The sequence below is a fragment of the Dermochelys coriacea genome, chromosome 3 (assembly GCF_009764565.3).
Source record: "Dermochelys coriacea isolate rDerCor1 chromosome 3, rDerCor1.pri.v4, whole genome shotgun sequence".
Lineage (NCBI taxonomy): Eukaryota > Metazoa > Chordata > Testudines > Dermochelyidae > Dermochelys > Dermochelys coriacea.
This window is the reverse complement of record NC_050070.1, coordinates 91,126,810-91,270,988: the sequence shown is the minus strand read 5'-3', so window position 1 is coordinate 91,270,988 and position 144,179 is coordinate 91,126,810. Positions and strand designations below refer to the sequence as shown.

At 41.3% G+C, this 144,179-nt stretch overlaps 3 protein-coding genes across 4 annotated transcripts; 1 reads left to right on the top strand and 2 right to left on the bottom strand.

Moving 5' to 3' along the window:
* Positions 1 to 8,086: 8,086 nt before the first annotated feature.
* On the bottom strand, positions 8,087 to 45,142 carry NUS1 (NUS1 dehydrodolichyl diphosphate synthase subunit). Its single transcript, XM_038397271.2, is given in 6 exon segments — positions 8,087 to 10,855; positions 12,352 to 12,451; positions 15,931 to 16,083; positions 22,628 to 22,750; positions 44,505 to 44,829; positions 44,831 to 45,142. Coding segments are annotated over 6 exon segments (855 nt in total). The 5' UTR covers positions 44,894 to 45,142; the 3' UTR covers positions 8,087 to 10,764.
* A 7,423-nt stretch (positions 45,143 to 52,565) lies between these two features.
* Positions 52,566 to 66,040, bottom strand: LOC119852473 (nephrocan-like). The gene is given in 5 exon segments (XM_038393623.2): positions 52,566 to 53,155; positions 60,410 to 60,458; positions 60,461 to 60,619; positions 60,622 to 61,309; positions 65,852 to 66,040. Coding segments are annotated over 5 exon segments (1,533 nt in total). The 3' UTR covers positions 52,566 to 52,707.
* Positions 66,041 to 84,293: 18,253 nt separating this feature from the next.
* GOPC (golgi associated PDZ and coiled-coil motif containing) lies at positions 84,294 to 143,841 on the top strand. Of its 2 annotated transcripts, XM_038396607.2 has the most exons (9): positions 84,581 to 85,178; positions 105,772 to 105,936; positions 109,092 to 109,115; positions 121,013 to 121,188; positions 122,687 to 122,852; positions 137,671 to 137,766; positions 138,961 to 139,125; positions 139,876 to 140,056; positions 140,586 to 143,841. In XM_038396607.2, exons 1-9 carry the CDS (start codon positions 84,678 to 84,680, stop codon positions 140,702 to 140,704), a joined length of 1,593 nt encoding a protein of 530 aa, XP_038252535.2. In that variant the 5' UTR covers positions 84,581 to 84,677; the 3' UTR covers positions 140,705 to 143,841. The 2 variants fall into 2 exon arrangements, with proteins under 2 accessions (XP_038252536.2, XP_038252535.2); XM_038396608.2 differs by lacking the exon at positions 109,092 to 109,115 and having other exon boundaries at positions 84,294 to 85,178.
* The last annotated feature ends 338 nt before the right edge of the window (positions 143,842 to 144,179 follow it).

Below are 144,179 nucleotides of genomic sequence, written 5' to 3'. Positions count from 1 at the left end.
AGGAGTGACATAAATTACCAGGGCTTGGTCAAGGGTTTTTACATACAGAATTGGAAGATTTTGATGATGTAAGCCTCTGCCTTTTTATGTCTAAGGAATAACTATGTATAGAAAGAGAATCACACAGAATCTATTGGGTTTCATTTAGTAAAACCTTTATGGGGGGGTTCATTAAAACACTTTGCATTTATTTGAGTTAGGGGTGTGACAATCTGTACTCTCATGTTCACCACTTTTGCAAAACTATGATAAATCTTGTACAAAATATGCCTTGTGAAGTATCATTTGAAAACTCATAATTTGCTGATCATTAGTGTCCTGGTAAAATGTGTATGGCAACTTTGTACATAAAGTTATAAGATTCTACTCTATGACATTGCTAATACATGCTCCAAGATTAGAAAGCAGGCACAAACCAGTTCCTCAGAAACAAAAGGCAAACTGATGCCTCAGCCAGGCATCAACAAAATCAAATGGACCATCACCCGGTTAAGCAGCCATTCTTTGGCAGAAAAAAGGGAATGAGTGAGAAATTTACATATTGGCAAAACAACAGCCGGAATTTCCCATCCCACAGACTTCCTGATGCCTGAACTCCAGCTGGAGATGATTCTCAATGAAGAGAATTGCTATAAAAAAAGGAGCAAAACCTTCCCAGATAACCTGTCTCCCCTTATCTCTTCTCATGGCAGCAACAACACTGAAGAGACAAAAGAATAGTCATTGAACTGGGGGAGGGATCCTGGCAGAAAGAAATCCAGCCAGACTGCTGTAAGCAAGTGATGAGAGAAACCTATATGCTTAAAATTCACTTAGCTTGTTAAGTTAGGTATTAGTTTGCCTTTTACCTTTTAGTTCTTTGTAACTGATTCTGACTTGTATGCCTCGTTACTTGTGATCACTTAAAATCTATCTTTTAATAGTTAATAAACTTGTTTTATTGTTTTATCTAAACCAGTGCATGTTTGAAGTGTTTGAGAAACTCCATTTGAGATAACAAGGTTTGGGGATATCATTCTCTATTAATGAAATGACAGACTTTCTATGAGCTTGTATTGTCCAGAAGGAAGAGGTTGGCAGTACAAGACACACATTTCTGGGGCCAAATCTGGGACTGGGAATTTGCTGGTATCATATTGTAATATAATTCAGGAGTGGTTAGCTGTAGTAATCTTGTAGTATAGCTGGGAATCATTTACATTCTGGAGGCAGTGTGTGAGCATGCCAGAAGTGTAAAAGGCACCCCAACTTGGAGAATTGAGGGGAGACAGCTGTTCGACAGACCAGATTGTACTCTGGGTAATGTCACAAGGAGTAAGTGAGAAAAAAGTCACAAGAGTCCTGTACCATAATCATTCACGCCTCTGTCACCTCAAGACTGGATTAAAGCAATATAATCTTAAGGGGGATAAAATCATCTGGAAGTTGCAGCTGTAGCATGCAGTTTATTTAATAGTATTTCCCCTAGGGAGCACTTTAGCCCTATGCTGTATGATTAGCAGTCAGTGCCAACTAATATCTGAGTGAAATTAAAAGAGTTTATGATCTTAAAATGACTGAAATGATATGGGCTAGCATGAGTACCTTTGATCTATTGTGATCTGGGCGGTGATGGTAGTGGGATGTTGAGTAAGGCAGTCGGATAGATAACTTGAGTCAGTCAGTCATTTTGGCATTGTTGTATGCAGTGTGGCTGTAGTTGTATCCGTGCCAAGATATTAGAGACAAGGTGAATTAAGTAATATCTTTTATTGGATCAACTTCTCTTGCTGAGAGAGACAAGCTTTCGAGCCACACAGAGTTCTTCTTCGGGTCTGGGGAAGGTCCTGCCAGCATCACAGCTAAATACAAGATCAAACAGATACTTTAGCACTGGGCAAATTTTTAAGTTTTAACTTTCATTAGTATATTTTAGAAGTCTAATAAGTTCTCTGTCCCCAAATCTATAGCATGATCAAATTTTTCTTTTATACCCATAAAAGTGAACTTAGGTCATTACTATAAATTAGAACATTTTACTTGACCATTGTGGAAATTTGGTATTTGTTGAGAGTGTCATTTTGTACAGTTACTTAAAGACTTAGTGGGGTTTTCAAAAGTTCTCATTATTGGCCTACCTCTGTTCCCATGGAAGTCATTGTTGAAACTCCCAGTGACTTCAGAGGGGCATAGGCCAACAAGTGCTTTTCAAAATCCTACCCTTAAGTTTTTCTTTTAGTATCTACATTGTCTACATCCATCACAGTATTCTGACTTTATTCAGCTATGATATCTACTCGACAATTAGCATGAGATTTTATTTATAAATAATGATATATTTCAACCAGATGAACAATTCATGAAAGAAATCAAGTAAAAGGGCATCACACAGCCAATTATAGACATTGAGCACTACTTAAAATACTTTAAAAATAAAGTTTCCTGATGTAAGCTTTGCCTTTTTATTCTCCAAATAAAGCACAAACAAGCATTCTTGTGGTAATGCCTTGGTGCAGATTTATAGGCAAAGTGAGAAAAGGTTTTGACTTTGGTAAGTGATTACAATAAACACCTCCACATGAACAAAGAAGAACAACTCTGTGGGGCTCAAAAGCTTGTCTTTCTCACCAATAGAAGTAGGTCCAATAAAAGATATTACCTCACCCACCTTGACTCTCTATTTACAAAACTGTCATTTTAGGCACTTACATTTTCTATCTAAACTTGTTGTCTAGTCATCAATCTATTAGATTTTGGGTTTTGTTTTGTTTTTAAGCAGACAAAAATAGTACTAAAAAAACCTGTTGTAGACATAACATTAACCTTTGCAGGATAGGGAATATACATTCTTTTAATGCAGCAAAAGTTTGTCTGGGAAATGAAACAACCAGGGCTCGTGTTGGTATTCAGCCAGTTAACTTGGACAGAGAAAAACCTCAAGGCAAACAGTTCATTAAATATTAATTTATAAAGGGCTTCAGCATTGAGGCATGTTTATGTAAAGATACCTAACGTTATTCAGCCTCTAAGACAGTGGTTTCAGATGCAATTTAAGAACAATCTGAAGGCTCTCAATAGATTGAATCAATAGAATTCAATAAGGTCTTGCCTCATTTAACACAGAAATGTGTAGCAAGGGAAGTGCTTACAAACATATCTTTTAAACTTAGCAGATTTTTGGGAATGGTTAGTGTATATTTAAAGCGTGGCCCTTGTTTAACTCATTTAAACTAACATTTCAATATTTTCAGAGCAGCTCAGCTCTTGGCAGACAGAGCCAGAAGTTGTTGGCATTCACTAGTAATACTCCTGTGATAAAGATAAGATATATAGCCACATGCTTAGAAACCTTGTTGTCTGTAAACCTCACATAGGATGAGGTAGAACTCTTTGTGCTCCAGTTGAGATGAAGGAGATTCTGCATTAGCTCTCAGGACCGGAGCTGGGAGCCGCTGTTCAGGAAAGCTACAAGAGAGCAAAGCCATTACACTTCAGCCCCCACTCCTAGTGCTGAGAGATCCCATCCAGTAGAGGGCAGTAGCACACAGCATCCTGTAAAATGTTAGCAGTGAGGAAATAGATTTCTTCCCTTACACTCTTCTAGTGGTAAATGAATGCCTTTGTGAAACGCTGACTTGTCAGCATGCGACAATCCTGTGATGCAGTCCCTGCTAGCAAGATAAATTAAGAGTCTTATCTCGAACATTATTATGAAGCTTGTAAACTAAAGCAACACAGATAGCACATCTGGTTTAAGCAGATGAAGACAAACCATCTGTATGCACATTTGAGTTACAAAAACCAATCTATTTTAATTACAGAAAATCCTTAATTAATAGGAGAGAGATATTCATAGAATTATGAAGACATGCATTTAATTTCTTTTTTAAAGGAAAATCTTCCACAACTAGCAAATCACTCTGGATCATTCAATGCAATTTTGATTTCATATACAAACAAACAAATTATGAAACATGAGGGAATCCCAACAGGTAATTTAAAAATTAATGTTTCATAAATGTTAGACATTTAAAATAAGTTAAGTGACTTATTTCTCTCATGCTTACTGGGTTTTTCCTTTAAAGAACAGAGGTGGCTATGTTAATTGACATAATATATCCTTGTGCTTTCATCAAATGGAGACAATTCTGGTATTACTTTGCACTTGCAGTTCCTTGGAAGCAGAACCAGACCTGTCAGTGAAGGCAGGCTGGGAGCAGCCACAACCCAGAAGACCCAGGCAGTTCCATCTGCTTTGTAGAATGAATTCCTTTAATGAACAGGCTATAGAAAATAAAATTTAAAAATTTATATACTTAAAAGCCATCAGAGTCTTCAAGATGTAACTGGAGAATTGATGATATTTGTGGTATCTTGGGCACCAGCTCCAGCTAGAGAAAACAAAAAACAAAAGCCACTTTGAAAGTTGGCATCTAGGACTTCCCCAGATGTAATAAACTATGTGGAGTCATATGACTCTTAGTAGTATTGACAAATTCATGTTGTTCCAGAACATGTGTAATAATTGCTTTGTGAGTTTTCTCCAGGAAAGGTGCCCTGATGAACAGGTAATTTTATAATGGGAAGCTGGAAAGAGTTCATGTATGGAGGAAAACCAAAAAGATAAGTAGCACTTTGGTAAAACGCTTTTAAAGAAGTAGGTAAACCAAAAAGTAAAAAAGCAGGATACTGAGGAGGTTGTCTTTTGCACATGAAGTGGACAGATCTCTCTTGAGAAAGTTATAAAGTAGTATGTAGATAAAAATTCTCTGACTGGGAAATGGGTGGTCTCCCTCCTGAAATTTTAGCTTTTGGAGAAAGAACTTCAGATTGAGTACTGTTTTGTTGTTGGAATGCTTGGATTAGAGTCCTAAACCTTAAGAGTCCCTGGGAACTATCAGGCTTCAGCCCCCCAAACCAGAGAACCCAAGTAAGCATTATCTCCTCCATACATGAGCCACTGTGCTGAATGCCTAATTCACCAATGCTTTGCTACCCCTCTACCCCACCCCAAAAACAACCCCCCCCAAACCAGAGATCCACACCAAGATATGCAGAGTCTAGTTTTTCCCCAAATTTACCTCTCTTCAGATCCAATGCAGAGAGCTCACAATGGTCTTAGGTGACTTTGCAGCTCAATGATTTTCACAGCAGCAAGTCATTTAGGAAGCTAATATTAGCTAGGTACAAGAGTTCAGCTCAAAGAAAAAAAAAATATACTGATGTTCAGGGCTACGTGTAGTTAACTTGCAGCAAGTGTTGGGTATTACATGAGAACGGACTTCCCATTATCACAGGCAGGTGTTATACAGGATGTCTGAAACAGGGAGTAGAGTGTGCAGGGGAAATCTAGAACAGGGTACTCACTTCCAAATGCAAGACACTTCACTCTGGGTCAGAGTTTAGGGGGCTTGATTAACTGGTGCAAAATACACAATGGCCATACTAGGTCAGACCAATGGTCCATTAGTTCAGTATCTTGTCTTTAGAGGTAGTGACCAGAAAAGGGTAATCATCAAGTGATATATCCCATCATCCAGTCCCAGTATCCAACAGTCAGAGGCTCAGAGAGACCCAAAGCAGGAGGTTGCATACCTAACCATCTTGTTCTAATAGCCGCTGATGGACCTATCCTCCATGAATTTAATCTAATTCTTTTTTGAACCCAGGTACAGTTTTGGCCTTCACAATATCCCCTGGAACCAAGTTCCACAGGTTGATTACACATTGTGTGTGAAGCAGTACTTCCTTTTGTTTTAAAACCTACTGCCTATTAATTTCACTGGTTCTTGTTATGTGAAAGGGTAAATAAGACCTCCATACTCACTTTTCCACAGCATTCATGATTTCGGGGACTTCTGTCCAGTCCCCCCACCTCCTTAGTCATCTCTTTTCCAAGCTGGACAGTCCTAGTCTTTTTATTCTCTCCTCGTATGGAAGTGGTTTCATATCCGTATTTTTGTTGCCCTTCTCTAACTTTTCCATTTGAGAGGGGGAGACCAGAACTGCACAAAGTATTCAATGTGTGGGTGTACCATAGATTTATATAGGAATATTATATTTTCTGTCTTACCATCCATCCCTTTCCTAATGGTTCCTAACATTGTTAGCTTGTTTGACTGCCACTGCACATTGAGGAGTAGTTTTCAGAGAACTATGTACAATGACTCCAAGATCCTTCTTGAGAGGTAACTGCTAATTTAGACCCCCATCATTTTGTCTGTGTAGTTGGGATTATGTTTTCCAGTGTGCATTACTTTGCATTTATCAACACTGAATTTCATCACTGTGTTGTCCAGTCATCCAGTTTGAGATCCCTTTGTAACATTTCACTATCTGCTTTGGACTTATTTGGAGTAATTTTAGATCTGCAAATTTTGCCACCTTACTGTTTACCCCCTTTTCCAGCTCATTTGTGAATATTTAACCTCACTGGTGTCAGTAAAGATTTCTGGGGGACTCCACTATTTACCCCTTTTCATTCTGAAAATGGACCATTTATTCCTACCTTTTGTTTCCTGTCTTTTAATCAGTTATGGTCCATGACAGGACCTTCCATCTTAACCCATGACTGCTTAGTTAGTTAAGAGCCTTTGGTGAAGGACTATGTCAAAGACTTTCTGAAAGTCCAATTATGCTATATTCACTGGATCAGCCTTGTCCACGTTTGTTGACTCTCTCAAACATACAATTTATGGGATTCTTCTCATTGCGAATACAAAGCTTTTACAAAATGGCATTAGCTCAGCTGGACCCTACCCACAGGGCTCAGTCCAGCTGCTCCAAAAAATCTTGACAAACACTTCTAAAATGCTTGACAGGACTGCTGTGTGTACATAGAGATATTGTACAAGATGGAGAGATCTCCATTTCCACTAAGAGAAACTCTAGCAGAAACTCAAGATCCTAGGAAGCAGCTTGGGATAAGTTTCCCAAGTTTCAGTCATGCAAGCAGTTTCACAAAGTTAAGTGTGTAAGAAACAGCATCACAAGAAGAATATTTTGTAACCAAACCACAGAGGTTATTACCAGCACCTGTTTTGATAACAAAGACAACATTCCTTACATGTCAGGTTCCAAGTTTAAGTGCTTTGTCACTGTTGGTAAAAACTGATCCAACTGTGCATCCACTCCCTCATTTTAAAGGATCTTTAGTGTGAATCTTATCTTAAAATTTAAGAAAGTTGTTTATAGACCTTTCCCATGAAAAGATGGTTTAGATCTACATTCTGAAGACTAAAATTGAAGTTGAAAATATGGGGAAACCTACAACAGATCACTAGGTTATTCAGAGTTCAGTCATCTGCGGAGGCAGATCAGAGCTTGCCTCTGAGGCCCATTATTCAGTGATTCCTGATTTTGGAAGGAGACCGCAGCACAACTTGCAGTATGAAGTTGTGCCTTTTAAACTCCATTAAAATCAATCACAGACTTCACCCCAGCTGGCTATTGGCAGCGGAACAGCTAATGTGATCACTGGGCTACAGAAAACTAATTCAGAAAGGCATATTGGTTTAGTAGACTAAATACAGGGTAGATCAAGGTTTAGTACATTCTAATTCCAGCTCTAACAACTCTGATCACAAGCCACTTAAACTTTTTTTGTTCCCTCCTCTAAACTGGAGATTATGGAAGGAAGTATTACTATTTAATGCCAAGAATCACTGGAACACAGACAAACCCCCGGTGGGTGAGGGCTTAGCATCTCCTCGCTTGTTTACAGAAAAAATGGAAACAAAAACGAGCCCCAGAACAAGCATCTGGGTTCCCTTTCTACAGCAGAAAGTTTAGATCCCTTAATATAAAAGGACTAAGTTAAGTTTCAGATTCTCCCCCTCTTTACCCCATCCCCACACAATCTCATCAACTCTCCAGTGCAGATGCTCTGCATGATAACGTGAACACAATGGACATGAATAGTTCACAGAAAAAAAAAATGGGGGACATCCACAAAGAATGTTTTGGAGGTTCACCCAAGAGGTAAGGCCTGCTTTGAGCAGGACACACAAGAAGAGAGAAAAGTGATACCATTCCACTGTGAGCCATATAAATTATCTCCCAATTCAAAAATCTAGAGAAAGTGTTCATATAACACCATAGCCTGTAGAAAGATTATATTATTTTATTGGTTTCTTGTTTTACAGATTCAGGTTTAACTTTCAATAATAAAGTTAAATAAATTGATTCCTTAATCATAAAAAACTTGCTTTACACATTATTTACATGTAGCCAGAGACTACAGCCACACAGAATGTCACAGCTATACAATGTACCTTCACACAGCGCAAGCCGGGGTGGGGGGAGCTAACTGCAATGACACATTCAAAGATCAAGTTGTGGATATACACAGTGTATTTGGCACAGCTCACTAAATCTTAAGGTCTGGCTCTGAAACAGGAAATACTAGCTTTAGTAAAGCTATTCAAGAATTTGTTAAGGGCCAAAAACAGCTCAATGCAAGTCTTTTTTGGCAGTTTGCAGATTGGTGAAAAGATCAAAAGAAACACAGAATTAAGTCTCATTTTCCTGTTTTATTTCTCTTTACTACCAATACCAGAACTGCTTGACAACCTTTTTTATGTTTACATGAAGGTGGTCTCTGACGCAAGAAAAAATTCACAATACCCAAGATCTCTCTTCAACAGCAAGTCATTCATCCCATCCCCAAAAGTTAAATGTACAGTGTTTAGTGGGGAATTACAGGGACCCGACCCCAAGTAGGCATTGCATGTTAAATTTTCCATCTTGTTTTATCATAGTAGAAACAGGGTGAACATCAAAAGCCAACCCCACAAATGAGATTAAGTACACTGTACTGGCATTACAACCCATATGGAAGATCATCTTGACGTCCTTGAAAGGATCAGCTCTGAGCAGTGTCCCTTTGTCTCACACAAAACATGAAATGAGGCAGTTCACATTATTATAAGTTCTTTTGGGACCTATAATAGGATATTAAAGGAGGGAGAGGAAAAGTAAAAAATGCTGATGCTAACATTATAGCTATTCATGACAAAAGCATAGTGTGTTATTTTACCAAAACAAACAAACCACGTTTAAAACCTGACAGTTCCCTTTTTAAACTGACAAAGATTTTTTCCCATGAAGTGCTTTGCCAAGCTTCCCACCTTCTTAAAGAGAAAGCAAAGGAGGACTAAATCTCCGAGGAGGGGGACAGATATGAAACACTTGTTCAAGAACCGGCTAACAATTCTATAAAGTCAAGGACAAAATAAAGGATATAGTTTCAAAACATTCAGCAACAAACAGTACAGCTCTCTTTAGGTCCTGCTTATTCTTTCATACTTAAAAACATTTAGATATTAGATGACAATTTCAATTTAAGAGCTTTTATTTCAAGTGTATTTTCTATATTTAAATAATTTAATTAGGACATTCTGTGACTGAGGTCTCCCCCCCCCCCCATAACTGTCAGTTCTTTATGCAGATATTAACCTAATGCTGCACTTCTGGTTACATTGCTTCATTGTTCATGATCTCAAACATGAAAAATCCTTCTTATCACTGCTATTTGCAGACTTCATAAACTCAGTCTTGAACATATCTAGTTCAGAATGTATACCGACATCAGGGAAGTCTCCGTCAGAAATGTACACAATTAAACACTGCCTTATGGCTAAACAGTAATAAGGAAAGCAGTGGCAATTTGTATTGTTCCTTAAATAGAGATTGAAAAATAGAATGAGCAACCCAAAATCTAAATCTAACTCAGACTGCTTTTATCCAGCTAGAGACATAATTCACTTAAAAAGTTTTAATTTGAAAAATAGTACCAGATCAGTGCAATATAAAAAGTCATTTATAATGTTAATTATGTTTTGGAAATCTCAATTTATGTCATCTCATCAACTATGGGTGCTCAATTCAGTGTCCATTGAACTCAACAGGAATTTGGCTTTGCTGGGTCCTAGGGAAGAAGGGAAGATATCTAGGACTATAGGTGCATTTTTAGAAGGCTTTTGCTTTTAAACATCCTTGTCTACTCCAAAAAAAACCCACAACCCACCCTGGATATTGCATAAAACAGACTGCTGCTTAATGCACTTACCCCCAAAATAAGGTAATGAAAGAATCTGTGGCCTCTTCAGATTCCAGAAACTTATTACCTGTGCTTTTTATCCTATTAGATGCTTTGTCTTGTCAGCGGGTAAGTTGGAATCTTTTCATTCCATTTTTATGGTCACCAGAACAGTTACTGATATATGCAATACACAAACACATACCTAACATATTTGAAGATAACTAGGCCAATGGCTCTCAAGTGTTCATCTGAGGAGCACAGGGAGAATGAGGAATGGACGGGCATATAATGGCAGACAAGTCTCCACTTTTCCACTGAAAAGTACATTCAATGCATGTGGCAACATCTTATATTGCCCTGTAGTTTTCACAATGATACTATGAATGTTTCCCCTTAGCAAAGGGCAACATTATTCTTGCATAACATTTTGGTCACTGGAGAAAAAAAAAAAAAAAAAAAAAAAAAAGACAGGTAGGGGCATGAAGCATTTGATCAGCTCTGCTTAAAATTTATACAAGGTCATTTGCACAAAATTAACAAACCTGTGTGTTTCCCCCTTTCTGCAGAAGGATTCTCACTCACTCACACGCATAGACTCTCTAGAAAGGTAAGACACTTTATTGAGTTTGTTGATAAATTAAGAAAATGACTATGAACCAGACTTGTACAGATCACTGGGTGCTTGTAAACAGAGATACTGGATCCTTTCCATGGAAAGCCTGACAAGAGTGCTCCGCAAGAAGTCATTTTCCCCAACGCTGCTCACAGGCTGCATAGTGATGGAGAGCAGAAAAAAAATCTTCATAGCTGATGTTCAGGTGTGAAGGCAAAGAACTGAGGAAACAAATTAGGAAGGAGCCATTAAGGCAATTATTTTATATAAAAAGGAGTTTGCCCAGGCAAGGAAATGTAATTTCTGGTTAATTATCACAATCACAACAACGGTTACTGAGCTGCAGAGTTCTGGTACCCCTCAAATAACCCTCATAATAAAGGGCTTAGCTATACACAAACTGCACTGAAAACGCTAATTTGGGTGTAATTAACGTATTTTTTATTTTGGTGCAAGTTTGTCTGTGGACACTTACAGAGCACTGTGAAACACACATGCCAAAATAAAAACTGTTAGTTACGGATAGGTTAGCTATTTCAATGTAAATATGGTAAATCAGTGTGTAGAAAAGTCTTAAGACACTACTTTTAAACAACATATGTAGTACTATTGCCATTCTTGTCATGCCCTTTATTTAAGGAGTAGTTCTACTGGCTTCTGAACTAGCCCACAAATAGCACAAAGAGTTGCTGCTTTCCATAACACAGAGAAATTTTCAAGTATTTTCAAACCACAGAAGAAAAGTTTAAATCTTCTGGGTGAAAGTATGATTGAGCCCTTTTTCTATTAAGGCACTCAAAGACAGTTACAGGTTTGACTTCATTAATGAAGTGCAAGTAGGAGTCCTAAGGTCAGACACACTTCTGCCTTCATTCAGAGTGCTCCTGGACATGCAATAACCCCAATACATCCACAAAGAATGCCTCTGACCCCATAACATCTCTTCAGTTAAATCCAGAAGACAGACAAGTATATTTTAACAACCTCCATGTGTAGACAGAGGGCAACAGAGCCTTACATAACTTAACTCTAAGTGAAAAAAAGTAAGTATCAACAGCAAGGCACATGCTCCTGTTATGAGAAAAGGTCAATCACATACAATTCAAAGACAACTTGATATAAGCTGATGCAAAACACTGATCACACAAAACTGATGGCTTGATACTTTCTCAACTATGAAGCCAGTGGTCTATTTCAGATGCTACTTAATCTTTTCTGAAGAACCTATCAAACAGGGCATATAACAAAAGGATTCAGGATCCTCCTAACTGAGCTGATCATGACAACACTTTTTAGAAGCTTTTTTGCACACCATGGTCAGAAAAGAAACTGAGGTGCAACAATCAATTAACAGACACTGAAAACATATCTGTGCACATAACTCCTATCTGGGCTTCAAGGGACAAAACCCTCTAGAACTAATGGAGTAAATGCTTCTTGTAGGAGACAAGCAAAACCCAAAAGCGGGGAACCAAATCAATACTATCTCTCTCTAGTAGATGGTGGTAAAAACTGATGCACAGAATAGATACTTTCCGTGCAATCACTATCTCCAAGCAGAACTTAGGACTTGCTTTGTGTCTACTGGAGGGATTTCACTCTTTCTGTACTACTTTAAAATTTAAAAAAAAAAAAAAAAAAAAAAAAAACCACACCACCTGTTAAAGAATGAATATATTCCAATCCGGTTCACATAAATGATTTATAACCAACTCACATGATCTCCGTCAGTCTGATGTGCCAGGGAAGGAATCCTAATGTGCTGTCCACAGGACCAAACTTCAAAATTAAATCAGGGTCAGGGAAACCTTTATTACCTACAAAATAAATAAAAAGAGGGAAATTAAGTAAATTTCTAGGATTAGAGATTTAGACTCAGAATTTTAAGAGACTTATTTCACATGCAATATGCATTTGTTCATTTAAAATAAATACATAAAATAAAATTAAAAAACATCACATAAGACACAGTAAAAAGTGTTAGAGAAAAAGAGATCACCCCTGCTCCTTTTTTCTAAAAAGTAACTGGAGTAAGAGGTTGAGGCCATCATTGGTAAGAGTGGGCTGCTACATCTTGCACCAGCTATAGTTTGGGGACTTGGTTATATAGAAGACACGCTAGAATCCTACTGTGAAAAATCGAATTAGCCGACATATTGACCATGACGTCACATAACATACATAACTCTCCACAAAAAGCCACAATCACTGGGACACAGCTGAGAAAAGTAAATGACTTATTACACAGAAAACTTTAAAAAAAGGTAGCCTGCTCTTAACATACAGGTTGACAGATTTTTAATATCTAGTGATCCCTGTGCTTTAAACACAAAAAAAGGCACGAACTGCTTAATTTCTTGTACTTCGCCATTGTTCTTAATGACTGTAGACAAGTAACAATATGTAGATCTACTGACACTTTTATTAGGAGTCCCAAGGTCAGATGCATTTCTGTCTTCATCCAGCCTGACGCCATTTCTGCCTTCAACCAGCCTCTGACGCCATAATGTCTCTTATCTACTGATCTCAAAGGAGGTAAGTATTGTCTATGTTAAAAAGAAGGAAGTATCATTACCCCCATTTTACAGATGAGAAAATGGAGGCACAGAAAGATGAAGTGACTCGCCAGAGTCCATTCTGCAAGCCACAGGCAGACCTGGGAATAGAATCCAAGTCTCCAGAAACCCAGTCCAGTGCTCTAGATAGGCCAAACTGCAATCCAGCTCGGTGGATTATATTTGTAAACTAGACTAATTTCATTTTAAAATGGTTTGATAAAGTTGTAATTGTGGTAGTTTAAAAAATGCAGGACTATTAGAAGCAGGCTTAGCTGGGTTGTGTGGTAACATTTAAACTCCTACCCACACTACACACTTCAGGCTAAACAGTAATGCTTTGCCTACATCCATCTTGGACAACTCCCACATAGAGCCAACCATACTGTAGCTATGTCAGTCGTTTAACTGAATGGCCCCATAGTAAGAAAATACCTCTGCTTGGGTTTTTTTTGGTATTAAATGTGAGCTTGGAACCAAATTTCCTTCATTTTTGGGAGTAATTCCATGTACAGCAAGAATCTGATATGCCTCTTTCAAGTTAGACACATAAGAATCGTCTATGTGGAAAGTATAACACCTTAATTTCCTATTATGATGCTCTACTGTTGTGTTAAGGGAGGAAACAGATGCCCAAGTAGCTCAGTTTTTCTTGCAGAGCTGAAGCCCTGCACCTGACATTGATAGGCAATTCCAGAACAAAGACACAACATCAAGCCATACTAAAAATCATTTCAAAACCTTCTGATAAGGGTAGAATCATCACTGGAGTATGGGTTGTTTGCCTACTCCATTCCTCTGGGATTATTCTGGTTTTTAGGATTGTGACACAGAACCTTAGGTATGAAAGTGGTTGACTGAGGCAAGCGTCCTCAGTTAATCTCTGAAGGAAAAGAAGGGAACATTTCAGATTTAGAACCATTTGGATTACATGGTGTTAAATATAAGAAAGTCTTCTGTAGGGGGAGGGACAAGTCTGAGATATCTACTGAAATTATCTTGTGCTCCTGTTGAGTGTTTCCTTCTGCATTCCAGAGGCTGGAGAGAGAGTGTGGTGGCCTGATTAGCTGGACAGATTTGGCATAGCAAAGGAATTGTAACTTCCAACACACATCTTTCATACCTGAGCCAGCCATTGATGTGGCCCATTAAAAAAAAAAAAAAAAAGTTCAGGATGGAGAGGAGCAGTAACTAAACTCAGTTCCTCCATGTACTCTAGGAAGTTGGCTAGGAAGGACATGCAAGTCAGTATAGGATACAGCAAGAGATCAAGAATGGGGAGAAAGTACTCAGTGGACATGATCCTAAAGGTATCCTTAGTTTTAACTCTGCCTTGTAATAATGCCATGCAGAAACCAAACAATTCTGATTGCAACATCTGTGCTTGTAGTCATAGATTCAACTGATTTTTCATTTTTCTTTGCTCTTTCCACATTCCCTCTCGGTGTCATTAAAAGGGAGAGTTGTTTAAATGCCTTAACTGTACATTTTGCTACCTTAACATGTTTAGATTTCTTAAATTCAACCTAACCCCTTAGTATTCAGAATAACTAAACATAATTCTTAAATTCCTGGTTTTTACAGTGCTTATGTTAGAAATAATTAAGCCCTACCTGTAATTTTTTTTATTTCAGATACGTACACAAACTAATTTAACTCAGTTGTTGTCTAGGAATTAAGAGTTATGTCAGAGGTATTATGTCGTCAGCAGTAAGCGTATTCCGTTTGGCCCTAAAAGTCAAACCCGTCTTGTGTCCATAAAAGCAACTGTGCATCTACACCAAATTTTCAGCACAATTCAAGAGTAAAGCTTGAATTTTCTTAGTTTCATAAAAAGTTTAGTTTCCAAGTTCTAGTCACTTAAAAGTTAACAAAAATTCACACTCTGCATCATGATGTTATTCTGTAGTTTGGCTGCTCTCACTTGAGGTAAGTTAATTTGAAAGGCATTAATTTGAATTTGAAGACAGCCTTTAATACATTCAGCTGACTCAGTCGCACTTCTCTCCTTCCTTCAGAAGGAAAGTTGTTTGAGAATCCCATAACACACATGGAGATATGAAGACTGGTGTTGAAGAGACTATACAGGACACAGACAGGAGGAAGACTTGGAGGGGAGGAGTTAAATCGAGCTTTGAAGGCACAGAAGAAACTGACAGAGGAAGCCGGTGGGATATAATGTTTTCAGAGTGGTCTGCAAAGAGCTTAGCAGCAGCATCTTCAAAAGGGGGCAGAACTGGGTGAAATTTTTTTGACTAATAGAATTTTTGCCAAAAAACAAAACAAAAAACACCCCACCTTTGGGAGAGTGCGCTCTGAAGCTATTCTCAAAATTTGGGAAATAGTTTAGGCTGAAAAACACTAAAAAAATTTTAAGTGTCCACATTTTTTTTCAAAATGTAACCGAGTCGACATTTGAAAGGTTTTCAAGCTTTTGTTTCGTTGAGGGGAAAAAATGAAAATTCCATTTTGGTTTAAAATGAATCATTTTTTACTCCCAAACACTGAAATAATAATTTTTAAAAAATTATTTGCTCAGTTCTGTGACATGAAAAATGTTACAATATAGGCTATATATCATCAAGATGTGGACAAAAAGTTCTAAAATTGTCATCAGCATCGAGCAGGAGATCAAATCCAGATGTAAATCCAATGCTATTCTGATCCAAATATGCCTGTTACAAACTGACTTATTAGCACATAGTGTTCCCTCCCTGCCCCAGGCACAATATAATACTTACTACTTAGTAAGTTGTCTAAGACATTCACATCCAGGTCTGTACATTTTCTTTGCTGTTGTGCTACCAACTGACAAAAGTTCTGAGCAGCTCTCACTATGTCTGCTTTTCCATCTTCTGGGGACAGCACCTTCAATGTAGATTGGCAATTTAAAACTGCAAGTACAAAGCACAAAGTTGTTTTAAAAGCAAGTGAACTTTTGCAAGAAAGGTTATTTGTTTACAGTTCTAGGAGGTTGATGAAAACTAGTCAGAGAACAGGGATGCAAGTTCTTGTATCAGTAAGAAAGATTGCGCATCTTGAAATCTCACATTTTAAGCAGCAACGCACTAAGCATTTCTACACAGTGTATAAAACATGTACATCACAACTACATCTTTTTAAAAGTTTATGATGTTGATAGCCTCCAGGTTTGTTACCCTAACTTTGTATTTCCTACCATTTGACCTTAGGACATCTTACAGGGATCTTGTAAGTGCCTAAAAGCCTACCACTTATAATTTAACAGTGTCATTAGTCTCAGGCCAGTTTCCAACCTGTGACGCTGGAGGCCAAGGCCACTCCAGAAGGCTGCATTGGCTCTTGCTGCATACGACTGCTGGAAGCACTCTGCCAGAAGGCTAGCACACTGGGGAGTGGGGTAGGGGAGAAAATGGAGGGATCACCTGGGCTCCAAATGGAGGGGCAAACAAGAGTGAAAAAATGGAATGCATACCCATAAAAAACAGAAGGATAAGACAAATGAAAGAAAGGACAGAGAAAAACCAAGGAAGCAGCACAAAGAACAAAATAGGAGGCAGGATGTGACCATTCCAGACATGGCATAATGAGATACGAGTGAAAGGCACAGACAGGATCTTTAAGAAACTCATAATACATTTATGATTTTGAAGTATTTGGCTGCACGTAACTGCTTTACAAGAGTCTTTGAAAAGGCTATAAACAGAGAAATTAAGAAACAGACAACAAGGATTACAAGGCTACTAGGGAAGACAGCCACTAGTTTTTAGTCTATATAACCAGACTAAGCAAATGGAAGAAATGAAGGCAGGGGTACCCACAAGCTTCTTGCTAGTTGATGTACTTATGGCCCATTTTTGAAAGATACACATTCCACATTTCTTGTCCGAGGGTGAAGATAGATATTCAGTCAGAAGTTCATCCATGAGGGGCAAACTTTATAGTGGGCCTCAATTGGCTACTTGCATCCAGTACATTTACCTAAAGAACCAGGAATACAGCTCGGAATCATTAAATGTTTTGTATGGTGTGTAACAGACCATGTTTATTATTTAGGTTCTCAGACTCAGCCACGGACTACAGAGCACTTGCTGGTAGTTCATGAAAAGTTATGTGGTCAGATAGCATTGGCTCTCCTGGTTTTCAGCTGCTTTCAAGGATGGCCAGGTTCTTCCGTGAAAAGGAGAGCCTGGAGGCTTGCAGAAGCACCCGGAAACAAGATGGGACCAGCACAGCTATCCCAATACGGGCTGCTGCAGAATATACAGATTTGAACCTTGAGAAACAGGATTACAACCATCACTTGGCTAGACTTGTACTCTTTAGCACAAAGCAAATTTCAATTCCCCTAGCTCTCAAAACCACATCTCTTGAAACATATACAGATGGTCCGAGACCATCACTAGTGTCCCAGTACCCCTCTTCCCCAATATCTGATTTCAATTTCTTCATAAGAAATTTCCCCATAATTAAAGGGTAAGATGCCCAGAGAATGTTTAGCAGAATGAGATGTGTACACTCCCAAGAACCTCAAGATAGCCCTGGAATCCTTGAAAGAGTGCACAGTGTCATCTGTTTTGTTGGAGAATAAGACTCACCCAAAGGGCAAGTTCTCAATGGTTTGCTGGATGTCCAGAGCAATCCCAGAGTTTTGCAACCAGGAATCTCTCCTCATAGGTTTCCACCAAGGCCATGACCCTGGACAAGGCAAAATCAAAAGTGGACTGCAGGGAAGTTTTGGCCACCAAACAGCCTATTGCAACAAATGCCTGGAACTCCTCATATGACACATCGGACAACTGGTCCTCACATTTAGCCAGGGCTGACAATTGAAGAAATCATACTTGTCCAGCAAAGCTTGTTAATTAGCAATCCTCATCTATACAGACAATGGGATATAGATCTTCCTGCCCGGCAGATCCAACTGCTTGGAGTCTGTCCTTGGGTGGTAGACTTGAACGTAGCCTGCCAGGCCCTGTCATTTACTGGCATTATGACCAGGAAATTCAGGGCCCAGTAGGAACAGAGCCCTTCAAATATCTGCATAGCAACTAAGTAGTGCTCTTCCATGCACTTCACCATCAGCAGTCCCAAGGCCGGTGTTCTCCACAGGGCTGTCACTGTCTTGAGGAGTGTATCATTGACTGGGAGGGCCACTCTTCCAGGGACAGCAGGGTATAAAATGGTCAGTTTATGCATGTTCTCTTGGAGGAACTCTGCCTGGATGCCGAGGGATGTGGCTATGCAGAGTAAAAGGTCCTGGTACCTCTTCAAGTTCTCCAGGATAGAAGGGGAGGACAAACCAAGCAGCATAGCATTGTCCAGCAATGAGGATGAAAGTCAAAATAAGCTTTTGGTCCTGGGAAGATATACCCAGAATGGAGGACTCCAGCAATTCCGCACGGAGGAAGACCACCAATGCCTGGGCTTGTGGCTGATTCAAAGCCACCACTGGCAACCTGGCATAAGTTTGGCTTCAATCAGGACAAAGAGCAGGATCTCTGAACAAGAAGCATACTACTGAGTCCAAGGACACTGATATGGGTAGGGCACTGGTGGCCAGTAGGGGCCAGGCCAGGGACCATGGTCCCTGCCACAGGGCACATGCCAACCCTGGGAGTCAAACTGATCCATTGGCAGTCCCTTGAGTTCCTCAGGTGATGTGAGGTGGAAAGATGACAGCTCCAAATTGGAATCAGAGCCCTAGAATCTCAGCAACATGGGTAGAGGGACGTACAAGGGTGCCAACAGGTGGTCCGATTCATCAGTCACGCAGAACGAGGAGGGAATCGGTGATGAAGACTGTTCCATCTCTACTGAGCATGCTGGTGCCATAAGCAGTGTCAGTCCTAGTGCAAACATCAGTACCAGAGAACTCAAATGCGTCAATGCCAAGGGTAGTGATAGCCATCATGGGAGCGCTTGAAGCACAAAATGTGGTAGGGCTGAAGAGGGTCCCCAGTGCTGAGGTCCCATTCCTCAATTCCAGTATAGGTGCCATCCCAACCACCGGAAGGGGAAGGTCTGGAGGCAGTGGCAACAGAAATGGAGGTTCAGCAGCTTGCTCAATTGGAGGGACCATAGGTGGTGCAGCCCTGGATCCATGGTTAGATTCAGAAAGAAAGGCAAAAGAAGTCTGTAGCTAACTGATACTGTCAACATGGACACAGTCGACACCGGCATCTCCCCCAGCAGTATTGGACTCCAGGGGTGCCCAGAGGCCGGAGTCAAGAGTACAGGGCTTCTGCCCTTCCCGCTCAGTACTGGGGAAGGGTCAGAGGTTCCTGTACCATCCTGCGCACTAGAACCAGCCCTGTGCCAGTCTGTGCTTTTCCTGGGGGAGGCAGAGCAGTCACCCCATGACTTGGAGTGGTCCCAATTGGTCTTTGAGACCTCTTCCGTGGCGCCAATAATGGAGAACTTCTAGCTCTTCGACGAGGTGTCTGCACTGGAACAAGAGGCAGCAGCGCTCTCCAAGCCAGAGAGTGAGCTTTGGCCTGAGAAAGGCCTTGGTATGGGATCAGACCGCATGGCCTGTTCAAAAACTGCCTCGGGCAGCACCTAAGGAATAATGTCACCCGAGTCTCCTTTTTAGAAACGATTTACAGATCAAAACAGTGCTCTTTTAAGGTGGGCCTCTCAAACAAAGCAAGCACAGCCAACTCTTATAGCTAGAGAAGGGCCACAGCCACAAGCGTGGCCCTTCTACGGGTAACGGTAGGGAAAAGTCTCTAGCTCTGGTGTGCAGGGCATGCACACACCTAAGTGGAATAGATGTCTGCATCTACTTGAAGAAGAATTAGCTGATCTCTGAAGATACTATGCTGACTTGGACCAACACATTTTTAAAAACGGATGCCTAAAATTAGGCTCTTAAATAAGTATACGCTTAGACAAATCAGTGGCCTCATTTTCTGAAGTGCTGAACACTCAGCAGCTCCCCCGATGTCTGTTTGAGAGGACAAAGGGACTGGCAGTTGGCCTAACTTAGGCTGACCTACCTTGGCCTCAAAGAGCCAAAACTCTTACAGCTATAAACCTGCCCTACATGAGGAAGCCAAGACAAGAGTAGGAATTCAGCCAATGATACAAAATTAAGTCTACCTAAGTTACGTTGACTTATAGCCATTGCAGTAATTAAACTGCTTTTACATGTCCACATTGAGCTCTGTGTGTCAGTAGTGCATGTCCTCGCCAGGAGCGCTTGCACCAATTTAACTGACAGTGGGGGGCACTGTGGGATGGATTCCGAAAGGCAGCAACACTCGATGTAAGCAACACAATGTCTACACTGACACTGTGTTGACCTAATTACATCAACCTCTCGCAGCTGTGAAGTTATTATCTCAGCATAATGGGCGAGTTACATCAGTGAGAGCTGAATTTTAGTGTAGACATTTAGAGTTAGGTCAACATAGGGCAGCTCAAATCAACCCAACTCTGTAATGTAGCTCAGGGCTTAGATAACATGTCTATATGTTGCCTAGTACAGCGGGGTCTCTGAATGATACTTAATACAAATATTGCATTGAAAAGAGAGAGGAAACTGATGCTGCAGTCTGAAATCAAAATCCCCAGCAAGACTTTGACATGCTATCTACCAAGAGAAGGATAGCTAAGGGAGCAGGTGGAGAAGCAGCAGCATTTAGATGCATGAGGACAAGAGGAACATGATACTCATAGTTAGCATGTCTTCACTACTAGAAGAGGAGATGGGCAACAAGACAGTCTTACACACTGAAAATCCAAGGAATGTGAATGTGTACTTTATTAATGTTGTATGGCACATAAGACATAGAAATTCATCCCAGAACTCTTGCAGTTGAGGAAATGGAAAACTTTAAAAATGTCTCTTTTGGAAGAAATGCCAGTAAATAGAAACTTCTGCAGCAGATCCCAGCTGGCACATTAAAAAGGAATATATCCCTTCTTTCAAGAAATCTTCTAAAGCAGTATTACAAATCTGGTGAAAGAACCTTGTGAGTGTAGAGAACTGAATGACTCAAGCAGTAAAAGACTAAATTTTAAAATTGAGTTTCTCACATTCACAATAATAAAACTTGATGACACTACTTTTAAAGTAACAATAAGTAGAGTACATGTCTTTACAAATGCACGCCTTGAGTTAGTCTGGCACTATACTGGTAGAATACCAATGTTTGCAGCAGTTTACCCAGTGCCCTAAGAACACCTGCAGAGAAGTTTATACACTGAGGCCTTCAGTTACAGGCTGTCCCTCTTTCACATGGAGGTTGCTATCTTATCAAGAAAGCAAATATGTTCAGGCATGTCAGCTAGTCAGTGGAGTCAGAAGAACTGATTCCTAGTGTCTTCCTGTTTCCTGTTCCACAATTAACATTCACTAGATTTGTTTGTGTATGCTAAATTGCGAAAGTAACCTTATTGTAGACATTCCTGCCCAGGTTCCCACATGCTTTATGAGGAAGCTACTGCTGCAGGCAGCAGTGCAAGAGCTTCTGTTCACTCTTCCCTTCTCCCCTCGTAGGAGTACTGTGCACACTGTTACTATCATGGCAATACTTCCTCTGACATCCCTTTCCTACCCAGGACTAGTTAGTTTCACATAAAGAAAAGAGGCTGGCCAGCATGAAACAAAAACAAAAACACACCCCACATACAACCCCCCCCCCAAGCAAGAGTGAATATGCAGATGCCTATGAAATAAGCTTATTCTGCATCTTCTATTGGGAAATGCCCCCCTCATTTCTATAGCTAACTGTGAAGTGTTAGCAAAATGATGGACATTTAAATTTAAGAGTATTTTCTTCCAGTAATATTCTCACACAGATTGTGAGGACAGTATGTCCCTTAGACTAGGGTTTCTCAACCAGAGGTACGTGCATCCCTGGGAGTACGCAGAGGTCTTCCAGGGAGTACATCAACTCATCTAGACATTTGCCTAGTTTTACAAACAGGTATATAAAAAGCACTAGCAAAGTCTGTACAAACTAAAATTTCATACAATGACTTGTTTATACTGTTCTATATATATATATTATACACTGAAATGTAAGTACAATATTTATATTCCAATAGATCTATTTTATAATTATATGGTAAAAATGAGAAAGTATGCAATTGTTCAGTAATAGTATGCTGAGACACTTGACTTTTTATGTCTGATTTTGTAAGCAAGTAGTTTTTAAGTAAGGTGAAACTTGGGGGTACACAAGACAGACTACTGAAAGGGGTACAGTAGTCTGGAAAGGTTAAGAGTCACTTACTTAGATAACAGGATCCTTTGAGCAACTACCACAAAAACAACACTAGCCCAGGAAGGTTATAAACATTCTTTGTCACCCATTTTCATGAGGGGCTAAGGAAGAAAGGGGAAGAAAAGAGGTAGCAGTGAGGGAGGAATGTGCACATCAGAGGATACATAACCCTCAATGAACAAACCACTTAGTTTTCTCAGGGCCCTCATCATAACAATCCTACCTTGGTCTGTTTTGTCTTGATTTGCAAATTCCACCGTATATTTGGAGCAATCTAGACCCAAGAGTTCTTGCTGCTGTTTTAAAATTTCATCCATCAGCCTTGCGTTATTCCTCTTGAAGATTCCTTAAGAAACCCATAACAAAACATAAGTCACTTCAGTTTCCACTTTTTCAGAGAGAGAAGAAACAGGCAGTAAACACTAACTTTAAAATAGACTTGACAAGATCAATCAATAACGGAAGCAGAGGATACTACATAAATGTGGCTTCATGACGACCTTGCAAGATAACTACATACAACTTTAGATCTGGTGTATGCTACTATTGTTCTTGCATACCTGAACCAGTAAGCAGTGACATCTGATAGTTCTTTGGAAAGCAGAACACTGCCACTTCATTGCTAGAATGCTCTAATTCTATGACCAATTTACCATTTACATGTCAGATGCAAGTTAGAGATGAAGATGTACAAACAAGCAGAAGCAAGGAATTCCCATATTCTAATGCTAGCCTTGCACCAGCTCTGTCTGTGACCTGATGCAAAGTTTCATTTGTCTTAGGACTTCTCTAGGCAAATAGTACGTGACAAGCTGAGCTGTAAAGCTACGGTGCACAGCATAACCTCTTACATGTTTTTACCAGCTTTACAAGAATCAACGTTTGTAAAATACACTGTAGACTAAGTTATGTGAAGTGTAGCTAGGGCAGATGAACATTAGAGGCAACATGAACAATTATGATTTTTAAAGTTAGATTTCATAGCCAATACTGACACTACAGGCCTGTATTTTTTACAGCATGTTGGGATCAACTCACTATTTGACACTTAGGAGAATAATATTACTCATTTATTACAAAAATTCACTGCTCAAAACTTTATTAGTCCTTAAAGTTGACCAGCAGTGCCTCATACACTTTATTTCTTGGTTTTCAGGAGGTTTAAGAACACACCAACCTCAGCCCCCTTTAACTCTGCTCCTATGAGCTGGCAAGAGCCACAAGGGATATAATGAAAGTATGTTTCAGCCAGGGCTACTCTACAATAAGCACACATGACTAAGGAATGATGAAGTAAGCATGCCATTTTATGTAATGTGGTATGCGCTACTGAATTGTATTCTTTCCTTCATCTGCATGCACTCCAGCTGCTCTTCATTCATAGATACTAAGGTCAGAAGGGACCATTCTGATCATCTAGTCCAACCTCCTGCACAGCGCAGGTCACAGAATCTCACCCACCCACTCCTATGAAAAACCTCACCCGTGTCTGAGCTAGCACCCTGGGGAGTGGGGTAGGGGAGAAAAGGAGGGATAACCATGCCACATGCTACAGAGGAAGGCGAAAAACCCCCAGGGCCTCTCCAATCTGCCCTGGAGGAAAATTCCTTCCCGACCCCAAATATAGCAATCAGCTAAACCCTGAGCATATGGGCAAGATTGACCAGCCACATACTACAGAAAATTCTTTCCTGGGTAACTCAGATCCCATCCATCTAATATCCCATCTCAGGGGATTTGGCCTATTTGAAGATCAATTACTTACCAAAATCCCATTATCCCATCATACCATCTCCTCCATAAACTTATTGAGTAGAATCTTAAAGCCAGATAGATCTTTTGCCCCCACTGCTTCCCTTGGAAGGCTATTCAAAACTTCACTCCTCTGATGGTTAAAAACCTTCATCTGATTTCAAGTCTAAACTTCCTGGTGGCCAGTTTATACCCATTTGTTCTTGTGTCCACATTGGTGCTGAGCTTAAATAATTCCTCTCCCTCTCCTGTATTTATCCCTCTGATATATTTATAGAGAGCAATCATATCTCCCCTCAACCTTCTTTTAGTTAGGCTAAACAAGCCAAGCTCCTTAAGTCTCTTTTCATAAGACAAGTTTTCCATTCCTCGGATCATCCTAGTAGCCCTTCTCGGGACCTGCTCCAGTTTCAATTCATCCTTTTTAAACATGGGAGACCAGAACTGCACACAGTATTCTAGGTGAGGTCTCACCAGTGCCTTGTATAATGGTACTAAAACCTCCTTTTCCCTACTGGAAATGCCTCTCCTGATGCATCCTAAAACCGCATTAGCTTTTTTCACAGCCATATCACATTAGCAGCTCATAGTCATCCTATGATCAACCAACACTCCATGGTCCTTCTGCTCTTCCGTTACTTCTAATTGATGCGTCCCCAACTTAACTAAAATTCTTGTTATTAATCCCTAAATGCATAACCTTACACTTCTCACTATTACATTTCATCCTATTACTATTACTCCAGTTTACAAGGTCATCCAGATCCTCCTGTATAATATCCCGATCCTTCTCTGAATTGGCAATACCTCCCAGCTTTGTATCATCTGCAAACTTTATTAGCACACTCCCACTTTTTGTGCCAAGGTCAGTAATTAAAAGATTAAATAAGATTGGTCCCAAAACTGATCCCTGAGGAAATCCACTGGTAACCTCCCTCCAGCCTGACAGTTCGCCTTTCAGTAGGACCCGTTGCAGTCTCCCCTTTAACCAATTCCTTATCCACCTTTTGATGTTCATATTGATCCCCATCTTCTCCAATTTAACTAATAATTCCCCATGTGGCACAGTATCAAATGCCTTACTGAAATCTAGGTAAATTAGATCCACTGCATTTCCTTTATCTAAAAAATCTGTTACTTTTTCAAAAAAGGAGATAAGGTTGGTTTGGCACGATCTACCTTTTGTAAAACCATGTTGTATTTTGTCCCATTTACCATTGACTTCAATGTCCTTAACTAATTTCTCCTTCAAAATTTTTTCCAGGACCTTGCATACTACAGATGTCGAACTAACTGGCCTGTAGTTACCCGGATCACTTTTTTTTCCTTTCTTAAAAATAGGAACTATATTAGCAATTCTCCAATCGTTCGGTACTATTCCTGAGTTTACAGATTCATTAAAAATTCTTGCTAATGGGCTTGCAATTTCAGGTGCCAATTCCTTTAATATCCTTGGATGAAGATTATCTGGGCCCCCCGATTTAGTCCCATTAAGATGTTTCAGTTTCGCTTCTACCTCAGATATGATAATATCTACCTCCATATCCTCATTCCCATTTGTCATGCTACCATTATCCCTAAGATCCTCTTAGCCTTATTAAAGACTGAGGCAAAGTATTTGTTTACATATTGGGCCATGTCTAGATTATTTTAACCTCCACTCCATCCTCACTGTTAAGCGGCCCCACTTCTTTCTTAGTTTTCTTCTTATTTATATGGCTATAGAACCTTTTACTATTGGTTTTAATTCCCTTTGCAAGGTCCAACTCGACTTGACTTTTAGCCTGTCTCACTTTATCCCTACATGTTCTGACCTCAGTAAGGTAGCTTTCCTTGCTGATCCCTCCCATCTTCCACTCCCTTTATGCTTTCTGCTTCTTAATCACCTCTCTAAGATGCTTGCTCATCCAGCTTGGTCTACAACTCCTTCCTATGAATTTTTTCCCCTTTCTTGGGATACAGGCTTCCGATAGCTTCTGCAGTTTTGATTTAAAGTAATCCCAGGCCTCCTCTACCTTTAGATCCATAAGTTCTTCAGTCCAATCCACTTCCCTAACTAATTTCCTTAATTTTTGAAAGTCAGCCCTTTTGAAATCAAAAACCCTAGTTGCAGATTTATTTTTGTTAATCCTTCCATTTAGTTTGAACTGAATTAGCTCATGATCACTTGAGCCAAGATTGTCCCCTACAACCATTTCTTCCATGAGGTCCTCGCTACTCACCAAAATTAAATCTAAAATGGCATCCCCTCTAGTTGGTTCAGCAACTACTTGATGAAGGAATCCATCAGCTATCGCATCTAGGAAAATCTGAGCCCTATTATTATTACTAGCACTGGTCCTCCAGTCTATATCTGGGAAGTTAAAGTCTCCCATGATCACGCAGTTTCCATTACTATTTACTTTATTAAAGACCTTAAAAAGGGCTCTATCCATATCCAAATTAGATCCCGGAGGTCTATAGCACACCCTAAGCACTATCGTAGGAGAGGCTTTACTAGTTTTCTTCCCCAATGTAATTTTTGCCCAGACGGACTCTGTCTTATCCATTGCATCGCTTCTTATTTCTTTACATTCTACCTCATCATTGATATACAATGCTACTCCACCACCTTTACCTTTGTTTCTGTCTTTCCTAAACAGCACATACCCTTCAATACCTATAGTTCAGTCATGACTAGTATTCCACCATGTTTCTGTTATCCCTGTAATATCTGGTTTCACTTCCTGCACCAGTAACTCTAGTTCCTCCATTTTGTTACCTAGGCTCCTTGCATTGGTGTATAAACATCTTAATTTTTGCTGTTTGGCCTCGCTCACATTTTGTACCCTATTAGGCACAGTCATTCTACAGCCAGTATAACCTATTAGACTAGTATCCACATCGCCCTCGCTCCTTATATACATTCTCCTACCCATGGCTGTATCCTCTCTTACTTCTTCTTCTTCCCTCTCAATGCTAAAATCTGGCGTGGAGATTTCCTGGACATCTCTCAACCATCTCCCCCTAATTCCTAGTTTAAAGCTCTCTTTATCAGTTGTGCCAGCCTTGATCCTAGAAGTGCATTTCCTTCCCTACTCAGATGAAGTCCATCCCGAGAGAACTGTCCTCTGTCCGTGAATGCCTCCCAGTGGCCATACATCCCAAAGTCCTCCTTATAGTACCACTGCCTAAGCCATCTGTTGACAGTCATAATCTTGTCACACCTTTGTTGCCCTTCTCTAGGAACAGGAAGGATCCCGCTAAAGATCACCTGAGCCTCAATTTCCTTAAGCGTCTTCCCCAGCCTAGCATAGTCTCCCTTACTACTTTCCAGCGAGAATCTAGCCATATCATTTGTTCCCACATGAAGGATAATTAGGGGATTCTTTCCCGCTCCCTTTAGGATCCTTTTCAACCTCAGGTCTACATCCCGTATCTTAGCACCCAGAAGACAGCACACCCTTCTATGCTCTGGATCAGCTCTAGTTACAGGCCTGTCTATTCTTCTCAATAAAGAGTCCCCAATCACATAGACCTGCCTTTTCCTGGTGACGGTGCTATTCTCCAGTCTCTCCCCTGTTCCCTCTGGCTGCAAGTTCTTTCCATTCCTATTTTCCCTTATAATCCTCTTCAACCCATCCTGTGTCCTCCTGGGGCTCATATTTGGTGTAGTCTCCCTTGACTCTTCCGCTTTTCCTATAGGACTAGCCTCTCTTCTCTTCTTCCTTACCCTTCCACCTTCAGCGACTACCTGCTGAGCCCCTTCTTCATTTTCCAACTCTGCAAACCTATTCCTAAGCTCTATTTCTCCTTCACTAGCCCATCTTTTCCTCTGCCTGGTTCTTTTAGTCACATGCTTCCACTGACCACTTTCCTCACCCAGTCTCCCCTCAAAATTCCCCAGCCCTGCTTCCATCCGTGAGTCTGAGCTTTTCCCTTCAGATACCTCATATTTTTGCTCCATCATCTGCTCAAACCCCTTCCTAAACTCAACAAGACTTTCCACCTGCATCTCCAAACCTCGGATCTTTTTCTCCATCAGCTCTATCTCCCTCATTGTGTTAGGGACTGCTGCAAGTCTACCCCAGCCCTTGTTGTAGGACATCAGTTTTCATATGCACAGTGAGATTATGTTAAAAATGAAAAGAAGCTCAACGTGATTGGTGTATCTTGATAATCCCTTGACCAAATTACACTATATTTGTGTAATCGCTTTGAGGTTTAGAGAGCATGGCCCCTTTAAATCTTTTCCCTAAGGCAGGAAGTGCGGATTGTTTCAAAAGGAGGAAGTATGATTGCGGGTGGGGAAGAGCAGAGAGAGGGGAAGTGACAGGGTGTGTGTCTGGCACTCCAGATAGCCAGCCAGCAGGTAACTTGCATGAAGCCTGGGAGGGACAGAGCAGCCCATAGGGGACACCCCAGTACAGGAGCCAGGGCAGCACCGTGCCAAGGAGGAATCGCTTGAGAAGGACAAACCGGAGCTGGACTCAGTATCACTGTTGCCCAGAGCTGTATGAGCCACGAGTGCTAGGGCTTGTGACTTTGCAGTAGGAATAAGGAAGGAGGCTGTTAGCTTGTTAAGGGGGGGAGGTTGCTCCTCTCTATGGCTTTGCAGAGAGCAGCCCAAGAGGACACCGGAGGGGATTGTTGGGGAAACTTCGCTAACACCGAAGATGACCAGGAGCATCCAAGACTCGCCCCTGGACTGGAACTTTGCCCAGGATTCCTGAACTTTATGTATTGACACATTGCTGGGTGGGGCCTTGTGTTAAATGCAACCCTGTTTTACTGCTCCCCCCCATCCCCATTATTTTTCTCCTTTCACCCCTCTGTAAACAAATATTGCCCTTTTCCATATTCATTGTAGTCTTCCCATGGGTGGCAGTTTACTTGGCGGGTGTTAGAACAGGTGCCCTTGATGTGGAAGGAGCTTTGACTGCTGCATTCCTGCGCATGCCTTTTCTTGGCCAGAGCTGCCTGCAGAGTAGGCTCCATTTAGGCCACGATGGTGCTAAAGTTACATTTGTACCACAAACTCTACCATGGCTAGGGTGACCAAATAGCAACTGTGGAAAAAAATGGGACAGAGGGTGGGGGGTGTAAATAGGTGCTTATATAAGAAAGAGTCCCCAAAATAGGACTGTCCCTTTAACAGGACATCTGGTCACCCTAACCATGGCTCTTTATGTGACACATCACCACACTGGCAGGTATTAGCACCAACACAAGGTTAAAGAAGGGGTTTCATTTTAAGAGGGGTGGAAGTGATTTTCTCCAACTCATCAGCTTTGCAAGAGCCACATTGTCGATCCAACTTTTACTCTTAATACCTTTTGTCATAAAATGGTCCTGTACCACTCTCTGAACTGCAAAGGGATCCAATCACTGAATCCCACCTGCTGCTAAGCTCACTGTTTCTGGGAAGTTATTGATCTCTGCTCCTAGCTCTGGATAGCTCCAGTGAGCCGTCAGGTGTGGATGCCAAGGTCTGACAACATTCTCGAACAGTGGGACCATGCAGTCTGGCTGCTTCAGTCCTGAAGACCGTTCCTGGCTCTCTGAAGACCCTCTCAGTTGTTTTGACATATTTCCCCCCAAAATCTAGTTGATTGCAGGAACTCTGGTTGTGTAGCTGCACCCTTCAAAAATATGGAAGTAAAGTAAGGAAATACAGGCTTAGCAAATGAATTCGTTAAACACATGCACACTTTATACCCGAAGGTGAGAGTGTTACAAATCTATGGGAAACAAACTCCTGAATGCTTTCCCTTAGGTACTGTCCACATGAAAAATGCTACAGCAGCACAGCTGCAGTGCTTCAGCATAGACACTATCTACACTGGCAGGAGGGGACTCTGAGTAGGTAATCCACCTCCCCAAGAGGCAAGGTCAATGAAAGACTTCTGACAACTTTGCACTGTCAGCCACACGTTAGGTCAGCTTAATTATGTTGGTGGGGGGAAGGTGGTAGATTTTTCACACCCCTGTGCAATGTAGCTGGGTTCATCTAACTATTTAGTGTAGAGTAGGCTTTTGTCTGACCTCACTGCCTTTTGTGAAGGCTTGGGTTTGATCAGCATGTTTAGGGAAGGTAAGGTCCCCATCTCTACTCTCTCTAGATTGGTTCTCCGTTTCTGCTAATGAATTAGCTTCCTTCCCTTGTGGAGCATTTTTCATAAAATGCCTCCAACACCTGTTCTGTCCATGCTCTTCCACAGAGCAATTTCTATGCTTCAACATCCCACCAACTTCAGGACACAAATGTCATTCCAAGTCAATGGCCCTGCCAGTAGCAACCTCATTGTTCCACCAGGGGAGAGTCATTCACTTTTGATGGCCTTTGATTGCTCTGTGACCGCTTCCCAGACAGTCTCTGTACTTTGTGTCAATTTCCTATTAGGGCTTTTCTACACATAAAGCACTAGCAGTGGCACTGCTGCAGTGCATCTGGTGGAGACACTGCCACCAGGAGAGAGCTTTCTATCGGCATAATAAAAAGCCACCTCTGAGAGCAGCAGAAGCTCTCCAGCCGACACAGCGCTGTGCACACTGGTGCATATGTCGGGTGTAACTTGTCGCTCAGAGGGTAGTTTATTCACACCTCAAGTGACAGAGCAGACATAAGCTGCAGTGTAGACATGGCCTGAGAGAATGAATTCTGAAAGTTACAGAGTTTACAATCAAATGGTGTTCAAAAAGTGAAAACGGAATAAGTTGACAATCATATCTCCCAAATCTTTCACATCCTTTAAAATATTGCTTCCTTAAAGGGGCAGCAGGTGTGGGACACTAGCTCAAAGTGGATGATATACGTTTGAAGAGGATCAAGCCTGGTCTACAGCTAAACGTTATGTCAATCTAGTTCTTGAGGGCTGTGAGAATTTGATGGGTGTATGACACTTAAATCAACCTAACCCACACTGGAAATATAGCTAGGCTGACAGAAGAATTGTTCCCTTGACCTAGCTACTGCCTCTCTGATTTACTGTCATGACGGAAAAAAACCCTTTTATTGCTGTAGTAAATATGGTGCTGCAGCTCTAGCACTTGTAGTGTAGACATGCTCTCAGAGCCACAGTTTGACTGAGGTGCATGCAAAAAAACCCTAATTTTTATGTCATGTAATTCGGGGATATGGGGGGAGGACAAAAGGAGGGCAGCTGTATTGTGGGAACCTCCTGTTCCAAAGCTTGAAACAGATTCAAATCAAGGTTGATAAAAATATTTTTTCTTTAACAGATTTTTTTTTTTTACAAAAACATATTTAAAACAAGATTAATTTTGAAATTAAGGCCTAAACACAGTAAATTTTGACAACCTATAATCCATTAAAGTAGTCTAAATTAAAACAAATATTCAAGTGCTACTCGGTTGCTGCTGAAGTTATAAAGGAAGTCAGATCATGGAACTGGTGAAGTCACTGGTTAAGCACCAAGAACTAGAGTTTGTTGGAATGCTAAACCACTGACATTTACAGCTTTTTCTGCAGGTATAGAGAAAATATTCTCTTCATTTCATTCAACTAGTTCAGTTCAATGACTAGTTCATTCAAAATTAAGAAGCCAACTGGGAAAACAAGAAAACTTGCTTTTTCCTTCTAGTGTATGGGTTTAAAAATACGTGTGCGCGCATGAGAGGATGAGATCTATTAGTTCTGAAGTCTTGAGCTATTCAAATAGAAACAGTTCAGTAGCTACAAATAGTACTCCCTTTGTTTATTAAGCCAGTCAGTTTTAAATGCAAAACATTTTGGCAAATTCTTATAACTTTTCTTTTGCATCAGCACATTTAAGGTAGTTTAACTAAATTCAAAAATCTTTATGCATTTTTTAAATATTTCCCTTTGGACGTGTTAAGATACATGTAAGCAATGTATATTCCATGTATGGAATATCCTTCAGCTTCCTGTTTGTCATTTTCCAGAGTTATGAGTTTTAAATTATTCATTAAAAAAACCTCATGACTTGGTGTCAGCACATTAGTTTTCTGTGGCAAGAGATCAGAATAGTTTTAGCAACACAGGAAATCTTTAGTAAAAAAGGTGAAAGATTTATACGATCTGAAGAGAAACAGCTGTAGCAATCACAGCAGATTTGGTGATAATATAGCTTCTATTCAATACAGCCTATTTAGAATGCTGGTATTTTAGGTTTATTTCTTATAGGGGAATAGATACTTTGACACAACTGAAAGCAAATTTAGTCAACAAATCCTCTGGACTCTTTTTGAGCTGCCTCAACCAGGTTTAAAATCTTTCATTTATTTTTCAGAATGGGCTTAGTTTCTAAACAAGCAATAGTCACACTGTACACATTTCCTAAATAGAAAGTTATTTTGTGCAATTTTTGTTAGGGTAAGCACTTGTGTTATGGAAACAAGAATTATACTTGGAGACATAACAGTGACTAGAAACTAGTATGGCAAGCAAACAGCAGCCGCAAGCTCAGTGATCTCCCTCTTCTAGCTTATTATTCCTGTCCGGGCTTTTCTTAAGGGGAAGGTTAGCCGGTTAAATATTTGATGAAAACTATCCGACCACCACACTAGATAGTCTTATTGAAGCTTTTTAGATATTTCAGTCAAGAATGAGAGGAAACATGGTACCATGCTTTCCCCAATTTGTTTCCAACCAGTCTCCTAATGACCATAAAAAAATTAGAAAAGCTAAATATAATAATTGACAGAATTGTCAGAATTAATAATTCTTGAGAAATGGACTAATTTGTAATCTGGTTCAAATAGGTAAGGCTTAAAAAAATCACTGCGGAGATTTTTTCTATGAAAGACTTCAAAACTGGCATATGGAAAACTTGCTTGCATCCCACACAGCAGGCTGTCACATGGCATTGGCGCTCTACTCCAGCTGCATCTTTGGTGTCTAATAGAAGACAAAGGATCAAAAGTACTTGTAGCACCTTACAGACTAACAGCTTTATTAGAGCATAAGCTTTCGTGGGCTACAGCCCACTTCATCGGATGCATAGAATGGAACATATAGTAAGAAGATACACGCATACAGAGAAGGTGGATATCTTCTTACTATATGTTCCATTCTATGCATCCGATGAAGTGGGCTGTAGCCCACGAAAGCTTATGCTCTAATAAAGCTGTTAGTCTGTAAGGTGCCATAAGTACTCCTGTTCTTTTTGCGGATACAGACTAACATGGCTGCTACTCTGAAACGTAATAGAAGACAACAGCTCTCTGAAAGAGTCACTGGTATTTAAGAGGATACAGAAGTATTTTGTAGGGACTGGAGCTACCAGCAGAACTGAAGCGTCCAGGGAAGGAGATAAGGCAATAGGCATTATATTGTCCCTGGAAGCAAAGACAGAGAAGAAAAAAAATGACAAGTATGTGTAAGGGTTCATGGGAGGTGGAAGGAGCAGGAGAGAAGAGAAGAGGAACAAACCAGGTAAGTGAACTGAAGAGCTAGGTTAGACTAACTTTTCCCATTAAAAATAGACAATACACTGATTGAACTTAAGAGTAAAGGCTTTCTTAAAGTCACTCCCGAATCTCACCGCTCTTCTTGATGAAATATCAAGATAATAGGGGCTTGTGAAGCGTGAACCTGACTCCAGGTAGTTTCTCTAGAGGTGTCAGACAAAGACATGCTCGATATGTGCCATTGCAACTATCTTCTCTCCCTAGTTAAGTACGTACTAAGACACTCAGGCACAGGAACATTATTAGCAAGTTCATACATGGAGTTATATTATATTTAAGTGATCCAAAATGGCTCAAGTCACAGGAAAAACATAAGAGCCACTAACAGACTATTTGACTTTCCATATAACATAGGAGTGAGTCACAGCTTTTATCTCTTTCAAAATCCGGGTATGTAACCTCCTCAGACAGTTATAGAGCTTTGAGAAAGGCTGACAGAAGCAAAAGTCAAGCATTAAGTACCAACTGACATTTGTTAAATATAGCAATAAATAAGCAGGGTCTACAAGGCAAACTTCTGAGTAGGAATGGCCTCTAAGTGAAACCCTCAGCTAGAGATGAGAGTAAGCTCCCAAGCCTTCTCCCATAAATTTGGTTGACACTAGAGTCAAATTCCAAGGATCAACAAGTTCCTAGATAGGATGGGATAAGTTGGTCACACCTCCTAAAAAGAGATAGGTGCACAGAAAAACAGATGTTTCACACAGATTATGGTAGGCTGAAGTAACAGCTAAGAACACCTTCACATAGGTCCTGGCCTATAACTTGGCCAGAGCAAAGAAGTTTAAGATACCCAGGTTGCAGTTAAAGGCCTCTGTCTTAAGCAAGTGTTTTAAATCCCTTCTCTGTGCACACAAGATGTCCTAGTCTTTTTAGACTCCAAAAGGACTGCTTTCTTTCCTCAGAAATTGATAAGGCAGCCTGTGCTAGAAACCCATGCTGTCTGGTGAAGGGACTTTGGATGCAGCAACCTGCTCCTCTTATGGATAAAGAGCTTGACTCAGAGGGATTGAACAGAATCTTTGGATCAAACTAGATGATGAGAACCAGGTCTGTAATGCCCACATTAGCTCTACGAATGAGACTGGCTCTTTCCTGACACATCTTCCTCTACTCCAGGGATGAGAGGAAACTAAGGAAAGGCATAAGAGACTCATCCCCTCAGTGTAAACAGAAAGGTATCCAATAAACATTGTGGAGCCCTGTCTGCTCATGAGCAAAACCTTGAACAAGTTATAGTAAATAAGTGTGTCCAGACTGACCATTTGATATTTGTGAAGTGAGGTACTGAAACCTTAAGAGGCCTGTTGTGATCATCTGCACCTTTTTGACTCATCTGCAATGGTGGTCTTTATACCTGCCAGTGCAGAGCAGACAGAAGTCACTGAATTCCAGATGCACCATTTCTGCAGATTGAATACTTCCCGGCATTGTTAACTGGACTCCAACTTGTTTGTGCATAGAACACATTACAATCATGTTTGTCTGAGAATCTACACAAGTTTCCCCCCATAAATCTGAGGGTAAGGGATGTGTGTGGAGCCTAGATTCTCAAGATCTCTGAAGATTTATAGCCAGATTGGCCAAATTTACTGACCTTCTGAGCTGCATACAATAATCTTCAGAAATTCAAGAGCCACAAGACTTGGTAAACCTGCCAGAGTACAGGACTTCTGCCCCAATACCCAGCCCTAGGGCTAAAGCCCTTAGTCCCACCACCCCACTGCAGGGCAGAAGCCCCGAGTTCCCCCAGCCAAGTTTTGTAGGTGGAGAATGAGGGTGGAGCAGGATATACAGGGAGGCGCTGTGAGAAGAGCCACAGCCTGGCCATGCCTGATTTATAGTGAAATCCTAGATGTGATCCCTAACCCAGAATCGTTGTGAAGATGCTTTTCGTTACAGTGTTATGGTAGTGGCACCATAGTTAAGGTTGCACTACAAACTAATTTTGACAGAAGGATGGTGAATATCTTGTAGATTGAGAGAATTTTGGTAAAGCGTGATTCTTAACTTCTCCCAATTATGGATTGTTTGGTGTAAATTTGAAGTTCTATTTTTAACTGCTTATTATATACTCCCAGCTCTTTGGTGTTTTTCCCCTTGGGAGAATCTCACACTTGTCTTTTGGCAAGGGGTGGGTGGTGACACCATCATAGTAATGGGAAGTGCGTGTCTCAATCTGAAATCAATGAATTAAATTTGATGAGGGGGGAAAAAAAAAAAAAAACCAGTGTTGCCAAGAGAATGAGTTCTGGAGAGAGAATGAATGAATATATGCCTAACTACCTCCCTAGTTTAGGGGAGAGTTCCCCGAGCTTGGAAAGACCAGGAGTTCAAGTCCCCATGCAATTCACTATACTTATTAGCTATAGCCCAGAACTTCAACCTAGAAAACTATTCAGAAGTTCTTCCAACCCCCAACCCAAACCTTTTAAATAAATTTGAGAGTTTATGCAAAGCTCACTGCAGACCCAGAACTTAAGTCTTTAGCATGAGCAATACCACTCTTATTCACTATACTGCAGTACCTTTCAGAGAGTTGCATCCGATGAAGTGAGCTGTAGCTCACGAAAGCTTATGCTCTAATAAATTTGTTAGTCTCTAAGGTGCGACAAGTACTCCTTTTCTTTTTGCGAATACAGACTAACACGGCTGCTACTATGAAACCTTTCAGAGAGTGCGACTAAACCAGTTCTGGTTATCCTAGTTCTAACTATTCTATACATCACACTCCTCTCTAGGGATAGAATCCAGGCTTCCTGACCAATATTTTATGTCAGACAAGTAAATAACTGACTTAACACATGCTTTCACAGTGAATTACACATTCTCCATCCATGTATGTTTTTAAAGTAAACATAGAAATATATTGCAGTTAAATTATTGTAATAGGGCTGAAGATAATCATGCGAGTTAACTGCAATTAAACTAAAAAAAACTAATTGCAGTTGCACAATAGAATACCAATTTGAAATTAAATTTTGGATGTTTTTCTACATTTTCAAATATATTGATTTCAGTTACACAGAATACCAATTGTACCCTGCTCACTTTATAGTATTTTTGATTAAATATTTGCACTGTAAAAACAAAACAAAAGAAACAGTATTTCAATTCACCTGATTCAAGTACCATAGTGCAAGTACCATAGTGCAATCTCTATAATGAAAGTGCAACTTACAAATGTAGGTTTCTTTGTTACATAACTGCACTCAACCATAAAACAATGCAAAACTTTACAGCCTACAAATCCCCTCAGTCCTACTTCTCATTCAGCCAATTGCTCAGAGAAACCAGTTTGTTTACATTTATGGGAGATAATGCTGCTCACTTCTTATTTACAATGTCACTAGAAAGTGAGAACAGGCATTCGCATGGTACTGTTGTAACTGGTGTTGCAAGATATTTACATGCCAAATATGCTAAACATTCATATGCCTCTTCATGCTTCGGCCACCATTCCAGAGGACATGCTTCCATGCTGATGATGCTTGTTAAAAAAATAATGCATTAATTAAATTTGTGGCTGAACTCCAGGGAGAGAACTGTATGTCTCTGGCTCTATTTTACCCTCATTCTGCCATACATTTCATGTTATAGTAGTCTCAGATGACCACCCAGTACACGCTGTTCATTTTAAGAAAGCTTTCACTGCAGATTTGACAACACAAAGAAGGTACCAATGTGAAATTTCTAAAGATAGCTACAGCACCTGACCCAAGTTTTAAGAATCTTAAGTGCCTTCCAAAAATCTAAGAGGGATGGGGTGTGGTGCATGCTTTCAGAAGTCTTAAAAGAGCAACACTCCGATGCTGAAGCTACAGAACCTGAATCACCAAAAAAAAGAAAATCAACTTTTGGTTGGTGGCATCCGACCCAGATGATGAAAATGAACATGCACCAGTCTGCACTGCTTTGGATGGTTATTGAGCAGAACCCGTCAGCATGGACGCACGTCCTCTTGAATGGTGGTTGAAGCATGAAGGGGCATATGACTGTTTAGCATATCTGGTACATAAATATCTTGCAACACCAGTTACAAGACTGCCATGCGAACACCTGTTTACACTATCAGGTGACGTAACAAGAAGCAGGCAGCATTATCTCCTGAAAAAACAAACAAACTTCTTTGTCTGAGTGATTGGCTGAACAAGAAATAGGACTGAGAGGACGTGTAGGCTCTTAAGTTTTATATTGTTTTATTTTTGAGTGCTTTTTTTGTACATAATTCTACATGTGCAAGTTCAACTTTCATGATAAAGAGATTGAACTACAGTACTTGTATTAGGTGGATTGAGAAAATACTGTTTTTAGAGTGCAATATTTGTAATCAAAAATATAAAGTGAGCACTGTACACTTTGTATTGTGTTGTAATTGAACACATTTGAAAATGTAGAAAACATCCAAAAATATTTAAATTAATTGTATTCTATTATTTAACAGTGTGATTAATCACAATTAATTTTTTTAATTGCTTGACAGACAATTTCTAATCTTTATAAACTAAAGTAGTAGAATTTAATATAACTAGATCGACAGCAAATCAGAATTAAGGTTGGTAATACACTACAACTCATTAGCATAATTAGGCATACTAATATAAAAATTAAGTACTAAAAAGCCTGAAACATTTAATATTGAAAAGAAATTTGAAATTTCCTAAATTAAGGCATTAAAGACTGATTGTCAAATCAAAAGTGTAGCTTTTTAAAAAAAATCCTATGAATTATAACAAGCAGGCTGAGAGAAGGTTATCCCCTTAATAGTTTTAGTAGCATCCACCAAAGTAGTGTCTGTGACCTGCTGATGGAAATAACTTTCGTGTCCAAGCTAAATGCATTTGGCTTGTATACCAGATTCGACAACCCTTTCAAGGATCACATCTGTAGCCTTGCAAGGGAGGATGATGCAAGTTAAGCTACTATCAGCCCTAAAACACATGAGCAAGACTCACTGATCCTTCTAGCCTGGATCTGGCTAGCTCCATGGCCTGGATGACTAGAACTGGGTGAAATTTTTTTTCAGTGACCAATCTGAAAAACTCACAATGTTTAGGTAACGTCAATACAAAACATTTCACCCCAATTCAATTTATTTCAGGCATTTTGACTATAGCAAAGGAGGACTAGATTCACCTTTTGGGGGACAGGGGGAAAGCAGAGAGAAGGAGGATTACCTTTAACTTATAGCCCACTTTCCTGGGCTATGGAAAACAGGTGCAATTCCCCCACTGCCTGATGTGAAGACGTTATATGAAGTTGGGTCTCCCACACTGCAGGAGAGTGCCCTAGCCACTGGACTAGTAGATATTCTAGGGTGTGTCTTTAACTTCTCTTTGAAGTTGTTCCACTTTGTATTAACTTTGGAACAAGGACTCAAACTTGGGTTTCCCACATCCTAGGTGAGTGCCAAAACTTCCATGCTAGAGATACATACTCGCACTCTTTCCCAGACATGTGAAAATTCACTGTCATCATGAATTAGTTAAACTAGACCAATCATGTCGGGTCTTGAGGGCTTGCATTTCAAGAAAATACTTTAGTGCCATGAGAGCAGAATGGAGTCAGAAGTCTTAAAAGAGCAACACTCTGATGCTGAAACTACACCTGAACCACCAAAAAAGAAAACTTGGTGGCATCTGAATCAGATAAAAACGAACATTTTAATATTTCTCAATGTAAAAATATTAAATGAACTTCTGCCATGTAATTTAAATAGTTTTTCTTGCCATATTCTCTTACCTCTGTATATTGATGAACAAATCTGAAAGTAATTTAGTTGTTAGAGTACTTGTCCAAGTATATTGCACCTAAGTTATACACCAATGTAAACAAAAATTCATTTACAATGAATATTAGACATATCCCATGACTTCAGAGTAAATGTAAGCTACAATAAATAAAGCCTGCTACTATGGATTGTTGTACGGTTCATAACCATATTGCAATGTTTAAGTATTTAAAAATACCAGTACAGGACATAGTTTTTGCCCCCCCCCCCCCCCCGGTCTCAAGCTTCTAGAGGAGGAGGAAGAAGAAGAAGAAGAATTATCCAAAAGGGGTTTTAGCCCTCTGAAGAGGTTGCAGTGTACCACAAGCTACATTCACTACTTCTGCTATTAGTAATTTACAGGTGAAAGTCCCCAACCCAGTACCAGTCAATCCCCATAACCATTCAATGCCCTGAATGAAGTTTGATATTCTAGGATTGGAAGAAGGGAAATAAAGGTGAATCAGGAAGAGTGTATAAATGAAGGTACCAAAACCAGGTGCAAAGGCAGATTATTAACCTGACAAAATCCCTTCAATCATAGTATCTGACTCAGGGATTAGCCCAGAATCTTCAGATTTTCATATTGCTATTCTAGGAAACAAATAGTGTCAGCATAACATATGTCAATTTTTTTTTTTAATTAACTTCAGGGTTTATGTCAATGCAATAATACTTAAACTGACTATATTTGTGCCAACTCAGCCATTAGTAGAAGGGAAAATTGCAAGGTTGAAAGCCCCCTTGCCAGAGGAATTCCCCAATATGGATAAGAATCTAAGTCACCATTTTCTACAATACACAAGTATTCATTTAAAAAAACCAAGATCCTAGCCTTCTATTTTAAATAGAAGATTACAAATGTAAACTGCATGTAAAGTCATGCAGATTTTTCTGTCCTAGTCTGCAGAAAGATTGCTGATCAATGAAGTCTATTTAAATTATCAAAACTGGTCAGTGTCACAGTTATTCATAGCCCTACTGGTAGCAGTGAACACAAGATTCTCATAGCCTGCAACAGTGTGAAATTGACAATCAGTGTCAGCAGGCATTTGAGTTGTGCAGAGAGAAAGACCCCGCCCAGCCCAAAATAAGGGAAACAAGGGAGGGAGATAGAGATCTATTCCAAATCCCCACACGGCAACCAGAACGCTCTGGGATAAAGGAGACCTCTACCTTCAAGAGAGCTAGGAAGAGCTGGAGCTTCAAGTGTATAATACAGCTGCTTTGCTTGCACTAGAACTAGATTTCAGAGTAGCAGCCATGTTAGTCTGTATTCGCAAAAAGAGAAGGAGTACTTGTGGCACCTTAGAGACCAACAAATTTATTAGAGCATAAGCTTTCGTGAGTTATAGCTCACTTCATCGGATGCATTTGGTGGAAAAATTTTTCCACCAAATGCATCCGATGAAGTGAGCTGTAGTTCACGAAAATTTATTGGTCTCCAAGGTGCCACTAGAAATAGAAAGGCACTAAGCAGGGTTCAGGGTGGGTGGGGTTTTTTTTTGTTTGTTTGTTTTAAATGTAGGCAATCTCGCCAGTAGGTGACTAAGGCCTGGTCTACACTAGAAAATTAGGTAAGCATAGCTACATTGTTCAGGGGTACAAAAAATCCACACCATTGAAAGACATAGTTAAGCCAACCTAAGTTCCTCTGTAGACAGCATTAGTTTGATGGAGGAATTCTTCTGCTGACCTAGTTATGGGCTCTCAGGGAGATGGATTACCTACTCTGACAGGAGGACCCTTCCCATCAGTGTAGGCAGTGTCTTCACTGAAGCACTACAGCAGTGCAGATGCAGCAGCAGAGCTATGCCGCTGTAGCTTTTTAAGTGTAAACAAGACCTAAGAAATCTGTCAAGCCCTGAAAAACTAGCTGCTTAAATAGTTCTTATAAGTCTTCATCGCACACTGAAGACACTGAACTTGGTAAACTTTGGTTGAGAAAACACTGACCATCAGTGCTAGGCTCTTTTGTAAGTTGCTACATCTTGCCCTTTGGGAACCAGATGCAGTCAGAGTGGTAGGGAGAGCAGCTCCCATTGGCCGTGAACAGGGAACTGCAGCCAATGGGAGCAGCACACAGATACCCTCTGCCCCTCTCCCCTGCTGGGAACTGCTGCTAGACATGTCTGCCACTTTGGGGAGCAGCACGAGGCCAGGGCAGGCAGGGAGCCTGCCTTAGCCCCACTGCACTGCCGCCACTGGGAGCTGCCCAAAATAAGGGACATCCAAGCAGAGCCAGCACCACAAACCTCCAGCCCTGAATCCCCTCCCACATCCCCTCCTGCACCCCAGACCCAGCCCTGAGCCCCCTCCTGCACTCCAACCCCCTGCCACAGCCCCCTCCCAGAGCCTGCACCCCAACCTGCTGCCTGAGCCCCCTCCTGGAGCCCAACCTCCTGCCCAAGCCCTGAGCTCCCTCCTGTACCCCAGCCTCCTGCCCCAGGGTCAGCCTGGAGCCCCTTCCACACTCCAAACCCCTGGGCCCCAGCCAGAGCCTGCACCCCAACCCCCATCCCAGCCCAGTGAAAGTGAGTGAGGGTGGGGGGGAGAGAAGAGTGAGTGATGGAGGGAGAGGGGAATGGAGTGAAGCAGAGTGGGGCCTTGGGGAAGGGGCAGGGCAAGCGTGTTTGGGTTTGTGAGATTACTACTATTTCTGCATTTTCTTTGAGGTAGATCCTGGGTTGCATTTAAATGCAAAAAAGTGATCATGTGCTTAAAAAGGCTGGAGACCACTGATCTAGGCCAACCCTGACAGGTTGTGGTCTGATCTGTCTCTTAAAAATCTTCAATGATTGAGATTCCACAACCTCCCTGGGCAATTTATTCCTGTGCTCAACCACCCTGCCAGATAGGAAGTTTTTCTGTCTACCTTTTGTGGATGCGGTTATCTCCAAATGGCTAGATGTCTCTGTCCTATCCTCGCAGATGACTTAGCTAGCGTTAGTAATAGGTGCCTATCACTTTCAAGCTGGACTAAAGTTATGCAGTCTAGCTGGGAATGAAACTATCAGACATCAAGAAACTAAGGCCTTGTCTACACTGTCACTTTACAGTGCTACAACAGTCTCGCTCAGGGGTGTGGACCTATCCTCCCCCCCCCCGCCCACTACAGTGCAAGTGTCGGCACAGTAACATGGCAATGTAGACAGTGCACCAGCATTGGTAGCTACTGCCCTCATGGAGGTGGTTTTTTTTATAGCTCTGGGACAGCTCTCTCCCAGCACTGATGCCGCAACTACACAGCGCTTTAATGTTGCTAATGAAGACGTGCGTGCAATAGTAGTGCTGCTTCTGTACAAGTCGTCAGCAACATGTGACAACATGAGCATATGAAATATGTCCTCTGCTCACTGCACTGGCTTCCCATAAAATGAGAAATTCAAGATCTCTCCTTCTATTCAAGAAACCCAATAATTTGGGCCCAGAATACCTAAAGATCATCTGTTCAACAGCTCTACTCCTTTGGCACAATAGATTTCTTTACTACCAGGGTAAAGCTCATCTATGTAGGAGAATAAACTTTGAGGGGTGATCCAAGACAGGATCTTCTGCAGGATCTAAGACTTGCACTAAATCTCAATGCTTTGTTCCAAGCTCAAGGTGCACTTCCTTGATCTTGCCTTCATCAATACAGAACATAGCATGTTACAGGTAATACAATTTACTAGTGTAAAGTTTAAATAAAAATTTACACATCTTTCCCCCTTAGAAGAGGAAGAAACATTTGAAAAAAGGAGACGCTAGTTACATTGCTTTAACTTCTGAAAGGTGCTCAGACAACAGTGATAAGTACAGAATAAGATTATAGAATAAAAACAGCAAACCAAACAAGCAAGTCATAGATATCAAGATCAGAAGGGACCATTATGATCAAGTCCATTTACCAGCAGTAAGCCTGAACCTTTCCCTAGTGAGCAGTAGAGGTCTAAGACACCAATTCCTACAGAATCCAAGTTCCCATTTAACTAACTTTAGTCGTAGACCATGGATCATAACCTCACGTGAATGAACGCCGCCCTGCCCTTCTGAATTAGCAGGCAGACAGTTATGGGGACTCCACTACTGCCTGGCACTTTCTCAGGCAGCAGAACAGGGCCAAGGGATCTCTGGTGTTTCACAGCTGCTCTTAGAGCTGGAGTGGACAAACTTTTTGGCCCAAGGGACACACCTGGATAGGGAAATTATATAGCGGGCCATGAAGGCTCACAAAATTGGGGGTTGGGGTGTGGGCTCCGGGGTGAGGCCAGAAATGAGGAGTTCAGGATATGGGGGGCTCCAGGCTGGAGCAAGGTGTTGGGGGGGAGAGAAGGGCTCCAGCTGGGGGTGCAGGCTCTGGGGTGGAGCTAGGGATGAGGGGTTGGGGCACAGGAGGTTGCTCTGGGCTGGGACCGAGAGGTTCGAAGAGGGATCAGGGCTGGGGCAAGGGGTTGGAGCATGGGAGGGGTGCAGGCTCTGGGCAGCACTTACCTCAAGCAACTCCCAGAAGCAGCAACATGTCCCCCCCTCCGGCTCCTGTGTGGAGAAAAAGCCAGGCGGCTCTACACGCTGCCCTGTCCGCAGGTACTTGGGGTGGGAGCAGCATGCAAAGCCCCCTGGCTGCCCCTACATGTAGGAGCTGAAGGGGGAACATGCTGATGTTTCCAGGAGCCACATGGAGTGAGGTATGCCCCTAATCCCATTTCCTGGATGGAGCTCCAGGGCAGGGCAAACCCCAGACCCCACTCCCCAGCGAGAGCCCGAGGGGCTGATTAAGACATTGGGAGGGCCAGATGCAGCCCCCGTGCCATATAGTTTGCCCACCCCGTCTTAGAGCCAGGCACGCAGAGATGATCCTGGCAATCCCAGGACAGCGAAGACGAGGAGCGGGCATGGAGTTATTCACACAGGAAGAAAGCTCAGTGGCAACAGCCCCCCAGGGCATGCAGAGCCCCCCCAGCCCGCAGGCGGCCCCTCTCCCCCAGCCCGTGAAGGGGGGGGGGGCGTTTCTCAGACAGCAACGAGCCAGGGGAGCCCCATGACAGGACACAGCGGCCACGGGCCGAGCCAACCGCCGCTGCGCTGTATCCGCTCCGGGCCCGTTACGGAGCACGGGAAAGCGGCACCCACGGTCCCTCTCTCCCCGCCAAGCCCCCGCGCTCACCGTGGTGGTCGTAGACGCTGACGTAGGAGATGCCCACCGCCATGCACCACACCACCAGGCTGGCCATGTCCGCGTAGCTCGGCTCCTCCTCGGTCACCACCAGCCCCATGTGCACCGGCAGCTTCTCCAGGGACCGCCCGTCCCAGCGCCACCGCCCGCGCCCGCCAGGCACCCGCCGCGCCGCGCCCGGCTTGTGGAAGGCGAAGGCCCCGGCGGCGGGAGCCAGGAGCGCGCAGGAGGCGGCGGCAGAGGCCGCGCGGCGCCACCAGCGCCAGAGCCACGAGCGGGGCCGCTCCGCAGGCCGCCCGCAGAGCCACGAGAGCAGCCGCGCGCAGCAGGCAGAGCAGGGCGTGCAGCAGGCGCCACACCAGCTCGCACGCGCCGCTCATGGGGGAGGAGGGAGCGCGAGGCCGGGGCACCAGCTGAGAAGGGCGGGTGCGCGGGACGGCTAGAGGACGCGAGGGAGCCTCAGCCACAGCGCGCACCGCGCACCATCGCCCCCGCCTGGCCTGGCCCGGCCCGGCCCGGCCCCTGTCCTGCTCCTCAGTGACACGGCTTCACCAGCTCAGCCGCTGCCGCTAGCGCCGCCATCTTTGTGCTTCGCGTGCCCTTTGACCCCGACGCCGCGGAGCGCCTATTGGCTGAAATCCTAGCGACGGCGTCCCTTCCTCGTGTAGGGCGAGAATGACGTGGCCCCCAGGAAGGGCCTGTTCTGAATGGTCCGGGTGGTGTGGTTGCCCGTCGCGCCCAGGCGCTGGAGGCAGGAGGCCTGGGCACAGCGGCCCCTCGCGGGGTACAGGGCAGCAAGCGGTTACGCGGCCCGGCCTCGAGGAGCGGCGCTGGGTTTCGTGCCGGCGTCGCTGGGACCTGCGGGGCCAAGTCACGTTAGCTTTACGCAGAGCCTGCGCCAGGCTCCTTAGTTGCGTAATAGGCGCCCCCAGCGTCGCCGGGAGCGGGTCCGGCACCGCTCCGCAAAGCGCCAGACCCCTCTTCAAATCCCCCTCTCCCAGCTCCAGGCAAAGGCGGGGAGCTGAACGTGGGGCTCTCAGGCGAGTGCTCTGACCACTCGATTGAAAGGCAGGATGCAGCATTTTTCTCCCCAGGCTCTTTTGATGGGTATGGCAGTGGCAGCTGCTTAATTCGTTGTCATAAGACACCTCTTAGGTGTCTCATTTTGACAGGTTTCAGAGTAGCAGCCGTGTTAGTCTGTATCCGCAAAAAGAAAAGGAGGACTTGTGCCACCTTAGAGACTAAATTTGTTAGTCTCTAAGATGCCACAAGTACTCCTTTTCGGTGTCTCAGCTGCTTGATGCCAGAAGTGGGGCTCCCAGTTGTGGGTCACTACCAGACTTGAGTCAAAAAAGAAGAGGAGGACTTGTGGCACCTTAGAGACAAACAAATTTATTTGAGCGTGAGCTTCGGATGAAGTGAGCTGTAGCTCACGAAAGCTTATGCTCAGATAAATTTGTTAGTCTCTAAGGTGCCACAAGTACTCCTTTTCTTTTTGCGAATACAGACTAACATGGCTGCTACTCTGAAGCCTTGAGTCAGACACCTGACTCCGTGAGAGGAGCAAAGCTTGAGGGACACTCTTTCGTGGCTCCCAGTCTAGTATGTTCTCTCGTTCCAAGTGATTTTTAGGTGCCTAATAGTTAGGTGTTGCAGTGCTCAGCAACTGCTCCTTTGTGAATCCAGGCTGAAAGATTTTGTTTCTTTGATGAAAACATGGTCACATCGTGTGTCAGTTTTTGGAGAAGCCATTTTACCCTCCCAACCCCCCAGTTTATTGAAAGTAAGATTTGTAAAGTCAGCCTCTTCCACCCATCCTGCTGCTTTTGTTTTTCTTCATTTCATTCTTAAATAACGTGCAGTGCCTGTTAGAGAGCTTATTCCTTCACTCTCCCACTTCCCTGGTCCTTCTCGCATGAACAGAGAGCAACAATACCCAAAGGTGCAAACAATTTGATGTTTATTGGGGTGAACTTCCAGCAAGCTTAAACCCAAGTTCCTTTTTCCTTATTTTCAAATCCCAACTTACTTCCTGTTTGCCCCTAATTTATATAGCTATACCTTAACCAATCATTCTACTGAAATTTAACTAACCAATCCTAACATACTGTAACATGTTTAGCTAACCAATTATATCCCACCACCTTAATTAGTTTACACCCAGCAAAATTAATTATGCAGCAGACAGAAACAATCACAGAACCAGACAGAGACCATGCCAATAAACAATAGCAAAGTGGGAACTATAATGACAAAACAATACAGAAGTGAGGATTTCACAACTACATCTATAAAGACATAAGGGTTTCCAGCTGTGTCTATTGATAAGTGAGTTCTTACCAGACAGAAAACTATCAACCTACATTTCCTTTTACATCTTCTAGGCTTTTCCCTTTCTCTGGAGGTGATAGATCCGATCACCTTCCTAACAGCCCCATATTGACTAGTTTGGAATCTGAGGATGTGACCAGTCGCTTCCCAGCTTATGGCTGCTTCTGCTGCTTAGCCAAAGGCATTGGCCTAAGAACAGGGCCTCAGACTGTCACAGTGAGAGAAGGCCCTTACACAGATTCTTTCTTGTATACCTCTATTACTAGCTAATGATAAACATATACCTACATTCTTAGAGTATAGACCTTACAGACTGGCCTGAATATCTATATCCTAACAGTGCCCTGTACCTCATTGGTTACCTCAGGGATGGGCAAACTTTTTGGCCCGAAGGCCACATCTGGGTTTCAAAACTGTATGGAGGATCGGGTAAGGAAGGCTGTGCCTCCCCAAACAGCCTGGCTCCCACCCTCTATCCGCCCCCCTCCCACTTCCTGCCCCTGACTGCCCCCTCAGAATCACGGGCCCATCCAACCCCCCCTGCTCCTTGTCCCCTGACCACCCCATCCCTGGAGCCCCATCTCTAACCACCCCCTAGGACTCCACCCCCATCCAACCTCCCTTGATCCCTGTCCCCTGACTGCCCTGACCCCTATCCACAACCCTGCCCCCTGACAGGCCCCCAAGGACTGCCACACCTATCCAACCCCCCTGTCCCTTGACTGCCCCGACCCCATCCATATCCCTGCCCCCTGGGATCCCACCTCCTAAACAACCCCCTCTGTTCCCCATCCCCTGACCGCCCCCCCCAAATCTCCACCCTGTCCAACCACCCCCTGCTCCCTGTCCCCTGATTCCCCACGGCTCCCTGCCAACCTTATCCAACCCCCTCTCCCCACCCCTTACCATGCTGCTCACCAGCCCTGCTGCATGGCTGGAGCCTGCCCCATCCACTGTGCTGCCCAGGCAGGAGTCTTGCGGGCCGATGCGCTGGAAGCGCGGTTGAAGCTGAGGCAGGGGGGAGAGGGGGAGGAACCAGAGGAGGGGCCATGGTGCTAGCCTCCCTGGCCAGGAGCCTCAAGAGCCAGTGCAGGATGGTTTCCGTGGCTGCACATGGCTCCGCGGCCATAGTTTTGTTCCCACCTCTGGGGTTACATTGCTAACTTCAACAATTCCATCAGGTTCTTAGCTAGTGTGGGCTAGAAGCAAGGACACTGGAGTTGTACATAAGAGACCTGGGTTGTGTTCTTGCTGACCAGAGCCAGGATAACCTCAGACAAGTCACAGCCTCTTGTTGTGCCTCAGTTTCCCCATCTGTAAAATGGGGATAATGATAGTGACCTCCTTTGAAAAGCACTTTGAGAGCACAATGTAAAAGCAAGGTATTATTATTTAAATATTTCATAGATGTGCCAATACATGTGCTTATGCAATTATCCCAACACTCACTGAGGGTTAAAAAAACCTCACTTTTTAAAGAAAATGCATCAAAAAGGCTCCTTTTTAAAAATAGTAAAAACTTGTGGATGCTGATTTATGTCCATCGTGCATGTTTTCCTCCTTCGAATCTTGTCCCAGGAAGCCTGTGTAGACTGAGGATTGACAGTAAAAGTGTCTCAACTCAGACAGTGGGGAAGAAATGTATTAAAAAAATGAGTCATGGAAAAAATGATAAGCTGGGAAGAGCTTTTAAAATTATTTTTAAACAAGTAATTTTATTACCTCTCCTAGTGTGGTATTTTTAAATTGTAGGAAATTGAACATAGTAAAACAATTGGACAACAAAACATTAATAATATGTATTTCATCTTTAAAATGTGTTGCAATATTAGTAATTAATCTTATAACACCTTTGTAAATAGGTCAGTATCCCCATTTTATAGATGAGAAACTGAGGCAGAATAACTTCCCCAAGACCATTGAGTCAGTGTTAGAGGTGGGATTATTAGAACTCAGAAGCTTCTTATTCTCAGGCTTGTGTTCAGTGAGGCCCAGATGCACAAAGGTACTTAGGTGCCTAACCCTAGATTTAGGCACCACTGCAATCCACAAAACTCCCACTTGATTGCTGCCTAATCCTGTACGTGTCTAAACTTACTCTGTGTCTATATTTTCAGGGTAAAAGTTCCCTTGGTGCCTAAATTCCTACCTCTAGGCATGTGCACTGCTACCTCACTCAAGGCATCACCTGGATGCTTCTCTCCCAAGTAATCATGTAAGAACAATCCACAAACCAAAGGAAGATAGGTGGAGGAGCATCTATCTTGCATGTGGGGCTTGATCCAGTAGGCAATCTCAGAAACTGAGTACCAGATCAGATCTGATTCAAAATTTGGTTGGTGGGGCTGGCAGCACCCACCTTATAACTTTTAAAGCCAGATTCAATTCCCATCTCTTCCTGAGGGGTAGAAAAGATTTGAATAGCAGTCTCCTGAGAGGGCTTCAGTGGAACAGTTTCAACAGGAGATTAAGGCTGACAGATTTCCCCCATCAAAATACATGATAGCTCAGTTGTTAAGAGCACTTGCCTGAAATGTGGGAGACTCCTGTTCAAATCCTTTTTCCTCATCATGCAGACAGGAATAAAACTGAACTTGAGTCTCCCACAGCCTAGCTTAGTGTGCTAACCACTTGGCTAACATTTATATGGTGGGCTGCTCCTCTTCCTGTGGCTGTTTTGAGTGAGGCAGGCTTCTAACTCATTCTCACAAGAAACAACTTAGGCATCTAAGCCCCGAAGAGAGGGGTTCCTGATGGTGGATTGCTAACACAGATAAGCTCCTATTTCTATGAGAGGTGGCAGGGGGCTTAGCTATCCCCCTGTTGTTGCCCTCTCCTATTGACTAGCTTAGGCAGGAAGTTGCCCTTTTGTGGATCACATTCTAAGGCACCTATATCTCTCCCTTCATTGTACAGGGAGCTTAGGCACCTAACTCAAGCTTTATGGATCACATTATTGTTCTTATAATTTTCTAGGCACTGAAAAGTCCGTTTGTGGATCCAGGCCAGATTCTGTACCTTTTTTTGCTGCACTCAGCCAGAGCTAAGTGAAGAGTATCTTTCACCCAGAATCAGAGATCAGCCTAATTTTTCTGATCCAAAGACAAAAGGTGCAACTGAATTCAGTACTCTGGCACTATACCCCAGTCTGTATGAATAATGTCTGTCAAATGAAATCCCTGTCTACTGGATTCCTACAACCTGTGCTTATAAAAATCTGTAGACTGCCTGTAATAGTCCTTCTGATCGAGGCACAGCCTGTGGACGGTGTGAGGCCGGTAGCGGCCCCCGGCGCGCTGGGACCGGGTCTTCTTGGAGTCGGGTTGCTTGGGAATGCAGCCCAAAGCTGGTGGTAAACTCCATCTAAGGCTAAATACTGGCACGAGACCGATAGTCAACATGTAATATATCTTGTATCTCTCAAAAGAGAGAGCAAGCTAGTTAGTTCTTTGCTGTCAGACTGATACCTTCTGATAGTAAGACAGGCTGGGTGCCCTGAGGTAACACTAGATGGGCACTTAAAATAAATTGTTAAAAGACTCTATCATTATAAACAATGGTTGAGAATTAGTGTAACATAAAAATAATTTTCTTATGCAGAAAATAGTACTTTTGGACCTTTTTTTAATTAACACACAATCCAATATAAGCAGATAAAAGTCACCTAGTAACCACTAAGCTTGTTTGCCTAAACATATTGCTGCCATAAACGTCTCACTCTACCAAAAATATTTATTTGTCTGATATCTTGTTAAAAAAAAAGTTGAAAAACCCCAAATTCCTCATGTCACGGTATTTAATCATGTGACACATATAGCTCTAATTACGAATGCTATTGATACTTTCATAGATGACATAACCAAATAACTGAGCTCTGACACCTGAAAAAACAAACTTTATGAATGTGAGTGATTATTTAGTAACTGAATGGCACCAGAAAACAGTGGATAATTGAGACTGTTTGCTTTGGAAAGTAATTTGCTGCTATCACTTCTCAGTTATCAATTGAGATTTATGAACTGGCAGGAAAGCCCTCAGATTGTTGTTTGTAATTCACTGGTTTTTAGTGTTTGTGTATTTCTGTTCTGTTTGGTTTTCAAGTACTTTGGGAACTATTCAATAAGATCTGCCCTCGTATATATATCAGAGCTTGTGTTTATATCATAAAGCCCTTTTGTCTCAAATATTCTGGGATGCTCCCACCCATGAAAGGCCTCTCACCTTAATATAATTGAAGTAGCAAAATATAATTTCTTCAGCCATATTAATTCTGATGTTTGTATTTTCTGTTCCCCCCAAATAACAGACATTTAAATTGTATACACTATGTGAGAGAATATAACTTTTTCACCTAGGTGTTGAATTTAGCTACTAGAGGCCAAATAGATGTGTAAACTGGTCAAATTTACGTATCATAGGATCTAAAGAAAATGTAACAAGGTGTAAGATAAAATGGGTAGAGGGCATCTCATCTTAGAATCTTATCAATGTGTAACTTACATCACTTCTGAATTTAACCTTATGTTATTTAACCCAGCACTTTCAATCTTCCTTATTAAAAAAAAGCCAATCTTTCTTTAAGAAATTTACACATTAATAAACCTGTGTCATCTTCTGTTAAATATTTTGATATTTCAGCTCTCTCCTATTATTAAATTTAAATAATTTGTTGTCTCGTTTTCTTATTTTCCATTAGCATACTGGATCTCTTACACTGGGTGACAGGATGTTTTCGTTTGCACCTTTTATTGCTGTACCTATACAGACAGGAATAATACATAACCCCAAATACTTACATACAGCAACTTGTCCTGTATTGCGGTCAAATAGTTGTTTGTCTATCATACACCAATGACTCCCAGTAATTTTGTCTGTCAAACTTAGCCTAATTTCTGGTGGTGGCAGTTCCTGTTCCCTAAGAAAGGGGTAAGCAGTGATCCTTTAAAGGGACACAGTCGAGTCACATTTGGTCCCAAACTTTTGGTTCATGGATACAAACCAAACTTAAAAAGAAGAGGAGTACTTGTGGCACCTTAGAGACTAACAAATTTATTAGAGCATAAGCTTTCGTGAGCTCCAGCTCACTTCATCGGATGCATTTGGTGGAAAAAAATGGTTTTTTTTGCGAATACAGACTAACACGGCTGCTACTCTGAAACCAAACTTAGAGACAGTAAATAAATGTTACTGAACAACAAACAAGCTCCACTCACCTGTTCTCTTTGTTGTATTTGCTATAAAAATAGACAAGTGGATTACACCTGGAGATGTGCCTCAACTAATTCATCTTTAGACTAAGTGGTTTAAGTCAATTAAAGGGGACAAATAATTATTGAAAATTTAATTTCTCAAAGGCAATACTATGTGAACAGTACTGAACAACCACCTATATCAATCTGAGAACACATAGAAAACCTTCCAACTTCAGGCCACTTTTTCTGGAAATTACAACACTGCCATCTTAAATGGGTTGGGGAGTCTCAGATTCCCAGCCGTTGCATCTTGTGAGGTAGGTGTGGATTTTATTTACAGGATTTCCATGGAACTATTTGCATGCTTGACTGAGCCCTGTGCAGAGCTAGCAGACTCACTTAATTGCCACCATTTTGTCTGAATGTGCCAAACTTTTCTAGCTGCTAGCACTGGTACTCTTATTTTCTACACACATGTAATGTTAAACACAAAGCAGTTTTTTAAAAAAGAGGCATCTTACAATTTTCAAAACACCTTACATCCTCACCTGCCCCAAATCACTAAGTCTTGTAGTGATTGAAATGTCAGTGGTAGCCTAGCAGGCTCTTTGTCTGCAAAGATCATTGCTGAATTAAGAAAGATAGCTCTAAGGCTCATCATAGTTTCATGATTAATCTATTTCATAATCATAATAATCATCATCCATGTTTACACCTTCACTGGAGAGGTCATCAGTCTTCATTTTTTTTCTGACCTCTTTGCCTCGTTCAGCTGAAGAGAGGTGGTCTTCACACTGCTGCAGAATCTTTTTGGAAGACATCCAGCTTTCTCCTTGGCTTTCTGTTGGTGCTGCACACTGTCCTCCTCTGACATCTGTCCCTTTGGCCATCAGTGCTCTTCTGGTTCTCAGAAGGTCGCATGTGCAATTCCAAGGGTTTCCATCCAAATACAGGTACCTGAGACGAGGCAAATTTTCCAGGACTTTGCGATCCAAGGCAGATATCTTGTTGTTCCGTAAATTTAAAACCTGGAGCTGTTTCAAGTCCTTTAGCTCTTGTTCTCTAACATCCTGTATGTCATTTCCTTTTAGATCCAACCTGGCTAGAGTATCTGGAAGTCTGAAAAAAACAAAACAAGGTGAATATATTTATCTTACTGATTCTGCTGGTGTGATTATGCAGGGAGGGAAGCTGAAGGTTAATCGAAACACACATAGATGATAGGCCATCAGCCTTTGTTATTCACCATTTAAAAATTAAGTAAATAATATGACCCACTGCGGAAGAGGTGTGGCCCTGGAACATTCTTATGCATAATTTTGGGCTTTATTTGTCTGAACTTTTACTTTGGGGTGATTTGTTAATTTAAGCTATGGGTCCACCATCTTTTTGCCTTTGAATTGTTTCCCCCAAAGTATTACAGTTCTGATGTATACTGAATGCATTTAATTAAAATAAACAGCAATTTTAGTCCTATTTGGAAAAAAGTATTTTATTCCAACTGGGCTTTCAATAAACTTAGAAGCAGATACATGGTGTCCCATGTCATAAACATGCATACAGCCAATTTATAGTAGTGCCAAACATAAAAAATCTAGAGAATCCTAAGGACATGCTCCCCTAGCTCTTCTTTGGATGATTTTGGTTGAAAATGTGTGCAATATGTTGCATAGATTAGAAAATTGGGGTGGAGGGAAAGGGGTTTAGCATCAGCTTCGGAAATTAAGCACACCACGTAGGAAGAACCTGAAAAGAAATTGCCCATGTATATGACAATATATTTTATTAAAAAAAAAAAAGACTAGAAAAAATAGAAATGCCCCTTACCTGTTTTGTTAAAAAACACTTGAGTAACTGAACAAAATCTGATGGAGACAAGCTAGGTGAGGTAATATCTTTTATTGGACCATCTTCTCTTGATGGAAGGTACACACTTTTGAGCTACACAGAGCTCTTTTCAGATCTGGGGAAGAACACTTTGCTTGCTTCCCCAAACCTGAAGAAGAGCTCTGTGCAGCTCAAAAGTTTGTATCTTCCACCAACAGAAGTTAGTCCAATAAACAATATTACCTCATCTACCTTGTCTCTCTCATATCATGTGACCAACGAGGCTACAACAACACTGCAAACAACTATGTATGAAATATGATTTACTTTTCACCATATATGTTGCTTATTTACTTTTGTACTCAGTGTCACCTTGTCCATGAAACTAGAATGGTCAGTTTCATTTCTTTTTTAATACATATTATACATATATGATATGACTAAAGCTCTTATATTTCAGAAGCTATACTATTCATTTTTTATCTTCTATTTTTATCCCACTCTGTTGGTGAAAACTGTTTAATAAAGAAGCAAGTTAATTTGGCATAGAAAATGTTTTAATTAAATTAATCCAAAAGACAATATACTATTCTGGTGCCCAACCTGCTGAGGTGAAGAGTGGCAATATGAGATTTAAAGGAAGTCTGTTACATATCATTTCTTTGGGAATTATGAAGAATTTTAACCGGAATTATTTATAACTGAACAGCAACTCTCCACTAACACCAAATGTTGATGTGATAGTATATTATACTGCAGTGATCTAATATATCATTGAAAATAACTGAGAAGGTACCATTGGGATATTCAGAGGTAGAAGTATTTATTTGTGAGAGGCTAAATATTATACCATGGGCCAAAGCTTGCTGTCATACTGATGCAAATCTCCCCTTGACATCTGTGAGCATTTTGCATGAATAAGGCTGTAAAATGTGGTCTTATGGTGCTAAAAGACCCAGATGATAGAATAATGGATTATTCCACATGCTTTATACTGGTAAGATTTCAATCTAACCTTTTGCTTGTGTGACCATGATAAAAATATTTGGAAAAAACCCATGGTTTATGCTGGTAGTTGGTATGCATGGTGCTTTGACATACAATAAAGATAATGTGGAGTGAAATCCAGGTCCCACTGAAAAAATTTTGCCATTGAGAATTTTGCCATTGACTTCAGTGGGACTAGGATTTCACTCAAGGTCCCTGCCTCAAAGAGATAACAATGTAGGGCGCTGATCCAGCATAGATTTAAGCGCATGCTTAATTTAAGTCACATTGAAGTCAGGTTGAGGTTTTGTGGCCATATTGTTTGGTCTTAAGTAGTGTTTATTTTAAAAGAGTAACTGTGTTCAAGTATGTAGCTGATCCTACTGCTATTAGGAGATCCACACAGCATCAAAGGCTGACTGTGACAGCTATGCTGCAGCTGGAGGTGATATCTGGCTAGTTCTAACATTCCCACCCCTTCCTGCAAGAGCTGATGGGGGGTGGGGGGTGAGGGGGTCTCATCCAGTGCTGTAGCACCAGCAGCAAGAGCCTTGGAGGTAGTTGTATATGTTATGGGTGCAACTGTTGCTTAGGGCAGTTTTATTCTTACTAACTTCCCCCCCGCCCCATCTGCTGGGAGTCTAGGGAGAGTTGGGAGTGTTCCCTTCTCCCTCATGTAGTCCAGGTCAAAGTCATGTTTCCTTCTCACCCGTCACACAGAGCAATGAACTGGTAGTATCCCTCCCCACTCTTGAGACTTGGTCAGGCAGGGGACAGAAACCCAGAGGCTTGCTCATTGAAAGTAACACTGCTGCTCTCAAGTGACCCATTTCAGAAAAGCACTTGTGCTTGGATCCACAAAGGGATGTAGGCATTGGAACACTTGGATTTTAGGTGCCTAGAAAATCACTGGAACAACATAGCAATCCACAAAGCCTGAGTGAGGCACCTAGGCTCCCTATACAATGCATGGGGAGACATAGGCCCCTAAGAATGGGATCCACCTAAGCTAGCTAATGGGAGATGCTGATGAGAGGGGTGTCTGAAGCCCCACCTCTCTCACAGAGATAGGCACCTGGGTCTCTCCCTGCAACCCAGACTTATCTCTGCTTGCTATTGAGAGCTGGGCACGCATCTCCTGGAGTCGGGTGGCTTAGATAAGAATGAGTTAGGTATCTGTGTCACTTCACACAATATAGCTATGGGGAAGTAAGAGAGACACAGTACCTCCCTTATGATCTTTAGCCCAGTAGTTAGGATACTCGTCTGGGATGTGGGAGACCCTCAATTCAAACCCTGCTTGATAAGAAGGAATTTGAAAAGGATCTGCTACCTCTCGGGTAAATGTTCTAAACACTAGACTATGGAGTGAGTCTCACTCTCTGACCCAATTAATATTTAATTAAAATTGAACTGCTTCAATATGAGAGATGGAGGGAGACCCATATAAGACTATCCATCCCATGGTCAAGGGGTTAGGATACTTACCTGAGAGTTGATTGATCTGTGTTCAAATTCTTTCTCCTCAGGCAGCTGTGGGCCATGAGCCAGGGCACTCTCACATCCCAGTTAAGTATCCTACTCACTGGGCTAAAGGCAGCTGTTTGTTTTCCCTTTCCTCTATTAGGCTATTTAGTGTTGAATTAGCCCTCCGAGCACACCTACTTGTCAGCCCTGCATGTGAATTAAGTAGAGAATTGCCAATCTTCTGTTGGTTCCTGGGTCTCAGTGTGACTTAGGTGGAAGATTGTCCCATAGATGCTTAGATTGAGGCAGCTATACACGTGCCCATTGGTAAAAACATAGGCCCTACGAAACTTTTACTATAAAATCTTTGATGCCAACTCAGTTCGGGTGCCTATGGAGTTATCTGATTAAGTGCCACCTATCTTATTATGGATTGCAGTGGCACCTAAAAATGGGAGTTATGCACCTAAGCACCTTTGGGCAGTTGGGCCTTAAGCAATTGCTTAAATCTCATTCAGCACATGTTTCAGAGTAGCAGCTGTGTTATTCTGTATTCGCAAAAAAGAAAAGGAGTACTTGTTGCACCTTAGAGACTAACAAATTTATTTGAGCATAAGCTTTCGTGAGCTACAGTTACATCCGATGAAGTGAGCTGTAGCTCATGAAAGCTTATGCTCAAATAAATTTGTTAGTCTCTAAGGTGCCACAAGTCCTCCTTTTCTATTCAGCACATGCTACAGTATTGAATTGGGGCTATGGCCCACTCTCTGCATAGTCAGACTTCCAGGATGGCAGCTGCTGTCATCCTATCACTGTAGTAACATCACAGTCTTATTTTTGTTTTTTGTACATACGCTCAGGTACCAAGTGATGGGTACACAAAATTAAACAATTAAAATATAATTCTGCTCATCCTCCACTTTTGTGTTTTTAAAGTGCTCCCTTAGAATTTATGCTCATTGCAGAGTTAAAAATAAAAATTCCTAATATATCTTTAAAAAGTTATAATGTTAAAAGATTATAGAGTGCTCTTTCCTCTCCCTAAATTGTCTCTACTATATGTTGTAAAAATAAGATGGATTAGACAATATTGAATGCAATTACATAACTAGAAAGCAATAAACATTCCTATTAAGCTAGACTGAAATCAAACAAATTAACATGCCACTAAATCACTAATTATAAAATTACTACCAAATACCTTCCAGAAATTTGATGCTAAAGGACTCTGCTGCAAGCAAGGTTTTATTACATTGTTTACTTTGCCCTGTCCATAAAATATAAAATTAAATGTAGTAATTTAGTGGTGTTAAAGAAACTGATATTACACAGTTACATTGGTATGTTCATAGATTCATAGATACTAAGGTCGGAAGGGACCATTCTGATCATCTAGTCTGACCTCATGCACAACGCAGGCCACAGAATCTCACCCACCCACTCCTGCGAAAAACCTCACCTATGTCTGAGCTATTGAAGTCCTCAAATCGTGGTTTAAAGACTTCAAGGAGCAGAGAATCCTCCAACAAGTGACCTGTGCCCCATGCTACAGAGGAAGACGAAAAACCTCCAGGGCCTCTTCCAATCTTCCCTGGAGGAAAATTCCTTCCTGACCCCAAATATGGCAAAAAAAGGGGATCACCAGCCAGATACTACAGAAAATTCTTTCCTAGGTAACTCAGATATCACCTATCTAATATCCCATCACAGGCCATTAGGCCTATTTACCATGAATATTTATTTAAAGATCAATTAATTACCAAAATGTTTTATAACATTGTCTTATACAGGTATTTAGAACATAGGAATTGCCATACTGGATCAGATCCTGGTCCATCTAGGCCAATATCCTGTCTCTGACAATGGCTAGTATCAGATGCTTCAGAACAATGTGCAAAAACCCCAAAGTGGGCAATTATGGAATATACTGCTCACAAGGTAGTTCCTTCCTAAATTCTTCAATTAGAATTTGGCTTATGCGTTGAAGCATGGGGGTTTATAAATCTTTCAGAGGGGTATGTATGTATGTGTGTGTGAAATTCTATTGTCAATATTGTTATCTATCATAGAATATTAGGGTTGGAAGAGACCTCAGGAGGTCATCTAGTCTAATCCCCTGCTCAAAGCAGGACATATAAACAGCCAGTTCCTTTGTCTGAACCATGCTAAACTTTTGGAATCTTATCTTGTAGCAATGATAGGTTAAATATGGGTTGGTAAAAATGTGTTTCTTTTGATCAGTTTTGAACTTGCTGCCTTTCAGTGTCATGGAACGTTCCATTAGTTTTGCATTATGAGAGGAGGTAAAGATGAGCATTGCTGTCCCTTCTCTATGCCATTCTTTTGTATATCTTTAGCATTCCCCCTTATTCCAATTGCAGCCAGAGATTAGAAATAAATGTATTCACTGGAGGTCACAATTTTTTTTGAAATACCTCTATTGCTTTGCTGCAACTACCAAGAAAGATGCCAGTGAGTGCCAATTATGATGGTGGACTCATGGTAAAGACATTTTTCTACTAGGAACAGGAAGGAGAAAAAACTCATTTCAGAGACACCCCCCCCCCACCCAACGGTTACCAGATGGTAATGTTCTCTTTCATTACTAACTGCTAGGTGACTCAAGATAATGACTGGACATTAAAGGCTCCCAAGCATTCTAGCCAGAACCAATAGTATGAGTCAGACAGTTCTCTTAAAATTATAAATAAATGAACTGCTAGCCTTTTTTCATGCACAGAACAACTACTGATGGCAATAGGAATTTTATGCAGACATCAGGGAAAGCAAGTTTCCATAAACTTCACTGCATCCTTTACTGTCTCTTTAACCACGTTCATGTGTACTAGCAGGACTGAATTTTGCTGTAAATAAAAATAAAATCTTTGTGAAGGTACCCTGGTGCGAAAAGGGCCAGATCTACACGGGAATTTATGTGCCTCAATCTGAGGTTTAGGCACCTAAGTCCCATTTTTTAGGCACCACTGTGATCCACAAAATCTCTACTCAGCTGCCACTTAACACTGTAGGCACCTAACTCGGTGCCTATGTTTTCGGAATCAGAGTTCCCTAATTGCCTAAGTTTCTGCCCCTGGGCACATGCACTGCTGACTCAGGCAGGCTCTGGGACACCTAAACCCCAGCGCAATCTGCAAACCATAGGAAGATGGGCAGAGAAATCCCAGTCAGATGGGCATGTTCTGAGCATGCCTAATTCTACACAAAAAGACCAGGGGGAAGAAGGAAGCCTCCTCATAACCTTTAGCCCAGTGGTTACTCACTTAAAATGTGGGAGACCCCTTGTTCAGGACCCCCCTCTGCTTGAAAAAGAGAAGGGATTTGAACAGGTGTTTTCTACCACTCAGGTAAATGCCCTAATAACTGGACTATGGAGTCATTCTGATACTGTTGTAATAAAAAGTGAATGGCTTCAACACAAAAGATTGTGAGAGACCCCACAGCAGACTGTCCCATAGTCCAGTGCTAGGGCACTCACCTGAGAGGTGACAAATTCTTGTTCAACTTCCTTCTCCTCATCAGGCAGAGAGGGGAATTCAACCAGGATCTCCCACATCCAGGGTGAGTGCCCTGACTGCTGAACTAAAGGTTATGAGGGATCCACAGATCCCTGCCTAAATACCTACATAGGACCCAAGCAACTATTAACTTCAATTGATTAAGTTTGCTGCAGATCTTTTAGTTGTTAGGGAGAAGGGTTTCCTTCCCACACCCACGCACATCTGTGGAGCAGGCAAGGGGAGAGTTTAAGCGAACATATGGATGTCCCAAAATCAATGGAAATGCCATGGACTTCAGGGCAATTAAGGAGAGTCCTGGAGGGGGTGACTGATGAGAGAGACCACCCACTGGGTCGCCTTACTCCAACAAAGAAGCCCCAGTAGCTTAGCAGGGGCATGATAGAGCAGCCTTGCATACTGATAGAGACCAAAAACTGAAAAGTGAATGGAGGGGAGGCAGCAGAGCTGCTGCTCCCCCAACTCCACAATTGCAGTCCCGTTTCTGCCAGGTTAGGCAGCATGCAGAGAGAGAGATGATGACCTTCATTTACCAGCTGTCTTCAGATTCACTTACCTTAACGGAATAGAAATAAGCAGGTTTTGTTCCAATGCTAGGTTAGATATTGTGCACACGCATGAAGCGCTCCAGCCTCGAATGTGCTGACAGTGTTATTGTCGAGAAACAAATGCTTGAGGTCTCGTAGATCCTGAAAGCCCTGGGCTGTCACTCTCTGAATGAAGTTATTGCTACAGTCAAGTTTCTGTAGTCTGGCTGATAGTCTGAGTGCATGGTTTGGAGGTGGTTCCTGGACAGCTCCAGGGTGGTTAAGTTAGGAAGAAGCTGGTCACCATCAACTGATGATAGCTGATTTTCAGAGAGGAAAAGCTCAGATAGGTTTTCCAGGTGTTTCATGTCTCGAAATCTTATCATTTTGAGTTGGTTTCTCTCTAGTTTTAATGAAAGCAGGGACTTAGGCAGGTTAAGAGGGACCTTGGTCAGAAGGTTGCCAGTTAATCTGAGAAATTGTAAATGTTGGAGTGGTACAAAGAAGCTGCCTGAGAAAGAACGTAGTTTGTTATTCTCCATACTCAGATACTTAAGTTTGGGAAGCTTAAGTGGCCCCGACACAGATTCCATATTATTACCATCCAAAGTCAGACTCTGTAAACTGCAAAGGGAGGAAAGTGTACTGAAAGAGACTGCCAAAATCAAGTTGTTTTTAATGTCAAGCACCCTTAATTTCTTTAAACCTTCAAAGTCTGACTCATGCAGAACACTAATTGAATTGTCACCAAGTTTTAATACTTCAAGGCTGGATGGGAGGGAAGTGGGTATGCGCCTTAGTTTATTCTTCCAGAGTTCCAGGATCTTCAAGGTGCTCAGAGATTTGAAAGTGTTATCTTCTACTGATTCTGTTCCACTGCAAGACAGGATAAGCTCTTCCAGGCAAGATATTCTGCTGAAGTCACAGATCTTAAAGAAAAAAGAAAAAACAAAACAAATTAATGTGATAATATACTATCCAGTTTATGGAACCTCCTTACTAGCTTTTACTTTTCTATATGATCTGACTATTGCTAATGTTTATTCCTACAATATGATTAATGATGAACTGCAGAGAAAACAACAGACAATAAATACAGATATTATTGTAGCCATGTACATTTCAACTGCTGTTTGTATGCCATTCTAGAATGCTACTTTATTATTTAGATCCAGTTTGTGGCTGGATCTGTGCAGATGCACATGTTTGGGGCAATGGGAGATAGATAGCATTCCTTGCACTCCTGCATAGGGTAGCCCAGTGCATGTTCATGACTAGCATCAGTACAGGCACAAATCACTGTAATGGATGGGGTTAAGGTAGACCCGTGTCCCTCTCCCCCATTTGCTGACCAGCAGAGCTGCCTGGTGCAGGATAGAAGTGCATACTCCATCCTTTCCTGGAGCAGTGATGCTGTCCAGAGCTGGAGGAGGAGATAAGATAAGTCTCATCACACACCTCCCTACCATGAGCTTTGGCTGTGAACCACAATCTAGCCCTCAGTGTTTCAATTTTATAAAACTTACGTTTTGAGATGGACCCAAAGCAAAACCCCAGATCCAAGCTCTCTGAACTTGTTGGGCAGTTTAGATTTGAAAATGAATGTTTCAGCTCATGCTTATTCTACTTCCACTGAATTTCATAATCAGAATAAACAATGTTTATCAGTGGTAAATGAAGCTTAGATGCGGCTGTGAATTTCATAAGTAGAGATAATGCTGATTATTTATTGTTTTTCTTCTTTAGTGGAGATCTCTCATTTACAATGCTCTTTTTGTATGCTGAGATATGAGAAGCATTGAAAAAAATAATCCAGGATTCTCAGAGAACACTGATTTTCTTAAGCAATGGTGCTGAGTAGCTTTAAAGCTTTAGTAACACTACAATGCAACGTAAGGTGTTCGATTTTTAAGAATGAATTTAGTGGGATTAACCAAAAAACCCTTCAGACTAAGAACATCCTGCCCTAGTGTACAAGGGAGAAGTATGAGGATAGTTGTCCTTTCTCCTTGCTCCAACCCATGCACACAGCAGAGATCTCATATAGTACTCAAAGCACTAAAGAGAGGTGTCTGGCTATTCTACACATGCACATCATTTTCCAAATGACTCACTAGCTAGAGGCACACTTAGCTCCTACTCAGAGGAACAGCAAAACATGCTCCACAGCACATCCCTCTGGCCCTTCCTGTCAAAATCCTGCCTTGGCCAATAGGAATTGTTTGCAGAGGATGTACTGGGTAGCATCTGTGCTCTCTCTTCTTTGAGCCTGCCAGGACAGGATACAGCCATATAGCTTCACTGTGAATCTTAAAGTAAAGCAGTTATCAGAAAAATGGCTGTAACCATGCACCATTTTACTCAATATATGTAATCCCTGTGTGTCCTTGAGTCATATCGGTTTACTTTACTTTCCAAAATCCAAGTTTCACTTCTATTAACACACAGAGTGACACTTATACAGCTATGGAAGGGTGAGCCAGATTTTATATTGCCTCTGCATTCTCATCAAAATTGTCAACTTCTTACTGCTTAGGATTGATCTTCCAACTGACTCTCTTGCAAAGTCATTCCTTGACTTTACAAATTTCATATGGAGTCATTGAAAAAGTATAAATACGGAACCTTTCCCATCAACACCATTTTAATTTAGTGAGTATGTTACCACCACAAAACAGCCTGTTCCCTTAATCAAAAGGAGTACCATTGAAATAAAGGCATTACTTAGATGAGCAAAGACTACTTGTGTGTCATAAGGGTTTATGGAGGCCCTTCATACTGAGATCAAACTAAATCTGAACTTTCATAAATTAGACATATCTGGTCAGTTTGTCTGGTCCAAGTGAACTTTTTCCTGCTTTTGCTAAGTTGATTACTTTAGATCTCTAAGAGGCTTAATTTTCATCTTATTAAGTGAGAGAGTTAAGTAAAGTATTTTTTATTTCTTTTCAATGCACAGACATTCATTCTCTGATGAAAGATATTATGGTTCTTAATATGAATTATTATAATTTTATTTTGCATCCATTTAGTATGCTTTGGTAGTATCATTCTCTGTAGTTTTATTCCTGACACTTACACATATGTCCTTTTTCACCAAACAAGTCACCAAATAAATGAAAGTCAATAAGCCAAGACATATTTGAAATAATATCAGTTTCCTCTGGTACATGGTGCTTCTTATTGTTTAGCTAGGCAGACTTTAATTTGAAGTGACTGTCAACAAGTTTGAGGTCAAAAATTTAGATCTTGTGAAAACAAGGATTTACAAAGCTTTATACGAATAAAAACATTTTCATTATTATTTTTATGTCAGTGGAAACAAATTCTTCTTAAACAATTCTGGGCAGTATGGACCAGAACAACATCATGCTAGCAGATGCAAACCATAAATTAATCTAATTAGAAATGGTCATAATTAAAATGAAAGCAACCAGTCTAGAGTCACTGTTTAAACTGAGCAAAATGTAGAAGGTGAACAAACAGCATAAACAATTAAATGTACATTCAATTTTTAAAAAATTCCTTGTTTCAATAAAGTGAGAAAGATAAAGAATAAAAAAAAAGTTAGCTTTCTTTTAAAGCTGCCATAGAAAAAAAGCATTTATTTATTTTAAATATGGGAATTCAGACCCATATCCTTTAAACACTTACATATGCACCAAATGGGATTACTCACATATGTAACTTTGCATATGTAAATTTAAGCACATGGGCATAAGTGCTTAGAGAATCAGGGCCTAAGTTTTATTTTAAACAAAGTTTGTCACATAGAAAGAAAAGTGAAATATATACTGTATGTAGTAGCTCAGAGTAATCCTAATTAAAGAGCCCAGATAATTACAGCCTGATAGAATAAAGATATTTATAACATATTCATTGCAAACCTAATAGTAAATGTAAGGCATTCTGACTTTTCAGCTCAGGAAATTTATAAAAGAACAAAGGGCCTTATCAGATGGTTTCAGGTATAGTTTGCTGGCATTTATTTCATTACACTGCAACACAGTTAAGTGTCTTACATGTTCACAACAAACATTTAAATGTCTCATAAAAAATACCTGTGTTCTTGAAAGGCATAGTACAAGTCTGCTTTGCTACTATTAAGTGAATACTAGTTGACAGAAATGGGCAATTAAACTGATAAAGAGCGATCAATTTTTCTTACTTGTCTTGAAATGTAAATACTATTTTTCTTTTACATGTATTTTGTTATATTTCTTAATAAAGAGCAAACAGATATGTTTGCAGAAGGAATTAATTAACTGGGCTATATCACTACAAAAGAATACAGGTAAGCTTTGACTCTTCTAGATATTGGATCTATGACAAGGGGATTAATAATGGCTGGGAAACAGCAAAACTGAACTGTATGATATGGCTAAACTGCAATATTACTCTCAAAATAGAGATTATTTAACAGTCTGAGCAACAGGAACCCCAGACATTGCTCCAAAGCAATTATTAGCCCAGTTTATTGAATCCTGAGAATAAAAGCAAAATATAAACCTCAATAAAAATGTATCTTTTAACAGACAATTTCTTAGGAAGTTATTCATACACAATTTGCACATACAGCGTGTATAATGCAGATGGTTTTATTTCCCTATTTCTATCCATGGATTTATTATAGCAATATTTTGCAGTGGGACTAAAGAGAAGCTACTCCAGAATATGCCACAATAAAGCATCATGTGGTATTGACTTTTGTACAATTTTGTACAACGACCGGAAATCAGTGATGCCTAGTGAACCTCAGAATGAGTTGAGTCATACTCTTTTAACCTCTTACTGCTTCTGACCACCACAATATAAATAGGTAGCAACTTCATTTATAAATTGCTCTTGTTTAGTAAGATCATTTAGGGCCCAGTTTTGCTTTTATTGACATCAAATGCAAAAGTCATGATTGACTTCAGAAGTGAAGAGTAGTCAACCCTCACCATGCTGTTTTTAATAGTAGATGTACTATTCACAGGAAAGTACTGCAGTTATATTCATCACAGAAATTTCTTTACTTTGTTAAGCCTCTTGACTTAGCCAAAGAAGGAATTAATTGCATTTAAGAGAATGCCATTGCTACTAAGTGAAGATATAAAGTGGCTCTTGAAGTCAATGCGAATTTGACTGTTTAAAACTGATTAAGATTTGGCTCTCTTTATTGATTATAAAATATATATATGTAAGATCAACATCATTAATCACATAAACATATCAGCCAAGCAATACAAACAGGCGTCAGATACCACAGTTATGGAAACAACAACAACATAATAATAATAATTAATAATTAGTAGTAGTAGTAAAGAACAGGGAAAACAACTACAGACCTGGCACAATTGTACCTAAGCATTAGCAGCTAGAATAAACCTCTCACTGGGTTTGACTTTGAAGACATGACCATGTAGAAGCATAATGGATCATTTGATTTAAATTGAAATTGAAGTTATTTAAACTGGGATTTGTCCTACCTGGAGGTGTTTGATTTTGCTGTGGCTGATGTAAAGCCGCCTGGTGGTAGCAGGAATCTCTCTAGGTACCTGTAGGACCCTGTAGCATTGCACTGACTGTGTAGAGTCGCAATTGCATCTTCTGGGGCAGGTGGTACTTAGACCATTGTAAAGAGGAAACAAAATGAGTAAAGCATAAGACAAATGCATCTTCCAAAACAGGAACTCTGAAACCATCCCTGTTAACTGCAACACAGTGTGAATTTAGGTACCAGAAGTCCTTTTATACCATGAAATCTGATAAAAGAATATTATGACTGTGTGCTTTATCGATGGGAGAAGGCAGCAAAAACAATCCCTTAATTTGCCTGGGTTAAAGTGTTAGCAAGCATTACAAAGAGTGAGAGGCTTAAACAATGATAAGGGACCTTTATATTTGTAGGCCTGTGAAATTAGTGTTATTTATTGCCTGATGTCTAATCTGCAAACATCCATATTATCTGCAGTTTCCTAGTTTTGTTAAATGTGACACCATAGAATTAGTGGAAAAAAGATAAAGAGCTGTTTTATAGTGGGCTATAAAACCTCTGTATCTTCTGTGACCCTGTATTTAAAACATTAAAAAAAACACTCCACCCAAAACAGATACTGAAGCCTTTTTTTCTTTACTTCACATTACTTACATGAAAACAAGCAGCTGCTTTTTTTTTTAAACATACCAAATTAACTTCTGAACTTTTTGATGCAGTTCAGTGATGTGGGATGGTACGAATTCTTTTAAAGTTTGATGAAAATAATATTTTTAATTACATTTTGGTTTGCATTAACTATAATGTGGAGAAAGTTGCCTCATTCTTTTGTGAAACATTTTAAAGCTTTTACTACATTTCCAGTGGTATAGGACCAAGAAAGTGTTCATAATTTAAGGCCCAACTGTCTCATCAAAGAGGAAGACTCTGAGCTTCCTTGTATGGAGTTTTCTCCCCAGTTGTTCCAGTTGTTCCGTGCTCCCTGCAGAACAAGCTGTGAGGACAATTCAATAACTTTTGGCTCTGGGATCCACAAAATAAGGAGCTATGTTTTGAGTAGTATTGCATTCCTACTTTGAGCTCTGTAGGCTGGTGCAAGTGAGGGGGAGCAATTTGTAAGTCTTTCCCCCTGTTCTGAGAGCCAAGATCCATCCTTGGCCCATTCTCCCTCCACACAGAGGAGGGGAAAATCCATGGTGGGGAATCCCCTCTGTATGTGGATCTTGAGTGGGCACGATCAGGTCAATGGCATATTCCTTAATTTGCCTACTGTAAATTCTTCTTGTCGACAGCGGAAACCTCATCCTCATCTGTAACAGGGTCTTTGTTTTTTCTCTTGCCTCAGGATTACCCACAAAAGTCTTTATAAACTATAAAATGATAATGTTTGTGAGTGTGATCCGTTAACAGCCACAGAGACAAGTCTGCAGAAAAAGCAGCACTCAAGCAGTGATAATGCAAATTTCCTCACCCTGCTCCAGCCAGTATGGCTCAACTCTGTTTTTGGAGGGACTGTGGGCCCAATCCTGCTCTCACTGAATTCAGTAGCAAAATTTCCCTTTACTTCAATGGAAGTAAGGCCTAGAAGTGAGAAAGTCAGTCTCAATAGACAATTCAGTCTTTGGCTTCTCTCCTGAAGCTGCCAAACTGCTGTGTCAACTAAAAGTGTGTGAAGGGTTTAAAAATTTTGTGAAGAATTTCATTAATTTTTCATCCATTTTATTTCACCTGTTTTCAGCACTTCATAATAGGGAGGCACGCTTCACTCCAGACACACTGTCATATTATATTCCACATACTGACTGAGAAATTCCATTCAACTTTCTTATGCCTTTTTGCCTGGGGTCAGCAGGTCACTGAGAACTCACTCACTGACTAGAAAATTGCCCTATATATTTACGTGTGCCACATACATTACAGTCCCAATGGCATGTTGGGAGACAGTTGATTATTTTATATATAAAAACCAAACATTGCAAATATAAGTAGATTTTAAACCCTTACAGTTTGACTAAATCACAGTGGGTTTTCACCAGGTCCCCACAAGGCATGTGTCTTACCTAAGAACTATCTTCCTGCCAACTTTTCATGTTTGTACCACAAAGCAATGAGGCACTAGAACTTTATAAAAATGTCTACAAACAATTCTTATCATGAGAAAAGTGTATATATATTTACCCTTCACTTTGAAAAATAACTAGCCCATTTTTGCTCAAAATTACTGTTTTTTAAAAAGCATCCTCAGAAAGAGACCAGGCAGGACAATTTCAGCCCCAAAGTGAAAGTTTTTGGAAATTATACACAAATGAAACAGACCTGTTAGACTGGAAACACTCAACCTTAATCAAGGTGAAAGAAAAAGACAGCAATAATTGCCTTTTATGCCCTGAGATATCTATGTTACTTTAGCTCCCTAGCACAGGTGTGTTCCACAATGTTAAGAGTTCACTACTTATTCAATTTCTCTTTTAATTTTGGGGAGAAGGCAGAGGATGTGATAATTCTTTCAAAATGTTAACAGTCAATTAATGCTGAAGAGTCTCACTAAGGTGTTGGTGTGTATATGTCTGTATATTGTAGTGTTTGTTTTGGATCGTTTCAGCCTGTGCCCTTAGTCTGTTAGTCCTTCGGAGAAGGTAAACTGTTTATTTTTATCATACAGCACACCTACACCAATATAAAAGTAAGAATACTAATTAAGGTTTATAGAACATTTTCCAATCTCTAGCTACGATGTCATTGTCCTATGAACCACTGAAATTTATGGTCACATGCTGTTTACTTCTATGTTCAGAGCTTTCAGCAGTGATGATAGAAATGCCATGTGTAGATTAGATCAAGGGAAAAATAAGGTAGCTAATTATATTATCCTTTGGACATGTATGTATAAGTCCACACAGAGGGAATAAAAGGACATCCTTCGATGTATGTAAGTTATCCAGGAATCCTCTTGAAGATCAGGCAGGGAGATTAAGCAATTCTTGATAAATCTAAAGGGCTGCAAACTTAAACCAATAAAAGGAAATATTTCTTTCTGTCATACATAGTCTATGGACTTCACTGTCACCTGGAAGCTGTTACAACAGATACTATATCTGGAGTTTTTAAAAGCTATTGATATTTTGACCATTAACAATTTCTGATGGTAAGTAAGCTAAATGATAGCTAAAAGATATTAAATCTCATGCTTCAAGGATAATCTGATCATCTGAAGGGGTTGGGGTGAACTACCTTTCCCTATTCACATGTACACTGATAGGCCTAATTTTTTTCCAGACGGAAAATGACATCAGATTGATTTGGCCGCTTATAACTGGAAATGTCCATTTGGTGGAGCTGGTATTACACTGAACACATACTTGCCTTCCATAATTGCTACTGGAGACCTGAGGATCTTCCTACTCTACATCATCTCCACTTGAGTGCAGAGTTGAAGCCAAGCACACTACCTTTAGGGCATTCCCAGCACCTACTAAACCCAGGGTCAGGAGATGAAATAAGCCTATTTCTAAAACAGCCTTGTAAAACTGGCATAAACATATACCAGTTTATGCAGAAAGTCTTGCCTGACTTTTGCACTAGTGATTGATCAAACTAACAGCATCTTATTTGTCCATTGAAAGCTCTCCTTGGGTGAGTAGAATTTGCAAAGAAATGTTAAGGCAATCATTCTAGCATATTTTGGTGCAGATTCTTGTTCCTTACTTTTTCTAAAAAGGTCAAAGAACCCTGGTAAAATAGTAAAACCTCTCTTTATAATGACATGTACTTCAAACATTTTTAGCAGGTGATACCCTGCAACAATTTGTTACCCTTTCACTTCTGGTGAGTTAGTTCAAATATTGACATAAGTCACCATTGACAAGGATGTTTATGATCTGATATGAGTATTTGTCAACCTCAAAATATCATCCCAGTCTGGCACATATAATTTAACAATTAATGGTTTCTGCTCAGGGATGCAGTGTTACTGGTGTTAATCAGAACTAAAGTAACTCCAAATAAACTAGAGTTACACCACTGTAAAAACAGTGTGAAATATGAATAAGGTTCAAAGTTCTTGGCCTCTCACTTTCTTGTGTGGCAAATGTGACTCCTGCTACCCCAAATTAATAAGGGGAAACTTTAATGGTATAATCATTAATTAATTTGATATTTATTGCAATGATTTAATCAAAAATAATTATTTTAGGTATTAATGTGAACTCTGCTTTCAGTAACTGGACTATTATTTAGATGTGCTACCTATCAAAGATGATCCTATGAAAGATCATTGTCATATCTGTCTTTCTCAACATGTCCAACATGTCTCCGCAAAAGCAAATACCTTTCTTTCTACAAAAACTGTCACTTGATGTTTATCTCTCATTAGAATCAGCGATAGGAGTCAGGGGACTGTACCTATAAGCCAAGCAGGAAGATGTGAGTTAAGCTAAAGGGTAAATAAACAGCTCAGAAATTTCTAATGTGTAAGTAACTCCACTGGCTCAGTAAATTGTGCAATTTTGTGATATCACATTAAGAAAGTAATCAGTAGGGACCATTTAATACCAACAATTTTTATGCAGAAGTCGAGATTGCTTTCAGTGGGGAGTAATACTGAAAGCATGATATTCCCCACACTGATTTCTCTGTTACAAAGAATGACAGCACCTGTAAACTGTCACTATGTTCAGTCACAGGAAAATAGTACACAGTATGTGATTTAAAGCAAAAACTAAAATTTTCAAATCAAAACCTGCTGACCACAAAATCCAGTTCTGGCTCTTCATGTTGAATATTAAAAATAACTGTGTTTATAAAATATAATTGGGATGTGAAGGTTCATAGCCCTGTGCCAAATCTGGCAGATCAGGGAGTTTAATGTGGCTTTCCATATCACTCTCCCTCCATCTGTTTTGGTTTGTTTATTTTTGTTTTTTATTTTATTGGTTTAATTCCTCATCTGACTGGAAAAAAAAGTCAAAACCTCAAAATTTTTCATGAAACAGAATTCTTGTTCTCCAGCTAGCTCAGGGCTGAGGCATATTGGCATGTTGGCCTGGGGAGGTTGTGCAGCCACTGGCCAAGCTGTACCTGTTCTGCATATAAAGAGAAACCTTCTTTCTCCTAGGCTGTAAAAGCCAATGCCTTTTCCCGCTGCTAATTAATTTAGAAGTTCAAATCAAAATGAGAGTCAAAGGTGGAAAAAGAAGTAAGTGAATGAAAGTAAAGGTATCTGTGTAAAGAAGTCTAGAAATGTACTGTAGGAAACATTTTTAGAGAAAAAAGGTGGTCCTATCCTATGACTATGAAATTATGGAATTATATCTGTGTAAAAAGAGATCCAAAAGTATTAAACATTTCTTCATAGAAGAAATAAGTGTATTGTTACATCCAAAGAACTATCCAAGGTTAGCAAGTCAATAAAACGGACTCAAATAAAGAATTCTCATTGAGTCCATAGATTGACAAGCATTTAAAATGTGAAAATCCACTAAGTCTCACTTTTGCAACAGAAGTTTTTGATAGCTACTCCTTACAATATACGGCTTCATAAATGTTAGTGTGGATGGAGGCATTTTCCCCCATAAAGTGCTTCACAGAAGCATATTTTCATCCCTTAGCCTAACTACATTTTTATGATATGAGATTCTTGTTTTATCTTCTCAAGGTTTCTCCCATGTTGATAATGCCAGCACCCAATCTTTGCTTCCCCTTGAAGCTGGAATCAAGAGTCTGTACTCCTGCAACTGTACAACTACACACAATTAGAGTAAATGAACTGTTTCAGTAAGTTAGCAGTAACCACACAGAAGGTGGCCTTGACATATGCATATGCTGTAGAGGCATCTATGGCTGGGCACTCAGCAATTACAAAAGTTTCCAGAGGAGCTGACCTCCATGTGAAAACACCATGGTCCTGATTCTATGCTGTCCTGCACCTTGGGTAGACATTTAAAGCTGAGAAAAGTGTGTGTAAACCTCTAAACGCCTGCTATGGTCTATCTGAGCAAAGCTTTATGCAAGAATAGGGGAAGTAGAGGGGGAGGAGAGAAAGTGGCTTTACATCACCTATGTACCCCTATATTATGGGGCTGTCCAGGAACATGCTTGACCCCTGCAATACATAAAAGTAACCACAGGGCTGCTCTAATTTATGTTTGTTTTCCCACAGGCTCTTCAATCTAGCAAAGAAAGGTGTAACACAATCCTTTTTAAGTCCTTTAAAATTGACGTGCTGAATCAGATTTCTTTGAAATTTGGTGTGCCTCAGAAAGGTGCAGGGTAAGGTTAGTGACCTAAATTTTCGGATCAAATGAGCTAGGGGTTGTGGAGATATAAACTCTGAAAAAATTATCACCTTTCAAAAAGTTTCCAGGGGATTTTTGTTTGTTTGTTTGCACAGAACTAGAGATAAAACTATTGATGTTATGTGAGTCAGAATGGTTTCAATCTGTCAAGCATTACTCAAGGCAGTGCATATAGTCCATTAAATCTTGGGGGTCCCAAACTGAGAAAGTTTTTAAGAACATTTTCATGTCTTTCCTTGTGTAGATGTGCAGTCTGGATTACAATGCACATGCACCAATAAAGAAAAAAAAACCATGAGAGGATTTCCAGGCAGCCACTTATGCTTACACGGGTTTGTTAGTCTCTAAGGTGCCACAAGTACTCCTTTTCTTTTTACTGGTAGTTTGAGAGACTGTTCCAATGCCATTGCCTTTGGCAACACCCCACCACTGATGTTTCTATTCCGAACCTTTGTACACCAGTGCAATAAAGATATAATAACTCATGTTGCTTGCTACAAGTTGTGTCCATTATAATATAACATGTTTTGGGTTTATTTTGTTTTGTTTGTTTGTTTTTGTGGAGAGGTTTACAATGAGCACAGCAGAATAGTCAGCAGCCAACCAAAACCAGGCTAAACAAAATCTTTGTTGTATCAGGTCTGGAGGAGCCAGAGACAGAGGACTGTGGGGCAGAGGAGGACGCGGATAGGGAAGGGGGCTGCAGCTGAGGAGGGGGCAGGAAATGAGGACAGGTGGCAGGTAAGCCTTGGATTGATTGTTCAAGAAAATCTGTATTTTATTAGCCGCTGGGGAGCCAGGGGTGTCAAGTGGCTACTTCCTGATCTTGTGGGAGATTAATGTGGTGTATCCAAACACATTTAGTGCAGAAGTTTGGAATGACAATGCAGGTACCTTGACTGCTGAGGGAAAAGAAATCCATGTGCTGCCAAGCTTGCCACGGTGTGGATACTGGGCAATTCCTGGAAAGACTGCAAGAGAGCAAGGAGTATACCAAGATATGGGAGTTGCTGATTACAGGTTGATTTGAGTGAAGACATGTGGCCTGCATTGGCGTCATGTTTTGCCCACTCTGCAGCATCTAACTGGTGACTTAAGAGGTTTGTAATTTGCCAGACACTGTGGTGATTCACTCAGGCAGAAATTACCTGGGCCTAATTCCTGATGCACATGTCATATAATCTATGAGGTTAGAGTTGAACAGCATCAGAGATTTGTGTCCAGGAGCTGTTTTAGTTTTCTTTGATTTGGCTGAGCATCTGCATAATTATTACAGCAAGAATATAAAAGTTATTAATATGTGTTGGAAGAACATTCTTTGGGAAACTGGAGGTTCATGGCTGACCAAAAAATGTGTACTGTATACCATAGAAACATTATAAACTCTGATGCCTCACTGTTTCTCGGAGATGGGGTGTATCTATTGGACAGGGGGCAGAGGATCTTTCTGTCAAACACAAAACACTCAATATTTTGAAACAGAAACCCTGTCTGTGATTTCTGCTACACACTCTACATTCCCACCTATTCTAAAACACAACCAGAAACACTGTTTCACTGTAACATAATTGGCCTTTGCTCCAGGTACTGCATGTCAGTCAGGTTATGGGAAGGGGCGATCAGATGGAAGGGGAAGTAACAGAAATAGAAATGTTTGTATACCAGGGAGTGAAGTATTCAGGGAGATGTGTTCCCTGTTTGCCGGGGGTGGTGGAGGTTGGATAAAGTAGAAGAGAGGGGGGCCAGGTGGAGGGGGAACTCAGTGAATGGGTCAGGGGCATGGCTGGGGAGGAGTGCAGAATTGGGGCTGGTGAGGCAAAGCTGGTGTATGGCGTGCATGTGAGGTGGTGTTGGCTGGCTCTGTATGCAAATTATGGGACATAGTACGTACAAAAAAAATCTAAATTAACATAGAGTTAAGGTTGCTTGACAGTATGTCGCCCTCTTGCAGAATGCTGAGTTGAGTAAAACTCAAACGTCTGAAAACCAAGAAATGTAGTTAAGTTTGTCCATGCAACATGGGAGGCAGGTATCACAGGCCTTAAGCTTCCCCAGACAGCCCCATGTAGCCCTGCCCATGCTCTGCCCTGAGGCCCCCTCCTGCTTGCTGCTTCTCCCTTGGCTCCAGGCCAGGCAGGCTGCTCCTCTTCCTGGAAATGGGCTGGGGCTAGGGCAGGCCAGCCTGCAACTAGAACTTGGGGCAGCTGGGGCTGCCCAGCACTGGGGGGAGCCCCCAGGCACTGGGAACGTGCCACCAGGCACTTCAGGGCTGGGAGCTCTGGGGCTGTCCGCCTGGTGCTTAGGTCACCCAGCATTAGGGCTGCCCAGCACTCCAGGGCTGGGGCCGCAGTGCCCTGTGCTGGGGGGTGCTAGGGCTGGCCACCCTGTGCTCGGGGCGGGACTGGGGCGGTGGGTGAGGGCCCTTGGGGCTTTAGTAGGGGAGGAGGGGAGGCGGAAGGGTGGCAGGGCCTCGGGCAGAAGGGTGGGGTGGGGCTAGCCTCCCCAAATGGATGACTCACATGCTACCCATGCCATGCAACCTTAATTCTGCCCTCTTTCAGCAGTGCTGAAGTAACACACACACCTTTACGCTGCCAATCCCACAGTTGATGAAAGGTACAAGTTCTTCATCTCCTTTTGATATCCCATTCTCTCTCACCCACAGGATTCCATCTAACACAAAGTACAAAAAAAGAGAGAGAGAGAGAAAGGGGAGACTGCAATGGGTCCTACTGAAAGGCGAACTGTCAGGTTGGAGGGAGGTTACCAGTGGATTTCCTCAGGGATCGGTTTTGGGACCAATCTTATTTAATCTTTTTATTACTGACCTTGGCACAAAAAGTGGGAGTGTGCTAATAAAGTTTGCAGATGATACAAAGCTGGGAGGTATTGCCAATTCGGAGAAGAATCGGGATATTATACAGGAGGATCTGGATGACCTTGTAAACTGGAGTAATAGTAATAGGATGAAATTTAATAGTGAGAAGTGTAAGGTTATGCATATAGGGATTAATAACAAGAATTTTAGTTAGAAATTGGGGACGCATCAATTAGAAGTAACGGAAGAGGAGAAGGACCTTGGAATATTGGTTGATCATAGGATGACTATGAGCTGCCAATGTGATATGGCTGTGAAAAAAGCTAATGCTGTTTTGGGATGCATCAGGAGAGGCATTTCCAGTAGGGATAAGGAGGTTTTAGTACCGTTATACAAGGCACTGGTGAGACCTCACCTAGAATGCTGTGTGCAGTTCTGGTCTCCCATGTTTAAAAAGGATGAATTCAAGCTGGAGCAGGTACAGAGAAGGGCTACTAGGATGATCCGAGGAATGGAAAACTTGTCTTATGAAAGGAGACTTAAGGAGCTTGGCTTGTTTAGCCTAACTAAAAGAAGGTTGAGGGGAGATATGATTGCTCTCTATAAATATATCAGAGGGATAAATACAGGAGAGGGAGAGGAATTATTTAAGCTCAGTACCAATGTGGACACAAGAACAAATGGGTATAAACTGGCGACCAGGAAGTTTAGACTTGAAATCAGACGAAGGTTTTTAACCATCAGAGGAGTGAAGTTTTGGAATAGCCTTCCAAGAGAAGCAGTGGGGGCAAAAGATCTATCTGGTTTTAAGATTCTACTTGATAAGTTTATGGAGGAGATGGTATGATGGGATAATGGGATTTTGGTAAGTAATTGATCTTTAAATATTCAGGGTAAATAGGCCAAATCCCCTGAGATGGGATATTAGATGGATGGGATCTGAGTTACCCAGGAAAGAATTTTCTGTAGTATCTGGCTGGTGAATCTTGCCCATATGCTCAGGTTTAGCTGATTGCCATATTTGGGGTCGGGAAGGAATTTTCCTCCAGGGCAGATTGGAGAGGCCCTGGAGGTTTTTCGCCTTCCTCTGTAGCATGGGGCATGGTTGACTGGAGGGAGGCTTCTCTGCTCCTTGAAGTCTTTAAACCATGATTTAAGGACTTCAATAGCTCAGACATGGGTGAGGTTTTTCATAGGAGTGGGTGGGTGAGATTCTGTGGCCTGCACTGTGCAGGAGGTCAGACTAGATGATCAGAATGCTCCCTTCTGACCTTAGTATCTATGAATCTATGAGAGAGAGAGAGAATGATTCTATAGTTCAGTTGTTAGGGCACCCACATGGGAAATGGAAGACCCTGGGTCCAGTCCCCCTGATCCAATCACTCTTTCATTATTTATCCACAGTGGAACAGCTTCAAAAGAAAGACTGAGGGTGATGTGATTCACATCAGACTATCCCATAACTCAATAATTAAAGTACTCTCCTAAGAGGTGGGAGACCCCTTCTCAAATCCTTTCTCTCTCTCTACCAGAGGGAGGGGAATTAAACCTGAGTCTCCACATTCCAGGCAAGTGCTCTAACCACTGGGCTACAAGTTATAAGGTGGGCCACCACCTCTGGCAAGATTTTGAATAGGACCCAATCCAGGGGCGTGCTCAAAGGGCATCTGTTGGATTGGACCCCACACACAAGATGAGCAGCTGAACACCTATCTGCTGTTTCATGATTCTCTCTGGAGTGTAGGTGGGAGATAGGTGTCCAGAGTCTAGAAGGAGGCAGCAGTATGCATGCTCAGAGGCAGAAATGTAGGTATCAGGGGAACATTTACCCTGAAAACTTGGGCACTGAGTGAGTTTAGGCACCTACATGGTTCAGTGGGAGTTTTGCGGATTTCAGTGGAGCCAAAACTGGGATTTATGAGCCTAAACCCAAGACTTAGGTGCCGAAAGCTGAGCTTTACCTTTACCAAAGTACCTTTGTAGATCCCACCCTATTCCAATTATTTTCAGTTCAGCAAAGCACATACCTATGGTTTAATACCACAGTCTGATACTAATACAAACACATTTAACTTCCTAAGTGAAGGAATAATCTGTGAGAATGCTTTGGGAGCAGGAAGAGCAAAAGGGAAACCTTGTTTGACCTCTGAAGTCTGATGACATGAGAAATAAATGTAGCACTGACAAGGGATGAAAGAAGTAAAATTAATGACCGATAAACTCTGACACCATTGCAGATAATGCAGTTGTAAGATAAAGCCAAGCCAAACCCGCAGCAAAAGGGAAAAGATCATCCAAATTCAAGAACAGGTGATACTCTATAAAGGGACAGACAGGCCGGTAGTTATACTGAGTTGTGTGAATTTAAAGACAATGTTTACTATAGGTATTTTACACAGTAAGTATGAGAAACCTCCTTGCCAGTTGCCAAGATAAGCTGATATCTTTAAATGCAAGATAAAGGTATGTTAGCATGAAGTTCTAACGCCTGGGTCGGAGGCATTATTTTGGCCTTTTTTCTTTAAACAGATATAGCAGAAAGGAATGTAATTCCACATATATTTTTCCACTGTGACATTTACTGAAATCTGTTTTAAATCAAGGCTAAGAAAGAAAATTGAAACCCTAATTCAAATGGATAGACTAATGTTGTCATGTAACTGACCAAATTTAACATAATGACATTTTACTAGTTGGACACAATTAAATGCTTTGATTCTCCATCAGACTTTCCCCTGCAGAAATTGCAGCCAGCATTATATGCCTCATGCAGTTGTTTGGATGGAGCTCAGACATGAACTCAGTTAGTCTCAATTCCCACAGGGCATACAGGAGCATTTCAAACCAGTTTGGCTTCAGTCAAATAGAGTTGTAGAACAGTTTGTAGCCACTCTACTGTTGCAACTCTATTTAAATACTGTGTTAGAACACTGCTGACAGCACCAGTGGTGGGGGCAACTCATTCAACAAAGTTTTGGTGAATATAGTAGTTGTATTGCTTTGGGGGGGAGCAGACCCTGCCCTGGCAGCAGAGCTGCAGCCCCAAAGCCAGAGGCACAGCCCAGAGAGAGCAGACTTGCCCTGGGAGGAGAGCTGCAGCAACCAGAGTCAGAGGGGCCAGAAAAGCAGCCCATGAAGCAGGTCAGTGCTGGGAGCAGAGTCACAGAAGCAGCCTACAGAGCAGACCTGTCCTGGGAGCAGAGCTGTAGCGGCCAGAGAAGCAGCCCAGGGAGCTGGAAGCAGAGCAGCAGCCGTGGTAAGGTAAAGTGGAGCTGGAGCTAAGACAGAGTGGTGTTGGAGCTGGGACTGGGACTGGGACTGGGACTGGGACTGGAGCAGTCTGGAGCCGGGTGTCATGAGCAGCTGGGGAGAGTGAGGGGGTACCCTGGGCAGTGGGCCCAACACAGGGAGACACCTCAGCCAGGAGGCTCTGCAGGCCAGACTCAAAGAAGGATTGGTAACCCCGACAGGGTGGGGGCAACGCTGGGAAGAAGGGCCCTGCCATCTAGAGCCTGTGGCCACCACCAGAACGAGTGTCCAACCCACAGCATCCCTGCAGTACAGCCAGAGTCTGAGAAGGAGGCCTGGGACTTACAAGGAACAGACTGTGAACTGCCCTGACACTCCCCTGCTTACATCTGGTTGGCAGAGTTGCTGTCTGAATGATTATTTGAATGCTGCTGGGAGGTCTTGTTGTAAAACTAATTTGTGTTAAGGCTGAGCCTTATCTTAGAACCTTTTATAGTGTTATAAGCTGAAACCATGCTAAAACAGTGTTGGCTCTGAGTCAAAAACAGTTGTTAAGCATAGTGTTGCTTAGAAAGTGCTTGTAGATGTCAGTTTTTGCTCCAAGTATGGACAGGTCTTAGTAGCAGGAAGTGTGCTGTGGATTGCCCTTCAACACTAAATTAAGATGCAGTCAATCTGAATAATAAACAGCAAGTTACCTGAATTATGTACCTTCCAGTGGTTTGCAGTAACAGTCTTGCAGGCCTCTTGCTAACATTGTGATATCAGAAGGGGTGTTCCAGACATTGCATAAAGCAATAGTGGGTGATTGGGTCCTTAATTTGCATGTTTGTTTCAGTGCTACAAAGTGTTACTGGGGGTAGGTGAGTTTTGAAAATCACAAAAAAATGTGTTATGGAATTTACTGACAGCCCTGAAGATCCTTGGGGAAGGACTGTGGCACCTAGTCCTTAATGGGACGGAATTTATTTTTCCCCAATTCTTCAGGAAGCCTTTGTCGACTGACTCTGAAGCTTAATGACTTAATTGTCAACATTGCCAACTATTTCACGGCTGATTAAATCACACAAGATAAAGGGCCAATGAACAGCTGATGTCATTTGTATGCAGAGCGTGCAAGAAAAGAAATGATAATGATTCTGTAAAAAGAAAAGGAGTACTTGTGGCACCTTAGAGACTAACAAATTTATTAGAACATAAGCATCCAATGAAGTGAGCTGTAGCTCACGAAAGCTTATGCTCTAATAAATTTGTTAGTCTCTAAGGTGCCATAAGTACTCCTGTTCTTTTTGCGGATACAGACAAACACAGCTGCTACTCTGAAATGATTCTGTACAATTTGCTGAGAGTGATGACTTTGGGGCACCTTAAGTGGACAGGGCTTGGTTGAACCAACTCATAAGCACATAAGAACGGCCTTACTGGACCAGACCAATGGTCCATCTAGCCCATATCCTGTCTTGTGACAGTGACTGGTGTCAGTTGCTTCAGAGAGAATGAACAGAACAGGGCAATTACTGAGTGATCCATCCCATCATCCAGTCCCAGCTTCTGGCAGTTAGAGGTTTAGGGACATCCAGACAATAAGGTTGTGTTTTATGACCATCTTGGCTAATAACCATTTATGTACTTACCCCCCATGAACATGTCTAATTCTTTTTTTTAACCCACTTTTATCCTTCACAGCATTCCCTTGCAACAAACTCCACAGGTTGATGTATTGTGTGAAGAAATATTGCCTTATGTGTGTTTTGCTGCCTATTAATTTCTTTGGGTGACCCCTGGTTCTTGCGTTAATAGAAGGGGTAAATAAGACTTCCTTATTCACATTCACCACACCGTTCATAACTTTATAGATCTCTATCATACTCCTGCCCCTTAGTCATCTCTTTTTAAAGCTGAACAGTCTCAGTCTTTTTAATCTCTCCTCATATGGAAATTGTTCCATATCCTTAATGATGTTTTTTTTGCTCTCTTGGTGACTTTTCCAATTCCAGTATCTTTTCTGAGATGGGGAACCAGAACTGCACACCGTATTCAAGTTGTGTGCATACCATGAATCCATATAGTGGCATTATGATATTTTTGTCCTATTATCTATCCCTTTCCTAATGGTTCATAACATTCTGTTAGCTTTTTTGACTGACATTGCACATTGAGCAGATTGTGACATATTATACCTTGGGGGAGCGTCTTGTAACCCCCATATTCCTCATTTGTATATAATTGTGATATTGAATATAAAGTGTGCCATGTGAGGTATCAGGGAAAAGGTTATGATTGGCTGAAAGTCACTGTTCTATCTAAGGTTTCAGAGTAGCAGCCATGTTAGTCTGTATTCGCAAAAAGAAAAGGAGTACTTGTGGCACCTTAGAGACTAACAAATTTATTAGAGCATAAGCTTTCGTGAGCTACAGCTCACTTCATCGGATGCATTAGTCTCTAAGGTGCCACAAGTACTCCTTTTCTTTTTGTTCTATCTAAATATGTATATCATTAGTGTATATAAGTTATGAGAATGTGTTGTATGATTGCCACGAAAATATGCTGTGGGTTTGGGAAGTACTCAGACACTAGCTCTCCAGAGACAATGACAAGGGAGGTAACCAACACCCAGGGGGATGCTGAATAGTAATCACCAGCCATTGTCCAGCAAGGGAGCTACAATGCAATGATTCACCAGGGGAATTGCTCAGGCTTGCTTGGGGACTCAGCAATGCCCACCATATATGCCTGGACTTGTGTTCTCGAAGCACATAGACTAAAGGTATAAAACAGAATACAGTGGCCACATGCTGGGCCTTTCTCCTGCCCCCACCTATGCTGCAAGCAAGAAGGACACTCAGAAGACTGAAGACTTTAACAGAGGAGAATAAGATGGGTGAGAAACACCAATTCCCTATGCCCAGTGCAACAATCCCTGAACAATAACTAAAGAAAGAACTAAAGGGATAAGGTGGGTTCTAGTATTGAGCGAGACTAGCTTTCGCACTAATACAGAGCTCTTCACCGTCTGGGAGTCATATGGAATGATAAAACCAAGTGTCTCCAACACAAGGCAAACAGAAGATACATCACAGAGCACAGATAAGAAAAACAACTCTTTGATCAGAATAATATTCCAAATACAGTTATCAAAAAACGCCACACTTCCTCTCCCCATATACACTCCCAGGCAGGCATGGACTAGAGTCATGTTCAGAGAAACCAAAAATGATCTCTTTCCTCTATTTTGTCTTTCCCTCAGTGAGGTATGAAGACTCTCTCCTTCATGAGATTTCCAAATAGTTTGTAAACTCCAGTTAGAGTGTGTGTGGAGAGCTGGGGTGGGAGAGCACCAGCTGCAACCAGGTAGCCTATTGGCTTTTCCTTCCTCATAGAAGACTGGCCATTTGTTCAATTTATCAAGTGGATGAGTTGTGTAAATAGCCTGACTTTTTCCTTCCTTCCTCCTAGGCAGGAATTCCTAGGTTCATTGGGCCCAGTTTCATCTAAACTTAAAAAAAGAAAAAGATCTCCGCTTTTACAAGTGCGGCCAACTTTGTGAGGCCTATTTACCCCCTTTTATTTTCTGTCACCCTCCAGATTATTTCTTTTGGCTAGATAGCCCTTCCTCCAGGTTTGACGTTTCTGGCAGGTTTTGCAGGGTGGAGCCACATGCAGTACCACCAGACCAGTAAACTCCGCCAGTTCTAGCCTGGTGTGGAGTTTATACACTCTTGTGAAATTTCAGAAAAATACACTTGGAGCTTTTCCCCACATTTCTTCTGTGGATTTTTCAATGAACACACATCCCCAAAACAGTGCTATAGCAAGTGCTGAGCCAATATGTCATTTAACCACTCTAGTGTCCTGGAATCTAGGAAGGGGAATGGGAGGCAGGAACAACTTAGCATTCACCTGCTAGGGTTATAGACAGCAGTAAAGCATGTATTCTCTATTTAAAGATATAAGGTGGGTGAGGTAATATCTTTTACTGAATGAACAGAGCTCTTCTTCAGGTCTCTGTGTAGCTCGAAAGCTTCTCTCTCTCTCACTAACAAATAAAAGATCCCATAAAAGATATTACCTCACCCACCTTGTCTCTCTAATATCCTGGGACTGACACGGCTACAACTACGCTTCATATTCTCTATATAGTTATCCTCTCTCTGCTGTTAGAAGAGAAAATGGCAAAATTAATTAATCTAACAATTATTCAAGTGAACATGTATAACTCAGATTCTGACGTGTGAACAGTTTAGTGGAACTAGAATAGTCTTTGGCTTACCATGGCAAGGTGCTCTTATGAATGCAATTTACAGTAGGAAAGCTTTGACTCAGAGTGGAGTTTCCACTACACCATAAAGCTGACTCATGGGAGAATCTAATGATTATTTTCATCCTTGATTGTTGGGATTAAGACAGAATTGTCTTAATCAAACCTATCTGGGAGAGAAAAGAGAAACATTCTCCCCTTTAAAACGTATTCTATTAATAAAAAACAGATTTTTTTTATGCTCAGGTTTATTTATGGATGAAGACTCACAGTAAATACAGTATTTTTTCAAAATCAAATTTCTCACCAATACACGTCTCATTCTGGGAAAACAAAAAGCAAAATTTGGAGGAATTCTAAAAATGAGAAGTAGCACAAGAATCAAATGCAATGATAAGTTAATTTTCTCTGCAGAGATCTATGTTTGGCTAGGGTGCACCAGAAGTCAGTTTTATTTCTTTTAAATTCTTTATTGTCCAGTTGTTTACAAAAAAGGACAACAGTGGGAAGTCTCACCCTTACATTAGCAAGGGGGGAAAAGATATCAATTTTTGAATCAATGGAATAATTGCCCCCTTTCCCTCCTTCCCCCCCCCCCCCCGCGCGCATTGGATTTACTTTAATTACAGTTCAGAGACTGACTATATCTTAAATCTCAGTTCTGAAAATAGTTGCAATACATGCCTTTAGTTCTGGCCACCAACAGATGGCAGCATTTGAATATCAAAGTCCTCATCTGGGACCGGATCTTCAGTCCTTCCAAAACCAAAATTCTCCCTTTAGATCAGGAACCTGGTTGTGGAGTCTGCACTTGGCAAAAAAAAAGTCCCTATTGAAGTCAAGTTTTGCCTGAATATGGATGGCAGAATTAGGTCTTTGAATTGGCTGGTTGTTCGCAATTGGTAATTACCAAACAATAACATTATAATACTAAGCATTTGCTCTTCTTCAGCAGCATTTATCCAAGGATCTCAAAATACTTTACAAACATTAATTCCTCCTATGAGATAATTATTAATCAGAATATTTTACAAATGTGGAAACGGAGGTACAGAAAAGGCATAACTGGCAAGTGTTGTGTTCCAGGTGTGACATTTTATGCAACTTACAAATACGTGAAATGGCTCATTAAGTAAATTGCACATTTACAAGTAATTAGTATATGACCATAGCCCTGGCTTCATCTTAAAGTCAACGCACTCTCCCTGAATCAGTGGTAAGGGCAGGACATGGAGCTGCACAAAATTTGTCAGCTGTGACAGGTGGGCGTATGCTGAAGGGCACCAGCGAAGGTGTGTGGGGAGGAAGCTGGGTTTGTGCGGAAGATGGGGGGTGTCTGGGAACTGGCAGAGTGGAGATGGGGGGAGCAATGGGAGGAGTATTTAAGGGAAGTTGGATTTTTGGGGGAGAAGCTAGGGCCAGCTAGTTTTCTGGGGGGCGTCGAGGGGGAAAGGCTGGGGTCCTTTGGGGTCACGATCTGCAGAAAACTGGAGGTGGCCAGGAAGGACTTCGTGGGGGAAGACGGGGCCGGCTGGGGTTGCCAGAGCTGGGGGGACTGACTGGATTCAAATGTTTGAGAGGCTCGCTCGCTGGGGGTGGAGAGGAGCCCAGGACCCATACTGCCCCTCCCCCTGGCTGCTTTCCCTGCGCGGGCCCAGCAGGGGGCACAATGAGACGGGCCGCTTGGCTACTGGCCCCAGCAGATGCCACAACGGGTGCTGGTGGCCGCAGGGCCGGGGGGGGGGGGAGGTGTCAGCAGCAAGCGCGGCCGCCCAGGCGCTGACGTCCCGCGAGCGCGAGGCAGTGGCCGCTGGGGCGGGTCAGCCGCGGCTTCCGCGGGCCGTTGTCTAAGCACCAACCCGGCCTCTGACCGACACCGACGACTCTGGGCCTGCGGGCTCCGGGGAAGCCCCCTAGCGCCGCAGCTCTGCGGTGGGCAAGGTCTGGGGCCGCCTGCAGCGAAGGGGTGGAGAAGGGTCAGGGGGCGACGAGCGCCACCCTCCCGGCGCAGTCTGAACAGCGCGCGTAGCAGACTGCGCCTGCGCAGTGTGAGTGGCGCAACGGCGCTGAGATCGCTGATGTGGGGATCGGCTATGCTCCCTGAGATGCGGTCTCAGTTGTGGCAGGCAGCACAAGTCAATCGACGATCTCAGTCCACCGACGGCGCGCCGCCTCGCAACCTGTCTCCGCATTCTAGCGCATGCGCTGGAGCGACGCGTCGCTCCTCTCACAGCCACTGTCACCAGAGCGGAGGGTCCTGCCGCCGCGTCCTGCGGGCGTTGAGGGGCGGGCGGGCGCGCGCGCGCGCGCGCTCCGGTGTGTGTTGGGTACGGCGCGGGCGTTGAGGCGAGGGGCGCGCGCGCGCACGGGGTGCCTCGCAGGCCGCGGGGGAGGGGGTGTCAACATGTCTGGTATGGGGGCTGGTTCGTGCGGCTCAGGCTCCGGGGCCTGTGGCGGGGGCGTCGCCGCCGCCGCTTCCTCCTGCCCGGGCGGGGGGGTGTCGATGTTCCGCTGGCTGGAGGTGCTGGAGAAGGAGTTCGATAAGGCCTTCGTGGACGTGGACTTGCTGCTGGGGGAGATCGACCCCGACCAAGCGGACATCACCTACGAGGGGCGGCAAAAAATGACCAGCCTCAGCTCCTGCTTCGCCCAGCTCTGCCACAAGGCGCAGACCGTGTCCCAGATCAACCACAAGCTGGAGGTGAGGGCGGGGCGGAGGGCTGGGGACGTGAAAAAGATGGGGCATGAAGGGGGGTGGAGCTGCGGGGCCGGGGGTTGAATTGTTGGGGGAAGTGGGAAGTAAAAGGGCTTGACGGACTGAGGGGGACTTTTCCCCCGTGCTCTGATTGCTGCACTAGCCTCCCATTGGATAGACGGGGATTCAGGGTGTCTGTTCTGCTGTTCAAAGTCCTCCTTGCACTTGGGACGCCTCTTGCTCGCCTCAGCTGTAGCTTTGCTTCCCATGACAGCTGTGGGCTGCTAGTCTAATTAGTCCATGGACTAGTACAAAAACACGCGACTTCAGCGTAGCTTTCTTAGAATATTTTTTTTCACAACTCAAAAACCAAAAAGCCACCTAACCAGATGAACACATTCAAGAATCTGTCACCAAAAAAGCACTGTTACTCCCCCCCACTTCCTTCTGTAGGTATGTTTTAAAAACTCGAGGCACTCAGATATTATGGTGATGTGCACTGTGTAAGAACCTGGATGGGTAGTTAAATTGACCACCAACTGTAACTCTCTCATTTCTCTGAATGATTCATAAGTAAATTAAATTGTCTTTAATGTGATCACCCCCTTACGATTAAGCTACAGCGTGGCCTATTGCAGAAATAGTTGACTGTGGGAAGAAAGTACCTTGGCCTTGGTTTTAATCCCGTTTCTTCCTGGCAGCAAGATATGGGTGTGCAAAATATCCCTTGAGTATTAATAACACAATAGCCGAGATGGAAAATATTTCAAAGTAGAGTACAAATTAATTCAGTGGATCACATTCGTTTGTAATGAGCAAAGTTATCTTGGATTTCACAGGAGTGCTTTCCAGACTGATGTTTATGGTATTATTTATGTGCATGTTGCTGTACATTCGATATGACAAGGTTCCTGCTTGACAAATTTAATGTATATAGTCATAATATGGTGGTTTACTGAGTAGTTACAATAGACAAAATCAATATGGATAGCATGTGATGGAAGTACTATTCCGTTTTATTGTACCCTGTGAAACAGGTGCGATTTATGAGCTATTTGAAGAGGAAGGAAGATGCATGGCAAATATTGATTTGGAAAGTTGTTCCATGTATAATTACTGGGAAAAACAAGCATTAAATCTTGAATGAGGGAAGAGAAAAAGGGAACATTTGAGAGAGATGCTTCAATGGAGCATATGGAGTGGGACTTAGACAGGCTATAAGAAGCAATGAAGACTGAAGGTGATATTGGAATTGTGGAGTGAGCAGAGACAATGCTCTTGATAGTGGGGGTACAATTTAAAGCAATGGTTTTCAAATTTTTTGAGCTGAGCCCCCCTCGCCCCAATTTAAGTTACAATTTTTGGTTGCACTCCCCCCCTCCAACCCCAGACAAAAGAGGTGAATCAAGGGGTGGAGGTAGTGCTCCCTCCTGAACATGTGAGGCTGAGCTGCCAGGTGATGCTGTGTATCCTCCCCCTCCTCCTCCCCCTGAATGTTCCTCCACAGCTTTCAGTTTGAAAACCTCTGATTTAAAGGTTCTGGTGGTATATATTGGGGTTCATGGCAGGGCATATAAACCCTGACAGAAATCTAGGTGTACACCATAACCCTGCATGCCTGCCCCCCACATACACACACCTCATCTCTGGGAGTGAGTGCTTGAAAAGTGAGGATAAGCTTCTTCATGTTAGTGAAATAATTTTCCATTGAGCAATTACTTTTAATACATATTTGATATATGCAGGGGTGTTTTTGGTCTTTATCTTTTATCCGTTTAAATGATTATCTTGTGCATTGTAGTTTTCATGATAACCGTTTTGAGAAACCTTAAGTTTTAGAGGCATATATTTGAAATGGAAATTGCTTATTTGAAGGCGCTTATGATACAGTTACAAGCTATGATGAGAATAAGTTCTTTGTCTTTATTACAGACCTTTAATCAAAAGACCTGGTGCTCAACATGAAGTATACAGTTACAAATTTTGAAACAACTCACCTGGGTCAATATTGGTACTTGAAACATGATCAGTCGACTCACTGCAGTTTAAAATTCATGTTACTCTATTTTATATAGTAATTAAAATGACAACCATTACCTAGTAACTGGCTACAAGGATTTAAAAGCACCTGCATAGAATCATAGAATCATAGAATATCAGGGTTGGAAGGGACCCCAGAAGGTCATCTAGTCCAACCCCCTGCTCAAAGCAGGACCAAGTCCCAGTTAAATCATCCCAGCCAGGGCTTTGTCAAGCCTGACCTTAAAAACCTCTAAGGAAGGAGATTCTACCACCTCCCTAGGTAACGCATTCCAGTGTTTCACCACCCTCTTAGTGAAAAAGTTTTTCCTAATATCCAATCTAAACCTCCCCCATTGCAACTTGAGACCATTACTCCTCGTTCTGTCATCTGCTACCATTGAGAACAGTCTAGAGCCATCCTCTTTGAAACCCCCTTTCAGGTAGTTGAAAGCAGCTATCAAATCCCCCCTCATTCTTCTCTTCTGCAGACTAAACAATCCCAGCTCCCTCAGCCTCTCCTCATAAGTCATGTGCTCTAGACCCCTAATCATTTTTGTTGCCCTTCGCTGTACTCTTTCCAATTTATCCACATCCTTCCTGTAGTGTGGGGCCCAAAACTGGACACAGTACTCCAGATGAGGCCTCACCAGTGTCGAATAGAGGGGAACGATCACGTCCCTCGATCTGCTCGCTATGCCCCTACTTATACATCCCAAAATGCCATTGGCCTTCTTGGCAACAAGGGCACACTGCTGACTCATATCCAGCTTCTCGTCCACTGTCACCCCTAGGTCCTTTTCCGCAGAACTGCTGCCGAGCCATTCGGTCCCTAGTCTGTAGCGGTGCATTGGATTCTTCCATCCTAAGTGCAGGACCCTGCATTTATCCTTATTGAACCTCATTAGATTTCTTTTGGCCCAATCCTCCAATTTGTCTAGGTCCTTCTGTATCCTATCCCTCCCCTCCAGCGTATCTACCACTCCTCCCAGTTTAGTATCATCCGCAAATTTGCTGAGAGTGCAATCCACACCATCCTCCAGGTCATATTTTAGTTTGAAGCCTTCATTAGGGTCATGAAACTGCAGGGAAACTCTGTTGGTGAGGGTACGAACATTTACTCAGAGGGACAAGGTGGGTGAGATGATGTCTTTTATTGGACCAACTTCTGTTGGTGAGAGAGACAAGTTTTCGAGCTTGTAGGCAGAGCTGTTTTGAAAGCTTGTCTCTCTCACCAACAGAAGTTGGTCCAATAAAAGATATTATCTCACCCACCGTCTCTCTCTAATACCCTGGGACCATTATAGCTACAGCAACACTGCCTTTAACATTTACTCAGGTCACTTGTTTCAACTGTCATCTTATTTTTTACATAAGCTGTTAGCAGTATCAGAAAACAAATCATGAATTTTGTTTTTATCTGGATGAGAGTAATGTTTTGACATTGAAGTACTACTGATTATCTGAAACGAAGGTCCCCCAATTTGGTAGATACTTGTATGCGAGTTGTCTAATTGTGTTTGATGAGACTGTTTGTTTATATTTTTGTCTGTGCCCATCACCATAGTGTCTGTATAAAGGTATATATGTGCAGAAGTGTTTGCAGGACTGTGGACCAACTGTATAGAAAGGGTTGCTCTGTGAAGGTAGAAGGTGCTAGTAGTGGTGCCAAAGTGCTACTTTCCAAAAGGGTTTTCAAAGCATTTCTAAATGTATTTATTTTTTAAAATTCTCTTGAAATGTCAGTATTTTAGCATTGCATCTTAAACACAGGTCAGTAGTCTATTTACATACTATTTTGAAGAGTATAAGCAAATAAATAACTAATGCCTGTATCATGTTCTTTTCTTCTGTTTTTTTGTTTGTTTTAAATCAGAACTCCGCTGTAGAGCTATAGTGGTCGTGTTATTGCATTGCAGACAGGCAAATAGAGAAGTGCTGTTGAATTGAGTGTAAGATCTTGGTTTGTTCGGCAAATTAAATACTCATTTTCTTGTAAAGGAAGTTGCCCTTGAGGGCCACAGTTTAGTGCTTTGTGGACCATGGATTGGACACTCCTGCTCTAAGGAGTTTGGTACTTTAAAAATGTTTGTATATTGTCAGCACTTAGATATTAGTATAGTGAATGGCAGCAATATAAAACTTTAAGATAGTCAGTCAGTAATTTAAGGATAAAAAACATTCCAGGGATGTTGTAGTAAAATAGGTATTACAGACCCAGGAAATTCAGGTTATGATTACATTTAAAAGAAATCCAAATGGAGATGCACAGTTAAGACACCCAGACAACCTTAACTCTTCCCTGTAGTGACAACATACAATAGGTATATAGTTACGATTAGTCCATAATAGTGTCTGTAATCCCACATTAGTTTAATCTGATTTGTAAAGGCATATTAGATTTGTTTTCATTGTTTTTCTTCATATCAGTACAGGGTAGAGTTCAGGTTAAGCAGATTAAGTAAGCCTCCTATTGCTACAATCTTTCTGGAAGTCATCTTGGCTTCACTCTTATTGAGAAAAATGGACAATGGTGGTGATTTTGAAAGAGGGCATCTTGACTGTGAATGCGGGGGCCTCAGGCCCACTGAGAACAATAGGAGATGACAGCCATTTTGAAATAGTTCAAGAAATTCCCTATAGTACATTATTTATCAGTCTCTTCTGAAGAAGAAATTGTTGTGAAAAATAACTGGGGGAAATGACCATTACTTTTTAAAAAAAAACAAAACAAAACAAAAACCAATATTTTACTGTAGTCCATCCATGAAATTTCAGTGAATTTTAGCTTATAGGAAGTTTTAAATGTGTCTTGTTCCACTGTTAAGATCATTCTGGATAAAAAGTGGTCTGAGATAGGGTGTTGCATTTATTAAAGGATCTTTGTTTAATTAGGCTAATGGATTTATATACAAATTCTTAAAATTTATTCTGTACTCAGAGTAAATGTTGCGATTTTAAAGTTTATACTCTGTTCTTTGTATGTAACAAAGTGTTTGAATACCTGCGCTTCCAGTACAAAACTGAATTTATCCTTAACTATGAGACTGTGACTTGCACTTCCATAAACTGTCTTTAAAAAGGCCACACCAAAACCTCTAAGGTGCTCTGACAATCAATTGTACTTAAAGTAACAGAGGCTGCAATTCAGCAAAAACACGTGTGTGTTTAACTTTAAACACACAAATACTGTAGCCTCCTATGTTTTCTCGTAGGCTTAAGTACTTTGCTGAATCAGGCCCATTATGATAACTGCTCAGCATCTTAAATACTTATATACAATTAACTTGTTAACTCAGTTGGCCAGGAGCATTAAATAATCATATATAAGTAACAGTAAGGTTTCTGTCTTACCAAAAAAACCCAAAACAAACATGCAGGTGGAACCCTGTATCTATACAGAGCCCCACTGGTTTCTATACAAGTGTGAAGTCCAGATTAAGATTAAATTACAGGTTTGGGGTCTTATTCAGCTAACAGTAAATCAAGGAACCATGTCAGTAATATTTAATTTTGTATTTTCAGTGCAACCTAATAAAGAGATCTAAAAATGTTGCCAGCATACATTCTTTTGAAACGTGATTCTAAGTTTTCTCATTATTTAAAGAGACCATTTTAGATAGATCAGCACTCAGCTTTACTCCTAGCTCTCCGTGTATGTTGGCATGGAAGTGTTGGTACTGAATGTGATCTAGTCTTTTGGAACATCCACTGAATCAGATTTGGTCTAGTTAACTGTATATCCAGGGATGTGATCTTATTTTGTGATGTGGGAAGTGGAGGTGACAATATGCCTGAATTCTTAAATATCATCTATATAAATCCAGGTTCATAAGGGTCATCAGAAGTATGCATGTTTAATTTATAAATTTCTCATCCATCTTCATGGCTTGTAGGAAGGGATTGGCTACACTTAATCCATATTCTTGTGCTTCTGAAATACTAGAATTTTGTCTAAGAAGTTTTGATTACCTGACTTGTGCTTCAGAAATCAGTGTGTGTAAAAGACAAGACTAGAAAAGAAAAGTTGAACTTCCAAAGAGTAAATGCTAGCGTGCTAGTGTTTTATTTTTAAATTGTATTCACTGAATTATAAAATTTGTATAGTTAAAATAAATGACATCAATTTATTTTAAAATAAGTTTTGTCTTAAAATAACATCAATAATAAGGAGCATAAAAGTTTTTAGAAGGTATGAGTATTCTTGGTATACAATTAAAACATATATGCAACTTGAAAAAATACTCCTGTGATACAGACATAATATTGAAATTGCCAACAAGAGTTACAGTTGATTAAAAAGGAATTCTGAACTGTATTTTTATAAATAAGTACAAATAGTATGATAACTCAAGTCCAGAGTAAAACTACAATTATGTACAAAACAATGGTAGCAATCAGTACATTAAACAAAATAAAAACACAACAATAATAGCTCACAGTAGGAACAGGTATTTCCAGTCTAACAGTAGAGATGGAATATATTTATTATAAATATGAATATTAAATGATATCTCACTTATATCCAACCAAAACAACTCCTTGTGAAGTTCATATTTATTGTTAGCTTGTTAGTTATTAGTTTACTACAAGGGGGAAAAAGTGCAAACTTGCAAAAAGTCTTGTGTCCAGAATGGGCTTCAGCACAACAGACAAAGCTGATGCTGTTTGTTGCTTTAGTCCTCCAACTGATGTTTCATCAGGACTTTCAGCTTGACCTGAGGAACAAGCAAATCAGTACTAGTTGTCACATACCATTTTTCACTGTGTATGGAAATATATTTAAATTACACCAAAGTGAGTCGGAAGTTAGGGGTGTGTTCACTACCATCTGCTAAATTTCTATGAAACTTTTACTTAAATGTTTAAAGTTGAGGGACAATTCAGTTCAACTTTCTTTGTTTTTGTTTGGTTTATAGCATTAATTTAGGTCCTTAATATTTAGCTGCGGTGGTCTAAAATATTTGTATTTAATACAGCTGTTTGTATCAGCATAACATGTTCTTTATGTTCTTGTCGGGGTTACAAGAATGGCGGAGCTCCTGTGTTAAACTTTAACTGAATGGTTTAACAGTTTGAAATCACTGAAACACCATAGTAAAATAAATTTGTCCTGTTCTTTTATGTGGTTATGATAATCAGGACACAAATGTTTATTTATAAATGTCATATTATGTAAATCAGAGCTTGAAAAAATTCTTTCACTCATTCACATAAGAGCAGAAGAACATAAGAATGGCCATACTGGGTCAGACCAAAGATCCAGCCAGCCCAGTATCCTGTCTACCGACAGTGGCCAATGCCTGGTGTCCCAGAGGGGGTGAACCTAATAGGTAATGATCTAGTGATCTCTCTCCTGCCATACATCTCCACCCTCTGACAAACAGAGGCTAGGGACACCATTCCTTACCCATCCTGGCTAATAGCCATTAATGGACTTAACCTCCAGGAATTTATCCAGTTCTCTTTTAAACCCTGTTATAGTCCTAGCCTTCACAGCCTCCCCAGGCAAGGAGTTCCACAGGTTGACTGTGCGCTGAGTGAAGAAGAACTTCCTTTTATTTGTTTTAAATATGCTGCCCATTAATTTCATTTGGTGTCCCCTAGTTCTTATATTATGGGAACAAGTAAGTAACTTTTCCTATTCACTTTTTCCACACCACTCATAATTTTATATTTCTGTGCAAAATGGAAAGCATTCTCTGACAAGTTGGAGAGCTTAAGATTTCTTTTTAAAAAATTAAAGTTCTTACCAGGTATTGTTTTAAACGTGTAGTGTTTATCTTTCTGAGGCTACAGACAGCTTGTGTGTGGCTCCTGCTGCATCTGTCTTTGCTAGGAACGGAGTGTAATTAACAAGACTCTGGTCAGTTTTTTAGAACACATCATGTCATTTTGATCAGGGCTTTGGAGCTATGCTTCGGCTCCGCTCCAGCTCCAGGCAAAAACCTGCAGCTCCACTGCTCCGGAGCTGCTGTGGGCTCCGATCCAAAGCCCTGATTTTGATACTGTACTGCCTGAGAAGGTAGCAAACAGAGGTAGGTATTGGAGATATTCACCAGGAAAGAGGATTCAAATAATTTGAGGCTAAGGAAGGAATAGAGTGTCTTCCATTGTCCCTTTTTTGTGGCAGCCTTGGGAGAAGGGTAGAGTAGTGGAGATCCCTCTTAGATCCTCAGGGACTCTGGTGGAAGAATATGGAGACAAAAGAGTTCTCTCTCTTCCAGCAGGTAGAGGAAGGTGACTCTCTGAAATTTATCAGGTAACTATTAGCCAGCGGCTGATCCAAAGATGAAGCCTTCAGGCAGACCAGGTACACTAAAAATTCCAGCATCTTTGGGGCTATGCTTCTCATGAACACATTGCCTCAGGGTGTTGTTTAGTGGAGTCTGACCACACTCGTTTCTTGTATCTGCCTTTGGTAGGTAAGTGTAGGCCTCAGACTAGTAGGAAGTATATTTTTTTTTTTCAAGTCAGGCTATGCGTTGAATTTATTTTGCACTTTGTCTTCAAGTTGAGCCCATACTAATAACCATATTCTTTCTAAATTACAGTAGTTCTTTTGAAGAAAAAAATAGGTTAACCAGCACTCCTCCCTTCAAAAAAAAAATCGCAACCATAACAAAATGTGTGATATAAATAGAGATGTGGAGGCTATACAATTTGTATTGCTTTTTGTTGTGCAAGCCCTGTGTAATACTGAAATAGAAGGCACAGAACAGTTCCTCTATTGTAGCGTGCACTAGAATGGGGAAGGGAAGGATTCATTCCCTGGAGGAACTCTCCAACTTACAACATTGCTGCTTGATCTGCATAATGGGGTCAGGATTTGGGCTGTATGCAATTCATATCTCTTTTCAGAGTTTAAGACCAGAAGATATCACCAGATCATCTGTGCTGACCTCCTGTACATCACAGGCCACTACACAGAACCCAGCCACCCCTATGCCATGCCCAACAACCAAAATTAGATCGAAATATTACAGTCCTCAGGAGCCTAAACTATTGCCACAGACAGAGAACAGAAAGGACTGAGATGCACCAGTGCCTGAGGCTCTTACACTGGCAAGGAGTTGAGTTAGTGAGATACAGCCAGATGATCCTAGCAAGTGATCAATGCCCCATGCTACAAAGGAAGACAAAAATTCCCAAACATCCTGGCAATCTGACCTGTGGGAAAATTCCTTTGACCTAAATATGGCAGTCCATTAAACCCTGAGCATATGAGCAAGGCCCACCAGCAAAGCACCTGAAAGAATTCTCAGTACCACCTCAGAGCACTAGCCTACTCCCTCTAGTGTCTCTCCTTCAGCCCAGGGCAATTTCCGATGCTTCAGAGGAGGAAGACTACAAAAAACCCAGAATACATCATGTATGTGGGGAGAGGGAATTCCTTCCCTGGTGTCTAAAGGTGATCAGCTGAAGCATGAGATTTTCAGAACGTAAAATATGGCTAAGGCTTCTGATTTTTCAGTTTTAACCTATAAACACTGATAAAACCCACCCCAGTACAAAAAATTTGAAAAGGGGTTTATCCAGTAAACACCAGAAACACTTTGTATCTAAGGGCTTGTCTACACAGAGCAATAATGCAGACTACAGGGGTATGATTTCTAAAGCGCACTAACGTCTTGTCCTTTAATTGGTCTGTTTAGACTCTGCTGGTGTGTACTAAAAGTTCCCTAATGCACTTTAATGTAGTTGTGTTTGAAACAGTACTACTGTAAAAGGGGTCTGTGTTGCACCTGTCTAGCTGGGTTGAGGCTCCTTGTGATGCCCAGTTACCACCACAGGGTTAGCTCAGTCCAGGCTCCAGCCTCTTAGTCAGAGGTGGGCAAACTATGGCCTGTGGGCCATATCTGGCCCGTGGGACCATCCTGCCCGGTCCCTGAGCTCCTGGCCTGGCTAGCCCCTGGTCCCTCCCCTCCCTCTCCCGCAGCCTCAGCTCACTGCTCTGCCGGCACAATGCTCTGGGCGGCAGAGCAGTGAGCTCCTGGGGCAGCGCAGCTGCAGAGCCTGGCCTCACCCAGTGCTCTGTGCTGCGCGGCGCGACTGCCTGTCCTGGTGCAGCTGCGCCACCAGCCACCGGTGCTCCAGGCAGCGCAGTAAGGAGGCAGGGATGGTGGGGTTGGATAGAGGGCAAGGGAGTCAGTGGAGGGTGTGGTCAGGGGCCAGGGGTGTGGATAGGGGTTGGGAGAGTCAGAGGGCAGGGAACGGGGTTGAATTGGGGCAGGGCTCCTGGGGGGTCAGTCAGGAAGGAGAGGGGGGGCAGTGGGGGACAGTCAGGGGCAGGAGTTCCAGGGGCAGTCAAAGGACAGGGAGAAGGGGTGGTTGGGTGTGGCAGGGGTCCCGGGGGGGGGTGGACTGGGGTGGGGTGGGGTGGGGGGTGGCAGGAAGGAGAGGGGGGTTTGGATAGTGCAGCAGGGGGCAGTCTGGGTATGGTTAAGGAGAAGGGGTGGTTGGATGGGGCAGGGGGTCCTGGGTGGGGGGGCAGTCAGGAAGCAGAGGGGAGTTGGATGGGGCAGTTAGGGGCAGGGAGTCTGCAGGCTGTCAGGGAACAGGGTGGGGGTTGGATGGGGCAGGGGTCCTGGGGGGGCTGTCAGGCGGCAAGAAGTGGGGGGGGTCAGATAGGGCGTAGCTGTTTGCCTGGCTGTTTGGGGAGGCACAGCCTCCCGTAACTGGCCCTCCATACAACTTCAGAAACCCGATGCGGCCCTCGGGCCAAAAATTTTGCCCTCCCCTGCTCTTAGTCCTTGCAGTTGGCCACACCCTTGTGGGCCTGCTTACTTTGTTTACAGGTGTGGTGGCAAAGCAAAAGTTCAGACTCTGCTTACCCCAGGGAGGGACCTGTTCTCTGTAAAAAGGTCAGTGGCACTACTTTACTTCAGGGGTGCCTGGGTAACAGCTTTACTGGACTCATAGCAAGGTAGCCAAGTCAGTCTCTCCCTATCAGGCTTCCCCTGGGGCTTCCCCTTTGCCGACTGTAGCTTCCTTCTTTTAAAGCCCTCCTCCCTACCAACCTACCTTAGCGCACAGAGCCTCCATAACCCTTTCCCTTCAGCTCAGCATTTATACACCCCATCACAACTATGTTAAAGTGCACTAGGGAACATTATAAAGAGATTATTCATAGAAAGTCCCTGGATATTACATAAAACTCAACAATTGCTAAAAATAAATTGTGAAAAATGAAATGAATAACCCCCGAAAAACAGAAGCTGTAGACGTGGCTTTAAGATTTCTTTTTTCACACTCAGGAAGACAGTGCAATATGTTAGTTTACACTTGGTTCATGTTTGGAGGGTGTATTTTCTAACTGCAAGACTAGAAATATTCTTAAATGAAAACTAAGTTTCTGCAGAAATTGGTGGGTGAGTCCCCACCCTCCAATTTCTGGGAAAAGTTTAATTCTTGCTGTTGGGATATGGAATAGAGGATTTGTTAAGCCATGTTTATATTATATAAACACTAGTTTTTAGTAAGATACAAGTAGTGTCAACAGCCTGCAGGCCAGAAGACTAATAGCCAAAATCAGGTGTGGAATTGTAAACTATGTATTAGTTAATGGAGACTTGATATAAGTCACATGAGGAGAGGCTACTGTTGTGAAAAACAGTAACCCTCCACCCCTCCACTCACACACATCTTAAATGTTTAACTACATTCCAACAGATCTGTGTCCTGATCCTGCAAAGAAGTCCACATATGTGGACCCCTGTATCTGCATGAAGCATTTTTGAAGTAATGTACGGTGCCTTTTTTTTAAACAGTGTCAAGCACACTATTGGTGGTTAACTAATAAACAAAAAACATTTTTTTCTGATCATGGTCTCTTTTATCTAATAAAAGTTTCTCCTTTTTTAATATGTTTGTTTTGGTCATGTTCACAGTACTTCTATAATAAATTAAATGTCTTAATGTGAGTTACCCTTACAATGATACGAGAGCTCAGTGGTTACAAACTTCACAAAAGCATTAAGAAATTCATCTTAGTCACTTTGATATAGTTTGTGGTTATGTTCAGAAGTTTGGTGTGAGACTAGGAGTTAATGTATGGCATGAATTGTCAAGGTAGAATAAAGCCATCTTCCCTGTGTCCTTGGAAGCCTTCCAGCATTCCCTTCCCAACTTTCTGTGGGGTTCCATAGAGCTGTCCTATGTTCCCTTCTCCCTCTACATCCTATCTCTGGGTAGTGTCATCTACCTGAATTCAACTACCATCTCTGTGATGATGACACTAATATCTACCTCTCTTTTCCAGAATTGTCTCCGCTTGGCCTGTGTCTTTGACTCTCCTCATGGATGTCTAACCATCAACTGAAGTTTAGGGTGGTTAAAACAGAGCTCCTAATCTTCTCCAAAGCCCTCCTCGTTTCCTCCTTTCTTGATCACTGTGGATAACATCACCATCCTGCCTGTCGCTCAGGCCCATAACCTGCGTGTCATATTTGACCTTTCTAGGTCCTCAAATCCAGGTTGTATCTAAATCTTGCAGATTCTTTCTGCATAACATCTATAAGATATGACCTTTCTTATGCATCCATACTGCTAAAACTCTTGTACAAGCTCTCATCTTGTGTCTTGATTATTGCAACTTTCTTCTCTCTGGGCTTGACCAATGCAATCTTGCCCTTCTCATATTCATTCAGAATGGTGCTGCAAAGATCATTTCCCTAGCCCATTGCTTTGATTGTGATATCCCTTTGCATCTCTCCACTGGCTTCCTCTTCTTTGTCACATCAAAAATAAGCTGTTTATAAACACTTTCAAGGCCCATCACAGTCAATCCCCACCCTATCTATTATCTCACTTGGTATTGAGCTGTTGACTCCCACCTCCAATGTACACATGATGTCACCTCTATTGCTCAGCTGTTAAATTTTCAAACAGATAACTGTGTGCTTTCTCCCATGCTGCCCTTCACACTTGTGAGGCATTCCCCATAAATATCCTTAAAGCTATCTCTTTATCCTTCCTTAAAACTCATTTGCTGTGATGCCTACAAAAAACTTGACGACAGTTAGGCTGCTTGTGTACTGAGACCGCTGCGTATCATGCTGACCAATATTGTTTCATTGTTTTCTTGTACTTCCCTGTCTGCATCCATCTGTTGTCTCTTATCTAATGCTAAGGCCAGGTCTACACTGACAAGTTAGGTGACCCAGCTACATTGCTTAGGGGTGTGAAGAATCTACACCCCTGAGCTATGTAGCTAAGCCAACGAAACTCCTGATGTATACAGCACTGGGTTGATGAAAGAATCCTGTCAGGGAGGTGGATTAACTACAGCAAGGGGAGAATCCTTCCTATTGCTGTAGTGAGTGTCTATTCTGAAGCGCCACAGTGGTGCAACTGCTGCTGTAGCAGTTTAAGTGTACACATAGTCCTAGGGCTAATCTGCATTGGCAACGTTAATGAATAAGTGGACTGTATGCTCCTAAATTGATCCCTGAGAGGTCTAGATATGAGGAGCTGATGCAGGATATCCAATAATAAATCAAAAAAGAACTGCATTGTTGCCTGAATAATGCTAGCATTTTTATAAAGCCCCACCTCCTTTCCTGGTAACATTCTTATGGAACTATACAACAACTTGAAATATAATCATCATAGAAATTAGAACATTGGCAGTTTGAACTATTTTTCCACTTCAGAGAATGCATTTATACTAAGATGGTTTGTTGATGTTATCTTATAAATGTTTGTTTGAAAATAGTAAATAAAGAAACCCATTTAATAAAAAATAGAACAACTTCTGTCTGAATTGTGTTGTCTAGAGAAGCAGGCTTTGAATTTTTCCAACAACATTTTTTGAGTCCTTTGCAGAATAGCTCAGAATGTATTTAAACAATAGAATTTTAATTCTGAGATTTTGTTCCCTATGCACAACAGGCAAAATTGTCATGTTTAAAATTTTAAGAATATTTTCAATGGGATAAATTTTCATTTATATCTTGTAGCTGTAAATGCCTTTTTAAGAAGTGCTACTTAATTTCTGGCAAATAGTAAAAGTATATCCTCTCTTTCTCCCCCCCGCCCAAAAAAAAGTAGACTTACCAGAAACTAACTAACTACATTTTTCTTCTTCTGGGTCATTGCTTTATTGCAGAGTCAAGACCATTCAGTCGTTGTTGTTGATGATGATGTGGACCTGCAGTTTAACTAAAATAGGATACTTGCATTTCAGGGTTAAAAAGTAGCTTGATATAGGTCAAAGTGATAACAGTAATTAAAGCAGTAACTCATTCTGAAACAGAATGTTGCTCACAGATGCTTTAGAAAGCTGTAACCTTGCAGAGGTATAAGTTTTTTTGGGATAACAGTTAAAGTGAATGTGTAAATGATTATACTTGGGACAGTGAGTCAAAGGAGATGAAGAAAAATGTGAATATATGTGGTAAAAAGTTTGGAGAGCTTCACTTGAGCAAATGCACATTGGAAAAAAGAGGCCCTTTTGTTGGTTATGTCTTCCTTTCTTCTTAATCTATTCCATAGATAGTTATAACTTCACAATATTTTCTTTTAGAGGTGACCATCAAACTGAAACACATAGAATATTCATAGTTCAGAAATTTCCATTGTCTACTAATGGCAGATGTTCTTCCCTGAGCCCTTGAACTTCATTAAATCTCTGTCAACACTAATAACTGTATGCTTAGCCCTTTCTATGCATGGATCTCAAAATACTTGTAGTATCATTTCCATTTTGAAGATGGGGAAACCGAGGCACAGAGAGATTAAATGCCTCATGAATTGCCCACCGAAGTAAATGAGACATTTTGATTTATTTCAGTGAAGTAAGGGCCTCAGCCAAGATATCCTATCCAAGTTTACACAGTGAGTCAATAGCAGAGCTGAGAATAGACCCCAAAAGAGATCTTTTTTTTTCTTTTTCTTCAAAAGAGCTCAGCATTTGGCCTAACTTGCTCCCATTGAAGGCAGTGGTAAAACTACCATTGATTTCACTGGGAACCAAGTTAGCCCAATACTGAGTGTCCAGTGCCCAATCCAATAGACCCCACTGTCTCTTCCTTCCGTGCTTTCTCTAATGGTGCTAAACATTGGTTGTGTCCTGTTTGCAATAGCTGTCAGACTTTTTATTGCTCCAATTCAGCATCAACCACTGCTGATAAGTGCTGGAAGAAGTGAGCCAATTTCTTAGTGTAAATAGTATTCAGAGTGGCGCCTCCCATCACTTGAATGGCATGTAAGCCCTTAATAATATTGTTGCCATTTTAATTTTTATTGACTACCTCTAGTATTGATGGATTGCAGCACTACACATATTTGCTTCTTGGCTGGATAGGCAGTATTAGACCTCTAAATATTTTTTTCCAGTTGGTTTAGTTCATTGTAATATGAATATATTTGGTTTGTTTGTTTTTTTAACTCACAATTGTTGCTGGGACCTATGCTGCCTGATTACCTTGATAATAGCTTGTATGATACTTGTATTATGTTGTCTTTAATAAGGTTAAAATAGTGGAAGTTTTAGTATCCTTTAGAAATGTTTGATTTTTCTGTCCAATAGGTTATATATTTTTAGGCAGTGTGTTTGTCAAGGGTGAAAATGAAACCAAGTGGAAAAATTGCTTAGCCATGCTTGTTTGCTTTAAGAGGTGTGCTCTCCATATTCCTGAGCTCCTATTGTTAGGAAAGAGAAACCGATACCAGGCAAAATATTGCTAATAAATTGTCCTGTAATTTTTTTAAGGCTGTGATATGCCTATTTTGTGCCACAGTGTACTTCATTGGTTTCCTTTATGCATTCTTCAGTTTAGTTGGGATTACACAAGTTTACTTCATAGAGAGGAAACTAGAACAGTTCCTACTGTGACAAGCTAAAAGAACTTTAACAAGCAGAAGACAGGTTTATTCCTGTAAATACTGCAGTTAGAAAATATGCAGGAGGATATTTTGTTAATACGTCAAAATACAGGTACTTAATGCCTCTCATTAACTGCATTGTGCACCCAAGGAAGTTAATGAGATTTCTTGATACACAAAAATACACTATACTTGCAGTACACTTGCAATTTAAGGAAAATAAAGATTTGGAAGTAGAATTCCCAGTCATTTAGAGCTCTTCCCTGTGGATGAATCAGCAGATTACATAAAGGATAAGATATGATTAATAAATATATAAAGTAACCCCTTCATTGTGACTCCAGGGCCAAACCTGCTGTTTTACCATTATAGTTGTTCAAATGACTTCTCCCAAACTGTTTTGACCTTAAAACTAAACATTCTGTTTTTCAATGCTGCTACTCCTGATTAGTACCTCTGAAAATTCCATGACAGTCATGGATGGCTCTCACAACATGATGTGACACTTTTCCTTTGTCATGTAATTTCTAATATATATTTTTAAAAAATGATATTAAAAGATTGGTAAGGTTGTGCATGTAAGCTTAACTCAGCCCCTTTGCGTATATGCATTCTGATACAGCCTTTAATTACAAGATCGTTGCAATTTCAGAGTAACTGCACTTGTATTCCCCCTCTGTGGTCCACCCAGGGCACCCACTTAAAAGTTTCTGGCTCCCCTGCTGTCATGTCTTGTTGGCGGAGACCCATGTCTCTTTCTCCCTCTTGACCAGGGTTTTTCTGGGCTGCACAGTTCCCTGCTTACACTGTGTTATTCCCAGCAAGCCAGATGACCTAAACAGCCAGTGTCTGCGCAGGGGGGCAATAAACTGTGTTATTGCCCCTGTAGTTTACTCACAACTCTTTCTAAGCAAGCCCATTTACTCTTAAAGTAAAAGCATTACAGAGAAAACATATTAAAAAAAAAATAAAAGAACCTACACGAATGATAATGAGCTTATCAGAGATCACCCCCAGCTCCAAAAAGGGATCTAGTAGGCATTCAGTCCTTCAGATCCCACACGGGTTTTTCTGTGGTTACATGTTCATAACAAGAACACATGAATAAGTCAGTTTCTTCTTTATACAGCTTCAATCTTTGATATTCAGATGCCAGGAACAGGTTCCCTCCTCAGGACAGCTTCAAAAGCTTGGGTTTGGAGGTAGGAATTTAAGATCACCTCCCTCTAGGTATTTAATAGGAAACCCACTTAACTTTGTCCCAGAAGTTCCTTCTTGTTGGGCACACTGTTTAAAATAGTCCTTTTGAAGCTTCCCAAGGTTTGTATTGATCATGTCTCCACTCCACCCCCTGAACCTCCTGAGAAGTTATCTCCAATCCTGCAGTAACACATAAACTTTGCATTCAATGCAATAGACTTCATAAGGTTTCTCAAAGATATTGTGGGAAACTGAACTATTTATCACAGTGATCAAATGCTATTTTTCCACAGAACATCATCCTCATTGGGATGAACAGTGCTCACTTAATCAGTAGCTATTTAATAATTTTTTTTCTTCGCATTCAGTGTGTGGTCATGCATTATTTACTGCCCACCATTATTTACTACCCTTTATCCAAACTCTGCCCTGAATACAGAATTATTAATTTCTTCATGGGCTTTTTTGTAGTAGTCTCATAATATTGTAGGAGTTGGCAATGCTATGGATAAAGGGCACTAGCTACTAGGACTAATATATAATGCAGGGATCGGCAACCTTTGGCACACGGCGTGTCAGGGAAATCCGCACACGGCGGGCCGGACAGTTTGTTTACCTGCAGCATCTGCAAGTTCGGCTGATCGCAGCTCCCACTGGCTGCGGTTCACTGTTCCAGGCCAATGGGGGCTGTGGGAAGCGGCGCGGGTTGAGGGATGTGCTGGCCGCCACTTCCTGTAGCTCCCATTGGCCTGGAACAGCGAACCGTGGCCAGTGGGAGCTGTGATCGGCCGAACCTACGGACACTGCAGGTAAACAAACCGTCCTGGCCCGCCGGCGGATTTCCCCGACGGGCCACATGCCAAAGGTTGCCGATCCCTGATATAATGTTTATTGAAGAAGAAAAAAAAAACCCTACAGTAACCCAAAGTTAAGGTTGCTGGGTGGTCTCCCTGCAAAAAGTTGAGGTGAGCAAAACCAGAAAATGCAGTTAAGGTTGTCCATGTAATCTTAATTCTGCCCTCTTTCAGTAGTATCTCAGTATGCCCCTTAACGCACATGCCTTTATTCTTCCAGCCCCACAGTTGCTGAAATGTACAAGCTCTTCACCTCTTTTAAAATCCATTCACTCTCATCCCCAGGGTGGGGCATTGTGGGACAGTTTCTGCAGCAAGAGTCAATGTCAGCAACGCAGTGTGTACACCGACACTGCATCGACTAACTACATCAACTTAAGCGCTACGCCTCTAGCGGAGGTGGAGTTATTAAGTCAGTGTAGTGGGCGAGTTACATTGGTGGGAGCTACATTTCAGTGTAGACGCTTACAGAGTTAGGTCCGTGTAAGCTGTGTTATGTTGTCCAAACTCTGTAGTGTAGACCAGGCCTACATATTGGAGGCAATAATTGGGCCTGCTTGGTAAAGGCGTGTTTTTGATTTGAGGACATATGTGAATTACTTTGGAGTGTGTGATAGAGCTGTGATTATGATATGATAAAATCTATGTTTTGCACCCTCTGTGTGTGAGCAAAGGAAAGAGGATACAATATGCACCATTTTAATGCAGAATTGTGTAGGTTATGTCAGTAGCTGGGCATAGGGCTTTTATTACAAAGGACATTGTAAGATGGAATATGAGAGAATTCTAGTGCTTTAAGTGAAAGTGTAGTTGTAGAAGGTATCCTGGGAGTTCTTTAAAGTATAAGGGTTGTAAATGGCTATGAAGTGGTTATTAAATTGTACACATGGTATTGTTTCTGGGGAGTTGGCTAAGTTGACCCCAAGTGTGGGTCACTAACCCTATCCGGCACCTTCCTGATGCACACTAAATTTCAAAGGGATCTGACTTACCATGCTGATTTTAGCTTAGAAAGGTCAACCTTTAAATAGAAGTCATTGACACAACTTAACTGTAATGGTGCAGCCACTTCACTATAATAAACTGCCATCATTCCTTATTGGAGTGGAAATATCTTACAGTATTGGAAATCAATTTATCAATTGGATATATTATTTTCATTCTTAGAATTGAGTAGGCTGCCTGATCTGAAAAAGGTGACGTATCAGTGAAATTATTTAGATGAGTTTAGAGATTTGTGGTCAGCTTTCTTAAAAGCGTATGATTGTATGATGGACTAAAGGTTTAGGATTTTTTATTTTCAGTACAGTATTTGTGATATGCCACCAGTTATATTACCTTCTGTGTGTCACTCTTGGGTCTGAATACTTACGTTTGTGATACTGTAATATATGAGATGGAATTATGAATTTATCTTGTGTATGTGAATAGGTTACTTCCTTCTCTCTTCACTTTATCTCGTGTGTATTAGAGCAGCTCCATTTATTTATTTGTTTTTATACTTTAAAAAATAGTGTGTTTGGCATATGTGAATAAGTTTGGTCTCAGTATAGTTCCCAAAGGACTTATGTCCACATCACAGAACCAATAGCCACAATTCTTAATGATTGGCAATCTGAACAGAGAAGCCAAGGATTTAATAGATTGTATGAACTAACCTTGTGCTGTTAGAATTGTATTTTATAGATCAAGTGCAGCATTTGTGGCTGGACAGTGGTGGAGCAATAGATGAAGTTTTTACTATTTATGATTTACCTGTTTTAGAATAAATAGGACTTCAGTCTTAGAGTTAAAATGCAAAAGAATATTTTAAACATACATTTTATTACATTAGTAGTTAGGATACCTTAAAAAGGAGTATGGTATAGGCAAATGTCACTGAGGTAAAGCCCAACGCTGCTTCTCTAGGTCTATGGCAAAATTGTGAGGGTAGCTATATTGGGCCCTTTGATTTTAAGACCTTAAAAAAAGAAATCTCAGTGGTACGTCACCTTGAGTATTGATGGTGTCTTTTAAACATCTTGTTCAACTATTATTTTTTCTGTTTGAGAGTAGAGTATTTACAACAGAGACATCAATAATGCCTTTATTAGAGCGGGTGATACGGTTTTGCAAATAAATCACAAACTTTTTATTTAGAAAAGGATTTTAAAAACCTCTTGATTGTAGAAGTAGATTTCTTTTGTAGAAACCTATTCATCCTAAAATAAGTTTTTAAAAATTACTCTGGTTTTCTTGGCATTTAGGGCAAATCCTGGCTTGCCTTATCAATAGAAATTTTCTGTTGAAGGCAGGGAGGCTGTTTCGTCCTATAATTTGAAATTTTCAGTATCAGAAAAAATCTGTGTAGTCTTACTAAGATCTCTATGGATATGTGCTTTTAATTCATGGGAGTCTATATAGGAATTTATGCAGAGGCTTCATTTTCTTTGTTGTTAACCTGTAATGGATTATGAAGGAAGTTCCATTCACTCTTCAGAAGTGTGGTTGTGTTTGTGTGCTGGGAGTTAGAGAAGAAAATGTGTTGTAAATGGAGGAATCCTTAGAGGGGTATGAGAGACCCATGGAAAGAATCCAATTCCATCTTTATTTTACCTCTGCGTCTGAAACCTTTATAGTGTAGAATGTGACTCCATTTTATAATGAGAAACAAAATTTTAATAATTGCACCCTATTGTTGGACTCCTGATATCTTCCAGGCGCAGCTGGTGGATCTGAAATCGGAACTGACAGAAACTCAGGCTGAGAAAGTAGTATTGGAAAAAGAGGTGCATGATCAGCTTTTGCAACTCCATGCCATTCAACTTCAGTTGCATTCCAAAACTGGCCAGAGTGTTGATTCTGGGGCAATTAAAGCAAAATTGGTGAGTATCGTAGATTAAAGGAAAAAGTTCAAACTACACTTTTTTATTGACTGTGTAAGTGGTGAAATGTTAATGTGCTGGCACAAACCTATTTGAACACCAGCTTTAAAATAAACAAGTATGTTACCTAGATTTCTTATACTATTTCTTGTGAAGACTGCTAAAATGATGAGTTAGTAACCTACTATAGCTGGAAAAGTACAGTAGAGAGAAAAAGAGGAGTCCCAAGCAGATGTCTATCAACATTCAGGGTTGTAGGCTGTTTGCTTTGAAATACATATGTAATAATTTCAAAGAAATTGTATTAAAGTTCTGCAGTGGGAAAAAATTAAGATTGTGCTTTTTTGTTTTTATAATCTAAATAAGCTTTGAGAGTTGGTTTTTAACTTTTGAAATATCAGAAATATTACTTTTTGTGAAGGTTTTCTTTGGAGAATGAAGAGAAGTTGAGAGGCAGTTTTCTTAATTGAAGAGGTGACGGGGGTTTGAATCTTGTGGGTTTTTTAAATAGCTTTTTTCAGCTCTTTATTTGGTGTTAACAAACAGAATTTTAAATAAAGTCAGCGTGTGAATGAGTGTCAGCATAAAAATCACTCTTTCTCAATCAAGTTTAATTTCCATTGGAAGTAAAGATAACTATTCTTCAGTGGTTCATGGAGTTTTCCTGGGGTAGAGAAGATCTTTGAATGTCTAATGTGGAAAGTAACCATATCTTACAAAAAATAACCAGTGCTTCTTTTTGCATTGTGAAAAAGAGGAGACACCCATTTCCCCCCCCACTCTGCTCTAGGGTAGTGGGTTTTTTTTGTTTTGTTTTTTGTTTTTGTTTTTTATGGTGTGGGTAACTACTAGAGATAAGACTGAAACGTTTTCAGTGGTCCTCCTTTTTTCGTGTTTCCAAACTGGGCCACCTTCCATCTCAGTCTTATTGTTTAATTCAACAGATCATCAGGAAAGACTCCATTCACCACAGGTGATTTGTAAAACACATTTTGAGGAACTATTTGACAAATGCCACCAACAGCCATTTTTTTTTTTCTGTTAGCATTCTCTGAATTTTAACTGGTGATCTAAACAAGAAACATTCTTTCTCATTACTAAGCATAGCTAGCATGGTTTCAGGGTCCAGCATGAACAGAATTTTAATAAATAAAAATCATTCTATATAGGCTATCTGAGTTGCAGGACTCTGACCTGGTTTCTGAACATTGTTTACACACTTTATAATTCTTACAACTCTTAAGCCATGTTTGTCTATGACCATGTTGAAGATTGTTTCTCTAACAAGTTCAAGTTGTGAAGCCTCAACATACATGGAATGTTTTCCTGTTACCTTAATTTGTATTAAAATACAGAAATCCCAAAGACAGAATAAAGTAAACTCAAAAGATAAGCCTAGATTTTTTTTTAATATAGTATAGTATAGTTTCAACATAGATAAATCCCTAAACAATATGGGTAAAGTTTACTCCTTAGTTTTAACTTTAAAGACAGACATTTTTGTGGCTTTAGTGCAGAACTATAATAATTTTCCATTTGGTTCGGGTAGTTGTTTTTTTTTAAAATAGACAAGCTTCAGGATTTATCTATGTTGAAATTGAACTAATTAAAAATCTAGGCTGACCTTTTGTCTTTAATTCGGTATGGTGCCTTGCCTCTTCCCCTTTCTTGTAAACCACAAGACTTTATCTTTTGAATTTGCTTTACTCTGTCTTCTGGGATTTCATAGAATTTTAGTGGAGAGAAACTGTCCTTTAAACTGTTTCAGATACAGAAACTACAAAGGCTGAAGAGCTTGAGCAAGCAAAATTGGAGCTACTTAGATGCCAACAAAAATTAAAAATCTGAGTTTTAGGTTAAAAAGAGCTTTAGTGGTGACCTTCTATCAGTCTGACTCTGCCCAGGGGAGGCATTTTGAAGGGAGACAGGGTCAACGTGTTACTGAAAAATATAATGCTGCATATGTTAACCTCCCTCCCTCTGTACCCAGTATACAACTTCTCTTACTAGAGCATGGGGGAAGATTGATATGCAGCTTACTATTAATACATATTTGACAAACTCCAAATTATGCAAAACGTTGGTGAATTAAAACATATTTAAACATTCAAGGTTGCTCAACAGTTGACTACATGCAGTTTACTCTACAAGCGTCTTTCAGATACGATCTCTCTCTTTTTTTTTTTTTTTTTTTTTTTTTTTTTTTTTTTTTTTTTTTAACATCCTGTCTGTGCTGCATGGACATAAAGCTCTTTTGGTACTTTTTGTAGGAGTTTATAAGAGTTTGACCAAAGTGACTTTGGTCTAAAATGACAGGTTTCAGAGTAGCAGCCGTGTTAGTCTGTATTCGCAAAAAGAAAAGGAGTACTTGTGGCACCTTAGAGACTAACAAATTTATTTGAGCGTAAGCTTTCGTGAGCTACAGCTCACTTCATCGGATGCATTTAGTGGTATTTTCCACTGAATGCATCCGATGAAGTGAGCTGTAGCTCACGAAAGCTTACGCTCAAATAAATTTGTTAGTCTCTAAGGTGCCACAAGTACTCAGTTTCTTTTTTGGTCAAAAAGAAATCTCCTCCTTCCTGTTTTGCAGTGCATTATATATATATTTTTGCTACTTACGTACATATGTCCCATAAGTGGCTGAATACCAGATGTGTAGTATATAGCTTGAAAAGTATTTTATGATGCTATGTAAATCTGAATTATAATTTAACTATCAGATAAAACACTTACTTCAGAAAGGCTTAGAAGCAAACCTGTATTTTATTGTTCTTTGAAAAGCAATTATCTCCTGCCCAACAAAATGTGGAAATCTTTATAGCAATCTTGCTGTATTTCAAGCTTTTGTAGATCTTCCCAATACTTACGTTTCATAAGGAAATGAATGTATGTAATTTTCTAACAAAGGTAAGAATTTTAATTATTTATTCCTTACAATGCATACTTTGATGCAGAAATTGGTACAAAATAAACTTTTTTGTTTAATACCATATTTATTTTTGTGCCCTTTAATAAACCTAGTACATTTCATTATTAGTGTTCTGACAGAATAAGATTGATATTCGCATTTATTTTATGGCATTTTCTAGAAGTTCACTTTGCCAGTGTTTGCCAGTTTTTCTGATTATGGAACTGTTTTCTTCTTTCTTAAGTCTATCCTTTCTGTGGATGAGTTGGTAAGTATGCTAGTTGCCTTCATCTGTATTTAAGTCAGTGCTTTTGTTTTGTGTGGCAGTATACATATTGGCCTCTGAGACTAGAAAAACAGATCTGGCTGGCTTCTTCCCCCCTGGTTGGCCACATATCTGATATTGTTGACAATTTTTAGTTTTGGTGCCTGTTATCCCAAGCCTGTGCATGTCTGTATTTGTTTATATTTCTGGTTTCTGCAACTGTTTTGGGATGATATGGTTTGGTAACTTGCTACATAGAAACAAAATCTGAAACTGTTTAAGTATTTATTTAAAAATAACAATTTTCAGCATGTTATGAGCAATAATATTTGTACATTATCAATTTTCTCTGGTAAGATGTCAGTTTTCAGACATTCCCCCCTCTCCTCAAATTCCTTTTTGTGAGTGTGTTGTTTTTAATGTAACTTTCCTATTTGTTAACAGTCCTATGGTCCCTAAATATGTAAGCTTAGTAGTGTACTTATATAGAGGTGTTTGGTAGTGGTTCAGACTTGAGACTTTCACCTCTTAAACTTTGCAAGTGATAGACTTAAAGATTTTTTAAATAATGTCACTGTTTTCATAGAATTATGGACCTTATATCTACTATTAAAAATTTGTTTTTATCTATTGAAAAATCATTAAGTAATTGAGATCTGTTATTGTTGAGTAAAACTTCATATTGTCTGTATTAAGCATAATTTTTCTGCTTTAAGGAAAGTTAGTCATGATATAAAAACTAGAAAGCAATATCTGCTTATATAGGACACTAGCCTATCATGCCATCTTAACTCAGTACGTTTTATGTTAAGAATTAGCCATTTTCTAATGATTTGCTGTAATGTGTGGTTTGATTGATTGATTTATTTATTTTTACATCAGTAAGGAAATATCATTCACTGTTGTAATGGTAAATGTTGTTTTATGCAGTGTGTGAACTTTTAGTGCCAACAATTGTAAGTGTATATTCTTGCATGCCACTTAAAGAATGGACAGTGGATAGCACTGTGTATGTTTAAGGTACAGTTCCAACTTTCATTTTAACCTCACCTGTTTCAATTGTGTATAGCTTTGTCTCACTAACTGATTCTGAAATGTAATTTTCCAGCCTTTGTCTGGAGGCCAGAGGAGAAATTTTGGGGTGGAAAATTTGAGCAAAATTTTTTGCTTCTATTTGAGTTCCATTTTTTCCTTGTTTCTTCTGGAAAGAAATATTTCACAAAGATATCTGAACAATGGCTCAAGTTAGAAACATCAGACTTGATTTGCTTTGTAAATTTAATTAAAATATAATGAATAAGCCACATTTGAAGAAAATCAGTGGTATAGCTTTACACTTATGATCATTTAAAGTGGATCACTTCACACACGAACAGTAGAATTCTGCTATTGGTTTTTAGTTGATCTAAAAATTCTAGATCACTTTAGAAAGCTAGCTTGTGGTAGTTGAGACTCAGAAGGTTGGAATTATGAGCTTCTTTCAAGAGCTGTCAAACCAAAATCTCTGGATCAAGGAAATTGCACATTCTGGAAGCTCTTAATCTTTTCTCAATTAAAACGAAAAAAACTCAAGGAAACTCTATGCAAAAAAATACCGTTAGTATAATGTTAGGGTTCAGAAACTAAACAAAAATGTCAGGTAATGCAAAGCTCTGTGCAGTGTTATAGCTGAGTCAGTCCCAGGATACTAGAGAGGCAAGATGGGTGAGGTAATATCTTTCATTGGACCAACTTCTGTGGGTGAGAAATAGACGCTTTCAAAATAATGCAGAGTGAAGATTGAATGTTCAACCTTTAATCTATTCCTTCATGCATAAGCCTTAAACTATGGCCTCTTTTGACATTTTATATGTACAGGATATCTTACAAATTGAGAATAAATTGTATAATCAGTGGACATATACTAGCTCAGATCTTTGGGAGTGTTGGTGTGCCATCTTGGTAGTGCATAGGAACCGTAAAGCCAGTCTGATGGCTACATGAAGATCATGCTCACATATTACACTCCCCTGGGATAGACTTGCCTGTGATTGGTTGGGTCACAGAAACCCCTTTGGGGCTGCCAACTGATGTGCCAAGACTACTTCTGCCCCTGCTTTCCCTGCCAATTTGGGACTCCAGAACCCTGCCTGGTTGTGCCAGACATGCTTTCTGGCTACAAACACAGACCCAGGTGTGAACCATGTCCCACAAACTGCAGGCTTAACTGAAAGCAGCTTAAAAAGTGCTCTTGTCTCTAACACTCAGATGCCAAGCTCCCAATGAGGTCCAAACCCCAAATAAATCTGTTTTACCCTGTATAAAGCTTATGCAAGGTAAACTCATAAATTGTTCACCCTCTATAACACTGATAGAGAGATATGCACAGCTGTTTGCCCCCCCCCCAGGTATTAATAAATACTTTGGGTTAATTAATAAATAAAAAGTGATTTTATTAAATACAAAAAGTAGGATTTAAGTGGTTCCAAGTAATAACAGACAGAACAAAGTGAATTATCAAGTAAAATAAAATACAATAAGACACACAATACAATACAATAAGAAAACTGAATACAGATAAAATCTCACCCTCAGAGATGTTTCAGTAAGCTTCTGTCACAGACTGGATGCCTTCCTAGTCTGGGCACAATCCTTTCCCCTGATACAACCCTTGTTCCAGCTCAGGTGGTAGCTAGGGGATTTCTCATGATTGCCACCCCCTTTGTTCTGTTTCACCCCCTTATATAGCTTTGCACAAGGCAGGAATCCTTTGTCTCTCTGGGTCCCCCCCACCCCCTTCTAAATGGAAAAGCACCAGGTTTAAGATGGATTTCAGTGCCAGGTGACATGGTCACATGTCCTGTGAGACCCCAAGCCTTCATTCCTCCCAGCCTGACTCACAGGAAGGCCTGCAAGTATACAGAGCCATCCACAGTCAATTGTTCTGGTTGATGGGAGCCATCAAGATTCCAAACCACCATTAATGGCCCATACTTTGCATAATTGCAATAGGCCCTCAGAGTTATATTTTATATTTTTAGTTTCGGATACAAGAATGATACATACCTTCAAATATGTATGACCCCACAGTATGCCAACATTTTTATGGCTGACTTAGAACAACGCTTCCTCAGCTCTCGTCCCCTAATGCCCCTACTCTACTTGCGCTACATTGATGACATCTTCATCATCTGGACCCATGGAAAAGAAGCTCTTGAGGAATTCCACCATGATTTCAACAATTTCCATCCCACCATCAACCTCGGCCTGGACCAGTCCACACAAGAGATCCACTTCCTGGACACTACGGTGCTAATAAGCGATGGTCACATAAACACCACCCTATATCGGAAACCTAATGACTGCTATTCCTACCTACATGCCTCTAGCTTTCATCCAGATCATACCACTCGATCCATTGTCTACAGCCAAGCGCTACGATATAACCGCATTTGCTCCAACCCCTCAGACAGAGACAAACACCTACAAGATCTCTATCATGCATTCCTACAACTACAATACCCACCTGCTGAAGTGAAGAAACAGATTGACAGAGCCAGAAGAGTACCCAGAAGTCACCTACTACAGGACAGGCCCAACAAAGAAAACAACAGAACGCCACTAGCCATCACCTTCAGCCCCCAACTAAAATCTCTCCAACGCATCATCAAGGATCTACAACCTATCCTGAAGGACGACCCATCACTCTCACAGATCTTGGGAGACAGACCTGTCCTTGCTTACAGACAGCCCCCCAATCTGAAGCAAATACTCACCAGCAACCACACAACAGAACCACTAACCCAGGAACCTATCCTTGCAACAAAGCCCGTTGCCAACTCTGTCCACATCTATTCAGGGGATACCATCATAGAGCCTAATCACATCAGTCACACAATCAGAGGCTCGTTCACCTGCGCATCTACCAATGTGATATATGCCATCATATGCCAGCAATGCCCCTCTGCCATGTACATTGGTCAAACTGGACAGTCTCTACGCAAAAGAATGAATGGACACAAATCAGACGTCAAGAATTATAACATTCAAAAACCAGTTGGAGAACACTTCAATCTCTCTGGTCACTCGATCACAGACCTAAGAGTGGCTATCCTTCAACAAAAAAGCTTCAAAAACAGACTCCAACGAGAGACTGCTGAATTGGAATTAATTTGCAAACTGGATACAATTAACTTAGGCTTGAATAGAGACTGGGAATGGATGAGTCATTACACAAAGTAAAACTATTTCCCCATGGTATTTCTCCCCCCCACCCCACCCCCCACTGTTCCTCTGATATTCTTGTTAACTGCTGGAATTAGCCTACCTTGCTTGTCACCATGAAAGCTTTTCCTCCTTTTTCCCCCCCCTGTTGCTGGTGATGGCTTATCTTAAGTGATCACTCTCCTTACAGTGTGTATGATAAACCCATTGTTTCATGTTCTCTGTGTGTGTGTATATAAATCTCTCCTCTGTTTTTTCCACCAAATGCATCTGATGAAGTGAGCTGTAGCTCACGAAAGCTTATGCTCTAATAAATTTGTTAGTCTCTAAGGTGCCACAAGTACTCCTTTGCTTTTTTCCATACCTTCAAATAGGATGACCACACTCAGTAGACTACAAGTTTTATAATACCTTACAAGAGACCTTTTTCATGAAGCATATTCCAGTTGCATTATATTCACACTCATGAGCATTTTTCATAAAATCAGATAGAGTGCAATGTCACATTGTCATAATACAACAAGGGCATGCCCCTCATTGCAGCCAGTATAAGGGATGTAGCTAGGGCATCACTGCACCCTGGGTAATTCTTGTAATTGCCCTCATAGCCATGGGGAGGAAGTAAATTAGGCCAGCCCACAGGCCAATATATGACCTTCGGAATGGGAAGGCTAGCAAGTATTATGCCTCATATTTAGAGGATAGATCTGTCAATGGCTATTAGCCAAGATGGTCAGGGACACAACCCCAACTTCCAACTGTCAGAAGCTGGGACTGGAAACAGGAATGGATCACTTGAAATTCCCCTGTTCTGTTTAGAATCGTAGAATATCAGGATTGGAAGGGACCTCAGGAGGTCATCTAGTCCAACCCCCTGCTCAAAGCAGGACCAATCCCCAATTTTTGCCCCAGATCCCTAAATGGCCCCCTCAACGATTGAACTCACAACCCTGGACTTAGCAAGCCAACGCTCAAACCACTGAGCTATCGCTCCCTAACTTAGTGTCTGAGTTGCCCGTGGTTCCAGTGCCAGAGAATTCAGGAGGCAATGCCCAGCCTAAGAGTGCTTGGAGTTGGGAGTTCCCAGTGCTACATGCTATTGCAAAATTAATTGGTTCTTAGTAGTTGGTAGTCCTTGGAACTGATCAGTGCCAAAGAGTCCCAAGTAAAAAGACACTGCAGTTGTGCATTCTAGCAGTGTTACTCATTGTTATGACAGGGTGTTTGTTCCCTCTGAAGCACCTGGCACTGGCCACTGTCAGAGACAGGATACTGCGCTAGATGGACCATTGGTCTGACCCAGTATGGCCATTCTTATTCCCTAACTTACCAATTTTAAATGCAGAACCCGTATTATACAAAAAGTACACATAGTGCATACGGTATCTTCAATCTTTGGTGAAGCTGGGGAGGGTGTATGCTACAGCTCAGGATGGGGAGACATAAAGGAAATTTTAAGCCAAAATTGTTGTCACTGTGTTCTTCGCCTCTTCTCCCCTCCAGTCCTTCTGACCCTGGTCTAACTGTGGCTTTGTGCCAGGTTGATCTAATTTGCACCTGGGAATCAACCCAGCATATACCCAGCTGGATCAGGAGGGTCATGTTACAAAGGTCACAAAGGTGACTTAAAACTACGTTTCTACCTCCCCATCCTGAGCTGTGCCATGCATTTCTCAGTCATATTTAAGGATTGGGGCCAATATATGTACTATGCTGTACTAGTGTGTAATACAATCTCTTTATTCAACTACATAACATGCCAATTTAGGAGATGAAAAATATACTAATCTTCATCATATGGGAAGCTCATCATTCTGACAGTTGTCTATGGCCATACCACTATGACAATAGCTGTGGCTGGAAGCCGGTTGGGCCAAACCCTGTCTAACTTCCTAGATGAGATTAGTTTCATACGACAATGCAGGGTTAGTACGGAGCAGGTGGGTTACAAATTGTTGTGAACTATAAAATGGGTGTCTCAGCTCAGTCCATGGTTTTTAATGTCCAGCAGAGTTATAAAATTACTTTGTTTTCAGATATTTAAAATACGACTTGACATTAGCATCAATTACACTGGGTTGTAATTATCTGATGATACACTTTATTGGTACCAGGATGGGGTAGTAGGTAACAACTAGGTGCAGTTGTTTGGATTTTTCTTCCCCATACAGGAATGCGCATGGGATATTGTCAAACATTTACAACCAATATTTGCTGGGTACCACATGCTGAAAGAAATCTTCCCTGAACCCTCTGTTCTGATCTTCAAACTATCTTCCCAACCTCACCAATCTCATCATCAGAAGCAAGCTCCCCACAGACTAGAACACACCAACTCAAAGCTGCACCAGATTCTGCCAGAACAATAGATGCAAAACCTGAAGACATATCTTCAATGCTATGATGATCAATACCTTCTACAACAGTGGTTCTCAAACTAGGGGCGCCGCTTGTTCAGGGAAAGCCCCTGGTGGGCCGGGCCGGTTTGTTTACTTGCCATGTCTGCAGGTTTGGCCGATCGCAGCTCCCACTGGTCACGGTTTGCCACTCTAGGCCAAATGGGGGGCTGCGGGAAGTGGCACGGGCCGAGGGATGAGTTGGCTGCCCTTCCCGCAGCCCCCATTGGCCTGGAGCAGCAAACCGTGGCAAGTGGGAGCCGCGATCGGCCGAACCTGCAGACATGGCAAGTAAACAAACCAGCCCGGCCCACCAGGGGCTTTCCCTGAACAAGCGGCACCCCTAGTTTGAGACCCACTGCTCTACAACACACCTTTCAAGATCCAAGGGTCCTATAAATGCTTATCACGATCTGTGTACCTCATTCAGAGCATCAAATGCCCCAACACTGCCTCTGCAGGTAACACCAGACAAAGCACTAAGCTCTCAAATGAACTCGCACTGAAAAATGTTAAGACAAAAACAATCTGTTACACATAGGCAAATACTTTTCACAAAGAGATCACTCCTCTACCACTCCAATACGGGGTATGTTCAGATAATTACAACCCAGTGTAATTGATGCTAATATCAAGTTGTATTTTAAATATCTGACGACAAAATATGTATGTTTTAGTGAAATTTATATAGGTATTGCAGTAAAAAATTACCAAAGGAAATAGTGGTAAATGTAGTGGACCCTAACCTTTTACTGTTCTACCTTTCTGCTGTGATTTTTTTCATTATGTGTAAGTAATCATAAACTGCCTTCATCTTGAAGTGATTCTCTAAAATAATAGCAATCAGAGTTGAGCAAATTACAGCCCATATCTGTGCTCTGGGTCTTGGAAAAGATAATTATATATTTTCTCTGCATTCAGATTGAGCATTGTACAGTAATTTGAGTTTTCATAATTGTTTTAATCATGAGGAATGGAGAAGTACGGGATAATAAGATACTCTTTTAAGTTTAAAAATGGAGCAGCCTCATATTAAATAAATCTCTTTCGTACTAACTAATGTAGGTCTCCTCATATCTGGAAAACTCAGTCTTTTTGCTGAATTCTGTGCATAAAGTTGCACATTTAGGCACCAATCCTGCAAGATGCTCCACAAGTGAGGACCCTTGCATGAACCCTTTTGGTTTCATTAGGGCTTTTCATGATGAGCGATCCTTTTGTGTTGAGCAGTTTTCAGGATAAGGGCCTGTGGTCTTAAAGGAACACTATTCACTTGAAGTCTAGTCACTTCTTAAAAGTAGTTTCAGGTACAACACTTGTCCGTGAGTCCCCCTGAAAAAAGTTGTTTTACAATGCTATTTCTCTCTCTTGCTGGGTGAAAGATCCATATGAACAGCAGTCAAAATTGACAACATGCACATGCATAGGAAACAGTGATACCAAATATACACAGAATGCTGTCAAATGTCAAAGGAAATAAACTGAGAAAAATATTTGTCTTTAATGTTTCAGTAAAATTTAGGTGTCACTTATAACAATAGTGGGGGGGGATTTTTATTTTTATTTTTTAATTCCATATGTTTGGTGCCCATTATATGCTTAGGTGTTTTCTAGACAGACATACCCTGAATCAAGAAATTCAAAATCTAAGGACACTCAGAGGTTAGGGGAATGACAAACTTTTAAAGTTCTTTTTACTCAGTGGACAGACAAGTTATTTTTAATTTTTTTATTAACAGGCTTGTGTAAGCCTTAGGCACATTTAGGATATTTTGGAAGAGCCATTGAGGAGCTTTACCCCTGAATCCAATCTTAATTGACTGATTGTGAACGAAAATGGTATCACTACCAACAGTTTCTTTTACTGTAAGAATATGTAAAACTCTATACATAATTTTCAGCTGTTGGTAATTTTCTTTCAAGAGAAATAAGTGATCTGTGTGAGGCTGGCACTTGTGGATCAGTTTGGACATGCAATCTTTCTGTCTGATTTCAAGTCCAGGCTCTCTCTCTCCCTGTTCTCCCAATTTCCCACAGTTAGGGCTGGTCTACACTAACGCTGTAAGTCAATCTAAGTTACACTACTTCAGTTATATAACTGAAGTTGACGTATCTTAGGACTTAGTGTGGTGTCTATGGATTGACTCACATCGATATAGCTTCCACCTCTTGGGAAGGTGGAGTACAGATGTCGACAGGAGAGCATTCTCCCATCGACTTAGCGTGTCTTCACCAGACCTGCTAAAACGACACTGCTGCATCAATTGCAGCAGTGCCAGTTTAACCAATAATGTAGACATGGCCTTATCCATGCTGACTTCCGCTTCCATTTTGATGATCTGTTTGACCCCTTAACTGCGTGTTTCCTTTCCTTTGAACCTTCATTTGACCTACAGTCCTGGTTCAACTCTTCCACTCACCAAAAGGGCTGTTCGCTTGACTTGGTTTTCATTAAGCACTGCACTCTCTCTCCCCCAAATTTCCCCTCTCTGAGCATCACCCATCAGCCCTTCTCTTCACCCTCTGTCACTCAGTCTTTCCATGCTTCCTATTCATCAGCGCTGACATCTTGTTTGCTCTCCTCCATTTCTTCCACTGATATGGTTGTTGCCCATCTCTCCCATACAAGGTCCACCCTTCTGCCCCCTTCCCTGATCACCCCCAGTATCCATTTCTTCCTTTCCTGCTCTTGCACAGTGGAGCAACTTTGATGGAAATCCCATGACCAATCTGACTTTTTCCACTACTGATTTGTTCTTTTCTCCTTCAGTTTTGCCATCTTTCTTGCTAAACAGCTTAAGTTCTCAAACTTATTGAATCACATACCTGCAACCCCATCTGCCTTTCTGCCACCTTTTACTCACTCCTTAAACTCTTCCCTCCTCCTGCCTCCGCAAGATCTTGCCTATTTCATCCAAGACAAATTTTGACAAAATATGATATGACTCTCTCCCTCCCGTTAACTTGCCTTCCCTTCCTACAACTCTTGCCTCCTTCTCCCTCATCATAGAGACAGAATTTTCTTATCTGCTCTCTTTCTCTAACCTTTCTACTTGCCCCATCACATCCCATCTTATGATCTCCTCTCCCTTACTCTTCAACTTAACCTCTGCTTGCCTCTGGCTCTTTCCCCTTACAATACAAATATGCTGTAGTTTCTCCCACCCTTGAGCATGCTTCCTTTTCCAACTACTACCATGTTTCCCTTCTCCCTTTATCGCTACGCTTATTGAGCTTATAGTCTACAATCTGTCTGGGGTCTCTCTTTGTCAATTCCATCCCAGACCCTCTCCAGTCCAGCTCTGCCTCTTGCATACCACTGTATCCACTCTCAGCAAAGTCTCTAGTACTCCGTCCTCATCCTTCTTGACCTGTTAGCTGCCTCTGACACAGATGACCATGTTCTTGGCTTCTGTGGCTCTGTCCTCTTCTGGTTCTCCTCTTACCTCTCTAATTGCTCCTTCAGTATGTCCATAGGAGAATCCTCCTTATCCACTCACTTACTTTTTGTAGGGTTTGACAAGGTTCTGTCCTTGGACCCTTTCTCTTCTCCCTCTACATCTTATCTCTGGGTAATCTCATCCGCAAACACAAATTCACTACCATTTCTATGCTACTACTTAACTATGTTTGTTTCTACCCCAGACTGTCTCCTTCCGACCAAGCTAAAATCGTGGCCTGTCTCTGACATCTCCTCATGGATGTCTCCCCTTCAGCTCAAGCTCAACATGACTAAAACAGAGATACTAATCTCCACCCATCCTGCTACCTCTTCTCTTGAGCACTGTGGACTACATCAACAACCTGCCTGTCATTCAGGCCCATAACCTGGGTGTCATCTTCGAGTTGGACCTCTCTCTAAGATCTCACATCCAGGCTATATCTAAACCTTGCCAATTCTTTCTGCATAACATCTTTAAGATCTGACCTTTTGTATCAATCAACACAGTTAAAACTCTTTCCAAAGTTCTCACCCTCTCTTGTCTCAATTACTGCAAAATCCTTTTCTCTGGTCTTGACCAATACAATCTTTCCCCACTCATCCATTGCAAATATCATTTTCTTAGGCCATTGCTTTGACCGTGTTACTTTCCTCTTTGCATCCCTCCACTGGCTCCCCTTCTCTATCGCATCAAACATAAGCTGCTTGTATTCACTTTCAAAGCCCTTCACAGTCAATCCCCACCCTACCTATCATCTTTCATTAGGTATTGAGTTGTTGACATCTACCTCTGATTGGCCCATGATGCCAGCCTCCATCACCCACTTATTACGTTTTCAAACAAGCACTGTGTGCTTTCTTGCATACTGCCCCACAAGCTTGGGAAGTGCTCCCCATAAACATCCTCAAAGTTCCTTTGCCATGATGCCTACAAAAAACTTGACAGTTAGGCAGTGGTCTGTACACCAGCAGTCCTGTCACCATGACCAATATTGTCTCCTTGTTTCCTTGTATTTCCCCATCTGCCTAAATCCATCTGTTGTCTCTTGTCTTCTACTTAGATTGTAAACGCCTTGGGGCAGGGACTGTACTTTAGTTCTGTGTTTGTCAAATGCTAGCACAGTGGGGTCCCAATCTATGGCTAGGGCTCCTGTGTACTATGGCAATATAAATAACAAATAGTAGTAAAATAATATGTAGCATATTACTACCATTGGAAATTAAACTCCAAATATTTTCCAGAGCTAGGCAGGTCTTAACCCTGGCAAGGCATTACAACCAGTTCCTTTCAGAGATATCATTACATAGATATCATCACCATGTGCGTTTGGCATATATTTTAAAGGCCTTGTTTGACTATCTCTTAAATTTACCACACATTTGTAGCATACAAATAATTTGATAAGACTTAATTTGTTAATGAAGTGGTAACTAATTTTATTTTTAATTTTTTGTTTTAAATTGATGACTGTATTACATAGTGTTTTGTCTAGACATCTTTAGTATTGGTGGTGTTTAGGAGAGAGATTTTCAAAGGCACAAATAGGAATTAGGTGCCTGGCTTCTACTTTCAATAGAGTTGAGCACATAATTGCCCTTTGTGCCTTTTGAAACCTTCCTCTCTTTTATTTAAAGGAAAAGAATCCTATGATGTAAGGAAAGTTAATCCCGATGTAAGACAATTTTATGGCTCTTTTGTAAGAGTCTTTATAATAAAGGAACTATAGCTTCAATACCACAATACTTTCTAGAGGGAGTAATGCATTATGTAATGCTGCAGTTATTGCATGTTTACTTGCAGAAATAACTGTTCCTGAAATAACTTAAGTAAAAACAACCAATTTTTTTCTTTTTTTAAGGAGAAAGAGCTCGAAGCCAACAAGAAAGAAAAAGTGAAAGAAGCTCAACTTGAAGCCGAGGTGAAGTTACTGAGGAAGGAAAACGAGGCACTGCGTCGACACATAGCTGTGCTTCAGGCTGAGGTTTATGGGGCAAGACTGGCAGCCAAATACTTAGATAAAGAATTAGCTGGAAGGTTTGTACAAGTAATTTCAGGTCCACACCATGATAATTTTGCTATTTGGGGCAGATACCATCTTTTTGTTCTGTTCATCAGTGCCTAGTACAATGGGGTCCATGAGTGGGAATCATAGAGGCTATGATAATACAAATAATAAAAAATAATTGTATATGAGAGTCAGAATTATGGAAGGATTAGGATATGTTTAACCTTAGGTCCTCTGTTCCTCCTGCTATTGAAAATAAACCATACTTTCACTATGTCCATTGCTAACTATAACTAGCAGCTTGGAAGCATCTTTTAGGAATAGGCATACTTCTGCCTAAGCCTTGAGCTGACCATTTCAGGTCAGGTTACTGCCCCATGTAAGAAAAACAAATGTCTGTTCTTCAGGGAGAGATAAAAGAAACCCTTCCATCTCTCCCCATAGAATAAAAGTTTGTTTTCCTTAGCTCCATGAATGACCTAAGGTGACTATCTCAATAATAGCCTAATTCCAAAGGTATGTTTAAAGAACCAATATTTATTCCAAAATAAAAAGGAAAATTTAAATGTAAAATCACAGTTTATTTATATTGTGGTAAACGTAAAGGCTCCACTCAGGTACAGGACCCCATTTTCTTTACCTCTGTGTAAGAATATAGAAGGACACTGTCCCTAGTTCAAAGAGCTTAGAATCTAAAAAGATAAAAATCCAGTGAAAGGTGTGGGAAGGGGGTTGAACACATGAACAGTAGTGAGAGTGGTGATAGGGGCACATTGTTAGTTCCTTTTATCTTTCAAAATGTTTAGAAACTATCCCTAACTGCCCCTCTACAAAGCAATTGTTCTTTTTTTTTGCATTTTATTTTTTACCCCTTGTCTATTTTTTTATTTCCCCAGTTCTTTGATTTTAAAAGGGTATTAAATTATCCTCTGGCCAGAGTACCCCTCTGGTATGATTTCACCCACTGTCCATCCACTGAGACAGTCCTCCAAGGCTGCCTTCCGAAACAATTTGGGCCTCTTGCATTGCAGGGGGACCCCAGGCAGTTTCTTTCTCTGCCATTACTACAGCTCCAGCTGTTGCCAGACAATATTTCTTGCCCAATACCCACGGAAATGGTTGCAGGTTTCTACCCCAAATGGTTGCCTCCAGTGGGGGTTTGGGCCTCTGAGCAGGGTCCAGAGTTGGAGGGGTTGAGGGAAAGAGAGGATTTCACTAGACAGGGAAAATCTTGCAGTTACAGTTGATTTAAGCAAAACCCCTCACCTTACAAGCAATATGCACCTGCTTCAAGGAGCTGTGCTGTATACTGTGAGGTAGTACGTACAGCAATCTACAGTCCTGAAACTTTCAGTGAGTGCTGTGTGTGTACATTCTCAACACTGTTGCAGTTGTGCTGGTTCGAGCACACAGGTGCAAGTTACAACACTGCAGTTCACTAAAGCAGATAAATTGTGAGTATTGGAATACCTCAATTTTCAGTTGTGATGTATTGTATGAACTTTTTTTTTCTTCCTCATTTTGTAGGGTCCAGCAGATTCAGTTACTAGGTCGAGATATGAAGGGTCCTGCTCATGATAAACTTTGGAACCAGCTAGAAGCAGAAATACACCTGCATCGTCACAAAACTGTTATTAGAGCATGTCGGGGTCGTAATGACCTGAAACGACCAATGCAAGCACCACCAGGGCATGTAAGATAAACTCTGATATTTCTTCACCAGTCCTTCACAGCTTTCCAGGGAGAACTAATATGTATAATCCTCCCTTCTTCTAGTGATTGCTCATGTGTATTCCACAATAGGTGTGCGTACTCACCACATGCACCAGTGCCGGAAGTTTTTCCCTTAGCAGTACCTGTATGGGGGGAGCACCGCTGTGACCCCTGGAGCAGTGCCTCTATATCGTGCTATAAGGGGAGCTGTGCACTCCCTCCGTCCTCAGTTCCTTCTTGGCGCCAGTGAAGGTGCGTTTGAACTTCTTGCTCCAGCTCTGCTACAGCCTTTCCAGTTGATCTTAGTGGTACCTTTAGCTACTGTTAGTAACTCATAGAAAGTAGTTTTCAGTTGTTAGAATGGGCTCAGGGCATGTCCTGTGCCCAAGGCTTCAAGTCATGTGACTCCTGTCGCCGTTCCATGCCAAGGAGTGATCTGCATGCTGAGTGTCTCCGCTGCTTGGGCGAAACTCATGTGAGCGAACGATGCAAGATCTGCAGGTCCTTCAAGCCGCGAACTAAGAAGGAGAGGGACATCAGGCTTTGAGCTCTCCTTATGGAATCGGCGCTGGCCCCAACTCTAGCATGCCGAGCGGACTCGGCGCCCAGCACCGCGTCATTGGTGCGCAGCGAAGCCCCCTCCACCAGCTGGTACCGCTCCCCTCCAAGAAGCAGGGGAAGGGCTCCACCTCACAGTGGGGCCGAGAGAAGGACGGGGGAGAGGCTGGTCCCCTGTTGGGCAGCGCTCAGGTCCTCCTGTCCCCCCCCCCCGGCCCAAAACCTCCCACCCATGCTGAGCAGACGCTCTACAGGCCACATGAGACAGTCTGAGCTTGCCAGTACCCTGTGGGTGCTCGTCAGACCTCCCCGGCATGGCACAGCTTTCACTCCGAGGACCACTCCCTGCCTCGTTCAACACGCAGTGACCAGTCAACTCGCAGTTCGCGTCTACCACCCTCAACACCAGCCAGACTACCCGGTTTGACACCGTCCAGGCTGGAGTCTTTCCACGTCGTGCAGTAGCAGACACAGGCACCAAGACAAGTGAGTATCGGAGCAGCACTTCCAGCGGGCCCTCAACATGGACACGGCCTCTCTATCCCGCAGGAAGATTTCAAGGCGCATCGAGACCTAAATTGGGTGGTGTTCAGCCTCCAGCTGCAGGCCGAGGAGATGGAGGGCCCGTCCGACTCCCTCTTTAATGTACTGTCTTCCTGGGTGCCGGGCCACGTGGCTCTTCCCCTCCACCAAGGAGTAGCCAACATCTGTAGGATGGAGGCTGGCACAACTGATAAAGAGAGCTTTAAACTAGGAATTTGGGGGAGATGGTTGGGAGATGTCCAGGTAATCTCCACGCCAGATTTTAGCATGGAGAGGGAAGAAGATGAAGTAAGAAAGGATACAGCCGTGGGTAGGAGAATGTATATAAGGAGCGAGGGCAGTGTGGATACCAGTCTAATAGGTTATACTGGCTGTAGTATGACTGTGCCTAATAGGGTACAAAATGTGAGCGAGGCCAAACAGCAAAAATTAAGATGTTTATACACCAATGCGAGGAGCCTAGGTAAGAAAATGGAGGAACTAGAGCTACTGGTGCAGGAAGTGAAACCAGATATTATAGGGATAACAGAAACATGGTGGAATAGTAGTCATGACTGGACTACAGATATTGAAGGGTATGTGCTGTTTAGGAAAGACAGAAATAAAGGTAAAGGTGGTGGAGTAGCATTGTATATCAATGATGAGGTAGAATGTAAAGAAATAAGAAGCGATGCAATGGATAAGACAGAGACCGTCTGGGCAAAAATTACATTGGGGAAGATAACTAGTAGAGCATCTCCTACAATAGTGCTTGGGGTGTGCTATAGACCACCGGGATCTAATTTGGATATGGATAGAAGCCCTTTTTAATGTTTTTAATAAAGTAAATACTAATGGAAACTGCGTGATCATGGGAGACTTTAACTTCCCAGATATAGACTGGAGGACCAGTGCTAGTAATAATAATAGGGCTCAGATTTTCCTAGATGCGATGGCTGATGGATTCCTTCATCAAGTAGTTGCTGAACTGACTAGAGGGGATGCCATTTTAGATTTGGTTTTGGTGAGTAGTGAGGACCTCATAGAAGAAATGGTTGTAGGGGATAATCTTGGTTCAAGTGATCATGAGCTAATTCAGTTCAAACTGAACGGAAGGATTAACAAAAATAAATCTGCAACTAGGGTTTTTGATTTCAAAAGGGCTGACTTTCAGAAATTAAGGAAATTAGTTAGGGAAGTGGATTGGACTGAAGAACTTATGGATCTAAAGGTAGAGGAGGCCTGGGATTACTTTAAATCAAAACTGCAGAAGCTATCGGAAGCCTGTATCCCAAGAAAGGGGAAAAAATTCATAGGAAGGAGTTGTAGACCAAGCTGGAAGAGCAAGCATCTTAGAGAGGTGATTAAGAAGAAGCAGAAAGCATACAGGGAGTGGAAGATGGGAGGGATCAGCAAGGAAAGCTACCTTATTGAGGTCAGAACATGTAGGGATAAAGTGAGACAGGCTAAAAATCGAGTCGAGTTGGACCTTGCAAAGGGAATTAAAGCCAATAGTAAAAAGTTCTATAGCCATATAAATAAGAAGAAAACAAAGAAGGAAGAAGTGGAACCGCTAAACACTGAGGATGGAGTGGAGGTTAAGGATAATCTAGGCATGGCCCAATATCTAAACAAATACTTTGCCTCAGTCTTTAATAAGGCTAAAGAGGGTCATAGGGATAATGGTAGCATGACAAATGGGAATGAGGATATGGAGGTAAATATTACCATATCTGAGGTAGAAGCGAAACTGAAACAGCTTAATGGAACTAAATCCGGGGGCCCAGATAGTCTTCATCCAAGAATATTAAAGGAATTGGGACCTGAAATTGCAAGCCCATTAGCAAGAATTTTTAATGAATCTGTAAACTCAGGAGTTGTACCGAATGATTGGAGAATTGCTAATATAGTTCCTATTTTTAAGAAAGGGAAAAAAAGGTGATCCGGGTAACTACAGGCCAGTTAGTTTGCCATCTGTAATATGCAAGGTCCTGGAAAAAATTTTGAAGGAGAAAGTAGTTAAGGACATTGAAGTCCATGATAAATGGGATAAAATACAACATGGTTTTACAAAAGGTAGATCATGCCAAACCAACCTGATCTCCTTCTTTGAGAAAGTAACAGATTTTTTAGATAAAGAAACGCAGTGGATCTAATTTACCTAGATTTCAATAAGGCGTTAGATACCATACCACATGGGGAATTATTAGTTAAATTGGAAAAGATGGGGATCAATATGAACATAGAATCATAGAATATCAGGGTTGGAAGGGACCCCAGAAGGTCATCTAGTCCAACCCCCTGCTCAAAGCAGGACCAAGTCCCAGTTAAATCATCCTAGCCAGGGCTTTGTCAAGCCTGACCTTAAAAACCTCTAAGGAAGGAGATTCTACCACCTCCCTAGGTAACGCATTCCAGTGTTTCACCACCCTCTTAGTGAAAAAGTTTTTCCTAATATCCAATCTAAACCTCCCCCATTGCAACTTGAGGCCATTACTCCTCGTTCTGTCATCTGCTACCATTGAGAACAGTCTAGAGCCATCCTCTTTGAAACCCCCTTTCAGGTAGTTGAAAGCAGCTATCAAATCCCCCCTCATTCTTCTCTTCTGCAGACTAAACAATCCCAGCTCCCTCAGCCTCTCCTCATAAGTCATGTGCTCTAGACCCCTAATCATTTTTGTTGCCCTTCGCTGTACTCTTTCCAATTTATCCACATCCTTCTTGTAGTGTGGGGCCCAAAACTGGACACAGTACTCCAGATGAGGCCTCACCAGTGTCGAATAGAGGGGAACGATCACGTCCCTCGATCTGCTCGCTATGCCCCTACTTATACATCCCAAAATGCCATTGGCCTTCTTGGCAACAAGGGCACACTGCTGACTCATATCCAGCTTCTCGTCCACTGTCACCCCTAGGTCCTTTTCCGCAGAACTGCTGCCGAGCCATTCGGTCCCTAGTCTGTAGCGGTGCATTGGATTCTTCCATCCTAAGTGCAGGACCCTGCACTTATCCTTATTGAACCTCATTAGATTTATTTTGGCCCAATCTTCCAATTTGTCTAGGTCCTTCTGTATCCTATCCCTCCCCTCCAGCGTATCTACCACTCCTCCCAGTTTAGTATCATCCGCAAATTTGCTGAGAGTGCAATCCACACCATCCTCCAGATCATTTATGAAGATATTGAACAAAACGGGCCCCAGGACCGACCCCTGGGGCACTCCACTTGACACCGGCTGCCAACTAGACATGGAGCCATTGATCACTACCCGTTGAGCCCGACAATCTAGCCAGCTTTCTACCCACCTTATAGTGCATTCATCCAGCCCATACTTCCTTAACTTGCTGACAAGAATGCTGTGGGAGACCGTGTCAAAAGCTTTGCTAAAGTCAAGAAACAATACATCCACTGCTTTCCCTTCATCCACAGAACCAGTAATCTCATCATAAAAGGCGATTAGATTAGTCAGGCATGACCTTCCCTTGGTGAATCCATGCTGACTGTTCCTGATCACTTTCCTCTCCTCTAAGTGCTTCAGGATTGATTCTTTGAGGACCTGCTCCATGATTTTTCCAGGGACTGAGGTGAGGCTGACCGGCCTGTAGTTCCCAGGATCCTCCTTCTTCCCTTTTTTAAAGATGGGCACTACATTAGCCTTTTTCCAGTCATCCGGGACTTCCCCCGTTCGCCACGAGTTTTCAAAGATAATGGCCAAGGGCTCTGCAATCACAGCCGCCAATTCCCTCAGCACTCTCGGATGCAATTCGTCCGGCCCCATGGACTTGTGCACGTCCAGCTTTTCTAAATAGTCCCTAACCACCTCTATCTCTACAGAGGGCTGGCCATCTCTTCCCCATTTTGTGATGCCCAGCACAGCAGTCTGGGAGCTGACTTTGTTAGTGAAAACAGAGGCAAAAAAAGCATTGAGTACATTAGCTTTTTCCACATCCTCTGTCACTAGCTTGCCTCCCTCATTCAGTAAGGGGCCCACACTTTCCTTGGCTTTCTTCTTGTTGCCAACATACCTGAAGAAACCCTTCTTGTTACTCTTGACATCTCTTGCTAGCTGCAGCTCCAGGTGCGATTTGGCCCTCCTGATATCTTTCCTACATGCCCGAGCAATATTTTTATACTCTTCCCTGGTCATATGTCCAACCTTCCACTTCTTGTAAGCTTCTTTTTTATGTTTAAGATCCGCTAGGATTTCACCATTAAGCCAAGCTGGTCGCCTGCCATATTTACTATTCTTTCGACTCATCGGGATGGTTTGTCCCTGTAACCTCAACAGGGATTCCTTGAAATACAGCCAGCTCTCCTGGACTCCCTTCCCTTTCATGTTAGTCCCCCAGGGGATCCTGGCCATCTGTTCCCTGAGGGAGTCAAAGTCTGCTTTCCTGAAGTCCAGGGTCCGTATCCTGCTGCTTACCTTTCTTCCCTGCGTCAGGATCCTGAACTCAACCAACTCATGGTCACTGCCTCCCAGATTCCCATCCACTTTTGCTTCCCCCACTAATTCTACCCGGTTTGTGAGCAGCAGGTCAAGAAAAGCGCTCCCCCTAGTTGGCTCCCCTAGCACTTGCACCAGGAAATTGTCCCCTACGCTTTCCAAAAACTTCCTGGATTGTCTATGCACCGCTGTATTGCTCTCCCAGCAGATATCAGGAAAATTAAAGTCACCCATGAGAATCAGGGCATGCGATCTAGTAGCTTCCGTGAGTTGCCGGAAGAAAGCCTCATCCACCTCATCCCCCTGGTCCGGTGGTCTATAGCAGACTCCCACCATGACATCACTCTTGTTGCACACACTTCTAAACTTAATCCAGAGACACTCAGGTTTTTCCACAGTTTCGTACCGGAGCTCTGAGCAGTCATACTGCTCCCTTACATACAGTGCTACTCCCCCACCTTTTCTGCCCTGCCTGTCCTTCCTGAACAGTTTATAACCATCCATGACTGTACTCCAGTCATGTGAGTTATCCCACCAAGTCTCTGTTATTCCAATCACGTCATAATTCCTTGACATCACCAGGACCTCCAGTTCTCCCTGCTTGTTTCCAAGGCTTTGTGGAGCATCAAAAGGTGGAGAAGGAATTGATTGAAGGGGAGACTACAACGGGTCCTACTGAAAGGCGAACTGTCAGGCTGGAGGGAGGTTACCAGTGGAGTTCCTCAGGGATCAGTATTGGGACCAATCTTATTTAATCTTTTTATTACTGACCTTGGCACAAAAAGTGTGAGTGTGCTAATAAAGTTTGCAGATGATACAAAGCTGGGAGGTATTGCCAATTCAGAGAAGGATCGGGATATTATACAGGAGGATCTGGATGACCTTGTAAACTGGAGTAATAGTAATAAGATGAAATTTAATAGTGAGAAGTGTAAGGTTATACATTTAGGGATTAATAACAAGAATTTTAGTTATAAGCTGGGGATGCATCAATTAGAAGTAACGGAAGAGGAGAAGGACCTTGGAGTATTGGTTGATCATAGGATGACTATGAGCTGCCAATGTGATATGGCTGTGAAAAAAACAATGCGGTTTTGGGATGAGGTATTTCTAGTAGGGATAAGGAGGTTTTAGTACCATTATACAAGGCACTAGTGAGACCTCACCTGGAATTCTGTGTGCAGTTCTGGTCTCCCATGTTTAAAAAGGATGAATTCAAACTGTAGCAGGTACAGAGAAGGGCTTCTAGGGTGATCCGAGGAATGGAAAACTTGTCTTATGAAAGGAGACTTAAGGAGCTTGGCTTGTTTAGCCTAACTAAAAGAAGGTTGAGGGGAGATATGATTGCTCTCTATAAATATATCAGAGGGATAAATACAGGAGAGGGAGAGGAATTATTTCAGCTCAGCACCAATGCGGACACAAGAACAAATGAGTATAAACTGGCCACCAGGAAGTTTAGACTTGAAATTAGACGAAGGCTTTTAACCATCAGAGGAGTGAACTTTTGGAATAGCCTTCCAAGGGAAGCAGTGGGGGCAAAAGATCTATCTGGTTTTAAGATTCTACTCGATAAGTTTATGGAGGAGATGGTATGATGGGATAACATGATTTTGGTAAGTAATTGATCTTTAAATATTCAAGGTAAATAGGCCAAATCCCCTGAGATGGGCTATTAGATGGATGGGATCTGAGTTACCAGGAAAGAATTTTCTGTAATATCTGGCTGGTGAATCTTGCCCATATGCTCAGGGTTTAGCTGATCGCCATATTTGGGGTCAGGAAGGAATTTTCCTCCAGGGCAGATTAGAAGAGGCCCTGGAGGTTTTTCGCCTTCCTCTATAGCATGGGGCACGGGTCACTTGAGGGAGGCTTCTCTGCTCCTTGAAGTCTTTAAACCACGATTTGAGGACTTCAATAGCTCAGACATAGGTGAGGTTTTTCGTAGGAGTGGGTGGGTGAGATTCTGTAGCCTGCAGAGGAAGGTCAGACTAGATGATCAGAATGGTCCCTTCTCACCTTAGTATCTATGAATCTCCAACACCTTGTGGCAAACTCCCGCCTCCTTGGCCCCAATTTCCAAGAAGTCTGAGAGGAAGTACTTTGTACCGATCGTTTAGGGCATACTCAACGAGGGCTCAGGCCTCGTCGGCTGCCTGTGTAGCCCATGTCCCAATCCAAGACATCCGTAGGGCTGCCACTTGGTCCTCAGTTCACACGCTTACTTTGCATTATTGGATCGTCTCCCAAGCTAGGGATGACGCCAGGTTCGGCAGGGCGGTACTGCATCCTGGGAACTCGTGAGCTCCTACCCATCTCCAACAGATATAGCTTGGAATCACCCACTGTGGAATACACGTGAGCAATCACTCGAAAAAGAAAAGACAGTTACCTGTTCCGTAGCTGGTGTTCTTCGAGATGTGTTGCTCATGTCTATTCCACATTCTGCCCTCCTTCCCCTCTGTTGGAGTTGTCCAGCAAGAAGGAACCGAGGGTAGGGGGAGTATGCAGCTCCCCTTATAGCGCAATGTAGAGGCGCCACTCCAGGGGTTGCAGCGGTGCTCCCCCCGTACGGGTACTGCTAAGGGAAAAACTTCCAGCACCGATGCACGTGGTGAGCATGCACACCGACTGTGGAATAGACATGATCAACACCTCTCGAAGAACACCAGCTATGGAACAGGTAACTGTTTTTTTTTCATGCTTGTTCTGATGTAGTTTGTATTCCCTTGTATGTGGTGATATAATCCTGAATCATTATGGTGTTACATGTATTACAGTGGATAAAAGTGTGGTTCTATCTTGAATAGTGACTCTGCTATAATGGCCTGAGTTGTGCACCTGCAGCTTCCATTGATTTCCCTGGCAGTGATGGGTGCTCAGCCCTTCTGAAAACGAGACGACTTCTGTTTAGGTGCCAATTTATGGATTTAGGAGCCTAATTTCAGGCACATAGGTTTCAAAATGTTGGGTTTAATCGTGTTGATTGTCAAAACATCTCTATTAGGGGCTGTGAAGCTATTAAAAATATTAATTGTGCAATTAATAGAATACCGTTTATTTTAATATTTTTGGTTGTTTTCTATATTTTCAAATATATTGATTTCAATTACAACAAAATACGAAGTGTACAGTGCTCACTTTATATTCTTTTCATTACAAATATTTGCACTGAAAAAATGATAAACAAAATAAATAGTATTTTTCAGTTCACCTCATACAAATACTGTACTGCAGTCTCTTTATCAAGAAAGTGAAATTTACAAATGTAGAATTATGTACAAAAAAATAACTGCATTCAAAAACGAAACACTGTAAAACTTTAGAGCCTACAAGTCCACTCAGTCCTACTTCAGCCAATCGCTCAGGCAAACAGGTTTTTGTACATTTGCAGGAGATAATGCTGTCCGATTCTTGTTAACAATGTCACCTGAAAGTGAGAACAGGCGTTCTCATGGCACTGTTGTAGCTGGCATCACAAGATATTTACATGCCAGATGCGCTAAAGATTTATATGTCCCTTCATGCTTCAACTTCCATTCAAGAGGACATGCTGATGACGGGTTCTGCTCGATAATAATCCAAAGCAGTGCGGACTGACACATGTTCATTTTCATCATCTGAGTCAGATGCCAACAGCTGAAGTACGCTGACCCCACTCTAAGTACATTGCCTTTTTAAGTAGATTAGCAAGTTGAGACAGCAGCTGCTGCCAGCAAGCTCCCTCTGTCTTGAGCCCTGTCATGTTCCCCCCTGCTCTGTGGAGATAAGGTACAGAAGTGGGGGTTGGGAGAAGGGGGGACTTTAAATGAGCATGTTCTCTAATTGATCAGTTATGAAACAGCATTAACCAGGACAACTTTAAGTGAGGAGTTACTGTAAAGTTACAGCAGTTGTGATGTGCTGAGGTTCATGGCTCTTGTCCACTTCCTTTCCCCGAGAGGTCCAGAGTACCACTGAGGATCTCCCTTTCAGTGGTGACAAACTATTTGCCTCCACTACGAATGATGTACTCCACTCCATAAAGGACTCCAGGGCAACTCTCTGGTCTCTAGGAATTCAAACCCCTATGACCAGAAGGCGACAATATAGATATCAGCCTTACCAGCGACCACACTACCCCCCAAACACCCAGCAATTCCATAGATTTTATGAGCAACAACAGCAACTCCAGAGATCCAGATACCAACACCGCCATCCGAACTCCTCAGCAGCATCTCAACCCCCTCCAATCAATAAGCAAATATGAAGCGTGGTCAAGGGTGTAGAAGACAATATTCCCACTTCAGCGCTTACACCGCCTGCCCCTATTTTTGGTCACCACCTACGCCCATTCTCTCATCAATGGCGAAATATTACCACCGACAGATGGGCTTTAGAGGTCGTCACAGTTGGCTATTCCATCCCTTTCCTCTCCCCACTTCCCACACACCCACCCTCCCTGTCCCTCTTCAGGGACCCCTCTCACGAGCAACTGCTCCTCCAAGAAGTACATCATCTCCTTCAATTGGGGGCCGTGAAAATTGTTCCCGAACAACACAGGGAAATGTTTCTATTCCCATTACTTCTTAACAGAAAAGAAAACTGGGGGATGGTGACCGATCCTTGACCTCAGGCAACTAAGCAAATTTATCAAAAAGCAAAAGTTTAAAGTGGTTACCCTCACCACCATAATCCCAGTGCTGGAGCAGGGCAATTGGTTTTCAGCCCTCAACCTACAGGACACCTATTTTCATGTGACTATTCACTCAGCCCACAGACGTTTTCTTCATTTTACCCTCAGTTCAACACATTTTCAACACAGAATGTTGTCCTTTGGGTTATCTACCACCCTATCTAGCAGTTTTCTCCAAACTCCTAGCGGTGGTCACTGCCCACCTCAGGAAACAGGGTTATAATATTTCCTTACCTCGACGATTGTCTCCTCAAAGCCTCAACACTTGACGAAGCTCTTCGATCCACACAGCTTACCGTCGCTTGCTTCCTTTCCCTTGGCCTACAAATACACAAAAATAAGTCCACCTTATCTCCTACCCAACAACTGGAGTTCATAGGAGCGCACCTCGATTCCCAAAGGGGAATAGAGTCTCTCCCGCTCGATCGTTTCAACACCATAATACTCCTGGTTACAAAACTTCGCAACAGTCCCCAGGTCACTGCACAAGACCGCCTGCAACCATTAGGCCACATGGCCTCGTATTTTCGTGGTCAGACGGCACACCTATATATGAGGTGCTTCCAAGCTTGATTGGCCACGGTTTACAGACCGAACGTACACCATCTAAACAAGCCTCTATCCATATCCTTCAGAGTCAAAGACTCCTTCCGATGGTGGACAGTTCCCTCCAACCTCTGCTCAGGAGTCCCTTTTCTCTAGGATGCTCCATCACTCATAATGACTACCGATGCATCCCTCACAGGATGGGGAGTACACATGTGCCACCACATAGCCCAGGGGCTATGGTCTTCTACCGAAGCCTCCCCACATATAAATGTCCTAGAACTGCGAGCCATATGCAATGCCTGCCTTCACTTCCTCCCATTCATTCGGAGCCAACATGTTTGGGTAATGACAGACAACACTGCATGCATGTTCTATGTCAGCAGGCTGGGAGGGGCTCGATCTCACTCGCTTTGCACAGAAGCCATGAAACTCTGGAACTGGTGCCTCGCAAACAACATCCAGTTATCAGCCACGTATCCTCACAGGGCCCCGAATACCACCGCCGACGAATTAAGCAGACATTTTCCCTGGGATCACGAATGGGAGATAAATGACACGATCATATGCAATATATTCCACGTTCGGGACTATCCAACCCTGGACATCTTCGCGACTGTGAAGAACAAGAAATGTCCCGAATTTTGCTCCAGAGTGGGGTTGGGCAAACATTCCCTAGGAGAATGTTCCTGCTCTTATGGGGTCAACACTTAATATATACTTTCCCCCCGATACCGGTTTTCCACAGAGTTCTGACAAAGATACGAACAGATTGTGCCACAGTAATTTTGATTGCCCTGTCATGGCCCAGATAACCATGGTATCTGTTCCTCACCAGAATGTCAATTCGTCCACTGATTTCATTGCCTCTCATTCCAAACCTCCTATCACAGCAACGCAGCTGATTTCTTCACCCCATCCTATCCATACTTCATCTCAAAGATTGGTTCCTCCATGGTTCTCACAAAGAAAACTAGCATGCTCTGAACAGGTTCAAAGAGTTCTCTTACGTAGCAGAACACAATCTACTTGCACCACATTCTCCAAAGGGAAAACGATTCACACATTGGTGCTCGAACAACCAAATTCTTCCCACTTCCACGCCTCTTGTGGCCATGCTTGATTACCTATTAGACCTTAAGCAATCTGGCCTTTTTTCAGCTCCATCAAAGTCCACTTAGCTGCTATTACAACTTTTTATGACAAGATCGACGGTACTTCTGTTTGCTCATCCAATCACCAAACACTTTCTGAAAGTGCTCCAGTCCCTATACTCGGACATTAAACCTCCTACTCCTCCATGGGACTTTCACTTAGTATTAACCTGTTTAACACAACAACCTTTCGAGTCCCTAGCCACCTGCTCCCTCTTACACCTCTCTACGAAAAGAGCATTCGTAGTGGCAATCACCTCCTCCAGACAAGCAGGAGAAATAGCAGCTCTTGTGGCGGACCCACCCTACGCAATATTTTTTAAGGACAAGGTTACCCTCTGATTACACCCCAAATTTCTTCCAAAGGTACATTCGTCATTCCACATCAACGAACCTATACACCTACCAACCTTCTTTCCTAAACTGCATGCAAACTCCCTTGAATCCACAATGCATACATTGGATGTACACAGGGCTTTGACCTTTTATTTGGATAGAACCAGACCTTTAGGAACTCTTTCAGACTCTTTGTCTCCATTGCAGAACGATCCAAGGGGACACCTATTTCCACCCAGAGACTTTCCAACTGGATCTCTGCTTGCATCCATCTGTGCTATCAATTAAAGCAGTAGTTCTCAAACTAGGGGCGCTGCTTGTTCAGGGAAAGCCCCTGGTGGGCCAGGCCAGTTTGTTTACCTGCTGCGTCCACAGGTTTGGCCGATGGCAGCTCCCACTGGCCGCGGTTCGCCATTCCAGGCCAATGGGGGCTGCAGAAAGTGGCGTGGGCCGAGGGACGTGCTGGCCGCCCTTCCCGCAGTCCCCATTGGCCTGGAGCAGTGAACCACGGCCAGTGGGAGTCACGATCAGCTGCACCTGTGGACGCGGCAGGTAAACAAACTGGCCCAGCCCGCCAGGGGCTTTCCCTGAACAAGCGGCATCCCCTAGTTTGAGAACCACTGAATTAAAGGAGACAATTCCTCCAGCCTGCATCTGGACTCACTCCACTAGATCTGTGGCTACCTCCGTGGCTTTTCTACACAGAGTTTCTTTGGCTGACCTCTGTAAAGCTGCCACTCAGTCCTCCGAACACACATTTGTTAAGTATTATGCCCTTACTGATACACGATTGGGCAGAGCTGTATTATCTACCGCATTCCTACCAGATCCGAAGTCCCTGCCTCCTTGAGATACACTGCTTTTAAGTTACCTGGAGTGGCGCACCCACAAGGACCTCTCGAAGAAGAGGAGGTTACTCACCTGTGCAGTAACTGACATTCTTTGAGATGAGTGTCCCTGTGGGTGCTCCACTACCCACTCTCCTCCCCTCTACTTCGGAGTTGGGGTAGCCTCCATTGTAGAGAAGGAACTGAGGAGACCGATCTCTCTCTCTCTCTCTCTCTCACACTCACACTCACACACACACACTATTCAAGCACAATCACCACGTGAGGCAGTCTCTGCGCACGTGCAACTGGTACAAGTACTGCTGTCAAAATCTCCAAGCAAAAGTGCAGGGATGCACCAACACCTAGAGTGGAGCATCCACAGGGACACTCACCTTGAAGAACATCCGTTACTGCACAGGTGAGAAACCTCCTCTTCTCACCTTTTGGTGACAGTGTAAATAAGTGGGCAGCATTATCTCCTGTAAATGTAAACAAACTTGTTTGTCTTAGCGATTGGCTGAATGACAAGTAGGACTGAGTGGACTTGTAGGCTCTAAAGTTTAGCATTGTTTTGTTTTTGAGTGCAGTTAACGAACAAAAAATATCTACATTCGTAAGTTGCACTTTCACGATAAAGATTGCAGAATAGTACTTGTATGAGGTGAATTGAAAAATACTGTTCCTTTTGTTTATCGTTTTTACAGTGCAAATATTTGTAATAAAAAATATAAAGTGAGTAGTGTACGCTTTGTATTCTGTGTTGTAACTGAAATCAATATATTTGAAAATGTAGAAAAAACAGCCAAAATATTTAATAAATTTCAATCGGTATTCTGTTTAACAATGCGATTTAAAATTACTATTAATTGCGATAGATTTTTTTAAATTGTGATTAATTTTTTTGAGTTAATCGCGTGAGTTAACTGTGATTAATCAACAGCTCTATCTTTATAAAAAATCTGAATAACAAACTTAATTATAGTTAGGGGTGAACTCAAATTCATGGTCAAAATTTTGAAAAGTGGCTAGTGATTTTGGGTTCCCCAACTGGATACACCTTAAAGAATCCTGCTTTTTATAGAAAATGCTCATTGAAATAAAGCTTCTTAAAAGCATCTCAACTAAGTTATTGGGCCCTGTAGATTTTCTGTGCATTTTTTTTTAATATAATGTGTGATAGCAACAACAAATTTTACAAAATATAACCGAAAAAGAAATATCTTGATATATTCTGCTTCTGTGAGATTTTGAGATGGACTTTTGTTGTTGTTTCTTATATCCTGCTGGAATAAATTATCAGAAATGCTTGGGATTGTAGACTGAATGTATTAACTAGATCACCCTAATAATTAAGGGACGGTTTCATAAGTTTTTTAATTTCACCTGTTATCAAAATATAGTTTCTAATATTGAGTGGTAGACCCAACTAGCTTTCCAAATGTGACTTTTATATGGTCTGCCTCTTCTTTCTGGGGCTGAATTTTGTCTCATCCATCTTTTGCTACTGCAGGAATGCTACCTCCTGTAAGATGAGTGGTCTCTCTTGTTTCCATCATCAATTCTTCTTCACAGTTTGTCTGGCAAAGAATATTCTACGTTTTGGTTGGCTTGTACTAATGTAACTAATCTGCTGCTGTTTATATTCTCCTTCTGTATGTGAAAAAAACAGCCATAAAATATGTTTACATTTTAGTTTATATGTTTACATTTATTCTTTTTTGTGTTAAACTAGGAACCAGACTCCTTAAAGAAGAGTCAAGGCGTTGGTCCAATCAGAAAAGTTCTCCTTGTTAAAGAAGACCATGAAGGACTAGGCATTTCAATCACAGTAATAAATACTTAAACCTATTTTCCACCTTCTGTCCTCATTTACAGTTAACTTTTAGTTCATTGCTATAGTGAGGGAGAATCAGTTAGATGATACTGTAGCATGCAGTGATGCCAATTTTTGACATTTGGACAGATTGGAGTATTACAAGTTAAGTAGTAATCTACTGGAAAAAAACACTTAAATAGAACTGTTTTTATACACTTTTTTGTCTATGAATAACAAAAAGTAGTTTGTACTATCACCGTTCAGGTATTATTTAGTGTAAGAATTGCTGTTAGAAATGTACAGAAAGATTAACTTAAAATGTGAAGATGTTAAATTTAGCAGGATTATTTTTATAAAATATAAGGAACAATGAGTCTACTGCTTTTAATGCCGTCATCATCTCATGTGCATTAGGCTGCATGTATAAACTAATGCAAAACATTTTTGAGTTCTAGAATGTGCAAGATAGCTGAAAAACATCTGAAACTTCTAATTTTTTTTAAACTTCTCACTTAAGAAACATGAATTTAAAAAACCCAATAATATTGAATTTCTGGGCCTAGGCTTTATATGCAGGTTAGTTAGTGGCAAATTCTGACAACCAATTAATATAATCTTGGCAAGCAAAGAGAAAAGTGAGGGTTTATAATTGAAATGCCTCACAGAATCTTGGCATAGGCCAGCTTCTTCAAATTTCGGTTTCGACTTCATACATCCAAATAATAGTGGGCTGATTTTCAAAGGCTAACTTAGTGAGTGCAGCAGGTGCCCAGTATCTTTGAAAGTCAGGTCACTTTGATTTAGATATCTAACTTTTAATCAAGTGATCTTGAAAATTCTGGCCATAGTGCCTATATTTTATTGCATCTGCAAGTAGCTGCTGAGTGGCATAGTGTCTGATGTATAAAAACATGTTTTTACAATCTTGTTTCATTAATTTGTATATCTGATTTAAATATTTTGTTTTCTGTTAATAATCAGAATTGCCACCATTCACTTTTTGAGTATATAACTCAGATTTGTTCACTTGTCTGGGGGAGGAGAGGGGGAATTAAAGGAATCATTAAATTAATTATTTTCACTAAAGGTATACTATCTGATTTTCTATTGTAAAAACTGAAACAAATACTTAGAAGCTATCAGGACATCGCTTTCCTGCTAACAGATATTTAAATAAACCCATCTTTTTCTTTTTTGTGGTGATAGGGTGGGAAGGAGCACGGCGTTCCAATACTAATCTCTGAAATCCACCCTGGTCAACCTGCTGACCGATGTGGAGGTCTGCATGTTGGAGATGCCATTCTGGCAGTAAATGGAGTGAATCTGAGAGATGCCAAACATAAAGAAGCAGTAACTATTCTTTCCCAGCAGGTAATTTTTATTATCTATCATGTGCTTATGTCTTTTTTTTTTTTTTTTTTTTTTTTTTTTTTCTTCTTCTTACCTGTTTGGTTGCTTGGCATTTTTTAATTTTCTTTCAACCCCAGCACTTGTGTTTAGATAGTGTTTCCTGCAGCTGTTGTTCACCTTATGTTTTGATGCTCTTAGATATTGCTTTGATGCGTTAGATAGGCTGGGTCAGTACTTAGATTGGAGCTTTCCATCTAAATGTGTAAAGAAGCATTATTGATTCTTCTTCTCTCAGTCAATACTAAACTGTTGAAACCATATTTTGTCCAAAACCTGAAATATTTCTTTTATTGGAAATGTTGCCATGATGTCTCATGAAAATTGTAGGTTAGTCATCTCATGTCCCTGTTCTCTGTGGGCTGGACGACATCTCCCATGGTCTCCCTTGATGCACTTGCCTTTCCTCTCCAAATAATTAATAGATTTACTTAAATTCTTGGTAAACTCGTTCTTCACTAAGCATAAGTTTTGCAAACTTGAGGATCATACACTATATATTATTCATGCATAGCAAAAATGTTTAATCCCTACTTTAGTGCAGATTTCAGTGCAACTTGAACTATAGAGCTATGCACTTTAATGAGTAAGTGGTTAATTCATATATTTTCCCAAAGCATTTCAGATAGTCAACAAAATATACTTGTTAGTAGTCTAGTTTAACCCTATCCATATTGTGAAATAAGTAACATGATAATCTTTATTGTATTCTAGAGAGGGGAGATTGAATTTGAAGTAGTGTATGTTGCGCCAGAAGTAGACTCAGATGACGAAAATGTAGAATATGAGGATGAAAGTGGACATCGCTATCGCTTGTATCTTGATGAATTGGAGGAAGGTGGAAATTCAGGTCCTAATAGGAAAAATGCAAGTTCAGATGTCAAACCATCGGAAGGTAAAACTTCTTTTGCTTAAATGTTAAAAGTTGAAACTTCATTATACAAACCTGTTTGAGTGGAATTAAGAATTTTTAATGAATTTTGTATGCCATCATGCAGCCAACTCACTTGGCTTTGTTAGGTCCCTCTGAAATTCCTCATTCAGTCATTTCGGCTAGCCTAGATAAGTCTGTATTATCTGCAGATTTTTCCCTTCCTCTTAACCATGTTCCCATACGAAAATAGACTATTCCTACTTTTTGTTTTCTGACTCTTGGCCAGTCCTAATACATTGACAATTGGTTCTTCTTTTTCCACTGTTTTGTAGATGTGTTCAAATATTTCTTCTACATTAGAGAAGCATGATTTTCCTTTACAGAAGCAGTGCAGATTTTCCTATTATATTATGTTTATCTAGAAGTCTTTATAGTTCTATTTTTTTAGTTATTTTAATGAGTTTTTCAGTTTCTGAAGTAAAGCTCATTGGTTTGTAATTCCTCGGATCACCTCAGCACCTGTTAAAAAAAAATTATTTTTAATTTGCAGTGTTCGATAAGAAACCAAGTGTTGATGGACATGAAAATGGAGACCTAGGAAATTCAGTTCAAACTCCCTTAGAAGAGACTGCACCCAAACTAGCTGATTCTGCTGAATCCTTGTGCTAAAGAAATCGACTAGCTTGATCACTTCTTCAGGAAAGATTGATAATCAGTATAGACTGTTCCAAATTTTATATACCATAGTAGGTTGTAAAAGGACTGTTAAAAATCAAAGGAAACCTGTATTACTGTTGTCTGAAAAAAATGGCGGTTACCTCAGGGCTTCTTTGTGAGCAATTCATAATGTGTAAAACTCTGTTCCTCTGTGACACACATTAGTTAACATATTGCATGTAAAATGAATTTTCCTTGAACTGTAAGCACCAAAGCATGTGCTTTCCAGAAGATAATCTTAATGCATTCAACTTTGGATCCTACTGATGTCCTTGAAGGGTGTAGAATGAAATTGTAGCCAGCTTTAGTTTGTTCCTTTGTCACTGAGTAAAAGCAAAGAATGAACAGCACTTTGATCCAAACTAACCTTTAACTGTTAAAAAGGGGAGAAGTAATATTTACCACTGCATCCCTGAATTTTCCGTTTAAGTTTTTTGAGCTGCAGTTAAAAAAAGGGAGGGGGAGGGGGACAAAAAATGCCATGACTCGGATTTTCACACATTATAGTAAAAAGCAAATGTTTTAGTTTAAGAAAACAAAAGTGGAAAGAACAACTGTTGAGTATTGTAAATTCTGATCTCCCAATACACAATCATTTTACATGAGAGGAGATTTTCAGCATTATTTAATTTCCTTAAACAATTTATTGCCAATCAATGCTTCACTTAAAATATTCTCCAAAAGTATTTAAACAGACTACTGTTCTATTTGTTTTTTAAATGCAAAATTAGTGTAAAAATGGCTTAATGCTTGTTCAGAATTATGTCTGCCCTTGTGCATTGTATCTGAGCATCATACAGTCAGTATTCGTTACTGAATGGATACAGTTAAAACTGACATAAAGTAGTTTTATACATTGAGTTGTTCATCATGGGCTTGATCCTATGAGATGCTGAGTACTTTTGGATGGGTACTGAACATGCTTGATTCCCATTGAAATCATCTTTAAATCAAAGGGAGTTGAAGACACGCCATATCTTGCAGCAGGTGCTCAGGGTCATGAAGTATCTGTTCCTAAATGTGTTATAGTATGACAGTCCTGTTAACCTATTGCATTTTAACTGTTACTGTTTAAATGAAATACTGTTGCCTTCCAAGAGCAGTTATATCCTAAAATAGATAATTGATGTACATCTAAAGGCCCAAGGCATGTTTGGAAAATGGTGAAGTTAATGGTCGTTTTCTTGGCTAGTTTCTCATACTGTATCTATAGAAATTTTAGTGAAACACAATATGCTCCATACGCAAACTATAAAAAGTGTAATAGCTTTTATTAACCCAGGATAAAGCACGAAATGCCTGCTCTCCTGTTTAATGCTATGCAGACTGTTAAACTGTAATGTGAAAAGATGAGATTTTATATTTTGAGAGTGAAACTAATGTGAAATAACAGCTTTGCAAATGTTACTGTATTGATGTACATAAATAGAGAAAAAATCTCTAAGGCCTTTAGAGGAATATCACTTAATCTAATGTTTAATGTTCAAAACTTTTTATGTAGAACACAGTTACTTATCCCTCTTAGGAACACTATATATATGTTTATAGAGAGATCTTTAAAATGTATATACTTTATTCAAAGATTTTGCTATTTATAAAACCTTTAACCATTGCTCTTTTCATGAATTTTTGTGCATGGTTCCATTCATTCAAAAAGCTGTTTCATTTACAGACAATTTTTTTTGTGGCAAAGCATATTAAAATACTCTAATATTGCTTTTAAGCATATATTGTTAATTAAAAAATAGGGCTGAATGCATAAGAAACTTATCACCAGTTGCTTATGAAGGCATCTTTCTACGCATCTGAAGCTCCATGTATCCCATGAATTGTTCAGGTGAACAGGTAGCAGATGAATTCATTGCTGTAATGTTGCATCCAGACATTCACTGTGTTACATCTACGGTCATTCGGTGTACTCTGAGTCTGAGTGTAGCATGGAGTATTTCTCTCTGAGAAGGGAGTTCAGTTTTCATTTTTCTGGAATTCCCTCTCTCTGTTTGAAGATGTCTAGGGAACCTGCGTAGGATATTTATCTGTGGGAAAGAGAAAGTCCCTTCACCCCCTTGAAGCACCTAGAATCTTCCATTTCAAATACTTTTAGCCACGTCCAGTTTGAGGTTGGACTGCGTTGCTGAATTAGTTTTCCTTCCATCATCGCTCTGTTTGCCTGCTGCTTTGATCATCCTGTAGATGAGATCAGTGATACTGGCTGGGAAGATGACCAGCACTGACAAATTAATGCCAAAATTTCCCCCAATGTCAGTTTTTCTGACCTTTGTTTGGGAAGCTCTGAGTCGGACAGTGTTGCTAGGACTTTCTATGAAAGGATAGTGTGGTTGTACTCCAATACTTCCTGCTATAACAATGCAGATTTATTGTTGTGATAGTGAAACTATTAGAAATTCTTTTTTAAGGTGACAATAGTTTAACAAGTTGCGATATCTAAATGCAGTCTATAAATACATGTTACTCTGTTTTGCCAATAACTGGAACACTCAAACCCGCTGGTTCCCAGGGGTTGATTGAGTTAGACATAAAGAGTTTCCAAGGAAAGTAAGATTTTCATTTTTTATTTTAAAAAAAAAAAAAGTATAGAACGTTGTTTACTTGAATATATTTTATTTCAGATAATAAAACAAAGCTCTTAAGAGAATAGAGTGCAGCTTTGTGTGGATAATTCCTTGGCCATATTTTTAAAATCTTCAGTGGAATAGCTATCTCTTGGTTTTTTAAAGGTGGATGGAGTTTGAAGGGATGTGGGACCACTGCTTACTAAGAAACAAGCTTGATGGCAGTAAATTAACTTGGGTCATAAATTGTTTCATATTTCCGTGGTAGAAGTGTATTTACTACTGTGGAGAGGGTTTATATGTATCTCAAACTTACCACAGATGTGTTGATAATGGATATGGTGGGCAATATTTAGATGTTATTTATTGTATAATCTGTCCAAACACCCTTCCATCTTGGGTTGGTCTCATATCTGTGGAAGGTGTAACATTGTGCATCAATTGTATTATACCTAGTTAAGCTGAGTTTCATATTTTTTTATTAGCCTGTAAATAAAAATGGGATCTTATGCATTACAATGGTTTCTGTTCCTAATTTACAATTAACATTTCAGGTTTTCTTCATCTTGTATATAAAACGTGAATAGGCAGCAAACACCATACGTGATCTACTTCTGCTAAATTTAATGTTGTACTCTGTATTTGGATGTATCAAGCACAAAAGACATTGACAAAAATCAAACTCCTTAACGTAAATATTAAAGCTAATACAATCTTGATCAGTGAGATGTAACAGCAAATTAAAGAAAAAGAAAAAAGGAGATGGAGGTGTAGGAGATCTCTCAAAAATAATTAAATTTGGGAGCTGTTTCTTGTTGCAGTTTTTCTATATGGGGATGGGGGAACAATCTGAC

Coding starts and splice junctions, on each gene's coding strand:
- GOPC (XM_038396607.2), top strand. CDS start 84,678: ATGCGCTGGAGCGACGCGTCGCTCCTCTCACAGCCACTGTCACCAGAG. Junction 122,853..137,670: donor TGCAAGCACCACCAGGGCAT/GTAAGATAAACT, acceptor GTGTTAAACTAG/GAACCAGACTCCTTAAAGAA. Junction 139,126..139,875: donor TAACTATTCTTTCCCAGCAG/GTAATTTTTATT, acceptor ATTGTATTCTAG/AGAGGGGAGATTGAATTTGA.